Source organism: Citrus clementina, unplaced genomic scaffold, assembly GCF_000493195.1.
Source record: "Citrus clementina cultivar Clemenules unplaced genomic scaffold, Citrus_clementina_v1.0 scaffold_5, whole genome shotgun sequence".
NCBI classification, from domain to species: domain Eukaryota; kingdom Viridiplantae; phylum Streptophyta; class Magnoliopsida; order Sapindales; family Rutaceae; genus Citrus; species Citrus x clementina.
The window spans coordinates 36391485-36531384 of NW_006262201.1; the positions used below are offsets into that span (position 1 = coordinate 36391485).

A 139900-nucleotide genomic window follows, 5' to 3' on the forward strand; every position below is an offset into this window, starting at 1 on the left:
ATTAAAAAAAAAATGGACAACAGAAATAATTTATTGCTAGAGTAAGATATTACAGGATGTGAGCCGTTTGACCAAGAGAATAGCAGTTAAAGGGGAGGTTGGTGCAGCAAACGCCCAAGATCTACCAATTATTTTGTAGCTGATTATAAGACATTCTTCACACGCTTAAGAATACTTCATCGCATTCGTAATTATTTGTCCTCGTTCTCTTTGTTTTCTTGCGATTTTTCTTTGGCGGGGCTCCACGGGTATCATTTTTTTTTTTTTTTTACCAAAGAAAAAAAAAATTTAAATGAACAAGTAGAGGAGAAAGTTATCCTGTAGCACAAGCCACAAGCGTTTTCAAAATTTGACCGTACCAAACACTGTAGTTTAAGATACTAAAGCCTAGTTTGGGATTGAGGCCGGAATCTTATGCACTACTTATTTGATTTTTTTTTTAAAATAAAAATAGTATTTAATAATTTTTTTTAAATTACTTATTTCATACTTCTCTTAATTTCAATAGTAGTTTTTAAATATAAGTAAGACGTTATTTTTTATAAGTTAATTATTAAATAAGTCACCGCACAGTTTTAAAATTTTTATTATAACCTTGTTATTTTAAGGAAAAGATAATTTTGTCTTATTTTTACCCTAACTATAAACCATTAGTTATCATATTATATTCCACAACTGCTATATATATTTTTTAATATCAAAAGTTTTGATTCAGTAAGTTTATATTTTTTATATTTCACATTTATTACTTATTATAAGAATCAATAAGATTTACATATGATTACATAAAATTTTCATTGCAACCATGGCATTGCACAATAAACAAGGAAGCATACACAATATGATCTTCATTTTAAGAACATTGAAAACTACCTTAATTCAATCTTTAATGAAGAAATAGAAAGAAATGACAACTTTCAAGAAGAGTATCACAATACTGATGGCTTTGAATCACAAGAAATAGAAATTTTGAAGAATATTATTGCAACAAGCTTAATGTGAATGTAATAGATAGTACTTTTTATTTTATTTGGATGTATGTATTAGTATGAATTTTTATCAATTTTTTTGTAACAAATTATAAAATTCTTTAGATTTCATTTAATTGATTTTTTTTCACTTTATGTAATTTTACATGTTTTAGAAAGAAAAAGGCATGTTTAATTAGTTTTATTAATTTTACTCAAGAAATAAAAGACAATTCAAACTTATATTTATTTTGGCCATTCCATAATAAAACAACACGTTTATAGTAAATTTCATCAAATACATATACTGTATTTTTTAAACTCACAATGATACAATTTACCAAACATCAATTTGTTTTTTTAATCAGTCGCTTATCTCAACACAATTTACCAAATATTAGTTTGCGATTTTAATCTATAACTTATTTCATTCGTATAATAAAATAACTTATTTCATTCGTATAATAAAATAACTTATTTCATCTGTCACATCAATTTTAAGTTTTACCAAAATAGGATTACTTCGTACAACAAAAGTAATTTATTTCATCTGTCACATCAATTTTAAGTTTGATCAAAATAGGATTACTTCGTACAGCAAAAGTAATTTATTTCATCTGTCACATCAATTTCAAGTTTGATCAAAATAAGATTACTTCGTACAACAAAAGTAATTTATTTCATCTCTCACATCAATTCCAAGTTTGATAGGATTACTAAATTTTTCCATTGAATTGATCCGTTTTACTGTAAACATTGTTATCGTTATTAAAATTTGTCTCCTTTCGCATGCTAGATTTGGGCGCCGGGCAATATAGGTAACTAACTAATTTCCTTAAAATGTGCTATTGCTGGTGTTGAGCTATTTTAACTTCACACCATAATTGGTTCAAATTGTAACACCAAATGTTGTTGTCATGTTAATTAATCTCGGGGCATTTTTGTGATTTGCCTTAAACTCTCTGACTGTCAATTTTTGTGATAAGCTAACGCTTTGAAACCTAAATAATTATTATTTAATTCGTCGACTTAACTTACTGTCGGCATCAATTGCCACCAGCCAAAAGAATGAGAGAGACCATTTTTTTCCCTTTAATAATCCTTTGCTTAATTGCTCCCAATCATATATATATTTGCTCCACTGATTTCCTATCTACTTGCTCACTTTTTTATTTTTAGATAGTAAACGGTTCATTTCGAAGAGAGAAAATAATATAAATGCTTCCTTCAACCAAGGTTCCTTGTCGAGTGGACCATGAATGATTTTGAAAAAAATGGCCAAGTGATGTCACATAAACTTTAGATTATTTCATTTGAATATGTTTCTATTGTGATCAGCTAAACAAACTGATTTGCTTGCTTCAATAGGTTTCTAACCAATACATCTAAAAACCTAACTCTGTGACAATTTATTTTACTTTACTTTAGTTTACTTGCCTTAAGCCCCTAACCGCCACGTATAATCGTATCTGTCCCTTTACCGGCATACACACACCTTAGAAAAAATTAATACCCATTCTGCTATTTTTTCTTACTGTTTCAATTCAAACCCTTTGATATATTTATTGATTTCTTCTAATTAATTGCCTTGTTGTTCAAGGTTTGTATGGTTATCCAAGAAACTGGAAAATATGTATATGGCTTGTAATTCAAGCTTGTCTTGTAGATAGGGCAATGGAAGTGGAGACAGTTAGAAGCTGTGTATTTATTTGGCAGTTAATTACTTGTTTCATTAAGTCTCTAATTGATAACCTAATCGAGACTCTGAAATTTAGTTTTTTGTTTTAAAAAAAAAAATCATTTGCAACAAATTAAAGAATAAGCCCTAGCTAATTGACTTTTACTTGGTTCGTCTGGGTCTTTTCCTTTCAATTATATGCATGATTCAGAGAAAAAAGCATATATTTTATAGGCATGTAGCTGTGAATATATTCTATTATTAACACACGTGATTAAATATATGTAAAATGTGGAAATTTGTTGTCCTATTGGTCCTATATTTAGGTTTGAATTTGCTTCTTCTGCAGCTACCAAAATGCATTTATTTGTACTAATGTCTGCCCAGACCCAATTAAATAATGGAAGTGGGAGTCCCCTAAAAGACAATAAACTAATAATTTTCTTCAGTTTATGGAAAGAAAGAACCAATAATTCTAACGCAAATATGTATATGAAGCAATTCGGAGAGCAAATCTTAATGCATGAAAATAATATTTGCATGTTAAGTACTTAAGTTCCTACACAAAAATTCTAGTCTGCCTTTAGTTTGCTTCTTCATTAATTCTTTCTCCCTTAATGATTGAAAAGAAGTAACTCTATGGTCTCATATAGTTAATCAGCTAATTACAAACAACTGAAGGACAAAATTTCTCAGACACTGATTACATATCATAAGAGATTAATCAATCTACATAAAAAATTATTGATGATTTTTTTGTTAACTAATATCAACTTCTAGTAAAAACAAAAAAAAACAAAACCCAACAATTATAAATTTTCAATATTTGTGAAAATGTCACTCCTGCCGCATATCATGTGAATAATAAATCGACGAATATTTATGAAAATATTGATTAAGTACTGTAATTAAAAAATGTTCTGGATCAGTTGAATTGCCACTAGCTTGACTCTTTAATATATATACATCTTAACGGCTGGCTATCACGTTGGCTCTTCTCTTGGTATTGACATCACAACCACAACTCAGGCTAGCGAAGGATCAATGAAAAATGAAAAGGATAGTTAATTAACAAATCAGAAAACAAATATATTAATTACACAATTCAACTCCAATAAAAACATATTCTTCTGTCAGTCAAATTTGAATTTGAATTACTTCCGCAAGAAAGCAACAGGATTTGAGATCACCAAACTCGTTACCAACTTAGATATATATCAAGTACATGCTGCATGTCGTGATAAATTACACAGACACACACATATATGATACATAAAGTAATTTTTTTAATAAGGAATTCTTAATTTTATTGAATTAAGATACAAAATAAAATACAAGAAAAACACACATTTTAATTTACTATATTTTATCTTATAGTATTATCATTTTTTTTTTAATCTTTTAACCTATCCCTTACTTAGAGAACTTTATTAGAAGGGAACTCGTGATGCATAAAGAACAAAAACAAATCAATGCAAATATATTACAAATATTCAAATATAATCCAATTGGGCGATCAATGACTAAGACATATAACAAAATAGTTGCCGTATCCCTCATGGTTCTCATTTATATATTTTGTGTCATTTTAATCCTGGCAACACAATGGTATTGGATACACTACATTGACACGTACATATACATAAATGCAAGTCGGATAGAGATTTTAAGGTGATTAGATGTTGAATATTATTTTCCTCGATGAATTCATCATATTTTGAGATATATATTTTTTTAAAAATAAATAAGATAGTGAACTGTTTTTTTATCTGAAATTTGAATAGTCCTAAATATAAATATATGAATGATATATTATTTTTCTTTTTTTAATGTATGAATATAATTAGCATCTTATTTATTTTTCTAAATAAAAAACCTTTCAATCATAATTATTTGATAATTTGATATTTATATCCTTATAAGTCAAAACAAAAAAATGATTAGATTTTATATTTTAGGAAGTAAACATTTTTACTAGAGCTATTTTTTGGGATACTATATTTAATTCTCATTCAAGCTTTTTTTTTTTTATTCAGATAAAAGTAACAAAAGTTTACTTTTTATTCAGGTGTAAATATTTAGAAAATAAGACATAAATTTAAAAAACAAACAAGTTAATTTTTAAAAAATATATATGAAATTAATAAAACTTCAAACTTCCACATTTAACAAAAAGGCCCTGAATTACAAAAGCTGAAAGCAAAATGGTTCTTTTATTCCCTATTCACCTAATTTCAATCAGTGGAGCTATTATTAGCACCTTAAAAACTCCTTAAGATGCCAATTAAAAATTTGCTCAACAAACCACTTTGAAAGCCAGGGGTTCAACCCAATTCAATAAGCCTGACGTTGTGCCGCCAATAAAAGCCCATCCAATCCACAATATCAGAATTAACCCTCTTTAATAAGGGAGAGATACTACTTGCACCCCTCACAAATCCTCATGAAGCCCCTTTTATTTAGGTACAGTTTTATTCCTACTGCATAAAAGGACAAAATAAAATTAAAAGAAATCTTTCATTAAACCTATTGGCAATCACACACTGCAAGTCCAACCTCATTCATATAACTTTAAGATAAAAAATCAAATGAATACGTGACTATTAATTTTTTTTTTTTTTTAGGATAAAACGGCAACTCATTTTTTCATTTTTCAAAAACTTGGTAAAGTTTCTTCTTGGCAATTGGCAACATGAATTCTCAACCCATCATGCTTAAATTTAATATTTACAATTCTTTTCTTTTTACTGTACTTGTATTACATTCACTTAAATTTGATTTTTAATAGGTTGTCAGAAACTTTTCAAAGAATTAAAAAATGCAAATTAGTGTAATTCGCAGTGATCTATAGAGTTTTTTTCTTTATTTTCTTTATTTATTTTTTAAGAGCAAGTAAACAAAAAATATGTATGGGGTGACAAATTGAGATTAAGAATGAGAGATCGATCATTAGTTCTAAGCAAATTATTCGTGTGAATAAAAGATTTAGCAAGTGAGAAAAGGAAGAGATAAAAGGAGAGAATATGAGAAGAGGGGCACGGGCCATGGGGTGTAGACGAAGACAAACTACTGACGAAGGGTACTTTTGGAATCAAAACATGTATATTAAGATCTAATGTTATTTTATCAAGGATGAAGTTATTTAAACTCATCATAACATTCTATAATTTGTATAGACCCAATTTTTCAAAAGAAAAAAATTAATTATTAGAATGTTCGTGGGTTAACTTATATTGATTTCTCTGGAAAAAGAGTAACAAAGAGCAAAGTTTTGATTTCATCTCATTTTCTTTTATCTTTTTGCCTCTGCTCTTCCGAATACACTTCCATAGCTATACATATATATATATATATATATATATATATATATATATATATATATATATTTATGGCATGTTTGGTTTTAAGAACTATAAGGAGAGGAGAGGAGAGGAAGTGAGGAGAAAAGGAAAGAAATAAGGGGAAAAAGATGAATTCTATGTTCAACAAAATAATGAAAATGAGATTGATCATTTTTTACACTAATTTTCTCTCTCATTCTTTCTTTTCCATTCCTCTCCTTTCCCACCATTTCTTTTCGATTAGTGTGTGATATTGTTGAGTAACAAACTTTTACCTCTCGAATTTAATCCCCCTTCAACTCAAATTTGTTTCTCAACTAGAGACATATTTATTTTTATAAACAATTAGACTACTAATCGAAACTCCTACAGTGCTTTGTGAGGGCTCGAACTACTATCCTCGCAATTACGAGGAGAGGTCTCTAGCCACTTGAGTGATTGTCCACTACTCTATCCTAGCGTAAGAGATAAAAGAGCCATTGTCGTAAAGTAATTAAGGCTTTACGTTGAATTATGACATTATGAAAACCCTGTCACCATAAAGAGCCAAAAGTTCAATCACGTATACATGGATAATAAAGAATATTTCAAAAAATATGATATGACCAAAAAATTTCTTTTTTTTTCACCAAGAATAATTGTCTCTGCGGAGACATCCGATAACAAAGACTAGAAATTGGATAAATACAATATTCGATTAGCCTCATAAACACTTTGACACAACAAAAATCATAGGGTGCTGTCACCTGATTGACGCATACAGGAAAAGGTCTTATCATAAAACGGGAAGGGAATGTATATGAGAAAATATATATATATATATATATATAATAATTCCCAAATAGACAATTTTTTTTTTAATGGTGTTCTAAATAGACACTTGACAATACATAACATGTGTAAATAATCCTTAGTCGGATGGATCATCAGATCAATTTCTGTAGTTGTTGTGACAGATATCCAAAATTAGCCTTCTATCATAATTGAGCACATTTAATGGAAATATCAGAAACAGTTGAGGTTCACAACAATAGCCAAGCTTCCTAACTACTTCACGATTTCCCACATCACCCGAAATAATAAAAAACTTGATCATGGCCTCACACCGCCGTGACAATCTACAACAACTTGCCATTTTTACACTTATTCTTGGACTAATATCATGTTCTAATTGATCAAATTATTACCAATACTCGTTAATTAGAGAGCTGAGTGCATTGAATAATTTGATGGCACAAGGAAACGATGCTGCTTTAAAGTCATCATTGGTTTGGTTGGCGGTGATTATGGTGATAGTTGGGATATGCACAGAGTCTTGGAAGAAGATTATGGCCACTTATGTGGTGGGTATTATTGGGATTGCTGGTTTGATTTTGCCTGACTGGGATTTTTTTGACCGTGATTTCTCTAGGTGGACTTGTCCAGTTACTGCTGAAGAAAGGGCTTCTATTCTTGCTCAAAGACAAACATCTCTCCTGAAAAGGTCAGTTCTGTTACACTTATACACTTGTTCCTTTTTTCCATCCATTTGGGTTCTGTTCTCACTTCTTTTACTTTTCAACTGTTGAAGTTTTACAATTCTGGTTCTCGAATATTCTTCCTGTGAAGTTGCTGCACTTATTTGAAGCCAAAGTGGTAAATTGTAGATCCTCTGATTGAACAATCACATAGCTTAGTTGATCACTAGATGGTTGCCCGAGTCTTGTAATCTACTTTGACAGTTACTTCAAGCTATATGGTCACCGTTGAGACTGTAAAATTGGGTGAATGTGCATAATCATTCTCTTTAATTTGTTAGCGAATTGGGTGGAAAAATAGGGAATGTATATGAATTTTTTTGGCTTTCACCGCTGAAATACAGTAACTTCCATAAATGAATTGTTGTTCTGTTGTTTTAAAAATTTTCCCCCCTACAGGTATAGGATTTATCCTGTCAGGCTTGTTGCTTACGCCACAATTTATGGTTTTGCGCTATTCAAGTGGTGGAAGTTCGTGTCAAATTAGAAGTCCTGTGCTGCCACTTGGTAGATCCTATCGTTTGATGTGTGCAATTTTGCACTTGGGGGTTGTTTGATTTCATGGCTTTGGGTGGCTGTTGGTGCAATTTTGCACTTGGGGGTTGTTTGATTTCATGGCTTTGGGTGGCTGTTGAAGACATGGACTAAGTTCTTTTCCGGTTAATGCGATCCGGAATATTATTAATTCAGAGATTGTCACTGAAAACAACCCTAATATGTCTTTAATGTCTTCATACTCATGTCCTTCAAATGATTGGATAAACCATTTTGTCCTTCAAATGATTGTGTAAACCATTGGTGTTATGCTTTTCAAATGGAATTGGTTATTAGAAAGTTATAAGTAGCGCAAATATGCGAAAGATTGGCTGCAGCCTTCTGCATAAAATAGTAGTAATACATTAAAAGTTGTATTTATTATTGTCTGGTACGCGAGTGAAGAACTTCAAGTGGTTTGCTCACTGTTTCATCTTTCTTCTTCCATTTTGTTACGCATTCCATGGCTGGTGAAACAATAGAGTCGAAGTCAAATGTTTCGATCATACTATCATAATGGCAATGCTAAAACTGCTGACATTCCTCTTAAACAATTTCTTGTGAGTTGGATTCACAAAAAACACAGTAGCCTTTGATTCTAGAGGTATACAAAGATTGGACGTTAACTACATTTAAAGTTGTAGCCATTAGAGAATGCTATCCTGCTGGTTCTGATTATCTGATATTGCTATGTTCAATGGATCCAAGGATCACACAAACACATGAAATCTCCATAAACTTCATTATTGAGATATGTATATATATGGACAAGTGAACGGCCAACTATTCGAAGCAACAAAATGGGTAAATTTGATTGCCGTTGCTTGAGAGATTCTGGATATGCAAAATCAAAAAGATAGATACGGTTGTACCATGCTTGAATTAAGATCAAGGTACAGGGAACAAAAAATTCAACGATTAAAATCATCTCTTCAAAACCAGAATGCATCAAATTAAAACCGCTCATTGCATTTCATAATTGAGAAAGCATCACATGGTCATTATCACAATCAAACAAACAGTTTCTTCTATTCAGTAAAACCCAAAACCCTAACCCTAATTCTCAACTGCAATAAACAGAAAACCCAACAAAATCAGACCTCATCTTCATGGAGCAGCATATTAGGAATCCCCTTATTAACCGGAAACTTTCTCCCTGTCTCAGGACAAACCAGAGCACCCTCTTCCAGATGCAGCTCCAGGAGCGCATGGTGGAACTTCCTCAAAAAATCGTCCGAGTCAAGCATCGACGATTCGGGCGACTCCTCGGGGAGCTCAGCGTAGCCCATGGACCGCGACGCCTGGACAAGCGCCTGCCACTCGATCTTCGGGAATATATTTTTTAGAAAATCGGGGTTGAAATCCACCTGCTTTTCGATGACTTTCTCCACCTCGATCAGGAGAGGGAAGCCGTTGGCGACTCCCTTGATGTTAGATGATAACATGTTGTGTGTTAGTAGCCTCATCTTCCTTTTTCTCTAACCCCTCGCTGTCCCTGTGAGCGCCTGCCACTACTTCATATCCCTAAACAAAGTGGCGGCAGCACGGCCTGCTCTCGGTCTTGTTATTTTCCGTAGTGAACGAAATGACCAAAATAGCCTTACTGGATTTCTAACTTCCAGAGCGGGGCCATATGGGTAGTTTCGGACCAAAATTGATTTATAACTTTTAATTTGATTTCCCGGCTAATTACTTAATACTTGCTTGCATCGGATATCTGGTTACACACTCACTATCTTAATCGTACTTGATTTCAGTTTTAAGCAAAATGATAAAAAGTGCAACTAAAATTGGAGGATCAAAATTGGACATCGATTGAACCATTTAAAATCAAAATCTTTGAACGTTTGATAGCAATTGCGTTACGGAACTCCCAGAGGACAGATGTGTAAAAATTATGTAAAGCATTCTAACTTCCAACACTAATACTCATGAGATTGAGAACAAAACCAGCTACAAAAAGGTACCAATTTGGTGAAGTCCATGAAGCAAAAATGTTGTGTTGGTTGGTCGGCAATCACCCTAATTGCAATTACGTGTACCCCGCACCGCCGCAAACAACAGCCGTCTTAACTTTCTCCAATCAATTTGGGAGAATATTTGCTAAACTAATACCCCTATGACTCTTACTGAAATGGCTACTTCAACTGCTTTTGCAGCGTGGAGTTTCACAAGGGGGAGGAGGCACACCAAATACCCAATCAAGCACGTTTAAGTATTTGGACCTAAAAACCTCCCGCTCTTGTGCATAGCAGTGCATGATGATAGCAGTTGATAAGCTGAATATTACCACATCAGCTCTCTTCAGATTCTTTGACTGAGGCAAATACCCAATATCAGCCAAGCATGTACAGAAGCTCTCGATAGCTCTTGCTAGGCAGTATAGAGAGATCTCCATCCGCCTACTTTTCTTCTCAATAGCCAAGCTTAAACCAGTTGGAAACTGCACAGTTGTGGGCTACAGTCAGAACGGAAGATATATTTTGCAACATAAATGAAAAATGATGAAGAAAGAATTTTACCGTTCCCATGGCCACCATTGGGATGTTACATTTCTCGAAAATCCTAAAAAGAAAGCATGTCCACATCCTGATGAACAAAAAATTGAAAGGTCATTTTAATATGTTATTCTGTGTGTAGCACCTCACTCTGGAACACAGAAAAAGGCCAGCCAAATACAAATGGTATCGAATAATTTCATGAGATTGCAATAGAACAAGGCCAACAACATAAAACATAACACAATTGAAAGAACGAATTGCCTACCAGGCAGATGAGCAATATACAGACAAAAACAAGCTTGATCTTGTTGTACCAAGTAGACCCTTTCCCAATATAGTGTAAGGCCTACATAAAGCCATGTGAAATTATGTCAGATAATAGTCATGATGCAGATTGAACACCCAAGAACAGTCACAATAGGGGTTCAAAGCATGAAAAATTATCAATGTATAATACTAGCCATTATTTATCAGAAGAAATAGAGAATAATGGGACTGAGGAATGGAGTTTAAGAATATGATATGCTATAGTTTAGAAAGCGAGCTGCTAATACATGGACCTGTAAGATGGGGAGAAATATGTATTAAGAATTGTGTTCATAAAGCTATATATTAGGCAGACCACTCAATCAACACTCAAAAACAAATGCACAAAAGGAAAATTTAACCAATCAGCATGCCATATTCTATGGCAACTAAATACAGACATTCTGCCCTGCATGCATGGTAAAATACAGAAACACGGAACCCTGTATTCATGGAACGGCTTGTGTAAGACAACAAGACGAGAAGCTGTCAGATAGAATGACTTAATGGTAAACTAAAGATATATAGAATTAGAAAATAATTCTGAACATAACAGCTATCTATCACAAATTTTGCTAGCAGTTTCGACCGGTAGACAAAACACCAGATTACGTCTACATCAAGAGAATAGAAGATTAATATGCTTCGGGGCAGAAAAAGCCATATATTTTACCTTTCCAAAAGGCCTTTTCGATGAACTATAAGTGCTGGAATAAGATAAACTGGAAGGTATACTGGTAAAGCTCTTTTGTAGGCTTGAATAAAAAATGATACCACATGTGTGAGGCAACCTTGATTGCCATGTACGATCTGCACGAAAATTGAGATTTCAGTAAGGTTTTAAAAAGTATCAGAATGTCGGCATCAGCAAATAAGCTGAATTCCTTTTTATATACACTGTTCAATGTAATATACTTCATAAAACTACTTTACGACAAATAAGTACACAAGTGCTCTGTAAGGAGAAATAATAGACAGAATAAAAGGTGCAAGCATTCTACTGAATTTACACTTAAACGCACTGATTATACAAGCAAAAAGATTCCGTTACAAGAGTCCAAAATTTGAATTTCTTAGTACATATTATAAATAGATGAAAACATGACATTTCTGCAATCAAATCCACATGAAAGGCATGTGTACCCACAAATTATTATTCAGCAGTAGTATGAAATTTCCCCCCATTTACTAACTTTAAAAAAAAAAAAGTATGCAATTGCAAAATATTATGCTCTTTCAATAATAGGACGCATGGGGAGTCGGGAGAGGCTATGAATACACATCATTATCACATAGTAGAAGAAAATTAAAAGAGGAAAATAACGATACCGAACAGGGGACTCTCATTTCTGGATCTAGTTTAATGTCAACACCCATGGTCTTGTAAAATTTCTCTATTGCCTCCAAATTTGAGAAAGGCAAACAAGATGCTATCTCTTTCACCCCTTGAAGGATGACGGCATCCTTTCCACCATGCTTATTGAGAAAAGACTTGTAAGAGGGAGGTAAGCTCTCTTGCTTCAATATATAAGCAGACCTGAAAAAGAATGTTTGAATCTAATAAATAGACGAAAGAATGTGACATTCAGAGTTCCAGCTTTTAAGAATTTAGATTCAAGGAAAATCTCCGGAGTAAAGTCCTCTGGAGGCCATCATGTATATAATCTTGCAAGCTACACTCAAACACCTGACTAATTTGATGATGGCAAAGGCATATAACCATGTACAATAAAAAGTCAAAACTGCAGCAATCTTGACCCAATGACTCATTTTAGCTCAAAGAAGTAGCAAACTTACAAAATTTGCGAAGAAGAGAGACACATTAGGAAAAGGTCTCCATGCTTCCAAGTAAGAGGTTTACAAATTCTCCCAAATCGTTTACTATTTATCCCACACCGCGATGCCAAGACTGCAGCCCGCATCAGTATGTAAATTGCCAAACTCGTATGCTGCGTGTTTGGTCCCGTGAGCAGCATGGAAGGCCCTGCTATCAACCCCGCTAATAAAGCCCTCCATCTCGCTGTCCTGAAATTTTAAAATTGGAAGAAAATGACTTAATAGTGAAACTTATTATGTTGAATTATATTCAACTAATAATAAGCTGGTATGGGAAGAAAAAAAAAATGAAGGAAAGAAGTAGAGCATTGCCTACGGTGACCTCCCAAAGCACCAATAATTTCATCCACAGAAACAAAAGTACCAGCAAATGTTCCAAGGAACAGCCCGTATCTAATTGTCTCCTTGATAGCCATAGTAATCGCTTCTTTATTTGAGAAATCTTCAATTTTTCTATACAAATAAAAGAAACCAAATCAAAATCAAATTGTCAAAAGACAATACAGAAAATTAAAAAATAAGCTTATAAGCGATAATTACCTCGAGGACGCCGACGATTGACGGCGTCGAAGCCGAGTGAGAATTGAGAAGAGAGCTAAGCCACCTTTGAGACCCGCTCCAATCGAGAAACCTTTAGCCGAAGCAGTGATTACTCTTCGAAGCTTCTCAGAGTCCTTAAAAGGAGCAAGGTCTAGCCAGAGCGACGAGCAGGAATAACACGAAGATGAAGAAGAAGGATCGGATCTTTTGCAATGCATGCAACCTCGATTTCCGGAGCCATCGATATAGTCATCGTAAGAACCGCCATTCTCGACGGAGAAGCAGGAGCAGAAGCCGACGGATGAAGCGGCTGCGTCTCCAGCGGCCGGAAGCATGGCGGCTGTGGCTGTGGCGGTGAAGAGTCAGGGTTTTGATGCCAAGTGTAGGGGCAAAAAAACCCAGAAAAAAAAATGGTGAATCGCTGTAGAGAAACTTTGGTGGGAATCTTGTCTTGCTTTTTTAAAAGTGAACATGGGACGGACACAGCAAACTGCAAAGTCAAAGTGGTAACGAGAGAAGCGTTACTTCATCGATAGTCCAGTAATGAATTTACACGCGTTCGATGGTTTTAGCTCTTAACCGTGTTCTTATCTTTTGCCGTCTCACAACAAAGAATTTGCGTTGCACGTTTCTAGAGATGCTTCAGTTGAATGCGTGGATCCACATCGCCCGTCCCTTAAAATTCATCTTCATAATCACATCTTACTATATTAAATACAATTTCTTTCCTAAAAATCCTTCAATGAAATTCTTTATATCTTTCCGCACGAACACGAGACATAAAATAACACGCTACATGTACATGGCTTCGTCCCACCCACCCACCATATCACTACGTAATTAGACAAATAAATCCCACGCAGCCGCAACAATAAATAATATTAAATCATCAACTATAATCCTCTTTTCTTATTGTCCACCAGTACCATGGTCTTTCTCTTTTGCTGGCGCATATTAATGGTACCGTCGTTCTGTAGAAAGCTTAATGAACTGGAATGAACATATAACTGCATTAACGAGTCCATTAATATTACTTTTTGTAGGTTTTGACAAGGACGTTGGGTTAAACTCACTTGGTCCAAGAAAAATGAATTTGAAAACTATCCTATGAGCACGTGTATCGTTTGCCGCGGCACTTGCCGTAGTTTAGTGATTAAGAAAAGGTCACACACCACAAATAGTAGTGGATCCCATCAATAAATACTGTTGCTGTATGTGGGTGTATGTTACCTTGGATCCCTAAGAAAATGAATGCGTGGTATATTGTACGACGTTTGTATTCCATACACCTAGGGGCGGAGCTAGGGAAAAAATTTTACAGGGGTCAAATTTAAAATGTTAATTTTTATATTATTATATATGCAAAACTCTAATTCTACAGGGGTTAGTATAGATATTTTATACTAATTTTTCACATTTTCTTTAAAAACCCTAAAATTTTTTAAAATTCTACAGGACCATGGCACCCTTTAGCCTTATACTAGCTCCGCCCCTGCACATAGGGATGGCAATGGGGAGGGGAGGGGAGGGGACCAATCTCCCCATACCCATCCCCGATATTTTGCATATGTCCCCGTCCCCTCCCCATCCCCGTCAGAATTGCTTGAGAGAATCTCCATCCCCTCCCCGAATAATAACAGGGGATCCCCGAGGGTCCCCGGTCCCCGAATAACTAATAGTCTAATACATTTTTTTATTTTCGATTTTAAATTAATCATATTAAAATAAACTCATACCGCTATTGTAAGCTCGTAACCAACTTTGACAGCACATTAAGGCCTCCAATGTGCTTGGATGAAGTTTGTTATGATATGGGCTCACAACTCTACCACTAGTGTTAAAAGCTGATTCAGAAGCAACTGTTGTAATTGGAATTGCCAAAATATCTCTAGCAATTCGAGCTAATGTAGGATACCTATTAGCATTTGTCTTCCATCAACTCAAAATATTAAAATCTTCCATCCGAGGTATAACTTTCTCATCCAAATATGAATCTAATTCATCTGCAACAAATGCACAATCTCCATTGTTTACATAACCATCAAAACTTGTCATCCATTTGGTTGCTTTCTTATAAGAATCCCCTGTAGATCTAGTAGAAGAACTACTACCAGTATAATCAAAGCAATAAACAGTTGGTGAAAACTTCAATTAATACTCTTCAACTAATTCCCGGTAAGGGGTGACCATTTTCCCAACATACAACTATTTTGATATTTATTATTTTTAACAATATTTATAATTTTGTTATTTATTTATTAGTAATTTTAAAAATAAAAATAAAATTAAAAATTAAAATGGGGAAATGGGTAGGGGACGGGGATTCCACCTCATCCCCGTCCCCTCCCCGAATAAAAAGTTGGGTAAAAAATTTTCCCCGTCCCCTCCCCGAAAAAAAAATTGGGTATAAAATTTTCCCCATACCCTCCCCGAATGGGGAAAATCCCCGAGGGTACCCGTCCCCGTGGGGATTTTTGCCATCCCTACCTGCACACACCGAGGATGTCATATGTTATTTAGGATCTTGTTAAGTTAAATAATCTCCGGCTTATTTCACAAAGTGGAGATTATTTTTTTCACCTCCGTATGTATCTTAAAATAAATAAATATGGAATGAACTGTGATGGGAGAAAGTTTAAAAAGTCGTTCAATATTTATTTATGAAAAGTAAGAAAGAGTAGAGTATGCAACTTTATTCACTTACAATAATGAGCTCCCCCACAGCCAGAGAACATTTACGACTATCTTGGATTAAATCTGAATGTTCTTAAAAATTTTGTAAATGAAGGCGGGAATTTGATTGATAAAGTGGATGACATTTCTTAATCAGTAAACTGCCACTAATAACAAGGCAGAGGAAACGTGTTGTGCAAAGAAAAGGGTGAAATCCGAAATCCTAATTCGAATTTCCCCCTCCTGTCTCATCATCATTCATCAGTCAGTCAAAAGTAAAACGGCGAAGCAAGAGGAGATGGAACGAGGGATCTTTGTTGTTACAGGTTATGGGCAGGGACACCTCCAGCCATGCATGGAGCTCTGCAAGAACTTTTCTTCTCACAATTACCATACCACCCTCGTCATTCCTTCCATTCTCGTCTCTGCCATTCCTCCCTCTTTCACGCAATATCCACGCACCCGAACCACCCAGATTACTTCTTCCGGCGGACCCATGCCCCCATCCGACCCGCTGAGCCAGCAAGCTGCAAAAGACCTTGAGGCCAACCTTGCAAGCCGCTCTGAAAACCCTGACTTTCCTTCGCCTTTATGCGCCATCGTTGATTTTCAGGTGGGCTGGACCAAAGCCATTTTTTGGAAATTCAATATTCCTGTTGTTAGTCTTTTTACTTTCGGCGCATGTGCTGCCGCCATGGAGTGGGCTGCGTGGAAGCTCGATGCTACGGATATCAAACCCGGTGAAACTCGTTTGATTCCTGGGTTACCGGAAGAAATGGCTTTAACTTATTACGATGTTAGACGGAAATCTTCGGTACCGTCGCGTGGCGGATGAGGGGGACCGCCCAAACCCGGTGATAAGCCACCGTGGGTCCCAGAAATCGAAGGCTCAATCGCGTTGATGTTCAACACGTGCGACGATCTGGACGGTTTGTTTATCAAGTACATGGCTGATCAGATAGGCATTCCAGCTTGGGGCGTGGGCCTACTTCTACCCGAACAGCACTGGAAATCTACCAGTTCGTTGGTCCGGCATTGTGAGATTACAGAGCAAAAGCGCCAATCGAGTTGTTCAGAGGAGGAGGTGATCCAATGGCTAGATTCTAAGCCACGTGGATCTGTCCTGTACGTGGCCTTCGGCAGTGAAGTGGGACCCACTAGGGAAGAATATCGTGAACTGGCCGGCGCATTAGAAGAATCGACCGGGCCGTTCATTTGGGTCGTGCAACCCGGATCCGAAGAATACATTCCTCATGATTTGGATAACAGAGTTAGTAACAGGGGTCTGATAATACACGCATGGGCACCACAAGCATTGATACTGAACCATATATCAACAGGTGGATTTTTATCACATTGTGGATGGAATTCTACGATGGAGGCGATTGTACATGGGGTCCCATTTTTGGCCTGGCCTATCAGAGGCGATCAATACTTCAATGCCAAATTGGTGGTGAATTATATCAAGGTAGGGCTTAGAGTGACTGACGACTTATCAGAGACGGTGAAGAAGGGTGATATAGCAGAGGGAATTGAAAGGCTAATGAGTGATGAAGAGATGAAAACACGAGCTGCAATTTTACAAGTGAAGTTTGAGCAAGGTTTTCCAGCGAGCTCTGTGGCTGCTTTGAATGCTTTCAGCGATTTTATTAGCCGAAAAGTAACTTAGGTTATGTGTCATCATTTGCGAATGGTTACATGATTGGAGCAACTTCTCTTGGTTCTAATTTTCATCACTCAATAAACCTAATATATAGCTGGATAATTATGAATTTACAACTAATAGTCCAACTAATTGAACAGTTCTTCAGTAAAACATCCGAAATAACTAGATTCTAGCCATGCAGTGCCTGGTTTAAAAAAAAAAATTGAATTAAGGCATAAACGAAGGAAATTTGTAAAAATAGTTTGGAAGTGTGATGCTCACCTATTAGATGACATCTTGTATCTGATGACACATTGATCTTCTATGCTTAAGGAAATGGCATTAAGTCAAAAACCTAGTAAACTAAAACAAAAATGTGATAGAAGACCGAAAACTGTTGTACATACATGCAAGGGAAGACGTAATTCCTGAAAACAATCTTTGCCATAACCATTAGCAATTAGCACCCCATGATATTATTGTCAATTTGCTATGAATAAAGAATATAAATTCAACAGCATCCCAGGAAAAAGAAAAAGAAAATACTAATAATAAGCTCTAACAATTATAGAGAGCTATTGTTAATAGCCTATAATCTTCCAACTTGCCTTAATGAATACAACTCCACTAAAATGCATGCGAGGAATTTTCACTTTTCTTCACATGATTACATCAAAACCAAAATCATTTTAGGTGACACAAATACTAGGCCCCAGCAAATCATGTTTAAATTTGATATGCAAACCAAAACCCAGTATATAATTCAGAAATTGGCCAGGGACTGAGGAATCGGACATGCGAATTAGAATGTAGAGCAAAATCAAGAAAAAGGAGGTCAAATTGTTGGAAGAACCTCATTTCCTCATTTTCCAGTACAAAAAATTATGGTAATTGGTAAACTTTAATGGCAAATCGACTAATTCTTACTAACGTGGTTTTATACGAACCTCTACCAGTTATTCCTTCGGAGGTCCTCTGCCTCAGCTTATTCGACTTTGAAAACTATCTTCATAAACTCGTAGACAAAGTAACTAATTGCAGCTGAAGGAAGCACCTGCAGATGCAAAACATGAAGATATATGGCAATGAGGCAGAACCTTTATCCAAAAAGTTTAAATGTTCCACACCTGTTTTCAGAAGTCATTACTAAATAATACAGCAAAGCAAATTTCACGAAATGGTAGCTATCTACGGCAATGATATAGAGAGGCATATTCCGGGGAACGACCAGACATGGAGACTGCATAGTATCCCAACAGTAACATGAAAGACGATGGGCTACATTAATGGAACTCAATTAAATTTCAATAGAGTGAGAGACCATCTCCTTTAGATGAGAGCATCTAGAGGAGCAGAGCCAGCTATATCATCTCCTTTCAATAAGGATTTTTTAGGTTATTTTCTTATTTAGGGGGATTACTATTTAAGGAATAAGTAATTTCCCCTTTAAGACTTAACTTATTCAAAGAGGAATACAACTCTTACAAGGAAAGGAATACTTCTCCTACAAGAAATAATCACTATATAGAGGAAGGTTAAATTCACTTGTTTATATAACATAACACTCAATTTTCTCTGCAAGTAGAAAGTTGATAGTGAGAGAAAAACGGTAGGTATATTGAGAAATTGGGTGTTATTGGGGTTTTTCACATAGAGAATTTTTCTCTTGTCATCCTTAGCAGCCATGGATTTTCTCCGATATAGGAGTTTTCCAAATAAATTCTTGTGTTGCGTAATTGGTTTTATTCTTTATGTATATTTTCTATCTGTTATTTGCTTGATATTTTTACTTGCAAGATCTTAGATGGAATTAAAATTCCCTAACAATATCAATCACAATTCTTTCCCAACCATATAGCTAGCAGATAAAATGCAATGTGGATCCCATAGAAAATGATCGCGCTATTATATAAGAGAGGAAAAATCTGCATGAGATAAACTATTATGCCAGAAAAATGAAGAGCTTGACAACTTTTCAGCTTGAGAACTATCCAGTTGGGCATCTCAAAGTAACAGCAAACCTTATCGTAAAGTGGGATTCAAGGCTTCACAATGACTTTTGCTATTTTACAGTATGATTTTCTAATTTTACAAGGCGTATAGAGTTACATATGTATAGCTCACGACCAGGTATTTACAATCAGTAGTTAGTCCAGAGACTAATCAATGCCACCAAGTTGTTAATTATTGAATTGGAAAAAATCATTGTTTTAGCTTTGTAATTTTTGTAATAGTAATCAAACACTGCATTTCTATGACTCAGGAGCACATAATTAGAGTAAAGTGTCCATCAAACAATTCAATAGTTAGTTGGCGGGGTGTGTGTGTGTGTCTCTCTCTCTCTCTATATATATAACTTCATATCTATACCTGCAGTAAGCTTGGAATAAGTCCTGCATAAAGAGCTGGAACTCCCCCTTGTTCAACTATCTTGACAAAGGTCCCCACTGCACTCAATTTGGTTGCCTGAACTTGCAACTGAAGCCGCCTCCTCACAACTTCAAAGGGGTATGTCGCAGCTTCTGCACAAGCACCAGCAATAGCCCCATATAGTAATGTCCTGATGGGTCCCAACTCTAGTTGGTCAAAAGCAGTAAGTTCCTCCCCGTGCTGATTCATTTTCTGAATTCTTTTTCTACCTTCGGGCGAATGCAGATAAGCAGATTTCAGTATATCATATACACCATAGAATACCGCACCCGAAGGTGCCATGCTCATGATAGATGGCACTAAGCCCTTGTAAAGAGAAAAGAATCCTTCATTTTGGATCATGTAGCGGAAAGCACCAATTACACCACCTAAGGCTTCGCCACCAGGTGCAACTATCTTGGTTCGTATCTGAAAGATATACCAACATAACAAGCAATATTATATATATCTGCCAGAAGCTTGAATCCCATTAAAGACACATATTTTGAAGAATGAAGCTTGTAATAGCTCTTTATCATCAGCACCAGTCAATTCCAAAATATAAAGCGGAACTTAACATTGCATTAATCTTATGCTTCTAACAAGATTGACAAGTTAACAAAACATACAAAAAAGAAAAATAGAAATTCCCACATACAGTGTCCAGAGGTAAGCAGAGTACAGAAGCAGTAATGCCAGCCGCAGCACCAGCAATGAACCTCTCAAAATTAGTAGTTTCCTCATTACCAGAAAATCTAAGCAATTGTTTTCTGTAGGTATCATAAGCATAAAAATTGACAGCCTTAAATGGAGCTGTACGAAGAATGTTGATTAGGTTCCCCCTCCAAAACCCTTTCAATCCTTGAGTAGCTGCTATTGTCTTAACCAACTCAAATAGTTTTTTCTGCTCCCCACGGACCATATATTCCAGCTTTAGTCTCTCAAGCGGCGCAACAAAAGTTCTAACTCCACAACAATCATTCACGCACACAGAGATAAGTAGCCATCAGTACAAGACCCGAAAATAAAAAGCTCATTAGAACCTCGAAGAAGCTTTTAATTCTTTAATCAACTATCATAGAAAATACAGTACTTCATTATAAAAATGAAATTGTGGTAGTACCTTGAAACCATAGCTGCAATAGCTCCAGCCCACAAATGCTTTGTCGTGTTCATCGCGCCTCGTCCACGAACCCTAGACTTTCTCTTCTTTTCAAATGCTTCAACAGCAACATTGCCTGGTTCAAACTTCGGCATGTCATCGGAGCTCTTATCTCCGTTTTGCACCAAGCAAAAATTCGATTCGCGAAGGAGTCCGTCATTTCTCAAACTAACAGATAAAAATAAACCACTATTTGTAGCCGCAACACTCCTTTTCCGCCCCCAAATCCCAAAAACCTCGGGGGGCTTAGAAGGAGGAGGAGGAGGAGAAACCGACCTGGCAATGCTAGGTGAAGAATTGGTAGGTGAGATAAAATATAGAAACGAGGAAGAGACGGTGGGTTCGAGAAATAAGCCACCGGTAACTAACTCATTCGAATTGGTGTCGTGAGTCAGAGAATTAGTGAACCAGATGTCAAATCCTGGCATTGTAAGCGATCGAATGAAAGTGAATTATGCGTGGTCTGGCAGTTTAGTAAGGGATTTTCAAGCGACGACGGAACTGTCAGAGCAATAAAATGGCGATGTTGGCTTTGCTTCCATCGCCGTACATCAAGAGTGCAGAGACCTCGTTTTGGTTTTCCATTTTTCTCGATTTTATTTAATTTTTCAACCGCCTCGTCAGTCACTTTCTTTATTAGTACCCCTCCAGGGTTTTAAGAGGTATTTGGGACGGATTAATCCATAAAACACTGCCACATTGGATTTGAATTTCATCGTTATATATAAAGAGGGAATTGTAGTTTTTAAGTAATTATCCAAACATATGTTTTTATGAAGTCAAACTCTAAATTATATTTTATATACCTTACATCCACTCGTATAAATAATAAGTGAGTCATTCATTGTTAATATGAGTGGATATAAGGTACATAAAATATAATTTAAGAGATTCTTTTATAAAATATAGATTACTATGTTTTTTACATCTCTTGCCACTAGGATTAGTTAAGTTAGTTTGGTCATTGTAATAAAAACAGTGAGTTAAAGAATTAATTTCCCCACACACATAAAATTCTCAATTGAGAAAATAAAACAACAACATACAATTTGTGTATTTGTGGTTGGATAAAGTGTTGAGATAGTCGTGTTATATATGTTGTGTGTGTGTGTGGCCAAATAAATATGTTGCAAAAGTAAAAATTAATGCATGGTTGCTTATATTTTTAGTAAAGGGTGATTTTCGTTTTGTTCCTTGAGGTATTTGCACGTCGTTGCCAAATATAATTAGGAAACAAAATCATTAACTTTAAAGAGATTATTATCATTACCAATTATAATGAGATAACAAAAAAACTAATAATAGTATAAAATATTTATTTCAGTTATCACTTATTATATGTAAGTAATAAAAAAATATTTTTTATATACAAGTTTATAAATGTTTAAATAAATTTTATTTAATATTATATGCAATTTAGTTATTTAAATTTTTATAGTATTTTAATAGTAAAATTTACTAAATACATATGACTATTTTTATGGTGTGTTTACTTAGGAATGATAAAATCCTCCACAAGTTTGGAATCGCGCCAAATGGGGTGAATTTTAAATAATTTTTTGGAAATAGGAAAAAAATAATCTCCAAATTCTCAACGGGGTGAGATTTGATTATATATTCGCTACCCCACCCTCACCCTAATCCTCATTATATATGAATATTTTTTAAATTTTTTCAATAATTTTTGTTTTATCAATTATAATGTTGGTTAATAAATTTTTATTTTATTTTTACCTAATATAAATAAGTTATAACTAAAAGGAAACTTTACGTATAATACTTATTCAACCCTAAATTAGTGTTATATTTTCTTTTATCTCTTAAAGTGTTGCTCTCTTCAAACATTTTTTTATATCATTTTAAAATATTTTTTTCAATCTTTTGGAGTTTTTAAAAATAATTTTTAATAGTATTATACTTATTTAATATTAATAATTAATAATAAGAAATTGTTATTATAAGAAAATATTAATTTTATTCTATATTATTTATAATAGTGTTTCATTTGTGTTGCTTTTATCAATAATTTTTAATTTACATAATTAAAATTGATAAAAAAATTGTGATTTACATAATTAAGAATATTAATAATTTATATAATTAAAATTAATAAAATAAATAATTGATTTTATAAATATTTTTTTTTCACTTTGTAATTAAAAACTACAATTCTTTACATAAGGGTAGAACTGTAATTTGAAATAATTCATTTCCAATCCAAGATAAAGTAAATACATAAATCAAACTTTAATTCTTATTTCATACTCTCATCCTAGTGCAAATAAACAACTTAGTTCCGATCCCACTACACACTCCTAATCACAAGATTTCAATTCTTTAAGATTTTTCATTCCAATCTGAAAAATAAACACTACATTAAAATTCACAGCACTTTTTAAAATAAATTTTATCAAATGTTTAACTGATTTTCTTCACAGTTGATTATTTTTACAGTACAACTAACAACAATTATTTTAAAAACTATTACATTACCAAATTAGCCCTAAAAACCCATGTGCAGTTACTTTTGGAGCTTAAAAGTAATTTAAAAAGTTAAAAATTAATTTTGACGTTTTGAGATACTACTTGAAAAATATAATATCACTATGGTTATCAATATTATAAGTAAATTCTTAAAACCTTAATTTTTTTATTTTTTTGAGGGTAGGATGCAGGAAGGGACATTCACTCACTAAAGGTAATTCATGTGGTGTGATATTTATCACACGAGGAATGGAAAATTATAATAAATTATTTTAAAAAATAGTTAATAATTTTTTGGATTAATGACATTACTTTACTCGTGATTTATAATTTAGTATTTAAGTAACAAATTTTGAAGCATGTTTTCTCAATAATTGTAAAGTTCATGCATGGCCGTTGCCCTGTTTAACACTTACGTGGACAACTACTCGCTGCCGCTTAATACGGACAGAATCCGTCGCCCGCGTGGTCACATCGACATCGCATTAGTGCATTAGAGCTAAACGCACACAACATTACCATTTAATTACCTCACATAACTAGTTATTAATCCACCGTCTGGGATCGCACCTATAAATACCCTTTTGCTTGGCGCCTTACTCATTTGCAACTCCGCGTTCAAAAATACTCCAAATTTGACAAAGAGAAAGTGAGTGTGTTTCAGAGACCAAATTCTTAGGGGTTTTCAATCTTCGATTTCGAAAATGCAGAAGCTCGGGTTTCCAAGCGTGAAGAGCTTGGATCAGTTCAAATCTCTGTCAGGATCCGCGAAGTCTTTCTCATTTTCTTCGCGTCCTTCTACCGATTCGCTTACATCGGGAAGTTTCGCAAACTTGAAGCTGACTGCAGGTTTTTGATCGTTTAATTATGAGTGTTTGTTGCGTTCTTTGAAGATTTTCATCGATTTTGATGAATTTTTGGTGCTAATTTGATTGATTGCAGAGAAATTGGTCAAGGAGCAAGCTTCCGTGAAAACCGATCTTGAAATGGCGGTAATATGAATGCCTCCGTATCTGTTTATCTTTATGTACGAAAATCCATGTCTATTAGGATATAGAAGGAAATGTGTAATTGTGTCAGCTAATAAAGGCATCTAATTTGTTCTTGTTTGAGTGAAGTTTGTGTATTTACTTGATTTTTATGCTTATTAGGATACAGAAGGAAATGTGTAATTTTGTCAGCTAATAAAGGCATCTAAGTTGTTCTTGCTTGAGTGAAGTTTGTGTATTTACATGATCTTTACGCTTTTTTCTTTTCTAATGTACTTACAAGAGTATTAGGATTTGTTATTTACTTGGATGATTATTGGAACAAAATTGCATCAATTCTTTAAGGCATTTACACAGTTACGTGTTTTAGAAGGTTTGTTACATGATTATTAGGTTTGATTTCCACATTTCAATGAGATTTTTGCTATGCCAACATGAGATTGTGTGTGTAACATGAAAGTTATTGGATCAATGAATAAAGGCAATAATTTCATTATTTAAGGTAAAATGTTGGTACTTCCAAAATTACTGTTTGATTGAATGGCCAACTTGATAGACACAATTTAACAAATGTAGAATTCTAAGCTCAAGAAATCAATGGAGCATGTCCGTATATTAGAGGAAAAATTGCAGAATGCTGTTAATGAGAATGCTAAGCTGAAAGTAAAGCAGAAAGAAGATGAGAAGCTCTGGAAAGGACTGGAGTCTAAATTCTCTTCAACCAAGACTCTGTCCGATCAACTCACTGAGACTTTACAACACTTAGCTAGTCAGGTTCAGGATGGTATGTAATTATGTATATTCAAGGCTGTAACATTCCCTCACAATGTCGGGCCATGACTCTGTGCATTTTCTTTAACAGCTGAAAAGAATAAGGAGTTTTTTGAAGACAAAATATCCTCCAGCATGAATGCTGTCGATTTTCAGAAGCAACAGATGGATCATTTATCTCTGAAATTAGGTTCTGCAGAGGAAATTATTAGAAAACGTTAGTTGTTATTGTCCCTGTTTGAGTTAAACTTTCAAGTATCTATACTTAAATCTGTTTTATTTATATGTATCTGGTTCGATCCAAAGCTAGTGTCATGGATTATTTGATGTTTTCCGTAATTTGATTTCCGATTATTTGATGCGCTTGAATACTGACTGTAGGTGAGAAGGAACTGGAGGATCTCAAAATTGAGAGAGAGGAAAGGGATAAGCTTTATAGAGATGAGTGTTGTAGAACCTCCAATCTCATGGACAAAAATGGTAAACATCTCATGGATGCCTCTTTTTTTCAAATTAAAACCATTTTTCTTACATTTTCAGTTTTTTGCTTTGCAGATGCGATGATAAAGAAACTTGAAGTAACTGTAGCTGATAATAGACTGGAGACAGAGAGTCTAAACTCTAAAGTTGAAGAGATGCACATTGACTTACAATCCAAGGAAGATGAAATTAAACTTTTGATGATCACTAAGGAGAACTTGGAGAAGGAGAAGAGTGATCTTCAAATGAGCCGGGACAGTTTTGAGAAAAAATTAGTCACATCAATCCGGGAGATAAAAAATCTTGAAGGCTTTGTTCATGTGTTTGCAGCACAGCTGGTTGATTTGGATAAACAAAGTTTGACTTTTATGGAAAAGTTTTATCAGCTAAACTCACATTATGAATCATGCTTTCAGTCAGTTCAGATGGAGAGAGACCTTTCTTCTCAGCAAGCTCAAAATCAATATGATCAACTGAATGATAAGTTCTTCAGCATTGCATCTGAAAAAGATGCATTACAGTTAGTAAACCAGGAGTTAAACAGCAAGATCATCGAACTTCAAAAAACCCAGGAGTCTGTTAAGGCACAGTGTTTAGAGGAATGCCGTTTAGCTGGAGAGAAAATTAGTAGATTGGAGTCTGAAGCAGAAGCTCTTATCTCAAAGAAGATTGAAACTGAATTGTTGGTTTCTAAATTGGAGAAGGAAATTGATAGTTTGTTAGAAAATTTGAGATCATTCGAGAATAAACTGGTCTGCAATTTTCTATATTCTTATCTCTGAAATATTTGATCATACCATGTTGCCATTGTAAACCTATTCGACTACATTTTGCAGCAAGATCAGCTGCTGAAGATTTCATCGTTGGAAATGGAGAACAAAGAAAATATGGAGAAATTTCATGCAGAAATGCAGAAAAAAGAAGAAGAATTAAATAATCTGAAACAAGAGCATGAGAAGAAGGAGATGCTTGTAGATTCGATCGAGAAACAATTCTGCCAACTTCAGAACATCTTGGGGGAGAAAGAACAGCTTTTACTGCAACATAATGACAAAGAGAAGAAGCTGGAAGATCAGATTACTGAGGTCTTGAAAGCAGTTAGAATATATGAATTTTTGTAAGTATGTGGACCTGTGGTGTAATTTAGAGTCCTGTATATTACTGCAGAATCAGGCCCAGCTGACTGCTGCTGAAAGCAGACTTTCAGAAGCTAAGAAGCAATATGATCTTATGCTAGAAAGTAAACAGTTGGAATTATCAAGGCATTTGAAGGAAATATCTCAGAGAAATGATCAGGTGTTTCTTACATCATTTAGACATTTACCTTCAGTAATTTGAAGGAAGTATAAGGTGCATAAATTGACGTGAATTGGAATTTTATCAGGAAATTAATGACATACGGAGGAAGTATGAGGTGGAGAAGCTGGAAATTGTTAATATGGAAAAAGAAAAGGTCCATTTGTGATTATGATACTGCACACACTTGGCTCTGTTTCATGCTTACATGTTTAATTTTGATTTTCAGGCAGATAAAACCATTGGAGAAATGGAAAGAAAATGTGACCAAAAACTTGCAGAATGCAAAGAAGAGGCAAAGCAGCAACTTAAGCGCATTCAGGAGGAACATGCTGCTATTGTATGTGCAAGAAACTAATATAAACTGAAAATCAAATTTTCTGCAATCCTATTTTAAAACACAATCATCTTTTAGTAATTCCTGTTCTGCTACTTCGTGGGAATGAATGTGCCATATATCTTCTGCTTTATTTTTATTTCTCATTCTTGTTTTTCTCTATGAATATAGTAATAATTGTCTCTGCACATCAATGGTTCAATGAGCTCGTATCTTTTCCACAAGCCAACATACCGAATAAGTTTTTCCATAATCTACTTGTGAACATGAATCCAATTATAAATTGAAGTTATGAATTCATGGAAAGTTCGCCCCTATTTTTGTTTCGAAGTTGCATCATTTTCAAGGATACTGATTTCTGGGGCACATTGTTTGAGTGCTCCTCACTGCCTTTGCCATATGCATCTATCTTCATTGGCAATCTACAGATGAAATTGTCATTACCTCAAAATTTTTATAACTGTACTAAGTTTTGTTTGCTTATCTGTAGGTCATTAGTATTCAACAGGAGTATGATAAGAAGGAAATGAATCTAAAAGCTGAACACATAGGGGACCTGAAGCGTGCCGAACTACAAGCTGAAAATGAATTGAGAGAGGTGCACATGGCTTTAGCTTTGCGTCTGAGTTGTTCACATTCATTGGAAATATGTGATTGAGTTTCCTACTGTTTATAAAATTTTCTAGAAAACAACAAAACTAAAGAGTGAACATGAAGTTCAGATGAAAGCTTTGCAGTGTCAGCATGAAGATGAGTGTAGGAAACTTCACGAGGAGTTGCATCTCCAGAAATCCAAAGTAAGCACTTCCATATTCAACAGTATCAAATTTTACCATCCACCATGCCTTCAACTAACTTTGGTTTGAAATGCCGCAGGAAGACAGGCAGAGAGCTTTATTGCAATTGCAGTGGAAAGTGATGGGCAACAAGCCTCAGGAGGACCAAGAAGTTAATTCAAAGCAGGTTGTCTTCTTTATTCGGCCCCTTGCTATTTCTCCTACTCCTACTCTTTTATGGACATAATAAAATTATTTTTCACAGAGCTTGAACCATTTGCTTTTTTGTTAAAATTTTTTGTTGTTACATGTTCCTTATATATTCATACATATCAATGTTTTATTGTTATTATTATTAGTTATAATTTTTAATGCTTACATGTTTTTTTTATACATATATATGCTTGTTTTGTTACTACTACTACTGCTACTACAAATAATGGAATATGCAGCGGTAAGCTAATTGGCAGATTATGTAGAAAGTTTGCTTGGAGCATCTTCAAACTGTGGAACATTTTGGTTTATCTTTATATGCTTGCATTGATTATTATGATGCACTTTCTAAAATATAATGTATTTGGTGATTTTTTATTTATTGAAGGCTTATTCCATTTCATCAAGCAAGATGAGAGATCTCGGTGTTGGTAAAAGAAGTAAACGTGCTTTTGCAAGAGCAGAAAATGAAGAGAAGGTGACAAGAGCTAAGATCAATTTGCTTACATCTAAATCTTTCAGTCCTTGTGGAATTACAGCAATTGCCGTTTCTCTTTCTATACTGTTTGTAGGATCCACCTTTCTTGAACGAAGCACAAACGCCTGTGTCACAATTGTTGAAGAAAGTAGAAAATGTAAACACAGGAAGCATGATCAGCATTCCTAAGCATCATAAGAAGGTCAGTTGCTTCTGTATTGTGGCTAGTGATACACATATTGTATATTATACATGTTGTGTTGCAATAGTGTACTTGATCTGTATTCAACCTTCAACATCCATATGAAGTCTTATCTCCTTAGCCAATCTTGGCTTACCTTCTGGCCGCACAGGTTACCCACCATGAATATGAAGTCGAAACTAGTAATGGAAGAACAATCACAAAACGAAGAAAAACAAAAAGTACAGTCATGTTTGAGGTATTGTCGTATCTTCTTAAAGCTCTTATGTACCCTAAATTGGTCATATTTGCAATGATTGCATGTGAAATAGGAGGGTGTCTACTGTCTAGCGAAGCAGATCTTTACATATATGTTTTCAAATTTTCTTGTCTGTGTTGTATCAGGACCCTGGGAAACGTAAGAAGATGAACACAACCCAAGCCAAAACCCCACGAAGTGTTGCCAAGGTAACTGAAAGCAAACTATTGTTTTTAGGGTTATTTTTGCATTTTGTCGGATCTCCGTGTATTATAAATGATGCTTAATCCTCTTTCTTTTTTTGAAAAAGGGGCAATGTTTTCTTTTGAAAAGAATATACACAAACATTGAACTTAGATTGATAAATTAATTTATGAGGTAACTGGATATTGAAGATAGCTCACATCACCCTCCAAAGCTTTTTCTTGATTCAGTAAGTTCATGACATATGTGTCATTTCTCATGCAGGGAGCCACGGGAGGGGCTAATCCACATCCTTCAAACATAGGTGACTTGTTTTCTGAGGGATCTCTAAATCCATATGCAGATGATCCTTATGCATTTGATTAGAGGTATGGTTCAATTGATCACTTGAATCATCAACTTTTAGCTAAATTCTGTCTTCTTTTTCGTACTTTATTTTTATCATTAGCTACATTGAGAGTTATCAACTTCCTGAAACTGCATACTTTCTGTTTGAGGAGTTTTATTGTTTTTGGACCCTCTTGGCTACATGATGGAGTGAGCTGGGAGCATGAACTAGGGCCTGATCTTAGGAAGGTCTCTGAGAAGAAAAAATAGCGACCTATCTTGTACTAAAATTCTTGTTAGAAAAGGGTGGATATTTTGTCACTCTTTGCATCATATACATAGCTCATTAGATCTGGCATGGCCTGTTCATTTTGTTTTCAGACACACTAGATGAGGCTTTTGCACTTTTTCTTGAGAAATGAGTATGGTTAACAGTAGTTGACACTATTTTGTTAGAAGCCTATGATGCTTCGTGCAGATTATATTTCCTTTGAAGTATGTAAGACCTTGCAATTGAGCATATTGCTCAAATTGTTTTTGTCTGAGGAGACAGCTCAAATGACGGGCTTCATGGTTTTGATAATCACAGGCCAATAAATTAATATCTGGAAAAAATGTTAAGAGATTACATACAATACAGATATATCAGACGAATCATGTTTGCCTCTGTTATTGGAAAACATTGGTTTATGGTTATTTTCAAAGTTTTTTCTGGACATTTTGCCTCTGTTATTAGAAAATGCAGTTTCATCTAGAGCTTGATTGCTATTTTAATAATGCTGAACCTGATACCAAAATTTTGGGGTTTAAGGCAAGCAAGGAACTGAAGCCAGAAAGCTGCTTTCTCATTTTCTTCTTTCAATCTGCTTGCTGATAATAGCCATGGAGTTGCCAAGCATGTTATATTTTTATCCTTGCTTCGTGTGATTCTGCTTTGCTTGCAAACGCCTGTACCACTGCTGATATGCTGGTCTGACAGATTAATTTGCGATGAACTTTAATTCTTTTGTATATAAAGGCTCCTGGATTGTAAGAATGGGGAAGAAGATACTTTGAAAAACCTGAAAAGGATCATGACTTTTCAAGTACTGCTCCAATGCATGTAAATCAGTGAATGCTGTGATTAGACATCAAACTATTAGGACATGCAGGCCAGTGCAGTGTAAGGTCTATTAGAAACTCTTTACGTTTGATCAATTTCCACAACCATTTAAATTGAATCGCCTGATTTTTTTTTTAAACCCCTCCAATTTTGGGAATGCAGTTTATTATGGAGAAGCAATGCAGTGTTGGCTGTATTGCCTGATGGAACCCAAATGAAATGGTCCAAAGCGACTAAGTGGCCTACTTTCCCATCCTTTCTTTATTTTTTACCAAGTATTTTCAAGTTGCGCAAAGATTGAACTTGTTTAGATTTCATTCTTCAACCTGGCTTAATCTTTTCTCTGCTACTGTGACACAACCAACAATGAATTTTAACGATCAGGACTCGTTACTATTTTTCATCCGAACATGCCAGATGAATTGGATAAAAGAAAATTATCAACCGGCCAATCATCGTTTTCTCTGATTCTGAAAAACAAAAATTCCGAAAATTTTTAATTTATTGAGCGCTCCACACTTAAAGTTTATAAATTGTTTTTCACTTTTTGCAACTTTTGTCGATAAAGAAATATTTCGCAACTTTAACAAGATGATTCGTTATCTCGTCACTATCGGATAACAACAAAAATTAGCAAATGAGGTTTTGTCACAGTAAAGGCAACACAAACAAAACACACTTTTGAATTTACCCGAACAATTAGAGCTCAAAAAAAAAAATAAAAAATGTAGTTCTATTCCGATCTTATTACATGAAGTAGCAATAGAGAGAGAACAGAGAGAGAAGGCTGGTTCGATTGCTACAGCTAGACTAATAGCATTAACTGTCTGTTAGTTTCATTTTGTTTAGAGTTTTCAACTTTCCGCTACGTGTAAATATTTGGTAATATTTATTATTTATTTTATTTTCTTTAATTTTGGGGGATATAAATATAAACAACTTATTTAATTCTTTTTACACTCTTAATTTGACTGACACATTTGACACCAGCGTGCTCCGAAATAGATACTGTCATTTGTCAATGAATATTCTCCTTTCATCACTTACAATAACTCAACTTGTTTCTTCATTACATACATGTTACAGGCCTGCAGCCAAAACAAAGGAATAGAAAGCACAAATGGCTGTGATTTCTGGCACGCTACTGTTACAGAGAATTATTCAAAAGAGCGAGAAAGCGATAATATAGTTCATCTTAGTCACTAATTGCAGCTTTCAAATTGCCTATATGCAATTTCACACATTCTTAATAAAGTGGTGTGCCGTGTGCGAGATAAACTAATGCTTTTTAACCGTATCACATGACGTGTCTGGGACTGAAGCTAAATTCTCATTATCCATCACTATTATGTTCATGTTCATCGCCCTGATGAGATAATAATTTTGGTGATGTTAATTTTTTAGAAGTTACTATCAAATGGCTTCTTCAGTTTTGGTGATCTTTTCACAAACAAACAGGTTGTCTTCATCCTTCGAGGCGCGTCTCGAAACTCACGAGCCATTGGCAGTCACAACTGCGAGCTATTTTTCTTGAGTACCTAATACCTATGTAGTTGAGAGACGAAATGAAACAGAGAAGCCATTTCTCACACTAATCATCCAGACAAAAACTCAACCGCTTCAATAACAGAGAGCAGAAACTGATGATCGATCTCCATTAATGAAATTTGAACAGAGTGATTGTAACGATGTATATAGCTTTTTACAAAACGACATTCTAGTATCCTACACAATACAACCTCCAAAGTAATATAGAACGCGAGGCAATGTTATTTGGATCGGCATAATTTTCCAAGAGCAACAAATATCATCATCAATTTTCATTAACGTTGAACGCGATGATCAAAAGGTAAGCAGAAACAAACAACAGCATAGCTACCTGAAGAACCAGCTCCATTAAGCCGGAAAGCTTGAGTTTCTTAGTCGTCAAACGCTCCCTCGCCAGTTCAACCTGCAGATCTCCGATAATTCTCTTCATCGTCTCCTTCTCCTGCAGAATTGAAGATGAGAACTTGCAAGACTACAGCAAAATGCTCGATTCAATTGAACAAGAGAGAATGATGGTATATACCTCGTCGTCATCGTTGGTTGTAGCTTTCAAGTCACGGTTTCGCAGGGAAGAGAGCAGATTCAGAGCTTTGGCACAGCGAATTGCTATCTGCAGTTTCACGCCTTCTTCTTTGGTCTCCATCTCTTTCCCTCTCTGTTTCAGATTTTTGAATTCGTAAGAATCGAAAATACGCGAGGGAAAGATGTGAAATGTTTTTACTTGTCGTGGGCGCTGATCAGGTAAGGGATGTGAGACCGGAACATGTGTACGCGCATGTCATCACTCGTATTCTTCAATTTTTTTCATTCGGACCTAACTATGTTACAGATTCTGCTAGTAACACAGCCAATGGGTAGGTCATACGTGTCCTGAAAGAGAGGGGAAAAGCATGATGGTGCAAGGTCACGTGCCGGTATTAAAAGCAAAATTAACTTAGCTGATTCCTTTTCATTAAAGTGGTGATAACAAAAGTTTAATAATAGCCATTAATTCTATTTGCCTATTTGGTCTCAAGGAACAGTTAGTTGCTTTGGCTTAATGTAGGCAAACTATTGAGGTTCTAATCTCATGCCACAAAGTTTGAAGGGAGGAATTTTAGATACATCATAGGTAATAAATAAATTAATATATAAATAACATGTGTAATTAAATTTATATATAACCACCATTTATATGGTGATTTTTTAAAATAAAAACACACATATTATAGAATTATTTAGTTATTATAAATCGACATGTTACTTCTGTTGTATTACAAAATTTCTTCTTTAAAGGAGATTATTCTATTTTGGATTAAGTTGAGAGGCTTCGTGTATATAATATTTCAACATCATTTTAAATTAAAAAAAAAATTCAGAAGATGTAAAGGTGGGATCGATATTAATTATTATTATTTTTCATGCATAGTAAGAGCATTGAAAGATTACTGTTTGTGTGAGAGTTTGAGAATAAAAAACTCATAATTTTGGCGCTTGATAGTTTATATAAATATATAAGATGAGACTAAACTAAGATTTTTCATGAAAAATTATAAAGTCATTCTGTGTTAATTCTAAATTAATACTATCTAGAGAAACAATAATATGAGTTAATGAATTCATTTGGCTGACAACTTTTACATTCAATAGTTTCTGCAGTTGATGTAAAATTTTCTTTGGACTATATATATATACACACATATATAGTTAATTAAATATTGAGATTTTACTTGGGAATGCACAGCAATTCCTAATCATTGGATTTTGTTTACTATAGCCGAGTTTTTTTTTTCTCTGGTCTTGCTTTCTGGTGACGAGTAGTACTTGGACTATATTTTCTTCTCCACTTCACTTTGATGCCACAACTTGGATTAATCAACATATATCTCATTCTTCATCTTGTTAATTTTTAATTTGGCACATTTGATATGATGACAGCCAGACTTTCTCCGTTTTCTTATCTCCATATTTTGTATTTGTTGATATCTATAGCAGTAATTGGTTAATCAATTGATTCTTGAACGATTGCTGGTACTTGGTAGATGCTAACTTCAAAAGCGTCTTCAAAGGCCTGCAAGCAAGCTACCGGCTGATAAGCAGCCGCGGAAGTAGAAGGAGATGGCTCAGCTCAGCGTTCGCAGGCACCCTACACTACAGCTCCTCAGAAGCTATGGAGTTGCTGACACTGAAATTCGGAGATATACCACACAAAAAGAAGCATGTCTCTATTTTTCACTACACACAGGAATAGAGGATTATTAGTCATCCTACGCTATAAAACTCTCTAGCCCAGAGACTCTAGCTACGGGTGTCTATTACTTTATGCAAGCATGTTATATAATAGACAATTAACCTATGAATAGCTATTGAAGTTCTAAGCCTCATGAAATTGCAATGTAACACACAGGATTGATTTTGGTTGATATAGTAACTATTAGATAAATTAGCAGTTATAAATAATCAAAGTGCTTATATATGTCGTAATACTATTATTACGTTTTAGTCGAAAATATAGACATGTGAATAACACAGGCTCAACCAAAAACGAGCCCACTCATGGACTGCCGCTGCAGAGTCATTAACAAAAGTAAGTTAATTATGAAATATATTATCTGGCTTGGTGCAATGCGATACTCTATTCTCACAAGGCTGAATTACACGTCTAATTTCTAAATGCTACAGTAATCTGACGATTGAATTCGTTTCCAAATAGGAACAGGCTAAGATTAAGCTGATAGTTCAGTGATCCACAGACCACAGTAATTACATCTAATACGCGAAAATGTGGAAGCACTTTCTTGTTCACATTATATATATATAAAAGTTAGTACATATACGTCAACCGCAGCCCCTCCCTCTCCTGGGCTCTCTCTGTCAGCAGTCGTTTCTCAATGGACGTGGAAGAACAATGAACCAACACACATAAATCCTCTTGAGCTTCATCTAGCTAATACGAAAGGGAATAAAACTTTTAACACAAACAATTGATACTGGAGATTTCATCCGAAATTTAAACTATAATATAACCCTTCTGAATTTTGACCCTTAGCTAGCACAAGAGGCTAAACGTTTGCTTGAACAATTTTGGAGGGCTTTGGTCTGGTGGGTGCAAAAATTTGCAATTAGGACAAGTAGGAGATGACTTGCAAAGCATCACCAACATATGGCACCGCATGCATGCTGTTGCCACCATTTCTTGCTGATCATCATGATCCCCTTCAAACGCTAACCACGATGGACAACGGGATAGATGATCACCAGATTTCTTCTTAAGATGATCACCCAGATGGTGACGTGGAGGGCTGGCTGAATTTGGCTTTGAGATGATATTGTTACTTCCTTGGTTTTTCCTCTGTGAATCGCATGGTAGGTTCAGTTCAAGGTCTAAACTCATATGATCACCAGCACGGTTTGGTGGCTCCGGGCTTCCCCTTGGATCCCCGCTTGTTTTCTTATGGGTTCTTGTATTGTAAAAGTGTATCTCCCCTGACTGCATACAAAGAAAAGCTAGGAATCAATCATTAGGATTGTTGTGTGTGCGCGCGCGCGCGTCATGATTGTATTAATGCTATAATATAATTACCTTATGTATTTATAAATAGGGGTTCCATAAATAATTTATACCTGAATATCGAGACACCGTTCCCACTCCAAAGGCAACGGAGTCTCAAGCTGTAGCTCGATATCGAAGATTGATGATTTTGTAGTTACTCCTTTTGATGATCTCTTGTCAAAAGTTCCTTCACCTGGTATGATCTCTTCCAACTTCCGCTTCTTTGATAGATTATCAAACTCTTTGTTGGCTTTTCCATTGTTTGGAGAGAGGGGTGCTTGAAGAGAAACCATAGGGTCGACGATGAGTAAAGAGTGAGCAAATGGAGAAAAGATTGGGTGGTTATATAGGCTGATGATTTTGGCCTTTACGGGATGGCACACATAACTGTACAAGAGAGAATCGAATTACATACGCAGCTTTGAAGGTAGGAGCTAAATGGGGCCTACAAATGCATGACGGGCATTCCAAGTTGGCTCTACTATTAATTACAGACGCAGCTTCTAAGCTGCTCTTAAAACTTAGGTGTGAAATTAATCCTAACCAACGCAAACTCTTTGGTCAAATAATAATAAAATGAATACACACATGTTCTCGATGGCCTCCATAATACTTTATTTCGTGCTTACGTTGCATTACATAATCATGCCGTGTTGAATTTTGGAGCTAGCCATGACAAATCTTAGCTACCAGCCAAGCCAAGCCAAAAGCTGAAACTTATGGTACTTATTAGAGGCGGTGAGAGAGGAGAGGAAGAGGTGAACAAGAGTCATTAATGTTGAGAGTCTGTATACAGTTGAAGGAAGGCCTTGAGACTATGGATATCTTAAATGGATAATAACTCCAACATCCTCAATTGGGTCACTCAAAAAAACTTTTAAGGCTCTCAACGTCCCCCGAGCAATTAAAACAATAACCACATCCCATGAGCTATACGATCGAATTAATCACTCCTAGAACTAAAGCTTTTAAAGCTCTCAACACCCTCAGCTATAAAATCAACTAATATCTTATGGTCTCAAATTTAATACTATCTCTCTCACCTCGCCACATTTTTATTAATTTTTATCATTTCATGTAGAGATTCCAACACATTTTTTTAGCAGTTGCATGCTCTTCATTTCCCAAAGTACCCACTTCCTCTCCAATACCAAGTTTTATTATATTCTATGGCCAGCAATCAAACAGCATCTCCCATCCCTTGATCTGAATGATACTGCAAATTTCTATAACACAATTAATGACTTGATAGATGAACTAAAAAGGAAATTCATACACGAAACAGTATTTTTTTTTTTTTTTTTTTGGCGTACGTTATTTTCTTTGTTTGAAAAAAGATATGGCTTGCGCATGAAGGGGTTTAGCATAAAAGGCTGTCGTTTTACCGAATTTCACCAACCAAATATAAATTGTTGAGGGACCCCAAATAGACTAAGCAGCTACATGACATAAATACCACGACATTTCATTGCAAGCTAACAATCAAAAGTGTATTTCCCAAACGGAGGGTATTTTTGTAAAGTAACCTCAGAAACTGAAATCGGAATTTTTAGAAATTAATTAAATTAAGATGAGCAAACCTACTAACCAAAAAAAAAAAAAAAAAGGAAAAAAAACAAAAAAAAGTGACCAAAGGCCATTAAAGGCATTGAAAGAGAAGAGGGGGAATTGTATTGAAGTAAGTCTACCTGCCTTCATTAACTCATCTTGAATTCACTTAAATGCAGAATTCAAGGATGACCATTGAAACACTTCGCTTTCTTCAATATTTTTATTTTTTTTTCTCATCGTCGCTCTCACCACCGGTTTCCCCTTCTGTTAAATGCCCTCAAACCACCTTTCCTTCCCTTCATTTATGCTTTTGTTCCGTTCATGCATGCACCCTCTTTAATTTCTCTCTTCCGTTTTATTTCCCTCCTAAATTTGGTTTCCATCAGCTTCCCATTTTTGCCAATAACTGTCAGAATCTATCTCTTCCACTAATAAATCAATTGTAACTCCTTCATAATAGTAATTAAATACACTGTACTCTCCAGAGTTTAGCAGCAAAATTAAAGCTAACAAATTAATTATTGGACGGGTAAATGATGCCTCTACTCCTTAAAATTTGAGCTGATTATTAAGTTAGTCCATGTATTTTTAAAAAATTATATAAAACGTCATTGTTATATATTTGTTTCCATTAAAATCCATTTATTGAATTTCTACTTTTTCAACTGTTGTATGTTAGATTTGTTTCAATTTTAATTGACATCAACAAAATACTATTTCATTTTTTAATGTCATACTCAAAAAGTTTTAAACTAATGACAGAGACTATTCCCAGGCAATATTTGAAAATACAATACCGACTAGGTGACTAGTCCATTCCCTAAGAGATGGGAAATTACTCTTATTGGACTCCACTATTGAAAATTAATTAAACCAACAGCTTAATTATGGACTTAAAAAAGGAATTCATTAAGAATGAACTCCAACAGCTTAATTATAAATACACATCATTTTTTTTTTATAACCCACTTATATTCTAATGTAATTGTGCTTTAAACGGGATCTGGCTACAAAAAGAAAGAAATGAGATCACGCGTTGGATCGAGTTAGAAAAGTAGGTATGGATACGGTTGAGTATTATTATGATTGTGATGCATGGCACTGTACTTTGCTAACAACATGCTTGATATAAAATGCGCCAGTTTATCAGGCGAGATTATTAGCAAAGCCTATGACTGGAGAAGCTGCAGCCAGCTGCCAGCCTCTTGAGGTTGAAAGTTCCTTCGATAATTTCGGAGAATTTGAGTTATTTTGTGACGATATATATAATTGGCAATTCTTGGTGTGAACTCCATTTGATTTTGAGTACGTTTTCTTAAGTCACTACACGTTCGTTTTCTAAGTCAAATTGATGCCACCGACTTTCCGTGTCGTGCATGTTTTAAGTTTGAAACGCTTGTAGTATTTGCCTTCCTGATTCAATGGTTTCTTACTTTCATTCAAAGTCTAAGGAAAAAACGAATTAAACCACGATGATATTTATTAGAGCAAATGGAGTAATGGTTACTTTATTTAATCTATAATATGTATATGTACCTTTATTTTATTGGTTTGTGTCCCCCGTTTTTTTCCTATCATATTTCGAGCAAATTTTTTATAATATAGAGCAAAATGAATTATTCCTTTGGTATTTTTTAAAACTCACTAATTGTTTTTTTTTTACATTATTAAATCATCTAGTACACTTTTTATAGAAGTTAATGTGTTTGAAACTCAACTAAAAGTTAACTTAAGAGTTGAGATTTATGTTCAAACTTATATTATTAATCCAAGTAACTATTTCAGTCGATGTGAGATACTATCCTCAATACTTTTGAAAGGGCAATTCAATTTTTTTTTTTTTCCGATAGACAAAAAGTAAATAGAATAATATTACAGTCTAGGGTGTGTTACATGAGTTTAAGAATATGAAATGGGGAAATGGTAGATTTTTACCCAAAAAAAGAAAAAGAAAATTAGCAAAACAAAAAATCGATTACTACTACCAGCAAATTTGTTCTGAAATTTTCGTTCAAAAAGGGAAAGAAAAATGGAGGGGGAGACGATAACATGCGTACAAAACAAAAGTACACAATCCATTGATCAACGTACGTAGGACCGGATGGAGGATTGACTACCGGATTAACTGCCATGAAGCATTTATTTTAGAAGAGGCAGATGAGTTCTACGGTGGGTGAGACCATATTTTGGCGAACAAAATCTAAAGGGGTTGCGGGGGGGGGGGGGTCCCGCATTTCTTATTAATTATTTACGTACAGGTACAGACCAAAGAGTACCTGAGGAGGCAACGAGTGCCGATACAGTTCACAGTCACGGTTGGTTGGTGATGCATTTTAATTTTTCTTTCGCAATGAGATCGACGTCCCTCTTATCGCATCTGCACATGCATTGTTGCTTTCCATTTGATCATATTATCATTTGAATATCATTATCTTTAATCAAATTTCGGTTTCTAGTAGCAAATGGTCAGCCAAACATTATCTCCGCTCGTACAACAGGAGGGAATATCTCATCCCATACCAGATTGGAAAATACATGTAACAATAATCTTATATTTATTTTCCCATTAATAGTATAATAATTAGTTGCATTTAGTGAGAGTGTGCCGTTTATAATGCTCTAATAAATGGCCGTAGTGATTGGTCAAATGTAAATGTCAATGAGAACTAGGAGCGCACAAGCTATGTTAACAGAGGGGTTGGGGTATATATCCATTTAATTGTCGAATTTGAATCATTTATTTCATAAAATTTTGAAGCATCTATTTACTTATAAACTAGGATCCCTTGTGTAATAATGAATGTAGGTGCGTAAAAATGTGAGTTAATTTTTCATTTCATTAAATTCACTTAATTAAATAGTAAGAATTTATGGCTAAAAAATAGTATTTATGTTTCCATCTACCTTTCACTGGATTGAGTTAATGCAATTACATTTTTAAGACAACATTTTAAGTCGAGAAGCACCCTTCCCAGTAAATTTTATTCATCTTGCTCTTATCTTACATATGTCAGCTAAACGGTGTGCAGGGATTAGGGAAGGTCATTAATGGGCCACCAGAGCTATATGTCATTACCTGGGCTTATCAGGAACGGAATGTGGGCCAAGGCTTGGAAATGATATTTTTGCAAGGGCCGGTGTTGTTTTAATTATAATTAAAATAAAATAAAAATTGTTGGTCCGATGATCTATGATCGACTCGTTTCGTTTCTTGCTGCATGCATGTGTAAAAACATACAATCTTTTGAAATTGCGTGCCAAATACTGAAATTACTATAAGTCTACAATAAATTTTAGGTCAAAGTCAGAGCCGTCGCTTATTTCTCTGTGTTATTCTGAGCCAATACTTCAATTAATCAATATACATCCAATTGAGTTAAGACAGTCAACAGTCTTTCACATTTGAGTCATGTATAGAGAAATACATGTATGTGCATACACTGAGAAATAAATTCCCCAAAAAAAAATAAATTAACAACTTAAACGTACGAACTTGATGATTTTTCTAAGCGACAAACAGGCGCATAACATTATAAGGTTTCATTTTCCATATTAATTACAGCATTTGTTAAGATAGAGTTGGTTTGATGGAGCATTAAATTGGAAGGTGTTCTTAATTCATTTATAGACGCAAAAACAAATCCACATCAAGTGTTTAATGCAGCAAACTTATTGGTGTGTACAGATTTTGAGAAAGGAGAAGAATGAGAGAGATAGTTGTATGGTACTTCAGTCATTGTGGGGATCAAAAAAGCCCTAACGATACGTTAATAACAACAACAACTGAAAACATTGGGGAACATTATATCTGAATGATAAGCTTCGATTCTTACTGGAGGAAAAAAATGCGAGTGGCCCATGTTAGGTGCGTATGGTTGGGCTTAAATTCTGCCGCAGCTTCACCTTCCAAAATAATTAGGTTCGGTAACCATCTTTTTTGAATTTTCCATTTTTAATCGCAAAGACAAAGCGGGGAGAGCGACAGAGAGTGCCTCATGCACGGAGCTTTTTTTTTTTTTCAGTTTAACAATACAAGTTGGATTAGCCAACTGGGGTCATTAAATGCATGGCATCGATCAACATCTTACAGAGTTGTACGTAATTTGATTGATTCTTCTTTTTGTAGATTGTCGATTGCTAGAAACACAACTCACGAGTTTCTCTCGTTGACGAGACATGGAGGGGCTTGGTCTTTGGAATTGTCGAAAATTATGTCGTTTTACATCAATTTCACAACAATGTATAAAACTTAAGCGGCGTTGATGATGACATCACATGACTTCGAACCACTTCTGACAGTGTCCAAACCTGTACTGGAGGTGGAGAGTGCAATAAAATCTGTTGGGTTAATCCCCTCCAAGTTTTGTGCAAGTAAGTATAGTCTGTTTAGAGCGGATTATGACGTATTGACATTTGATCAATTTTATAGCGTACATAATCCGATCAAGTACTCAACACAGAAACTCAAAATTTTGTTTCCAAAAAGAAGAAAAAAATAGGAGGACGCTTAAGTTAAATATTGTTGTTTGGCCGCTTCACTTCAAAGTGGTAAATTAGTGAAAAGCTTACATTTGTTTGACATCTCAAACCTTTACATTCATTTGATTACACTTAATGTGGGTGAATATACCCCGTCATCCGTGGTTTACTAATACGTCTACTTATACACTATATATAATCATCGAACGTAATAAATGAATACTCATGGTTGTTGATGCCGAGAATTTGGAGTTATGCTCTCTGACACTGGCTACTACTCCTTTAATGCTACTCAATTTTGTAATTAGAAGGACCCTCAAGAGAGAAAGACGTGCGTCTCCGCTTACAAGCTACAGTGAGTGTGCACAAATAACCTGACTAGAACCAATTCGTTCAAAAAAAATTTGGGTTCGGATCGGATGCGAATGAATAATCTAACTTGATTGAGTTGAATTTCGGTCAACCCGATTAACTTGGACCCCGATAAAATCAAGTCAAACCTGATTTAATTCAAATCATAATGCACACACGAAACCCCGATTGAATTGATTCAAATCTGATCTGAACCCGAATTTCCCGAATTTACCCATACAAGAATCCACAGGACCATAATCAACTCAACTAAAATGAAATTACTCCCGGCCCCTGAAAAATGATCATTGTACTAAAATATAGTGTACTAAACGAATTTGAATTACATTATATAAATAGAAATTAATACTTATATATTTGTGAGGACACTTCTAAAACTGTCCAAAAAATTTTTATAATGAGAACATCCTCACTCACTAAAATATATAAAAAAAGATACAAATTTCAATATATTGAAGATTGTATTTTTTATTAGTTAGTATATTAAAAAAATTTATCTGTTAATAATATCTTCACTTAATTAAAATGAGAATATCATCATTAAAGCATTATTTTATATATAAAGAGAGTCAAGTTCTAATAAGGGATCTTGCACTTTAGTCTAAGTGTGAGATTCCCATTGAAATCATTGGATTTGAATTCAATAGTTATTAAAATTTGTATATAGTGGGCCCTACTATGTGTATATTTTAAAATGAAAAAAAAATGAGCTAGTAGATCTTTAATTAAGATTCTGAACTTTAGTTAAAATATAAGATCTTTTGGTAGAACATAACTCTATACACAATGTTTTCCTCTAATAAGGATATTCTCATTTTAACAAATTGAGAATGTTGTTAAAATATTAAAAAAAAAAAGATTTGAAAACACTAACGCAATGATTCTTCTTCTTTTGAGTCTTGAGCAAGAAAAAGAAAATGGATAAAAGGACATTGCACAATGCCGCAACATAAGTTGGCATAGCCTTGTCGAAATATTAGCGAAGGCCAGCTACACTTGAATTTCGTAGCCCATGAATTTCAATATGAACCAAGCCCAATTTAAGCAATATCCAGTCCAGCTATCAAATGTCAAGTTTCGCAAACGAGGCAGTTGCCAGACGACGTCGTACAAGCAGTCAAATTGCGCTTCGCCATGGTCCTGGTATGGTGTAGAAATCAGTGGAGCCATTAATCACCCCATTTTTATTTTAATTGTAAATTTACTTGCCAGATGAATTACTAAAACAAACCATAGGTTTATTTGTCAGAAAATTTACCCCGTGTCGTGGATCTATCTGGAAGTAACTAAAGTATTTAAGTAAAGAATGCAAATAAATAAAGCGTAAAAGGGCTTAAAGAAATAAACAAGTACAAAGTGGTAGACAAATCGGCAAGCTTTTACGTGATCTCTATTTTCATAATCCGAATTTAATACATATCTCATTTACAAGAGTTCAAAGCTATCCGCAGCAAAATAGAATATTTTTTAATATTTCAGGGATGTGTATTCTACTCATATTTTGTGATTCTTATATTTCATAATTTTCTCTAAAATTTAAAAGGTGTCCACTCAACTCACATTTTGCGAAGAATAAACTTTGATAATTAAGGGAGATTTGAACTCTTACTCTTATTATTGTAAGTGTAAGGACTCACACTTGGCTAAAAGCCCTTTGGCGGACCACAATTGAAATGTTAAAAAAAGATAAAAGATCATTTCTATACTTGAAATTTGAAAAGAAAGTGGGTGAGTTTTTTTTTGGGAGGTGTTTAGAGTATCTCCAAAAGGCTCTATAAATTTTACTCTTTAAATATTCATTTGCTTACCTATGTGACAAATAAATGAGTGAAAAAAGATATTGTTCTCCAAAAAACTCTTCAAATAGAAATGAGTTAATATTATTTTAATTAAATAACTATTTTTTTAAAGGAAAAGTCAATAAGAAATTAAAGTACATTTCTCTTTTTCTTTAATAAAAAGTAATAAAATATAAATTAAAGAGGGAGAAAATAACTCTTCAAATTTGAAGAGAGATGATAATTTTTTATTTGAAAAATCTTAATTGAAGTGTCTTTTGAAGTCTTAAATGTTGATGTAACTTTTTAAATAAATAATAAAATTTTATTTAAAATATCTTTTAGAGTCTTAAATATTAATGTAACTGTTTAAATAAATAATAAAATTTTATTTGAAGAATATTTTAGTGATGTTATACGGTGAACCACCAAAGAAATAAGCTTTTTTCGAAGGAAAAAAATGCGGCACGTGGAGGCAGAATGTTCAGTCAATTTCCTTGAACGACGAGCAGTCGATTGAGGAAAAATCAAATGTCCACATTGAGACAATTTGAGGCTTTTCAAACATTTTATTCACATAATCAATTGCAAGATACTGACTATATATTTGCAAGGAGTTCTGAATTATAATAATCAGTTCAGCATTGCAAAATTAAATAAAATAACCTATCGGCGATGAGTTTTTCAATTTTTAATTCCCTGGTCCTGTTTCTTGTGTTGCATTTTTCGCTTATCAAAATTGCTTGTGATTCTGCAGAAGAAGTTCATGCTCTTCTCAAATGGAAAACCAGCCTTCAAAATCCAAGCCAACCTCCCTTGCTACCTTCCTGGATTCTTTATCCAATTAACGCCACCAATAGTTCTAGCCCATGTGCTTGGTCAGGAATTTCATGCAACCATGCCGGAAGCGTTGTTAGCATTAACCTGACCGGGTCAAATTTAAAAGGTACGCTTCAAGAATTTCCATTCTTGTTATTTCCCCAGCTCGCATATCTTGATCTTAGCGTGAATCAACTCTTTGGCACTATCCCAACTCAGATCAGTCACCTTTCCAAACTGAAGCACCTAGATTTTTCAACTAATCAGTTTTCCGGGATAATTCCACCACAAATTGGCATTCTAACAAATCTTGTTGTTCTTCGCCTTTCTGTCAATCAGTTAAATGGCTTAATTCCTGAAGAATTAGGTGAATTAACTTCTCTTAACGAGCTTGCCTTGTCCTATAACCGGCTAAACGGTTCAATTCCTGCTTCTCTGGGTAATTTGAGCAACTTGGTTCAATTGTCTCTTTCTAATAATTCACTTTCCGGTCAAATTCCTCCAAATTGGGGATACCTTATTAGCCCGGTTGAACTTCGCTTAGATAACAACTATCTAACCGGTCTAATCCCTCCCAGTTTCCAAAACCTGAGAAAGTTAACTGTGCATGTTCAATAATCAGCATTCTGGTTCCATTCCGCAAGATCTAGGAAATCTGGAATCTCCCGTTAGCTTAAGCTTACATACGAATAACTTCTCCGGGTGATTCCAAGATCATTAGGAGGTCTCAAAAATCTCACATTTGTTTATTTAAATAATAATCGAATTGTTGGTTCTATTCCCCAGCGAAATTGGAAATTTGAGGTCTCTTTCTTATTTAGGATTGAACAAAAATCAACTCAGTGGTTCAATTCCTCCTATTGTTGATAATTTGAGTAATTTAAAATTTTTGTACCTTCATGATAATCGGCTTTCAGGTTATATTCCTCCAAAACTAGGCAGCTTTAAATCTCTTCTCTATCTATACTTGAGCCACAATCAACTCAATGGTTCTCTTCCTTCTTCCTTTGGTAATTTAAGTAGCTTAAAACATTTGCACGTACACAACATTAACAAGCTTTCTGGTTCCATTCCTAAAGAAATAGGAAATCTAAAATCTCTTTCCCATTTATGGTTGAGTAAAACTCAACTCAGTGGCTTCATTCCTCCTTCCCTGGGCAATTTGAGTAACATAAGGGGGTTGTACATTCGTGAAAACATGCTTTATGGTTCTATTCCTGAGGAGTTAGGAAGATTGAAATCACTTTCTCAGTTAAGTCTGAGTGTGAATAAGCTCAATGGTTCCATTCCTCACTGCTTGGGTAATCTGAGCAACTTAAAATTTTTTGCCCTCCGCGAAAAGGAGCTCTCCGGTTCAATTCCCCAAGAAATTGAAAATATGAAAAAATTGAATAAATTTTTATTGTTTGAAAACCAGTTCACAGCTTATCTGCCTCAAAATGTTTGCCAAAGTGGATCACTAACACACTTTTCTGTTCGCAACAACAATTTCGTTGGTCCAATCCCTCGAAGCTTGCAAAATTGCACAAGTTTGTACAGCCTCCGCCTTGAACGTAACCAACTCACTGGAAATATATCTGAAGTATTTGGCATCTATCCAGATCTGGAGCTCTTAGATCTCAGCAATAATAATTTTTTTGGCGAAATCTCATCCAATTGGATAAAGTGCCCGCAGTTGGCCACATTGAATATGGGAGGGAATGAAATCTCAGGAACCATACCTTCGGAGATTGGGAATATGACCCAACTACATAAACTTGATTTTTCTTCAAATCGTTTGGTTGGGCAAATACCAAAGCAGCTTGGAAAGTTGACTTCACTCACCAGTTTGACTCTGAATGGCAATCAACTTTCCGGTGACATACCTTTGGAACTTGGCTTACTCGCCGAACTTGGGTACCTTGACTTATCTGCAAATAGACTAAGCAAGTTAATTCCAAAAAATCTAGGGGAATTGAGAAAGTTGCATCATTTGAATTTGAGCAACAATCAATTTAGTCAAGAAATTTCAATTCAGATTGGGAAGTTAGTTCAATTATCGAAGCTCGATTTGAGTCATAACTCGCTTGGAGGAAATATACCATCTGAAATCTGTAATTTGGAAAGCTTGGAGTACATGAATCTCTTGCAGAATAAACTCTCCGGTCCCATTCCAAGCTGTTTTAGAAGAATGCATGGCTTGTCAAGCATTGATGTATCCTATAACGAGTTGCAGGGGTCGATTCCCCACAGCAAAGCATTTCAAAATGCTACCATTGAAGCATTTCAGGGGAATAAAGAATTGTGTGGTGATGTTACTGGACTGCCACCTTGCGAAGCTCTCACCTCAAACAAAGGTGACTCAGGAAAGCACATGACTTTCTTGTTTGTAATTGTGCCCCTTCTTTCGGGAGCATTTTTGCTTTCACTTGTGTTGATTGGAATGTGTTTTAATTTTCGAAGAAGGAAGCGTACAGATTCTCAAGAAGGGCAAAACGATGTGAACAATCAAGAGTTGCTTTCAGCTTCAACTTTTGAAGGAAAAATGGTGTGTATGAAGAAATCATAAAAGCGACAAAGGATTTTGATGACAGGTATTGCATGGGACAGGTGGATGTGGGACTGTCTACAAAGCAGAGTTAACATCAGGAGATACTAGAGCAGTTAAGAAACTCCACTCCCTACCTACTGGAGAGATAGGGATAAATCAAAAAGGTTTTGTCAGCGAAATAACAGAGATAAGACATCGAAATATTGTGAAATTCTATGGTTTTTGTTCACATACACAGCACTTATTTTTAGTCTATGAGTATCTTGAAAGGGGCAGCTTGGCCACAATCTTGAGCAATGAAGCAACAGCAGCAGAATTAGACTGGAGTAAGAGAGTGAATGTTATTAAAGGTGTGGCTAATGCCTTGTCTTACATGCACCATGATTGCTTCCCACCAATTCTCCATCGAGACATATCAAGCAAGAAAGTGCTGCTGGATCTGGAATACAAAGCTCATGTTTCGGACTTTGGAACTGCCAAGTTTCTCAAACCAGACTCATCTAACTGGAGTGAACTTGCCGGCACATGTGGATACATTGCACCAGGTATGTAAATATAAATTTATTCATAATAAACTTCATTCTGTTCATGGATAATGGATTAATGATGATATTTAACCACGTTTACGTTTCCCTCTCCAGAGCTTGCTTACACAATGAGGGCAAATGAAAAATGCGACGTGTTTAACTTTGGAGTGTTAGTACTGGAAGTGATTGAAGGGAAGCATCCAGGACACTTTCTTTCCTTGCTTCTATCTCTACCAGCTCCAGCTGCCAACATGAATATAGTGGTTAATGATTTGATAGACTCACGCCTTCCACCACCTTTGGGTGAAGTTGAGGAAAAACTGAAATCCATGATAGCGGTAGCATTTTTGTGCTTAGATGCAAATCCAGATTGTAGACCAACAATGCAGAAAGTGTGTAATCTCTTGTGCAGATAATAATAATATTGTAATTTCCTGGATCAAGTCGTCCCACCTTGTTTGTGACCTTCCAATGGGATATCTGATTATGTCTGGAATCCGTAGTAAGCTTACTTCATCTTTCTATATGTAGCATCTCAAACATTCTAATAAATATACTTTGTGCTTTTTGTTCCATTTATTATTAATAAAATTCTTTCTAATTTGTTCATTTAAGAGATTAATGTTTGCTTGTGTAGTGACGAAAATAATCTCATTGTGTTCATGGTTAATATGAGAATAAAGTCCAGAATTGCGATAGAAATATTAAAATTATAGCTAAAGTTGCCCTTTAGCAATCTGGCGCCAGTACCAACGCTTTTCCCACACTGCATGCATAGAATCCAGCAGAATTCCTTTTGTTTCAGGCAAGAAAAGAGCCACAAAAGGATCATTGTCGCAATCCAACCAGCATAGAACAAGAATGAGCCGTATAGAAAGTGGCATAGCATGGTCAAGAACGTTTGTGATAGTACAAAATTTGTTGAAAAATTCACACCCACGCTTATGCTTTGGCCATAACCTTTTTAATGTCCTTTATGCATCATCATTCTCTGAAAAAATTCGCGTAACTTTCTCAATCAACTAGTACGCTATTATTAAAAGATAGCTTTAAATCCAAAGTTTCTTTAATCAATTTCCAAGCTCTTTAAAGCAAATGTTTTGTTTTAGTGAAAATTTATAATTCTAAAGTTAAAACTCCTTATTAAAGTTTTGTGTTGTAATCAAACTCAAGTGTTTGTGTCTAACAATACAAAATATACTCTCTTACGTGCATGGTGGTGTACAAATTAATGACTTGCACTTACAATATCATTTAAGATAAAGAGGCAGTAATGATAAATGTAAAAGAAAATGGGGATAAAATTTATAAAAGATAAATAAATACTTTTATTTTATTTATTTCGTTGCAACTTTTATAATTTTGTATAAATTTTTTTAAGATAAAAGACTAGGATAATATATATATATTTTTTTTGATGAAAAAATTCTTGCTTAAAAGAGCCAATTTAGACTCAGGGTAAATTTGAAAATGTTCCTCCAAAGTCTTATCCGATACTATTGGGCTCATGGTTTATAATGTATGATTATGAATCCAGATTATACATGAACAAAAGATTTGTAAGATTTAATTAGTCTTGAGCTTAAAAAAATATTAATTTTGTGGTTAACAACTTAACATTAAACAAAGAAAATCCCGGTGCAGGAAGTCAATTGGCGGGAAAAGGTGAAAACGATTTAATTTAAGAAAAAGCGCAATTAATTCAAAAGAGGGAGGGCATATTCGTCCCTTAACATAAACCCTAGCCCTCTAGTCCCCAGTCTCTTCGTCGGACTCGGGACTCTCTCTCAGACGAACAAGCGCGTGTTTTCAGTGAGTACAGTGAAGAAAAAGATGTCGCACTTCGGCAAATCAGGACCCCCGGATATCAGAGACACTTACTCTCTCCTCGTCCTCAACATCACTTTCCGTAATTATCCTTCCCTTCCCTTTTGTTTTTACATTTATCCCTGTTAATTCGATTCTGATTTAACCTAATTTCGTTTCTATTGTATTCTATTCTTAACCTAGGCACCACCGCAGACGATCTCTTCCCTCTATTCGAAAAGTACGGGAAGGTCGTCGATGTCTTCATCCCTCGCGACCGAAGGTCTCGTCTCTGTTATTTATTTATTTATTTTTGTGTACTGTTTGTATGTCTATTTATTTATTTTACAAAGATTTTTTTTTCTCTTTTTTGGCGGTATAGGACTGGTGATTCGCGAGGTTTTGCTTTTGTTCGATACAAGTATGCAGATGAGGCGCAAAAGGCTGTGGACAGGCTTGATGGTTTATTTTTAAATTTTAATTTCGTATATGAAATACTAAAATCTAGTTTATTCTTAAGAAAGAATTTGTATTTGTGTATTGGTTTTTTAATTTTTTTTAAATTTTTTTCATTTTAGGGAGAGTTGTGGATGGAAGAGAAATTACAGTTCAGTTCGCCAAGTACGGTCCCAATGCAGAGAAAATGTGAGTCATACTTTTCTTTTCTCTAGTTGTTTATTATTATTATTATTTTTTTGAGGAAATTATTTATACTATTATCTTATGCTGTTTATTGCCATGTACTTACAATGTGGCAGGGCTTTTGTTTATCTGAATTTTGCTGTTTACTCTTTTCAGTCAACAAGGAAGGATAGTGGAATCATCTTCAAAGTCAAAAGGCAGGTCTAGAAGTCGCAGTCCTCGTCCAAGGTGAGGATTTTTTCTCTTCATTTTTGAAAATGAATGAGTGGGACTCTGGATTCTTATTCTTATTCTTATATTGGAGGATGTTTTGTCGTTGAGTTAATGAGTTGGATGGAACTAAAGTTTACATTTTTGCTTCTAACATCATCATATTGCGATTAGAATGTACTACTTGTAGTTTGTTCATCATTGTTGGTATAATCGTCACTATACTTGCTAAAAGTTATGTTTTTTTGTTTATTTTTCTGCTAAGTATGAATATGCATATGAATTTGAAAAAGCGGGCTCACTCATTTGTTGGATGAGAAAGTGATTGGATACTCTTCCTACCGCATGTATTATATACCCCCAAGGATGTTTATCTCGAACAACTGTTGGAGAGAGAAAATTTCTATAAGTTGTAATTAGATGAGATCAAACGAGATGGGATACAAGAGGTGCCATGTTCCTTCAAATTCTTGGGTGTTCTTCCTCTCTATTACCTCACGCATGATGGAATTCATTGATGGATTTGTTCGTTTGAAACAATTTCTCCCCTTGATTTTAGTGATTGATTTACTCTGAAAAGTATTTACCTGGTAATCACTAATCACTGCTCTAGGAAATCATATCTCTAAATTTCAAACAACCAATGTGGCAGATTTTAATCTGCCCTAGTTAGATCATCGTACTCATAAACATCTGTCTTCCAGCATTTGTGTTTGGGCGACAACTTAGGGAGTGTTTGCTTCAAGGGATTAGTGGAGCAACTTCAAGGTTATATGGTTAATGACAATTAAGTTCTTTTCTTTTTGTTTATTGCTTAAAGGAAAAAAGGTGTTAAAGGCATATCCATGCATTTGTTTACTTATTTAGTAATGGGTCATGTGTCTGTGGATTTTTTATTTTCTTTTATAAATGACAGAAAATGATGTTGCTTATCTTGATCCATATGATTTAATTGCTGCTAGTTGGTGCAGCATGAGTTTGTGATATATACTGCTTCACTCTTTTGTGGCACTTCTGAAAGTTCCACAAACACTTCTCTTATGATATGAAGTATTTCCCAACATTTTCTCAACACTGAATATGATTATTTGATTTATCACCAGCATAACCATTTAATCATAATTATTTTTATTGAGTGTAGAAATGCAGCTCAGAGCTGTGATTGCTTGCTGCAGTGACTGAAAGAATGTATTTTCAGGTATAGGGATGAACACAGGGACAGGGATTACAGGAGGAGAAGTCGCAGTAGAAGCAGGGATAGATATGATCGTGACAGGTACCGCAGCAAGGAAAGAGATCATCGTCGCCGAAGCCGGAGCCGCAGTGCCAGTCCTGATCGTCACAAAAACCATGGGAGAGGCAAATACGATGAAGAGCGCCACAGTAGGAGCCGATCTTACGAAAGGTATTAAAAATTTCTTCTGTTTATTACTTTTCTCATCATTGATTGCATGTTTGAACATGGTATCTTATTGAAAATTGCTTCATCTTGAAGTGCCTCCCCCCCTCGGCATAGTCCCAATTCTAAAAGGAGCCCATCTCCACGTAAGACTCATAAGGGTGAAATCAACCCTGATGAACGTTCTCCTGCTCTCAAACGTGTTTCACCAGATGGTCGGCGATCTGTTTCTCGAAGTCTATCTCCACGTAGATCGCCTGCCAATGTGAGTCTAATAACACATTCTTGGTATGTTTGGAAAAAATTTTACAAACTGTGATATTCTTACTTTGCTTTGCAGGAATGATGAAGCAGCCATGTGGCAGATTTCTTCGATTTAATGAGTTGTACCTGCTTCTATCCAGAAGAGGAAATATTTGAAAATTTGCTTGTTATCGACGAAAAACTCAGTGCTAAATCTGATAACTGTGCACAATTTTGATGTTTGCACATTTCTTTATCAAACTTGGTGCCTCCTTTAAGAGGTTTGATGGCAGCTTCCATGCTTCGTTTTAATTTTTTTGTCCTCTTTGTTTTTGCTTTTAATCTTTTTATTCTGATTCCTCATGGTGATCTCTTCTTCTATCTTTCCATAAATATGCATTTGATTGTTGTCATAAATGTCAGTTAATGCGATCTTTCTTCATGATGGATCATGTAGGGACTTTTATGGTTGTGTTCGGTATTGCTGATTGCAAGATGATGCTGTTGCTGTTATGTCTTTAAGCTTAATTATTCGTCACTGGGTCAATGTAGTATTAAAAAACACTGTATTTAGTTGTCTAATTGTTTAACAAACCCCCGGGTTTTGTCCCATGACCTCCTACATCAGAGGCATCGGTATTCGGTGCATGTGTTTTTTAATACCATTTTCAACTTGCGAATTGGCTTATTTAGTTATGTTAATCTTTTGATGGCATGTATTTTCCTATCACTTTGTGGACAAATGATGGAAGATATTGACTATCAAAATAGTCGAGATTCTTTCAAGCTTTATTATCATTTGGTCCATTATTTCGGCTACAAGCCCCAAGAAGATTTTTGTGGTACCTCCGTAGGCCGTAGCTAGTGCAATTTTCAAACAGCCTGCTTTATTTTCTCCATCCTTATTTTTTGTCGCAACTTCTCAGGAATGACTGACGAATTGGGACATGGATAGAGTGAGTTAAAAGGGCTCAATTACATGATAGAGATGGACTTGCTGAATGAACTATTAAGAGAGTAAATTTTGGAATTTAGAGTGCGTTTGTGATTGAGGTTGAACAGCTGTATTTTAAAAATTACAGTACTAAAGTGTTTGTTAAACACTAATTACTGTAGTTTTAAAGATATATTAATATGATTTTTTATTTGTATGATGAAAATTTTATTATATCTTTAATAATTTTATTAAAATTTTTATTTATTATATATTATTAATTTTTATTTTATAATTATAATTTTTTTTTAATATTAGCTATAGCTCAATCCCAAACGACTAGGATGGCTATTGAGCAATGAAAATGAATTAAATTGCAGTCAAAATTGTAAGGTTGAACTGAGGGGGTCGGCATCTTTTTAAGTTCCAATCATATTGGATCATAGAGGTCATTTTCTTTGGCAAATGACGGTCAGAGTTTGAACATCTGACTTTCTCAATAAAAGAACAAAGCTTGCGTTGATGATTGAACCATGGAGGAAGACTTTCGTCAAGCATTAATTTAGAGGAATGATTGACGGATCCTACCTCTCTCGAGACTCTATATATGAGTCTGAATTATACTCTGCTTTATGCATAACAACTAATACAGAATGGGATTTTCAACATTAAAGAGAGAATCCTCACTTGTTACCCTGATCCTTCTATTCATCTTGTCAGATTTTTCACTTAATGTTGCTTCCAATTCTATTGAAGCAGCCCGAGGTCTTCTCAAATGGAAAGCCACCCTTCAAAATCACAACAATTCTCTACTTCCTTCATGGACTCTGGACCCTGTTAATGCCACCAACATAACTACACCATGTACTTGGTCTGGAATTTCTTGCAATCATGCCGGGCGCATCATTAGTATTAACCTGACCAGCACAAGTTTAAAAGGTACACTTGATCAATTCCCATTTTCATTATTCTCCCATCTTTCATATCTTGATCTTAATGCAAATCAACTTTACGGAAATATCCCATCTCCAATCGGTAACCTCACGAAACTTAAGTTCCTTAACCTGTCATCTAATCATTTTTCTGGTAAAATACCATCAGAAATTGGCCTCCTAACAAATCTAGAGGTCCTTCATATGTTTGTTAATCATCTAAATGGCTCAATTCCAGAAATAGGCCACTTAAGTTCACTTAAAAATCTTGCCTTGGACGGCAACCATTTGGATGGTCCAATTCCTGTTTCTATTGGCAATTTGAGCAGCTTGGTTGGATTGTATCTTTATAATAATTCACTTCCAGGTTCCATTCCTTCAAGCATAGGAAATCTCTCCAATCTGGTTGACCTTTTTTTAAAGAAAAACCATTTAAGAGGTCCAATCCCATCTAGTTTTGGATACCTGCGAAAGTTAACTAAGTTGGAGTTGTCCAACAATCAACTTTCTGGTTCCATTCCCCAAGAGATAGGTAATTTGAAGTTACTTACCGATCTCTCATTGAGCCAGAACCAACTCAGAGGCACCGTTCCTTCTTCTTTAAGCAATCTGAGTAGCTTAGAGATTTTGCATCTCTATGATAACCAACTTTCGGGTCACATTCCACAGGAAATTGGAAACTTTATGAACTTAATTAGTCTTTCGGTGGGGGGAAACCAGTTCACTGGTTTTCTGCCCCAGAACATTTGTCAGAGTGGTTCACTTCAGTATTTCTCCGTGCATGATAATTACTTCATAGGCTCGCTACCCAAAACCTTAAGAAATTGCACAAGCCTAGAAAGAGTCCGTCTTGAGAAAAACCAACTCATTGGAAACATATCTGATGATTTTGGCATCTATCCAAACCTGAAGCTCTTCGATCTCAGTTACAACAAATTTTATGGGGAATTGTCGTCCAACTGGTGGAATTGCCCACAATTGGGAATACTAAAGATTGCGGGCAATAATATTACTGGAGGCATACCGCCTGAGATTGGAAACGCAACCCAACTACATGAACTTGATTTTTCTTCAAATCATTTGGTTGGTAAGGTTCCACTGGAACTTGCTAATTTGACTTCTCTAAACGATCTGATTCTGAACGGGAATCAACTTTCTGGCGGTATACCTCCAGAACTTGGCTTACTCACTGATCTTGGGTACCTTGACTTGTCTGCAAATAGATTTAGCAAATCAATTCCAGGAAATATGGGGTACTTGTTGAAATTGCATTATTTGAATATGAGCAGCAATGAGTTTAGCCAAGAAATTCCAATTCAATTGGGAAAACTAGTTCAATTGTCAGAGCTAGATTTGAGTCATAACTTGCTCAGTGGAGAGATACCACCTGAAATCTGCAACTTGGAGAGCTTGGAGAAGCTGAATCTCTCCCATAACAACCTCTCTGGGTCAATTCCAACGAACTTTGAGAATATGCATGGCTTGTTGTCCATTGACATATCCTATAATGAGTTGGACGGCCCAATTCCCAGCATCGAAGCATTTCGACATGCTCCGGTAGAAGCACTACAAGGGAACAAAGGGCTGTGCGGTGAGGTTAGCGGATTGCAGCCTTGCAAAGCTTTGAAGTCATACAAACACGTCCATCGAAAGTGGAGGACAGTTCTGTTTACAGTGCTCCCTCTTTTAGCGGCACTTGCACTTATAATTGGGCTGATTGGAATGTTTGTTTGTTCCCAAAGAAGGAAGAAAGACTCGCAGGAACAAGAAGAAAACAACAGGAACAATCAAGCATTGCTTTCAATATTAACTTATGAAGGTAAATTGGTGTATGAAGAAATAATAAGATCAATAAATAATTTCGATGAGAGTTTTTGCATTGGGAGAGGTGGATATGGGAGTGTTTACAAAGCAGAGCTACCATCTGGGGACACTGTAGCAGTTAAAAAACTCCACTCCTTCACTGGTGAGACCACGCATCAAAAAGAGTTTCTAAGTGAAATAAAGGCATTAACAGGGGTTAGGCACCGAAATATAGTGAAATTTTACGGCTTTTGTTCACATGCCCGACATTCTTTTTTAGTGTACGAGTACCTGGAGAGGGGCAGCTTGGCCAGAATCCTAAGCAGCGAAACAGCAACAGAAATGGATTGGAGTAAGAGAGTAAATGTTATAAAAGGAGTGGCCCATGCCTTGTCTTACATGCACCATGAGTGCCGCCCACCAATTGTCCATCGAGACGTATCAAGCAAGAATGTGTTGCTGGATTTCGAATACGAGGCCCACGTTTCAGATTTTGGAACCGCGAAGCTTCTAAAGCCGGACTCATCCAATTGGAGCGAACTTGCCGGCACATACGGATACGTTGCACCAGGTATATTATTAATGAAATTGCAAAACTGCGTAATATTATATAAATTAAACTGCAACGAGCGAGGATGTGCATAATGATCATATATTTGATTTGCAGAGCTTGCTTACACAATGAAGGTAACAGAAAAATGTGATGTGTATAGCTTTGGAGTGTTAGCATTGGAAGTGATCAAAGGGCAGCATCCAAAAGATTTGCTTTCCTCACTTTCAGATTCATCTTTACCAGGTGCCAACATGAACGAAGCAATTGACGATATGTTTGACGCTCGGCTTCCGCCACCTTGGCTTGAAGTTGGAGTAGAGGACAAACTCAAATCCATCATTGAAGTGGCCCTTTCATGTGTGGATGCCAATCCTGAACGTAGGCCAAACATGCAGATTGTTTGTAAACTATTATCAGGCCAATAAATTTTCTCCTTCCGTCAGTCATGTACAAGGCCATCATGGCGCCATGTACATGTACCATTTGCTCCCATCAGTCATAAACCTAACATTTTGTTGTTTTAAAAAAAAATAATAATAAAAGTTTTCAATTATTCGACTTTTGTTTTAATATATTAAACTATCAGCTATTCAAAGATCTCATTGAATTCTGATTAATTTAGATTCGAGTGGAGTGGCAAAACTTTCTTAATGCTTTTGTAGAATGTAGAAATACACAGTTTCTCATTGTTCCGAGATTAGCGCGCAATCAGTACTACTAATTCATTACTTAACGGCAATTGTGGTTGCATGATCCTCAATTATTGATTATTGTGGGTCGCACAAAAATTATCACCCCGTTGAATCTCAAAAAAGAAAAAAAAAAAATGAAACGCCGAATTTAGGAATAGTGACGTGGCAAAAGTTGGCATATCCCGACAATATAAGGCAGGCGATTCACGTTCACCTCAAGAGGCACAGCTGTCTGTCCTTCTTGTGTAGAGAGTCTCGTTCTCGATTCTGCGCAGCACACAGAATCAGATTTGAGTTAAGTTCTGAAAGAAGAACAAGGAGATCACGAAACAATGTCAACACTTACAGTTCCAGCGCAAGTTCCATCTGTTACCGAAGACTGTGAGCAGCTCAGAAAAGCCTTTGAAGGTCTCCCCTCCTCTTTTCTACTTTCTCCATTTATATATATATATATTTTATTCATGTTCATGTGATCATATCCACTGTTAACCATCGGATCGGTCTTCTGGCACTGTTCTTTGGATGATCTCATCGCCAAATAATATATTTATTATTTACTTGTTTTTGACATCATATCATATCTCACTTTTCGATCGATCTCAATAGTCAGTAGCACGATCGGTCACAGTAGCTTGATTCTTGATGTGATCAACGGTTTATTGGTGTTATATTTGCAGGATGGGGAACAAACGAGCAACTGATCATATCGATACTGGCTCACAGAAATGCTGCTCAACGCAAGTTGATTCGACAAACATATGCTGATACTTACGGCGAAGACCTCCTCAAGTCGCTCGATAAGGAACTCACTAATGACTTTGAGGTCAGTTTTTCATTTTATTTTTTTCCCCTCAAATGCTTAGATGTATCATCAGTGTGAAATGTTATTTTTATAGGCAAATTTCGATATTGTGTATGTATCGTATGCAGAGGGTGGTGATGCTCTGGACTCTTGATCCTGCTGAACGTGATGCCTTTTTGGCTAATGAAGCCACTAAGAGGTGGACTTCTAGCAACCAGGTTCTTATGGAAATTGCATGCACCAGGTCTTCGAAGCAATTGCTCGAAGCAAGGCAGGCTTATCATGCTCGTTTTAAGAAGTCCCTTGAAGAGGATGTTGGTTATCACACCAATGGGGACTTCCGCAAGGTAAATGCTTCTAATCTTTGTGACTCAGCTGTGTAAAGGAATGATTACAATTTGGTTATAATTAATGCTCCCCCCCCCCCCCCCCCCCCCCAACAAAAAAAAAAAAGCGCTTCAGTTATCTCATATATATTCAAAATAATATCTGATTTATATATGCATCTAAATGGTGGTTGGTTTGTGATTAGCAACTTGATGCTTGAGTGTGTGATGATCTAATTCTAATGCCCCTGAAGCAGATGATGTTGCAATGTAACAACTTATATGGGTAGAAACTTTTGGTTTTGATAGAAATAATTTTTTTCTTTTGCTTCATTGTTTTGAGTCTCATGTGCTAATAATGCTTGATTCAATTGATTGGAAAACAAATTTTGTGACCAGAGTGATGCCAGTACTGCTTGAAACTAGTTCTGAGTCACAATGAAAGATACTTTGGTTGGTGGGTGAAAACTGGATGTGGAAAGGCAGTATGTGAAAGAGATCAGTTACTTACAATGATTTAGTAGCTTACTATATGAAAGTCTAACTTGGGATTCTGGAATTGCCCGCTTTTTTTTTATTTGTCAGAGGATTCTTGTAGTCTTCCGTAGTTTTCTCATTTTATCTCATTTGTCTTTCTGCATTACATGTTCAATGAAGTCATCATTTTTTAAGCATTGTGATTGACTGACTTCATTGTATATTCATGTACACTAGCTTTTGCTACCCCTTGTGACTGCCTACCGATATGAGGGTGATGAGGTGAACATTACACTTGCAAAATCAGAAGCTAAGATTCTCCATGAGAAGATTTCGAATAAGACTTACAATGATGAGGATCTCATCAGGATCTTGGCTACAAGGAGCAAAGCACAGATCAATGCGACTCTGAATCAATACAAGAATGTATATGGGAATGATATTGATCAGGTACCCATTTGGTCTTTGAACGCTATGTTTGGCCAGATATTTTCTGAAACCTTATTTTTCCTCTTTTTTAAAACTTTTGGCTTCGGATCTTCTTCTAAAACTTAATCTATGTATCTTTTCTGTGGTAATTGAGGCCAACTGATTGACCTCACAAATTCTTTTTCGCATTTTCAATTAAAATTTTGATTTTAACAGTTTGTTTTTACTTTTTATGATAGAATAAAAGAATAATTGGAAACCATTGCAAGAATGAAATAAGATTATTTGGTAAAACATTTGTGGTCTTGACGAGGGCTTTCACCACATGATAAGCCCATATCTCTTTTAGGTTTATTTGTGACTAATCGCATTAGTATCCAATTTGCAGGACTTAGAGGCTGACCCTAAAGATGAGTACCTCGACCTACTGAGGGCCACAGTTCAGTGCTTAGTCCGCCCTGAACATTATTTTGAGAAGATACTTCGTCTGGCAATTAACAAACAGGGAACAGATGAAGGGGCTCTTACTAGAGTCGTCACCACAAGGGCCGAGGTCGACTTGAAGGTCATAAAAGATGAGTACCAGAGGAGGAACAGTGTTCCTCTGGATCGCGCCGTTGTCAAGGACACCTCTGGGGACTACGAAAAAATGCTTCTGGCACTTTTAGGACATGGGGATGCTTGAGTTGTTCCCTATTTCTTGAAGGATTGAGAGGCAATATATGTGTTTTATTTATCTAGGTTTGCTGTTGCTTGGAGTTTGCAGTGTTCTCTATCCATGTGTGATGATCGTTTTATTTTCAGTCTTTTGGTTATGCCGGTTGAAAAACTTAATCTATGATCTTATAAATAAGATGGTGACAGCATTTGCTATGAAACTGCTACTTTATAAAGAGTGTTTTTGTTAATTATTTTTTCATGTTGAATGGTTGGTAAAGCAGGATGTGGTTGCTCCATTAGTTATGCCATTTTAATTGTAATGCTAGAAATATGAGACATTCACGTGTTCGAAATTATTACTTCGTGAATTCCCCGAGCCAAAAATTTCAAATGTACAATTCAATTATTCTGAAAGGTGCAATGGTTTCTACGAGTCTCAGTTGAAGAGACTTCCAATGTCTTCTGCCATTTTCCACTTTGCAGTTTGCGATTCATTAAATTGTAGCAAATTTCTCAGCAGAGTTTGAAACGTTTAAGTTGAAACTATGATCCGATTATCCATCAAGAAAGCTATCTATGACAGACTAATTTAAACCTGCAAAGAGTAAAAGATTATTCTGATGTCGTATTAACTGGATTCACATTGATCGTTGCTATCATAGTCCAATTATCCATCAAGAAAGTTCAGACTGCCACCTCATTTCTACATTTTCATAAACAGACATGTTTATAACTAGGCTCATACTCCTTCTCACCACAGAAGCCGCATCTGAAGTAACTCTATTTCAGAAACGAGAGGAAAGATATCCTGCATCACATTTACAGGGGGCCCAAAGCAAAAACTGCGGTTCCAACCTAATAAAATATCATACATTCGAAGTTTCAAGACAACAACATAGACAACAGTGTATTACATACACGAGTCATAATAAACAACTGGAAGAAAGACACATTCAGTTTACAATCTTTTTAACTCATGGAGATCCATCCACAAAAGCCCCGAATTGCAAAATTTCTCAGTAATGGGACATCCGCAGCATCTTCTGATGGCTGCTATCTTGCATCTGACGGCCCAAGATAGATTAAGACTTCTTATTAGTGGTGAACAGAGTAGCAACTTTAGGAGAACAACAACATTTCTTGCCACAGACAAATATACATCACTTCTTCGAGATGTTACGCGAGAAGATCCTCTTGCAATAAGGGCTGGTGCGTAAATTAGTATGTCGTCTAGCGGCTTCAATGAGCGAAGCGTGAAGAGGACCCTGCTTCAGACAAATGAAAACAAAACAAAGAGGGACTGCTCAGGAATTTTAAACAATACTATCAAGGCAGAAAAGTAAACCAGAGGACCTCTCTCTCCAAACCTTGGTCACTGACAAAGCACACTGAATTACATAATTGGCGAATGGATCTTGCAACAACTGTTCGAAGTGAGGCACAGAAAGCAATTCATGGACAATTTGAGATCGACTTTCTCCAAAATGCTTGAGGCATTTTTCAACCACGTGGCTGCTGAATTTCTGTGTTGAGAGATGCACATAATGTCCTTTGAACTGCGACAGCAAGTTGGCGCTGACAGAAGGGATCTTTAGCTCTATTATATATTGTACAACATAATTTCTGTGACATAAAAACAAAAGAGGTCCTGAGTCAGAGACAAAAGATAAAATTATGGTACAGATACCTGTTAGAACCTATCACTTCTAAGACTAAATTATGAATCAGACAAGATGATTTAACTTAGGACATGTAAATGAATCAATCGAGATGATGTAGGATGTCCTACAAGCCCAAGAGGAAGACAATAAAGGAGAAATTAAGATGCCACAAATGCTGGGGCCAGAAAGGAGAAGAGAAATGAATAAGGAAAGTTAACAAAATATACCAAACCATAAAATGCACCATTCAGTCAAACTTATTCTGAATTTTCAAATATACTTAAGAATCAGATGCCCATTTTTTCACCAACATAGCAAGGATCATGAGCATGCTTCATTAATTTAGGGTGATGAGATGAAGATAAAAATGGGACCAAGAGTGTGAGCAAAAGGCAAAAATATAATTTGTCTGTCAATTGGAATGGCATAATATCATCATGAGACCTCAAACAGTCGCTATGTTTAGGGAAGCAATAATAAGCATACAAATGTTAACATGATAGTACTGCCTAAGTTCTCATCATGAAAAGTTTCACTCTTACAAAAAAAAAAAAATTAAGAAGGAAAGGCCATGCTCTGAAGAAATTCTTGGTGTAAACACGAAATAAGAGTGAGCTACTCATCCATCAGACACCCTTCTAACAGTGAGTCCATGAAAAGAAAGAAAGTATTCTAGATGATAATAAAGTCTGTCAAAGTTGAGGTAGCAAATATAACAAAAACGGATGGGACTTTGTTACAGGCTACGTTTAATAACCACGGCAATATGCTGACATTCATCAATAAGAGTTTTATGATTCAAAAAACTGAGAATTAACTGAAACGGAACTCTCTTTTGAACTCATATGTACTCTACATGAAACGATGGGGTGCCCTTCCTACAAAATATAGAAGGGTAGAGACCGCCAAAAGTTGTCATAAAAAAAGAAGGATCTATTTTTTAAAATTTAACTGTCCCTGATTTTTCCATTAGGAACCAAAACATACTTATTTAAATGACAACTATTTGGTGGAATAAAAATATTTATATTTTTTATTAAGAATAGCCTCTTCAATTAAGCTAAGCTTTAATTAAAACACTGAGGTGAGTCAAAGAAAACATCGAGGACCAGAACAATGTGATTCATCAAAGAAGTAGTTATACCAGGGTAAGAAAACATTACTTTGTATTACAAATCCTATCAAGAGTTTGAGAGTAAAGAAGAATTAGTGAACATGAGTGATTACCCAAAAGGATCTTGAGCAAGGTGACGCCCATTCTTGGAAATTTCAGTGATCAACTTATCCCGATGTCTCCCAATGGAATGAGCAATGCATCGTTGCAATACACAACAGCCATGCTGATGAGTAGCTATGTCAACGCAAAACTTTGCAGCAGCATAAAAAATAAACTACAACACACAATGACAGGTTATTAAAAAGGTTAAAACAGGTTTCAAATATTTGTTGGCAAATTATTGAAGGGCCTGCAGATATATTTTAATTAAAAATATTTGTCCAGACAAAATCTACACTGGTTTAATAAATTGCTTAAAGCAGAAATTATTCCCAAGATTTTTGGGAGAATGTGTTGGTGATACATGCTACTTTCATATATATTCTGGGAACATAAATTCTTTGGTTAAGTTTAAGTTCATCAATTACTGAGCTGGATCTAAGACAAATATCATCAGCATCAGATTAGATTTGAAATGGAATCTAGTCGTCACAAATTTGCCTAGCTGCCATTCTAAATGCAATTAGAAACTCCACATGATGAGGCAATCTCCAAGAAATAATGAGTTGGTCAAGCATTAGTTTCTCTTCCATGGCCTACAACTGCATGTATGGTCTCATACACACAAGTTTATATCTGCTTCATTCCACTTGGTACAAGCTATATCTCCATGCACGTGTGCATATATCTATTCACCTAGAGACAAGCACCAATTGATGACCAGAACTTGCTGGTGCTATTTCAAAGTCACCCTCATACCAAAAGCCATCTATCGTACAAAGTGGCAGGAGAGATCTGCTAATCAAACGAAAGATAATCATTACCTCTAAGGTTCCAGTTTAAGATGATGCTAATTCACTAACAATTTGCACTCTAAGCAAAGTTGCAGATTAGAATAATTCTTGATTCCCAGGTTATTAACTTGGACAACATTTGAACAAGCCTCTTTATGATTTTCCATTCTGCGCTGACCCAGTGATAATCATAAATGTGTTGGTTCAATAATTAGAAAACTTCAAAGTACCAAGATAGGTTGTCAAACCGAGATATATTCCTAACATTAATATAATGGCAACAGGCTCAAAATGTCAACAGAACACAAAAAAACATGATATATTGGAATTGGATGGAGGGAGCAAAGAAGTAAACTTGAAAGAACATGACAAGCTAAAAGACAGAAACTAATAAAGGAGGTTGATAGTCATAAATTTCAACACAGAGGCATGAAATAATATGATCATCTCTAAAATTGAATTGGCATTAATTTAGAAAGAAATATTTGTAATTTTGGTCCATTGATTAGAAACCATGACTGGAAAACTTCCTGAAGTACCAGGCTAAGGTCAAACCATTCAAGGAACGGAAACTGCACTTAATACTCTGGAAACCACTGATAGAGAATGACATTATATGACTTGAAAGTGAGGTAAACATTTCCGTAAAGATCAGTTGATTCCTAGCTAGTGATCAAATAAGTTCCTTGTGCCTGGCCAATGTAAAGCAGGATTTCTGTTGCTGACCAAGTATACATATGAGATTAACTTGTCGTCAGTTGATTGGCTTTTTATTGACAGTCATAGGTTGTTACAATAATTATATAAAGGATGGTTTGATTACCCTTAAAAATGACCATTTCGCTTATGCCTCCAATGCAGGCATGAAGCAGAATGGTGAAAAGATCAATATAGGCCACCAAGATACTAGTTCTATGCTCTGAGTGACACTGATATGATCTGATGCAAATGCATAAGATTCATATCACAAATTGATGTAGGAAGATGTCAATGAGAATGACCACCCAAATTCTAAGAGTCTTTTTTTTTAGAAATAGCATACCAAAATATCAAATGCTATAGATAAGGAGATTAAATAACATTTGATCTTAAGAAATTAACATAACTCTAATTTTACTAAAGAAATGTAGAGAAAAAACTATACCTCATTATCTTCATTGCTAAGGCATTGCAAGCAGCGTTGTAAAACATGATTGCCATTCAGATCCTTAATAAGATCAAGAAAGCCAGGTTTGAGTGCTGCTTTGACCAGCGAAACCTGCTGCCTAGTTTTTAGAGTCTCAATCAACTTCTGCACCACCCGTGTGCTGGTAATCATAACACCAAATCACCAATTTATTTGGAAAGAACCAAAAAATTGCAAGAACAGTCATTTGAAAATTATCAATGAGCAGTGCAGCTATTAATTCATGTACAAACGATTTACCCATATGTGTTTAAGCAAACTCTGACAAGCTGTCCTGGTTCTTCAGTTACCATTAGCAGAATCCGCGTCATTTGTTCTTCAGTGCACACATTAAGCAACTTCTGCACAAGGTAATTGCCAAACTGCTCCATCATAAGCTCAACAATATGATCAATGACCTCGTCAAATATAATTTGTAAATCTAGAAAGGTTCCCTCATCAAACACCCTTTGTAAGAACCGACAACCATTTTGATCCTTGGCCATCGAGTATATATAACCGCGGACATCAGCCAAAGAACTGGAACTTGATAGCAAATGCAATGGACAACGAATATCCATTAAGCTCTGACCATTATCACAAATTACTCCATCATAAGCACAACCATCATGTTTACAAATTTTCACCGGTTGGTTTCTTGTTACAATCTCATTGAGATTGTTCTGCTTGTAACCCTTCAATGAATCACGTCCTTTGCTGGCAGCTTGATTAATACTTCTTCCTTGTATGATGAAACTATCTTCACAACCAAAACCCTCTATAGCACCAGCACCGTTGACAGGCATGAAAGATTCTGAAACCCTGTTGTTTGTCATTGCATTAGTCCTCCCTTTCAACATTGAATGGTTATACAACAGAGTGTCCAAATCTAAATCAGGCTCAGTTTGCACCAGCTGACTGGAAAACAAATGATTCATGACACCAATATCTCGGTTAGAATCCAATCCAAGTTGCTGTGCACCAACGAAAGCATCATTAACATAAGACCTACTAATTCTAGATGGATTTTGTAACCAAGTACCCGCATTACTCCAGCTCCTCCCCTGTTCCATTCTCTGCTGAAGGTACTGATGCCTTAAACTACTATAACTTGGACCGAAACGAAAATCATTAGAATGATTGAGACAAAGACCAAAATTAGACTCCTTCAAGTCACCCTCACCGTACTGCCCACCAAAAGCAGTCAATAAAGACTTCCTTTCATCATCAAAACTCTTCGAAACGGCAGTATGAGAGGAACTTAATCCTTGATAATCGGAAACAACGTTGTTAAGACCATCAAATACACTATATTTCTCGACATTATAAGGTACACCAACGCTCCCTCCCAAAGAAGCATCACTAGTAAAACCAAAGCGAACCCCAAGAGGGTCCACGATATCAAGCCTCTTCAATTTAGCACTATGATCCAAGTGCTCCTCTCCAACTCCTCCAATATTCATTCTGTAAAGATTCTCACACAAACCCGTTTCATAGTCCAAAGCGTCATTAACATTCCCCCTGTGAAAACAAGAATCAGTTGATTTGGCATCCCACAACATATCATTAAAACAATCAGTGGCAGCACCACCACGTGTCTTATACTTGTTAGCATTCTCAACACTGTCATTATAGAGAACATTGTTTGGTTTGGAAAAAGGAGAAGCATCATCCTCAGAGAAGCAACAAAACCCAGTGTTAGAAAAACAAGAACTTGAAGGAGAAGAGTGCTCTGTTGTAGATTGCAGAGACACTCTACTAAAAGGTGACCCGCCCACAAGATTATGATGTTGATGTTGATGTTGATGTTGATGTTGATGATGAGCAAAACTCAGAGATTGATTTTGAGTTATCTCATTCAACATCCTCCCAAGCTCATCCTCCTCTCTTCTCATCCTTTCTTTTATCACTCTCTTTTCCTCCTTTTCGGCTTGCTTATCCATCGTCTCAACAACAACAACAGCAGCAGCAGCAGCAGCAATACTATTACCACGTTACTAAATATGAAACGCAAAAACACACACGAAACAACGTCAGAAAGCAACCAAAACACTACATACGAAGAGGATATTTTATATTTTGGCTTTCGTTTTTTTTTTTTTTTTACTTTTCCCCCCTCTCTCTTTTCTGTTTTGAGTACGCAAATGAGAGAGTGAGAGAAATGTTTTTTTTTTTTGTTTTTTTTTTCTGGTTTGATACAGACGGTTATACAAAAGTGTATGCGCCGTACGGGCGGCTGTCGCTCGCCATGAAAATGAAGTCGAGTGTGCACACACCACCTTGCGCTGAATAAAAAGCAGAGAGCGAGAATGAGAGGGGATCTGACTAGGAAATTTCTTTTATATATTATATTCTTTTTTTTTAAATAAATAAATAAATATATATATATAAACTGAGATTTAAATATAATTATTTTGTTAATTAACTAGTTTAATTTTGATCTTGTTAGTTATAAGTATCTTTTAAGCTAAACTGAATCCTAACCTCTCTGCTCGATTTTCTCTTGATATTTTTGACCGGCACCAATCGAGATCGGGATCTTTAACATTCTGAAACCCACGCCAATGGAAATCAAATGAGAATTCGTTTTGAGTGTTGATCGAGTTTGATTATCATTGATCGATCAGACGGTTAGGATTGTATTGTTTACACTGGAGCCGGACTCAGCTGATAAATAAATAAATAAATAAATCTCGCAATGCAAGCCGTTTCTCTGTTGCATAATCCTATTTCAATCCACATCTACCGTCACTTCCAATTACGTAACCTAAATAAATCTCGGGCACTGATGACTCATGATTCATGAGTCATGAGTCAAACAAATGGGCAATGAATGATACAGAAATGGTCGAGTACCACATTGCCACTTGGGCGTTTGGTTTTCTTGTCACCCAAGACATGTGGAAGAGAATTTCATTCAACTTTGCCCTCGCGAACCTTTTTATGACAATTTGAAGAGCCAATAGGATTTGTACCAAAGCAAATAGAGGACCGAACCAATTGAAATAAGTCGTGCGAAAGGCTACACAATTTTTCCAATTATAGCTAAGCAAATTAATGTTCCAACTTTGTCCTTTTGTCCACCGATGAAAGGAACTGGAATGATGATGGCTTTCCAACTCAATTTTTTTTTGATATAAAGTAAACGGGGAACCAGTCGTCGATCATATTGGTATAATGGTGAGGGAGGGAGGGAGGGTGTGAATATTTTGCATATTAATTAATAATTTGACAGGGAAAGTTAACTTAGCTCTTGAAAATTCGAAATTAATTCCTAGGCCGAAAAGCAAAAAGCCCCCAAATAATAATAATAATAAACTAAAATGGTCGCAATTCAGTAGTAATTCACCATATAACTTCTCAGAGAAGGTAATCAATCATGAGACCGGGATTCTGTTGCGAGTCCCTTTCTTCCCCTTTTTAGTGTTTGACTAGTGACATGCAGCGGGTATACTTTATTTAAAGAATTAAGAAGAAAAAAAAAAAAAAAAAGACCGCGTTTTATATTTATGATCCAATGGAGAGCAAACAAGCCTTCCTTTAAAAGTTCCCAGCCGATGCAGATTCGGCGAATTTGCTTGCTATTCACGTCAAGTGAAGGGGCTAATTAATTATCACTCGTTTTTATTATATTCATTGTAATTTTTTTTTATATAAATATTTTTGAAGGAAACTTTAAGAAAGCAAGAAAAAAAATAAAAAAAATAAAAAAAAGACAATTACCGCTGGCCGTTACATGATAATGGCGGATAGGCGATAGCCGTAGAGTGTAGACGACAAGCAGTGGTGAAAAATTTACATTCAAGTCCTTTGTCACTCGGCAATACTGCAGTAGCACGCACAAAACAAAACCATAGCCTATATATATGAAGGAAATATGTACAATAGCTGTCTAGGTGGCTGCTGCAAGCACGCCACGCAAGTTTGTTACATCGTTAAAAATTTACAGCCATGGTCGAGCCCCGAGCTAAAATAACTTCTCTCTATTCAGCAATTACGATTCAAGTTTAAAGCCATTAAAAGGATTAAGGAAATAATAAGCTTACTTTTTTCTTCTTTTTCGCATATTCGGGCCTAATGCAAAGTCTTTTACTTCTTGGCCAATTTGAGATTGTTTTTGAGAGTTTAAAGGTGACTTTAAAGTTAAAAAACTAATTTTAGTATTTAGTAAATTTTTTAAAAAATCACTTTTGGTAAAATCAGTTATTCTACAGTAAATTTTGAAAAGTAGGAAATGAATTTCTTTTTGAAATCTGATTTTAAGAATTAATTTTACTCTGATGATTACAGTTCCATGTATATTTCCACATATTATATAAAAATCCAAAATTATCCTTATTCAATTACGAAATTAAATGAAGAAGTTTAAAGAGATTAATATTGTTACCAATAATATTGAGATGATAAAAAAAATTAATTATTATTATTTTAATTATCAATTATTATATATAAACAATAAAAAAATTTTTATATGTTTATAAATGTGTAGGTAAACTTTTATTTAATATTGTATCTATTTCAATCATTTGTATTTTTATAGCAATTTAACAATAAGATTTATAAAATGCATACCACTGCTTTTTAAAACTTAAAAAACTTTTGAAAATAAATTTTACTAAACACTTAATTGATTTTTTTCATAACTAATTATTTCTACAGTACACCTGACATCAATTGTTTTAAAAGTTACAGCATTACTAAATTAGCCATTTATCTCGAGCAAAGACATAAGTTACATGGTCTTAAACCATGGGTGGAATCATGCCAAAAATAATAAGAGCACCATAATTTAAATTTCCTTTACCTTTATGTGCATTGAAACATATATTTTCAACAATTAATATCATAATATGCAATACTTGATTTTTAAAGTTTAAAAAAATAATATTTTAATCCGGAGAGTTCCCTTAACTTAAATTCGTTACTTAGAACTGTGTCTAAATTGTTTGTTTATTGGAATCTACTTAATTTAATGATAAGGACTTGAAAATTAATGTTTATATCTTCGTTCATCTATTGTTAGAATCCACACATATTTAATAAGGTTAGGTTTTTTTTTATTTAAAATTTTGATACAAATCTTAAGCTATTGATTTCAATAATTCAATGATAAATATTAAAACGTAAAGTACCATTTAGTGATGGTTATTCATCCACCATTTGATTGCTTGAAATCAATACCTCAAAATTTATATCAAAATTTGAAGTTAAAATAACCCACTCTATTTAACATTATCAACTCATTTATCACCACCAAATTTTATGAGTTCAATGGTTTAAAAATTGTATTTCCGAAGTTTAAAAAAAAATTAAATTGATTTATCCCTTCCCGAGGGATAGTTAGGATTACTTTTAACTTGGCCTCTATATATATATATATATATTCTATTAGCTTGAATTGAAACACAAATTTTCTGTGATTGTTATCATATACAAATTGAATAGGGGATAAATAAAGAGAAAAATAGTATTTGATGTTACTAACTCATATATTACATAACAATTAAAAAGAAAATGAAACAATAAAGCTACGTCCGTCACTAAGAGAACTACATCTAAAATAATATTCAGATAGTTGATTATGCAATGAGTTACTTTAAAAATTGTGAATCTACTTGGTAGTGTTGCCATCGCATGTGAGATTTATAATAAATGTTGGGACATTTAATATTACTTTAATGATAATAATATATTAAAATTTATGAAAATTCACAATTCACTAGATGGATGACACATTATTTAAGATAAAAAATTTGTGATAAAATTTAAGACATCTAACTATAAATCTCAAATAAAATATCATTTGCTTAAATAACATATCACATGTTCTAAAAAAATGACACAAAAAATATAAGAAAAATGTGTCTAAACATAATTATAATTTTAGGCTTCAATCTTCAGTTCTTCACACAGTAAGCAGACAGATGAAATCAGAGAGAGGTCACGTAAAAGGAGAGGGTTGTTTGGCCGAGACAGAGTAGGCGCCTATTGTAGAGAAGTTGATTTTGAAAATTGAAAGAGATGGTTCAAGTATAAATGTCATTTTAATAACAAAAACAAATTAATAAGAAGAATTATATATACTAGACTATTAGAGTATCTTTTAGTGTGTGTATAGTCATTTTTAGTAAAAATATTATTAAAATACAAAAAAACATATTTTAATATATTAAAAATTGTATTTTTTTTTTAATTTTTTGGTGAATTAAAATTTGTTTTTTTAATGCCCTTATATATGGAGAGTAGTTATGTAAACTAGTAACCATTGGATTGAATGACATAGATGGCTAAAAATTTATGCTAAAAGTTTTAAATTCAATGTTGAAGTTAACAAACTAATTTGAATTCTAATTGTACGTGTAACTCATTTATATAGTTATGAATGTTGATAACTTGTTAGATTAATATTCTATTATCGGATAAATATGACATCTATTAAAACTTAAATTTAGACTCAAACGCTAACATAAAATGTAATTTATAAATTACAAGTTAATATCCAAATTAAAAAGCACGACTTCTGATTTTTATAAATTAAAATGTGAAGTGGTAAAGCGTGACATGACAATTGCATTTGTAACTGCCGCACCAATTCGCTGTAGTTATTTTGTAGAAGAACCTTGAAGACTTTAAAGATCCCATTCTGCATGGGCCGACAAGACCGGGCCATTCATTGGTTTGGAAAGGTTCGGAAACATGCTGAAAATAAAACGTATCGAGCGACTTTGACTTGCACATTTAACGTGGATACACGTTAATGCTGAACAGATTTGGAACTTGAAAAAAGTCTAGAATCATAATGTGTCACTAATAAATAAAATTGGACATGGTAAGCAGGCGACAGATTTCACTAGAACAAGCACTGAAAAGCACAAGAATATGGACAAACAAACCGAATTAGGAAGAAAGTCCATAGCTCAGGCAACATGTTAAAAACCCTAAATAGAACAAGATTCCCAAAACCCACAATGGACGGTCAAATAATATAATCACACACCCGTACTACGATGAATAACACAACACCAGACACGGTAGATAAAATAACCCTGTTAGACCTAACAAGTTAAACCAAGGCAATGCTGCTCTCGCCACCTGGAGGCTTGCGTACTCCGCCCAGATAGTCTCGAGACTCTACCTTACCATCAGCAAAAATGTTACTGCCACTCATCTCCCGTAGTTTTGCTACACTAAGTGGCTTCTCGGCAGATGATGGAGGAACATCACCCTTGAATATGTCATTTCCTGATAGCTCAGAAAATTTCTTATCGTAAATTTTCTTTGCCGTCTTCATCACAGGTTCCTCAGTTGAAGTTATGCTGCTCTGGTCTCCAGCAGGCTACAAAGTTAAATCCAGGGTCAAATGCAGTTAGATACTTGAATTCCATTAAAATAAAAGAACAGAGCCAAAAAATAGACATAGATAATAATAAAGAAGCAGAGAATCAAAGAACTGGAAAAACGGCATGAAAAGCACATATTACAGTTGGAACTGAAAAGGGCAAAACCACAAGTCCATGTGCAATTTGTGCCACAGATACTTCAACAACAAAGGTTAAGGCAAAGAATATAATCAATTAAAACATCCTAGCAGACAAAATTACTACTGGGCACTCAATGCAATCTTCTTAACCCTCCAAAAGAAAACACAATGTTATGAATGGCTTAATGGAGCCTAAATATGGCATAACTTCAATTTTTTTTTTAGGAATAAATCTAGAAGTTTTTCTATTCTTTTCGTCTTTTATAAGAAAATATAAACCAAGAAGTTGTTCAATCAATGTACTTGGCTCATGCATGATCTCCTATGCAACCTCTCAATTTAATCCTAAAATTTCCACGGCAAGGGAAGGAGGGGCAGGGCAAGGGGAGCTGAGAGGGAGAACAAAGAAATATGTATATGCATCCAAACATCACTCACGGTAAGGACTCCGACAGATGTTTGTACATCTTGTGGAGCAGAGTCTCCCAAGTTGAAGTTTTCCTTCAATGCCAAGGCACGCACCGCTGGCCGTGGTAAAATTTCTGGAGGGGGTGCAAAGATATCATGTCCACTAAGCTCCTTGCTCTTAGCATCAGAAATCTGCTTCTTCAACTTTGCCTCTGACTCACTTTCCAGTGTCCCACTAAGCTCACGCTGCTTAGCCACCTCAGGTAGAGTAGTAGGTTTTTTGGGTGAAATGCTATCTTCCTCACCAAACGAGATATGACTGATTCCAGCAATTGCTTGCTAACAATTCCAAGCATCACCATAGAAAATAGTCAGTTTAAGCCGACAGAAATTCTTCAAATGCAAGAATTAAGATACCTGATACATCCGTAGTCCCGTTTTGTTATTTGGAGTAGGATTTGCACTACCAGATTCTGATTCATCATTTTCCGCACCAGCTGCAAAAATGCCACTACCAGTCATCTCCTTCATTTTATACCCTGAACAAGGTTTCCTGCAAAGTAGAACATCAATGGTTTTAGTCTTAGGTAGTTTAATACTCTCATAAAAACAGAACCAAATATAGAGAGATAAAAAGTTTATTTCACTTAAATAATAAAATACAGAACTTTATATTAACGGAGCCATCTAATTCAGTTATTTGCACCAAAGTTGCTGGATCGAGCTGAAACTGATATTAAGGACACACTGACACCCCCCCCCCCTCCCCCCCTCCCCCCCCAAAAAAAAAGCATTTATGGAAAACAGAAACAAGTTTATGAGCATTCCATCTCATTTTTGCTAAACAACCCACTATCACTTCTCCGTGCCTTGATGTTTTAAGCTTTTAAATGGCCAGCCATACAATTGCAAACACTAAATTGGAACTATCTGACAAATTGGTAAAAAATTGATATGTAGTTGTATTGGTTTCTTGTTTCCTGATTGATAAATGCCATTTTGGACTACAAAGATATGCCAAGGCAGCAAAATATAGCTTAGAAAACATACATTTCTAGTCCACAAGTGAATCTTCCCAAGTGAACATTCTGTCTAATACTGATTTTCATCAAACCTACTAATATTAACGAGGATACCACAGCCAGATCTCCTTTGATAGATCTAAAATCAACAGGATTAATCAAGCTAAATCTAATTAGTAATGCTTTTTCATCATAAATTGAAACATCTAAAAGATTATAAGTTTCATGCAAATTTAATAAGGAGTACATATATAATCATAAGTTCACAAGCAATATTCAAAGTCAAATCCAAGTAAAAATCGAAAGACCGTTGCAGAAAAAGACAAGTAAAACATTAATGGAAACCAAAATCCATGACGACTACAGACAAAGGACAGAACAAACAAAACAAATGCGTGTATATTTCAGCAAAACAAAACAACACAAAACAAAACAAATTTTAGGACCATCTACACGCATTTATTATCCATTAAAAAAATTAAAAGTAAATAAATAAAACTAAATTTGGAATGAATAGCAGATCTCACCTTCTGTTTAAGCTCTCAACTTCCTCATCCGTCACCTGACCCCCAAAAACCACTTTACTGATCCCATCCGACGGCTACAGTTGCACCACGCCAACCAAAGTCGTAAAAAATAAGCAGACGAAGTTGTAAAAAAGCAACAAAATCAAAAAAGAAAATGAGCTTTACTTGTCCGCGTACGGAGGAGCGCGTGGAGGAGGCCTGAGCAGGGGAATCAGACGGTGGAGTTTCGGACCAAACGAGCAGATCTGCTGTTGATGTGTGCGGTTTCCTCACCGGAGTGCTTCTCTCCATTTCAATAATCAAATTACTTATCCAAAAAATAGTACAAAGAGACGCTCTTCTTCAACAAGTTTTCTGTACAGCGCACTGTGTCTGTGGACTGTGGCTCTGTTTTAGGCCGAAGAGAAGGAGAGAAAAAAATGAAGGATGGATTGAAATGACGAAAGTGTCCTCGTGATCTGGAACTTTCTTGCTTTAAAGTTTAGCTTTTGGGAGTGATGATGAGTGAGAAGAGAGCTTATTTAGCTTCAGCCTTGGATCATAGAATTAAGGAGTAGCTGCTACTACAACTCTCTTTTTTTTTTTTTTTTTCTTTTGTTGTTCTGTTTTTAAAGCAAAGAAAGAGAAAATTTTGAAATATTATTATAACCGTCGAGACTCTCACTCCACTGACACTTCGAAACTTAATTTCAAGTTTCTGTCTCCACTACAGAATTTGAATCTTGTACCGCCCTCAATTGATTTCTGATCTCATTGTTTCTATGCCACGCAATCCACCGGCAAGTGCCCGTTGCCTTGGACGATTAACCGGCTAATCCCTATGAAATTACCCAAATAACCCTGATATATGATTTTGCATTGTTTAGCTCATTTATCCTCCGCGTCGATGACTTTAGATTTGTCATTTTATTTCCCGTTAGGCTAATCTCTAATTCAACTAGCTATTTAGACGCCAACTTGATGCGTTTTGTTTCTTGTGAACTTGATTTTAGTAATTTTACGCGTAACATTGTGCAAATTGCATAAGATAACTCTCGTGATTTAAGGTGACCAAAGCTAAAATAAGTATTATTTCTTCTTCTTTTTTTTCTGAGACCCAAGATGCTCTCCTCATTGCTACTCTAAGAAACTGCATCATCTTCTTTTTCATACCCATGTGAGTAAAGCAATCAAATTGTTGGCTCTGATGCCATTTTCCTCTAGAAACAACATCATTTTTTTTTGGTGGGGGCATTATACCAAGTTTCACGTGTGGTGAATATGGCAATCCTTGCACAAGTGATGAGTGAATATCATTTCATCATCACTCATAAAACTTCACCATCTCCTCCCGTAATTCCTCCTCTTTTTGACTTTTTGAAAAATATTTATTAATTCATACAGATAAATGGTTGGTAAATTTAAAAAAAAATAATTATTATTATTAAATGAGGTATGAATTCAAACAATTAGATTTGGCTTATCCATAAAGAAAATCAAAACATTATATTTAAATAAATGCTCTTTAAAGGATAATTATGAATCAGGTAAATGTTGCGTTGTTGGCTAAAAGGGTATGGACAGTCATTTTGAGAGTATTGACGTCACATAATGTTATGTATACATATAATTTGTTCGTTTGAGTAGTTTATACGGAACTTGGCGTAGTGATAAAGTGATTCGCTGGACAAGACAATCTCTTAACTTGCATCTCGGCTTCCATTGCGGGAGTTTGGACATTTTAAATTCTTAGTTTTGGTAATTTACAAGGTAGTCCTTGTATATAGAGAGAACTACTTTTAGTACCCGGTCCCATTGCAGGACTTGCTCATCAATCATCAATCATCATTCATCATTCATCATCTCAACCTTCATCTTCATCTCCACCCATCAGTCATTACGCAAAGTGGAAACTTTTTTAGCGACGAGGATTGAGAAACGCCCCAATTGCCCAAAAGCCCGTTGAACCTCGACCGCCAAACACGTTTGGCCGAGTAAAATTAAGACGGGTAGACTGCTTTACAACAGCGGTGTGTATTACACAATGTCGTTATTTTTGGACAACAAATTATAAACTATAATAACAATTAAATTAATTTTACTTATTTAAAAAATATATTTTAATTAAGTTTATAAATAAACAAGAACAATGTCGACACTATATATGCAACAAATGTAGTTCCATATTATTCAATCAAATTAATACTTTTTATCGATAATAAATTTTGAAAAGTTGATATATGCCTTGGGCAAGAGGTACTATAAAGTTGAATAAGAGATACTATAGAGTGCACGTGAGATAATATAATATGTTTTAAATTAATTACAGTTTGTTTATTATTTTTCAACATAAATATCATGATGATGATGTGACCTACAATTATTTTTTAACCCAACACTCCATTTCATCGTAAATACATTTTATTCGCTCCAATTTAAACAATTGATTTATTCTTTACTTAATAAGAGGCGAACCAACTAATGTGTACCTTAATACAGTAAAGTATTGTGAATCTAATAATAAAAGATACTCATACAAAAAATAGCAACATTCTTATTGGTTGAGGAACATTTCAAAACTAAATGGTATAAAAGCTTTGGCATCATAACATTCATCATAAGTTATGACTTTTTTTTTAATGTCATGTATTTAAATATTTAATAACTAATACACCTTAGAATCATGAGTCGTTCACTTATAAATACTAAGCAATTTCATGTCCAACAATTTTTTTTTAATTTCTAAATTTTTTTTTGAATTATAAGAAACTAATGTTCAGATTACAACTCAGTGTGTATGAGATTATAACTGATATTTTCTTATATAGTACTGCCCAAATTTTATCCTCTCTAATATTCGAGAAAATACAAATCACTAATATAGTTCTGGCCACTGGACCAAAGGCCAAGTGGTTTTTTTTTTTAAAATTTCTAAATGATAGTCTAATTGATTTCACATTTTACAATAGAAATAATAGGTCAAGAGTATAAATGTACCGTATGTATTTAATATTAGGCGCATGAAATCCATTTACAAAAATCGGTAGCAAATTTACAATGACATAAAAACATTACCACAGGGAGAGGAGGGGACATAGAATAGAAGATGAATTTTAATAAATTAGTATTTGAAAAAAAAACAAATGAAAAGTGGACCCATTAGCATTACAAAGCGTGGAAAATAATAATGTGTCCGACATTGCAAATGCAACCTAACTTGCCGCATGCCCAACAAACGAACGAAACTGTAGATTCCTTAAAGCAGCTATAACGTCGGCTTTCCTAGATTTTTATAATGTTTTTTTTTTTTAATTTTTTTAATAACATCGTCCTCTCTTAATTGAATAATATTTCATTTTTATGAATCCTCATTGTCATCGAACCTGTAACTACTGCTACTATGATAGGTTATGTCATTGATTAATTAAACATTGTCGCCCCCAGTTGTATCAGAGTGCAAGGACCACCTTTTTTTATTTTTTATTCCAACATAAATTAGTGCTAATTAAATGTATAATCTTGTATCAATCAGGAACTTGTAAGAAGAGTGTTGCGTTGGAGGATTTGTCTAAGAATATTATGGTTGCCGGTAATCTCACGTCTTGTAGGGAATATCAACTGTATTTTATAGGTGTACAATTTTGGGTGGAATTGATATAATACATATGATGATACGATAATTAAGTTCAACTGATAAAAAAAGATAATGTATAATAAAATCACACACAAACTTAATTTAATTCAATAATTGGAATAATAAACTATGATAATTATTTTGGTAGTTAGAGAAAATTAGTGCTAATTATTTGTACAATCTTCTATTAATTAGAAATTTGCAAGAAGAGTGTTGTAGTTGGAGGATTTGTTTAAAAAATAATATGATTGTTGGTAATCTCACATTTAGCAAGGAATATCGACCATATTTTAAAATGGTACCAATTAAGAGTCTAAGTTTAAGTGAAATTGACATAGTACATACTATGATTATAATTTAATTGATAAAAAACAATACATAATAATGTCGCACACAACTTAAGTTGATTCAATAATGGTCATTATAAAATATTGTGGTAGTTAAAGAAAATTAATCCCAATCAAGAAAAACAAAAAAGTTCAATAAAAACATCAATGTTGCACAAAGATGGTCATAATGCTCACAAAATAATGCCCTTGTGAAATTAGTGCGCCCCATCCTTTTAAATACAAGCAGGGAGTAACATCTACAATTATAAGAAAACTAGAAAAGTGAGAAAATTATTCAATCTTGACTGAACATCAATGTCATACACCAAAGAATAATTTTAATGGACCAATAGAACATTGTAAGCGGAACCAAACAAAGATATGTCGGCAGGGTAAGAAAATTGACACTTATAATAAACAAATTTATTTGGAACCAACCAACCCAGTAATCATTCTCCAATTGTCAATTTGTCATCCGGGGCTTGCTTTTATGGTGAGCTCTTGAGTCTTGAACAATTGATGAACAGATTCACATTTAGCCTGCTCCACAGTCCATAGAAGTAGAACCCACCAAAAACTATAAAGAAATATTAAAAAAATAAAAGGTATTTCATTTTTATATACAAGCATATAAATAAAGCTTTGGCCACTTTGACAATCAAAGCTGGTTAAAAAAAAATGGACTGAAAAACAAAAAAGAAAGCAACACGCCCACCGTGGGGCTCGAACCCACGACCACAAGGTTAAGAGCCTTGCGCTCTACCGACTGAGCTAGACGGGCTTGGACGCTAATCGTCGTTGTGTTTCTATATTATCTCATTATAAAGGCCAACCCAACAGATCATAAAAGCCTAGTCTTGAAAATATGTAGCCCTGCGACAGACGAGAAGATAAAAGGAGAAGGTACACATCAATTCAATCCGAGTTGTTGGCCTACTTTGATTGTTGAAAATGTATAATAAATATAAAATTTAAATTTTTCATATGTTTGAATAGGTTCAACGAGAAGTAAAACATGAAAAATAAGACGTATTTTATACATTTAGATCCTTTAGAGATATATTATTAATTAAGTTTTCGATAGAATGAGATTTTAATATGAACTTTTGTACTATATGTATGAATCAAATGTCACAACGTATAAGTGTATGGATTTACGTCTCTATAATTTGGATATTAATCTTTTTGATATCTTTAGTGGTACGATGACAAAGGAATTTTCTTATATGATTAGTTTACTAGTTCATTTTCATCAAGCAAGAGTGCTACAGCGCAGATTATTTTGTTAACTTGGGTCCACTTTTTGTGGTCTCGGCTATCATGTTCTAAGCATCTTCACAGTCTAGGACACGAGAAATTACGTCTTCGGTTTTCCGTCGTCGTTAATATGGTAGTACTTCATTTGGGTATCTGTCTATCTGATAATTTTACATTTTCAATTTTCATTTGTGCATGTATGTTAATCTGATAGAAAATATTTTACTTGCATATATAGCAAATGACGAATCTAACTCAGTTCCAAGTCTTGATGTTTCTCTACTCCACAAGCATAACGGATCAGGTTATGTCCTCACCGAGTTTTGGGCTTGTCTATGAAGGCCCATATCAATTTCGACACGTAACACAGCCTGGGTCTGGGTCGCTGGTTTGAAGGAGAGATTTGCACACGATAATTAGAAGACTGGTTGAGAAGTGACCCATGGAAGCTTTTTAAAATTTCAATTCTAAACTTCGAACAACCTCAAAAAATTTTATTACTCATCCTCTTGTCATTGTATTTTTAATTACATATTTATACAAAATCAATAATATGAAAAATGAGTTCTCTAACTCAGGTGATTTAATGATAGAAACATCAAATATATATATATTTTAAAAAAAAAAGATTCTTAACATACCTTCGCGTAATCGCGTTACCTATCAAAAAAAAAAAAAAAATTACATAAGGGAACCACACGAGAAAAGATAAACTAGCCTTTTACATGTAATTATTCCAAAATTCAGGGACTCAGATGTTATATATACCTCATTCTAGAAGCCAGTCCCAGCTCCTTTTGCCGAGACCAGACGCTTCGTACATGTAAAGGAGTGAACAGAACACGAAGCATCTACTTCGTCCACTTGCAATTGAATAAATCTTTATGTAATTTTCTTTACCTCCCCAACAGGAAACGTTTTCGAAATCTACAGGCAACTGTTAACACACGTCCTGTGTGTTGTATGAGTGCGCGTGACTGTTCGTAAAAGAAAGCTAACGCGAGATTTTTTTCTTAAATATAAAAGCTCAAGATACAAAGAGAGTTACTTTTATCATGGCGACTATCGTTAGCAGCAGCAGCTTCTTCTCGGTGTCTCTACCGGGTCGACTCGGTAACTCGCGACGGTGTTCTGTCAAACCCAATCCTTCGCCGATCTTTATACGCAAGTTTGTTGCCAAAATTCGGGCTTCTTCAACAGCCTTTGTCGAAACCAAACCATCGGTATGCGTGCATTTCAGTTATTTATTATGACATGAAATTATAGTACATGACCCTTTTTGTAATGTAAATTTTCAATTGGGTGTGTTTAGGAGCCGAGTTTTGTTGAAAATGAAGCAAGTACAAGCAAGAACGTGTTAGCTTGTCCCATCTGTTATAAACCTCTAACGTGGATTGGTGATTCATCCTTGTCTATGTGAGTCATATCAAAACGTTCTCTCTTTTTTTTTTTCCTTAAATTTCTGTTGTTTGTTTGTTTCCTTTTGAGTTGGTTGAGTATTATTATCACAGAGAATCTGCAGCTGGGTCTAGTTTGCAATGTAACACTTGTAAAAAGACTTACAGTGGCGTGGGAACTCATTTTGATATGACTGCGGCTAGTGGGTCAAAAGATTATGGTGAATTGATGAGTCCTGCCACTGAATTTTTCAGGTATTGTGTATTTTTGTTATCATTCACTTTATGTAACTGCTGTGTCTCTGCTTAATTTTTGAAAGCATTGCGTTTGGAAACCCCCCATTTTTAGTCGGCGATTTGTAATTTCATTCCACTGCAGTGGTGGATTGATAAGCACAACACCTTATTATATACTCTTAAGGCGAGCTTAATTGGGTTTTAGTGAAGTTTCAATGGGGAATTATACTCTGTAATGATCTATAAACTTCCGTTGATTTTTGTCTTCTAATTCTATACATTTTGACGTGCACATTTGGCAATATCAAGCATTTTAAGATTGTCCAATACCATGGCATACATCTTACATGAACCTTATCCCATCTATTGATCATATGTTGAATCAGGATGCCATTCATGTCATTTATCTATGAGAGGGGCTGGCGTCAAAACTTTGTATGGGGTGGTTTTCCAGGCCCAGAGAAGGAGGTGATATGACCTTTTCTCAGTTTCATATTTTTTTCTTTTAATATTTTCTTTTTCAAGGATCTGAACATTTTTGTCCTTCCTATCAGTTGCAATTTCAGCCCATAGGGGCGATGATAAATTGTTCTTATAGAACTTATGTAGAATAAATTGTCGATTTTCAGGGCTAATGTTTGCCATTGCCATTTCACATTCTTCGTTTTCGTAGAGGTGTACTAACCAATTAATGGGTTTAACTGCAGTTTGAATTGATGAAGGGTTATCTAAAGCCTGTTTTAGGTGGAAACATCATTGATGCTAGCTGTGGTAGTGGGCTGTTTTCACGAATTTTTGCTAAGAGTGGATTGTTTTCTCTTGTTGTTGCTCTGGACTATTCAGAGAACATGCTGAAGCAGTGTTATGAATTTGTTCAGCAGGAATCAAACTTTCCAAAAGAGTATGAGTAACTTTGATTTGTCCTTCATCCTATAATTTGAGAATTTAAATATACACCTTATTGTGTATTGTTCTTCTCTATTAGGAATTTTTTGTTGGTCAGAGCTGATATCTCTAGACTTCCATTTGCTTCAAGTTCGATTGATGCAGTGCATGCCGGTGCTGCTATACACTGTTGGTCTTCGCCATCAACAGGCGTAGGTGTTTTCTTTCAAGTAACTTTGATTATCCATGTTGTTGAAGATTTAGCTGTGAGCTTTTAAGATTTGGTGGCTAAATTTTGTAGGTAGCTGAAATAAGTCGAGTTCTACGACCTGGAGGAGTGTTTGTTGGCACCACCTACATAGTCGATGGGCCTTTTAATCTTATTCCATTTTCAAGGCTTCTACGCCAGGTATGTTTTCTTGACTTGAAAATTGTTGGCTTCAGCATACCTGTATTAGGATTTGATGATCTGAAAAGGATATTCAGACAGTTTCAATTAGTTGTAAATCTTAAGTTATTCTATGGGCACATCCAACATTACATTGTTAAAATCCCAAGTCTGTGTAACCTTCTAAACTATGTAAATTAAGGTTGTCAAGTTTTCTGTACAAGACATGAATGTAACGAATTCTTGTGAATATTATTCTTTGTCATATTTGCCAGTTGCTGATGGTGGACATCTTGTTTCTTGTACAGAACATGATGCAAATATCAGGCAGCTATACTTTCCTATCTGAAAGGGAAATAGAAGATCTCTGCAGAGCCTGCGGCCTGGTTGATTTTAAATGTACAAGGAACAGAGGTTTTGTTATGTTTACTGCTACAAAACCCAGCTAAAATTGACTGCCTATCAGCAGTTGCTCTCCACTCTGCTCCGTGCTCTCAAATTATTGAGTCTACAAAAAAGCAGTTATTGGACCAACTGTCTCAGAAGATAAATTATTGTCTTTTGTGTTAAGAGAATGCTTGGTGATATAGGAATGTAGTGTAAGGTTAGAGAATGCTTGGTGATATAGTGTGAAGGTCTGTAAAGATGATACCACACACCAATCATTGGGTGCATGGAATAAAGGGAAGGCGAGTTCTTGTAACCTTTCCTACTTTTTTTTGTTAATATTCTTGAAGAGATTATTAATTCAAAGAATTGACCTCCAATTCTTTTCCACTTCAATTTTAAAATGTTTTAGATTATTTTCAGTTTCCCATCAGCTTTGACCCTTTTGTCAATTAGGGATGCTCTGTTATTTTAAATTGTTTACCTAGAAGTTGTCAGTTTGAAACTTCAAACCTGAATTGAAAGTTTTGAAGAGTTAGTCAAGTCGATTGATCATGGAAAAATCGATTTAAGGGGATCCAAAAGATGAACAATAAAAATAGATAAGAGAAGGATTTTATATTTTTTTATGGGTTTGTAACAAAGGGTCAGGAGGGTCCTTTGTGTTTGATTGTATCGTTCTGAATACGTATATCAAAGTCTTCTAGTCAGATTTTACCGCAATGATATTCTCACAGGCAATGAATTTTCTCCATCATCAAGTTCTGCTAATCAATGTGACAAATTATGAGTCTACAAGAAGTTAATTTAAAGTTGTCTAAAGGACCTTAGATTAAAAGCTTTAATACACAATAAGCCATCAATATGTGGAGCCATATACAAAATTTACCAAAATCACTATCATGTTAATGGCAAACAGCATTTCAGACGGGTAATTCAACCACCACCATCAGTTATAAACTGTATCCAATTGCACGATTTACATTTCAGTGAAATAAACAATTGGTATCACCAAGTCCTCAAAATTCTAAAGTCCTCAAATTTCCTTTCATGTGTCAAATTTGTGTATCAAATTCATCCGTCCCCCACCACAACCCCCCAAAGTTTCCCACCCCAATTCAAGACTTAAACCCCTCTTTACTGTACAGTATAACGAATTGGCGGTGAAGTTTGTAACAGGGAAAAAAAAAAAAAAAAAGGTACCTATAAAGACATTGATTTCACAAAGCAGTGGGTTCTTGTTTTCTTCTTTCTAATTGTAATTTCCTGCTAAAAATCTGAACAAACCTCCTATACTCAGTATACACCTAAATGAAAATTTTCACTTTCATCACAATCTATGGAATCCCCCCATCATTAGTGCCAAGAGCTGGATGTAGAGATGACTTGGTTGGCAGAGTCAGATTCGGCTCCTTTGGTTTGAAGTTCAGCTAAAGTAGAATGGGCTACCTGCAGAAATCCAATTCATCCCATCATAGCCATCAAGTTAAAAGCATCTCACTATTCACCTAAATTGGAGAATGTCAACTGTCGGTGAAGCAATATCTTCTCATCATTATCATCAAGATCGAGACCATCTTCATAGTCATAATCCATTTCAATAACAGTTCTATTCTTAACAGAGAGTACTTCGGATTCAGAGAACTGAACATGGGAGTATTCTACAGCAGCAGGCAAATTACTGGACTCTAATTGTTGCATCTCTGATTCAATAAGTGCTTCCATCCTAGCTCGCTCCCTGTCTCTTGGATAGGTGCTATATAAGAATGAATATATGAAACAACAGAGAGCCATAGGAATTCCTATTGCTGTGTAAAGTGCCTTGGCCAATGACGCAGCATTCGCCCTATCTGTGGCAATCTCTTCAGTTGCACTGGATCCTTTAGGAATAGGTTTAAAGCCATAAACATGCTGAGCCAGTATCCCGACTACAGGAGGTGCAAATGATGATAGTATGGACTCAAAAGATCGGTCCATAGCATAGACACTAGTTCGGGACTTCTCAGGTACTATCTCTGCAAAAATTGGACTGCATAAACACATTGCAAATGATTAGTCAACAACACGTCTCCAAAATTTTGCAAAAATTTGATTTTAATGCAATTAATATTTAGCGAATTTGATTGTAACAAAAGGAAGAACAATTTTATGAGAGTCTATACTTGTTTGTGGCTGGAGCATTCCAGGATATGAACAATCCCGTGACCACCAAGACCAAACCATGCATCACTGGTGTGGATGGATCATCCGGTAAAACCAGGAGAAGTAAAGCTGCTAGAGGGATGGCTGATAATGAGCTAATTTGTGCTAGAATTATCCTTCCAGAATTTGGGAATCGTGCAGAAAGGAAATCTCCCATCCTGCCTCCAAACAGTCCTCCAAAGGAACTGGCAATTACAAACAATGCCATCAGGAATGCAGTTTTCTCGTGGGAGAATCCAGTAAGCTCTAACCACATTGCGGCAAATGACAGAGCTGACCAGGGGAATGAACCTGTGACACCCTGAGCCACAATAATCTGGAAAGATGGAATTTTAATTACAGACTTGGCTTCCTGAATCAGAACCTTTACGTCTGACCTGAATGATTTACTTGAAACCTGATCACTGTTTGCTGTACCACCATCTGGAAAGTGTGGATCATTTGCAAAGAGGCGGACTAAAGTTCCTACCACGACGCTGATTAGGCCAACAATATGGAAGGAAATCCGCCAACCAGGAATTCCCATGAATGTCATTGGAGCCATCACAACTGAAAAGAGTCCACCAACAAGTGAACCAATGTTGCTGGTTAGCTGTAGCCATCCAAAAGCCACACCACGGTTGCTATCATCAGTTGAATCAGCAACAAGAGATTGGATTGCAGGTGCAACCAATGCAAGGCCAATGCCATTCAGAGCTCTAGAGATGGCCACCTGCTCAAAAGAAGTTGAATAACTTATGATGAATATGATTAACTAGGGTGTCGTAGGTAATATGGCTTTTCGTATACACTATTTATAGTTCATTAATGTGCTTAGCGGCAATCAAACCCTAACGTATGGAAAGAATGTATTCAGAGATTTTGTATAATCCTTACAGCATATTATATTAATGTTTAGTGACCGGAAGTTGTTAGGTCCACAACAACAGATAGTACTAGTATACACTATCGCATTGGTCTAATCATACTGATTCACAAAGGTTTCTTTGCTGATACTGATCTTCTAAATTATTAACCAGCTCGTCCCAAGCTATTCATATTTCTTTCTGCCTGCGTACTTTTATATGCAACATCACCTCTAGGCCTGATTCTGAAATCCATGCACCTGAGACTTTTCCCTTAGTTCTCTTGGTATGCTATTCTTATAATGGCCTTTCAGTTCTCAATGAACCATTGGGAATAACAGAAAGGAAGTTCATTTTTGATAAACCAAAACCTTAAAATTATATTCTTTTCTTCTTCTCCACTTTATACTCTAATCTAGGATCTATCCTCCCATTTGTCTTGTTATCATTGACAGTGCTTAATTTATGCAGATTCTCTTCCGAAACTCTTCCAGAGCACAATATTCCTCCAAGAATATAACACATTGGGGCTTGAAATGACTTATTTATTTTTTCTCTTTTAGAAAAGCTACCTTATATTCTTATCCTGTTTTTGGTTTAATAGACCAAGGTGACCAGATTCTTATCTTAGATCAAACATTTCACATTCAGAAACTCTAAACAAACTAAAACATAATACCAAGAAAGACATTTTCCTCATCATTTGTTCTACCAAATAGCAAATAATATTACAATAAAGATACGCACGAAACTTAACAAATACCTTTTATCAATTCTTACTCCACCTAGTAATCAAATCGACAATCAAGCAAACCATTCAACCGTCACCACATAGAACAATTGAATCAAACCTTATGCTATTAGTACATTCCAACTTCCAATTCAATGGCTTATAAAATTAAAAGTAAAAGTAAAAGCACAAGGAAAACCAGGCCTCAATCGATTCAATTCTAGAAAATTTTCTAAGTCGACTAGGACTGCCTATTCCATTTCACATAGCCAAAACCATAATTACAGGTCCCGTAATTCCTTACTTCTAATTAATTTTCCCATGCATCAAGCAAGTCAGAAACAGTTCTATCCAAAATAATAGGGAAAAAAATTCGATTTAAACTTCATATTTCGATTTATTTGACTGAACCTGAGCGAAAGTGGAGGAGAAGGCAACAAGGAAAGTTGCAGCAGCCCAGAGAAAGGCGCCTAAGGCGATGACATGGGCTCGGTTATGACGGATCGCCAAGTAAGCCGCAATTGGGTAGCAAGAAGCCTGCACAATGGACCTGAACAAAGTCAAAGAACCTAATCCAGTTGGGTCCGTGTGAAGGGCAGCTCCCACTTCTTTGTAAACTCCAGGCAACAACGATTCATCAGCTCTCTCCATGATCCCAGCTAAGTTCACAAGAAACAGCGTTACCGTTTCCTGTTTCATTCTCCTGTTTGCCTTTGGTCTATTTTTCGTTTTCGTTTTCGTTTTCGTTTTGTGAAGGTAGAAGAAGAAGAAGAGGCTTATTGCTGCCTACAAAGTGGTCTTGTTCGTTTTGCTTCAAATTTTAAGAGTAATAATAGTATTTAGATCCCTAAGTTATTCTAAATTCCCAAATTAGGATGTAACTTTCCATTTGTATGAAATAAGTCCCTATCTTTTCTTATTTCTATGGTGGGGTTTAGACTTCAGACCGTTCAGTTCGCGGTTGCAGGTACTTATTTGATATAAATTAAGTGGTTAGATGAGAAAACGTTCAAATTTGGGGGATATGGATTACTGTTAGCCGTTTTGCACTTTTACTTTCAAGCAATGAATTATGGATAACGACTGCATGTGCATGGTCAGTCGGTCAATGACAGGTGGCGGCATTTATGGGGACAATATTGGCAAATAAAGGGGGGTTTGAGAGTGTGGTACGTGTAACGACGCAAAAATGTGGCGGGTTCAGACAATTCCTATGATTGCGGTATATCTCTCTCTCTCTCTCGCACATTAATGTTCCAGCATATACTGCTTTAAAGTTTTAACATTCTCCGGTTTTGTGTGAATTGGGACAGAAATTGCCAAAACGAGTTACTAGAAGAATGCCTTTGTTAATGTTCTGTTGATCGTTGGAAGTTCCAAAACACCTTTTCCCTGCATGCAAAACGCTTTGTGTAAGATTCATATAGTAACAATTTCGACATTGGAAATTCTTTACCACTTCAATTTTTCTCTTTTCTTTTTTTTCCTCTTTTAACATTGTGTACAGAATAAAGAACACACTCGGGATGCTGCTGTAGTTTCTTGGAACTGGGCGTATGATTAACCAGAAAAAAGGAAGTAGAATTGGCCCAAGCTCAATTGCTTAGCCTTTGTATAAATGTGTATTATATGTCCATGTCCATACGAACTGGGTACGTCCTTTAGATATGGGTCAATCAGTGACAAATTTTGACAACTGGGCCTTCTAAATTGCCTCGTATAATGATGTGAAAGAAGATTCTGTTTTTGGCCTCCGCCTACTTCTACTTTTCCTCCCTCCCTAGATACTACGGTGTAGGTTTCTAAACATGCTCGAGTTTGCGTGACTCTTAGGTTTGTCCTTTCAATAATATATATAAAAAAAAAGGGACACCTTAGCTTTTGTCTTGTAGTCCATTGGCTGGTTCGAGCCCCAACGAGGACTTTTTACTTTCATTTAAAAAATATATGATCTTTAAGATAGTATTGGTGTGGGAATAAATTTTCGAGTTGGTCCATCTCTATATTTTTTTAATAAACTTCTGCATTTAGATTCTCTCGACCCCAACAAAAATCATATTTTATCAGCAATTGTATCGAGTGAAAATATATATATATATATATATATATATATATATATATATATATATATATATATATATATATATGTATATATATATAAGTGTTATAATTTAAAATTTTAAAGTGTGAAAAAGTACAATAAAATTTTAAAACTACATAATTTTAAAGACTTAAAACTATACATTTTTAAATCGTACGATTTTAAAATTATATATATATAGGAGTCTCTAAGTTATAATTATTGTAACATACATCTCTCATGTGAACCATACAAATTATGAGTCTTTTTCATGTGAACCACATAAAATTATAGGATCCACAATTTATATAATTCACATGAGATATGTATGTTACAATAATTATAATTTAGCTTTTGACTCTATATATTTTTGACTCTATATATATATATATATATATACACACGGGGGATTGTATTGTCTTCTTTCTTGGAGATGCGTGGGAATTCTGCAAAATCACGGATTATGAAGTGGTGAGTTTTTAATTGTGAAAGCGACGGAGAGGTCGCAATCTAGTACATGATCGCTGAGGGGACGGGGGTGGATGCATATGATTATATGTTCGTACAGTTTACACGAGTGAGAGGGCAGCGTCACCGCCTCCGCTCCATATGGGCTCCGCCACACCACCCACTTTTTAAGTTTTAATCATGATCTTTCCCTCATCTCCCACATGGATTTCCTCATCCGACCCTACGCGTGGATCCTTGCTCCTCGATTCCCGCCTTTGCCGCTCTTGATGTCCTTCTCACACGTGCATTCTTCTCCTTTGGGCATATGATCTGGCACTGACGTAGTTTTTACGTCACGCCGTGAGTGAAGGCTCCGACACGAGAGTGCCCTTCGCCATTTTTCCCAGTTTTACCGTTAATAATTACCGGGCAACTAATTCATGTTAATTTTTTTTTAACGCCTCTATTACAATCAAATTTTAATTCGTATTGTACGAGAATACTACTCATATTTACTCCTACAATACTTTTGTCGGGATTCAAATTTGTTACCCTCACAACAGACCACTCCGCCGAAAGACCGAGTCATGTTAAGTTTGTTTGATTGTTTTATGTTTTATTATAATTATTATGATAAGGTAAATGATACTCATCCATCTTAAAGGTGAGGGGAGAGCGATAAAAAAACGATACCCCTACAGTTGTTTTCGTTGCCCATATTTTATGGGAAAACAAAAAATAATAAGTGGGCGACAAAAATAGCATCAGGGGATGTCGCTTATGTTGCCCTCCTCGTATTATTATAGGCGAGTAATTGAGTATCAATGTTTTTATGATAATTATTATAATTTTAGTAGGATCTCAAAAATTAATAGTCCTGGTACATTAAAAAATTTATTAATTTAATGAATATCAATATAATGATAATTAATAATTTTAAATTTTTTGATAAATTAATAATTTGTTAATTTATAAAAAAATCACATGCATATTATGAATTTTTATAAAGTATAGAGTCAATATAATTAAAGAATGTATTGATTTCGTCAAACCATCTTATACAATTTTGATTTAATACTGCTTGAGTGAATTAGTCACTTAACAATCTTTTGACTGGATCATAATTACATAGTAACTTATCATATAAAATTTTTTTGAGGCAATATATTAAGCGATTATCTTTCTTATTTATCTTAACATGGTATATGGAATACAAATTGACATTTTATCTTAAAGGTATAAAGATGTGTAAAGCATTATATAAATATAATAAAGAAAATCATAAAACATGTCGTATGCATTTATTTCAAATTAGTTAACTATTAATTTATGTATTGATGTGTAATATCCAAGCATGTCTTTTAACAAAGGGTAGGTTATATATATGTAGTTTTAATTTAAGGAACATGTGCATATTGTTTATGTCTTTGAAACCGTTCTTAACTTCTCTTTTATAATTGTTTTTAACTTCTCTATCTAAGGAACTTAAGCCACCAGTTGCAAATTTTTATTTTCATCAGTCCTTTTATGCATAAGTTTTTCTCAAACAACTTTAAGAATTGTTTCCTGCACTCTCAGTTTCAGTAAGTAAATTCTTCTTTTTAATTGTTGATATTATGAGCATGGGAAATGGATATATGTTTGATCTTGGAAGTGTTTTGAAAATAAAATATTTCTTTATAAAAAATAAAATCTGAATTTTGATTGCTTTAGAATAATTCTTTTACTTTATTATAAACTCTACATGGCCATTGGATGAAGTTATAGCTACTAAAATTGTTGGAGTTAGAGTTTAATAGTTTGAGTGTTGTTGGAGACGTGATGAGCCATGTATTGCTTGCTAATTAGAATGCCAAATTGTTGTATGAAAGATAAAATTCTGAATTGTGGGTATAGTTAAACACACGTATGAAAAAGTCTCTCCGTGAAATTTTATAGTTTTTTTGCGGCATTTTGGGTTTTTGAATTATTGAAAGAAACCGCATTATTTGTTGAAGAAACGTCTTGACAGAACTGACCTTTCTGTATTCAAAAATTCATAACTATAAAAATATGAGGAATAAAATTCTGAATTTTGGATGTGGTTAAATACAGGTGCGGACAAGTTTTGCTGTAAATTTCCATAAATTTTTGGTGACCTTTTGGATTGCTAAATTGTTGAGAAAATCCGCTTTATTTACTGAAGGATGATTCTGACAGAACTGACCTTTGATCATTTGAAAATTTATAACTCAAAAAATATAAGGAATAAGATTATGAAATTTTGGATTATCACACTAGACATCTGTAGCTTTGGTATGTATAAAGTTTGTGAATTTTGAAGTTCGTTTTGGTTTTCAAACATTTTATGAAATTTGGCTCAGATATTGGCAGATTGAGAATTGGAGATTGAGTTCACTACATTCCAAGAATTAGATCTTTTGATCTATTAAGTAACAAATTCTGAAGCTTAAGGATTAATTAGTTCACATCTGGAGACAATGTTCTGGAAAACACTAGAATTGTTTAAGGTCTTTAAGCATGTGGATTATATTTTGGTTGTGGACTATTGTGCAGAATTTTGGTAATTCATTTGTGATAAAGATTTCAGTTAAAGTTATGATTTATTCTTTATGGATTTAATAATAAATCAACATATGTTTCAATTTTAGGATGTGTTGGTGATGTTTCGGATTAGTAAGTGAAAGGTTAAGGATTAATTTGGATTCAAGTAAGTAGACCAATCCATAGTGAACTCTTTTTTTTTTTTTTCCAAAAGTTTTTCAAATTATGATTTCTTTAACTAAGTTATGTATATTTTTTTGTGTAACTAAATATATTTAAATAATCTTTGCTCAAGTTTAGACAAGTTTGAATTAAAAGCTTGTAATTTAAGAGTGTGAGTTGTACAAAGGCCACCTCTCGAAGGCCAATGTGCCATGAAATGCCACATACGGGTCACTATATGAGATTCAAGTTTGTATTTTGTGAATATAGTTTAAATGTTTTGGCTCAATGTCGATAGTTATATTCTGATACGATATATTCTGTTCTAGCGAGGTCAACGGGAGAAACGAGTGACTTTCACTAATGAAATTATATTTTATTGTTCAAATTATATGATTTGATTTATGTGGGGTCACTGTGGGTGCATGCGATATTATTTGACACGAGCCTCCTATATGAAAAGTCATGATACAATATATGTTCGGATTTGTTTTGACATGTTATATTTTTTTTAATGTGTTTTGATATGATAAATGTTTTATGAATTTGAATTTAGTTTGAACTATTCGGTTTGAATTTATTTTAAGCAAAATATGCTCAGCAAGCTTCTATATGAAGATTCATCTGTTTATTCTAAACTTAAGGTTAAACTGAATGTATGAAAATATTGAGTAAAGATACCGTTCTATTTGTTAGGCATGTTTTTACTTACTGAGTGTGACAGCTCACCCTTTTGTCAATTTTATTTTTCAGAGGAAAGCAGGTAAAATCTGGACCCTAGATCGAAGTCTGATGTGAAAGCTCTAGTTTTGTTTCTTGTGTATTGTTTGAAAACTTTTGTGTCTGGTGATTTGTATAATTGAAGTGTATCGGTAGAGATGAACTTTTGTGTTGGTTTATTACTTAAAATTTTTGTATTAAATAAAATAAATTCCTGTGTTAGTTTATTTGTTGAATGTCCAGGAAATTCCTTAAGGTTAGTTTTACTTTTGCTACGAAATTGATTTTCTCGTTATGAGACTTCTAGGCTTAATTAAATTTTCAGGAAGACAATAATATTAGGTAATCGAAAATTAGATGACGAGCTGCTCGATATTACTAGGGGATGTTTCATGATGGTTCCAATAAAAAAATAAAATTTATTTAAAAATTTATTATCTAATAAATTTTTCGAATTATTTGTTTACCACGTTGCCCCAAGTTAGGACCAAAAAAAATTATTATTTAATCGAAATTACTAATTTATCAAGTATTAATTTAATGAGGTTTTATTGTACGCAAAACTACTGTGCCTTTATGTCAGTATAAGGGTTGGCAATCACATCTTGATCAAGATCAAGATTAGCCAATCCCGATCCCATCTTGATCATGAAATGGAGAAAAATTGTGTTGAATGGTAAATCAAGATAAATAATCATTCCCAGTCTCATAAATTTCATATTCCCAATATAGATCCAAAATGACGTGAGTTTGCTATCATGCACTGCAGATTCTATTATAAACGACATATCATATTGTATATGATCAGCAAATAAGATCTCTTTGCTCTATCAAACTGATTTGTTGTATACATATGACGGAAATGTCAGATGTCTACGCTTCGTCAAACCAACTTATATACGCTTCTAGAATCTGAGATTTTGAATTTCACTTTACACACAGTTGGGATATTCGAGATCTATATTAGGATTTTGAAATGTCCCGAACCTCATCCCATATAGCAAATCGAGTTAAAATTGAGTCCCAAATTTCAATCCTAATAATAAAGAAGGGTTAAAAAAAATTATGCTAAATCCCGTAACGTTCGAGACGGGATCCCAAATCTCAATCTGCCAACCCCCGTCACTACATGATTGCTCGATATTATTTCATTCAATGTTAAATCAATGGCTAAGTATCAAATAATAAGATGTCATGATAACTCGCCAAATAAATTAATAATAATCAGTCTGCAGCAATTAACATTGCATCAAAAACGAAATTATATCATATGAAAGATCTGGGTAAAAATATATTCTGGCCGCCGCAGCCTTTTTTATGTGGGTTACAGGAGGAAGGCATTTTTGCAAACTTTAGTAATTTGTTTTTAAAAATAATAATAGTATTGAAGAAAAAAGGAATACGAACCCTCTATCAAAAAAGAAAAAGGAAAAGGAATATGAACCCCACAACACTCATTTTACAGTCATTTGGATTGGATTCTACAGCAATTTCCAATGTAGAATATTTCGTGCCACATTCATCATTATTTGGTTATTTTGTCAATTATTATCGACACAATGGCTAAAAAGCATGTTTAATCTTTAGCTCTTCAGATGGAGAGGCATCATGGCATCACAAATCTCAATGGGCTGTTAAACCGAAAAGAAGATTTATAGTGGGGAACACGTGGGGTTCATGAAAACACTATTAAGAGCTGCTGAGACAGACACAAAATAAGTTTCCATGTTTACAAGAATCCCATGACTTTTCGTTATGTCTCTTGCTAGCTATCTTTTGCCAAAGAATTAGGGTTCCATAAAAATGCATGCATCACTGACCATGCTAGTCTCTCGTCAAAATCTTTTAGTTTATTCTTTTTTTTCACAAAACAAATCAAAGGCATAGTGATCATTAATGGAATTTGGATTTAGTTATAAATTGAGTTTTGTACTGAATCATAATATTGTTGATCGATAGTTATTTAATAAAAAATTATATATAATTCAATCTTAATCATATTTTATTATAAATGCAATCGTGGTAGAAAATTTTTAAAAAGTTCCAGCCCAACTTAATTTAACATTGGACACAAAACCGCCATTAATGGCCACAAGTTTTGCCGAGACTTCGGTGTGAAAAGGAAATTAAAGATGTAGGCTAGCGGCTAGCTTATATCCTATGCTGCATAAAAGGAATCAACTAGGGAATGAGCAGTAGTCCAGGAAGTTTATAACTAGGATTACATTATGAAAGCAAGACCAGTTAAAAGTTGGCAGCCCACTATTTCAAACCATAAAAATGAAAGGAATTAGACTATAAGGAACTTGGTAGTTCAACTTGACCAACTTTTAACTAAATTTGCAATATTTGTGGGTTTTGGGCGATCTTTCCAACGGATGACTTTTCTCTAGTGGGCTACCTAACTGCACTGACGAAAAAGACCGAGGATGCATGATGCCAAGTTATTCATGTTCAGAACTGGATTCTAATAAAGATTATGTTGTGGTCTCCTTCATGTAACAGTTCAGAATGGTTCGCATATATGGCAAGGTCCAGTGCTAGTTGCGTTTGTGAGTTCACATGTTCTTTTATAGGCACTTTGCATTCTTATGGATACTTGCGGCAGTTAAACTGTAGACCCAAAAGCTTAATTTAGTTGTAGCCCGCCATAAAAATGGCTTAGGATTGAAACACACGGGTCAAAATGGGCATGGATTTTATTATTGTTATTAATAATTATTACTATTATTAATTGAACCTCGACGAGAAAAATGGACAGGAATCGAAACCGAAGTAATTGATACAAATTACAAAATAAGTATGTGACGATTTGGATAGCGGATCTTTGATATTATATTAGTTTAAACACTAGACTCCAACTTTTAAATTATAGATAAATGAGTTAGAGAATCCTCCATTAATCTGAGCACTTTTAAACTTTTAAAGATTTTATATCTTGTGTGTTTTTTGACAATAAATAGTAACATTAATTTAATTTTATATTTTTATCTAATAATCACCAATCATATGTTTATATTTTGTTCAAAAGAAAAAGAAAAGAAAAAAGTTCTCATAGGACAATCACATTATGTTGTTCGTGCGCCCATCCAATCTCCCTTTGACACATACATAATAATTTTGAAATTGACCAATCATGATAAAGAAAAAATAATTATTTAGAATAAATAACATGTACATTTAATTGGTGGCCTCATTGAAATTGTATCATATAAATTTTCCTCTAGAAGAAGCTCATATCATTGTAAGAGAATGATGATCTTAGGTAAATACTCAAGAATAAAATTTTATTTAAAGAAATCTTAATAGCTCCCATCAAGTTGCATAACTAGGACACCCAAATTGTGTTCATTAATCCATTTCTACCAATAAAATTCTGTTAATTCTAATGAAAAGCATGTTTTTGTGCTGCTAAATGTAGCAGGCGACTTGTCCGTTGTTGGCATGGATAGGCATAGAAAACGCTAGTGTGTGACGACAGTGATTAACATTAATCTCTGTCAAATCAATAACATTTTAACGTGGTGTGCAATTAAGCCAAGGTATTGTCAACGGAATTGAAATCTTCTCGCCAAGACCCCAAGCTTGTGGTCTAATATTGCAGCATTAAGTCTATAAGTTATAATTTCTGGCTCCGATCATCATCAGTCTTCCTAATAGACCCAATTACGTCAGGACTTAGCCTAATTTCATCATTGCTTACGCATACTAAGTCACACAATTGAATCATAATGAAAGTACATTTATAAACTAATAGTTAAATCCAAGTTGCCATAACAATCACCAACAGCATGAATTGAAAAGAAATGATCGATTATAAAGTTGCTAAACAAGTAACATGCATTGTTTGTTATATAAAATAATGTTCCAATTACATCCTTTCTACTCGCAATTTGTTAACCTAAGTGATTTGTATACTTTACTACAAGGAGATTACTAATTTCTCGCTTACTATAATTAATATATACCATTTACCTCCTTACTGTTTTTATTATAGCCAATAACCCCTCTCACAGTATTAGTTTACAATATTACCCATATTTTCAAATATACTTTTGTTTATATTTATTATAAATTAAATAAATCACATGAATGGAAACTGAATAGAAAAATAAGTACTAAAAAAGAGAATTATATGTTTTGACGTGAACAAAACATTAATAATAAAAAATTTTCTTGTACTTTTTTATTTTGTAAACATTTTCTTCTAATAAATATTTTATAATATTTTAAAATTAAATGTAAAAAGTACAAAAAATATTTTATTATTTATTTTATAATAATTTTTTTATCATTCAAGTTTTCTTATAATAAATTTTTAATCGTTTTATAATAATTTTCTTATTTATTTATTATAAGAAAATGTTTATAAAATAAAAAAGTATAAAAAAATATTTTATTATTTTTTTTCACATCAAAACATATATTTCTTATTTTTAATACTTAATTTTTTATTTTAATTTTTATTTATGTGATTTGTTTAATCTATTATTTTTAATACGTAATTTTTTTTTTATTCCTGAAAGAAAAAATAAATGGTATACATTAATTACAAGAAGGAGTAAATTGGCAATCTCCCCTTAAATTTGTGTGCTAGGCTGCTAGCTCTTATGAGAAAGAAAATTAACGTCTGATTCTATAAAAAGGCTTCTAACTTTTGGGGTTGGCTCTAAAATCTAAATTGAATGAAGAAAGAGAGAATGACATTATCAAATATGCACTAGTCTTTTGCCTCTTTCAGTACTTGAAACATTGAGGCCAGCGCCTTGAAGAGTGACGACTGACGAGCTGAGGCATATGAAGACAAGTGAGTGAGAGGTCGATGGATACTGGATAGATAGAGGGGGAGGAAAAGATCATCATTGCTAGAAACCAGATTACTCTCTGGCGTAGGCCACCATGATTCAAAAAGAGAAAGAATCACATGTCACCACATCCTCTGAATTTGTCCTCTTCTCCCAAATTGCCATGGCTAATCATCCCTCTAATTATATATTTTATTCTTTTCTTTTCTTTTCTTATTTTATCAAATTATTATTCATGAAACCCACTCTCAGAGACAATGAGATATCTTTCTCTTATATTCATTTTAAAAATGATCTCTTCCTTCTCGTTCGTAACCTTTAATTTGTAAAATACTCATGGGTAATTGTAGTTATAAAAATAACAATAATATTGAGGGATAGGAATACTAATATTTCAATATCAAATTAAACTTCAATACTATCTGTCACTTATTTATTAGATGATGGATTTCATATATAATTTGTAAAATTATTTAACAACCATTCTATAAATGAATAATGAACGCTACATCCGTTAGTACTTAAATTGAGACTTAGATGTTAAGATACATTCTAAATGTTGGGATACAAATGTAGGTGACACACATATCAATTTTTTTTTTTTTTTAATGAAAGACCAAACTCACTCGTTCTGCCATAAATATCTCCGTATTCTGTTGAGTAGGATTCGCACACAAAATTATTAAAAGCTCATAAAATAACGATATGAGATGATAATACTTCTTAATTTCATAACATTATCATTCATTTCCAATAGTCTAAATGCCAAACTATCTACCTATTCATGATCGATTGCCCATCGACACAAAAATAATTAATAAAAAAGAAAATAGAAAAACATAATCTATCATCTACTTCGAGGAAGCCGTTATATTGCAATTATATTAGGCACCCATGCAAATAGATCATTTTCTGTATCATCTCATTTAAGAAGTGGAATGCGTGGATCACCTGCTAATCGTATTTTTAACGACAACAATTATAAAAATGTCTGTTTTGTGGTGTGGCATTGATGTTTAACATATGGATATACTGTTCTTTGATTGTCTGTTTGCGGTGGCTGTATTCTCTGTACCTTTTTTTTTTTTTTTTCATTGAAGCTGTACTCTTTATACTTATTATATAATATATCGAACAATAAAATATAGCTGGCCTTGAAGTAAAAATTATGTGAAACGGATAATGATCAGCTAGGGATTGTTTTTAAAACGATGGAAAGACAAGTCTCTAGCTGAGGGAGCATGAGAGAGAGTTCGGCACATATTTAAACATGATTGGCTAGCTATCTTGAATTATGAAGATACGAAGTCTACAAAAGGGTATCAAATAAGGGAACTAACTAAGCAAAATGGTTCTTGTTGACCGGCATCTCATTAATTAAAAATAAGCGAAATATATATATATATCAACAATGAAGAAAACAAATAATTAATTTCAACTTCTAGAGTTTATGATTGCGGCAGGTAAGGATTCCCCTAATCTTGCCACCAATCGCTCCCTTAATCATTTCTCAACCTCAAAAGTTATATCATAGAGTTAAGCGACACAACACGAGGATAAATGCCCCATCATCTCATTCATCAATACAATTAAAGTAAACAGATTAACTTGTTAACAACCAAAAATGATTATTGGAGGTTTAATTTGTTATTTGATAATAAAAGTGTGATTATAAAAGAGTAGCAACTACAAAACTGAATTGAAATTGGATGAAAATTGAAACATATCACTTTTGGACACGGCACCTAAAACCCCTTGTCCTATTGCAACGAAAAACAAAACTTGGACCACCCATAATATTATTCTTTGGTTTGATAAGTGCTAAAAAACAAGAGCATATGGGCAAATATGACTCGTGGAATACGCGCAGCACCATTTATGAACACGGCACCGACTTTTCATATTTTCTCGATCCCAGTAGGAGGCAAGGTACGAGGAAGAAATTGTTGATCCAACATTCAAAGATCATGAAACTCCCAACTATAAATATAAAAGAAACTACTAAAAGGTTTGAAACTAATTTCTTTTGTGTAATTGTACTTAATCTAATAATTAAGAAGAAAAGATTACATCTACATCTTTAACTGATCAAATATATATTGGTGAAGAAATTAATTAGATGACAGATATTTTGACTAGACTTCATATTTATTTCTAACTAACAAAATATAAGAAGAATTAAAGATAATGTGATGAGAGTACTGCAGCAAAGTAGATCCTAATTATTAATTAATCTGAAGGACAAATCCATGAATCAACTGTACCTTCAGTACCCCTTGAAGAAACATTCTCCAAATTCTTGTTGTGGTGAAAATCTGATGAGGAAGCCGAGTAGTTCAACTTACAACTTGTAGCCCTTTGTGATGAATTAGCAAAATTCCCATCGAATGACCTAAACTGATCCTGATTATTTGGTAGCCCAACATGGCTGGCATGATGGCTCATAGCCAAATGATGATCATGATCTTCAAAAGAAGGCGCACCAAAATGACTTGCTTGAGACTTATTGTTTGCACCAAAAGTAAGTGAAGGGTTATTAAGAGGACTAGAGTGTTGTAGAATAGACTGGAATGAGACAACTGGGTGGTGATTTAAGTTTTGTGATTGCATAATATTGTTCAACGTATTTTGAGGCTCTTTAGTATTATTATTATTATTACTATTGAGGCCTAATTCAGAAAGGACGTGGTAGTTACTAGTAGTGTTATGGCTTGTACTAGCAGCAGCAGCAATAGCATCAATCATGGAAGATGAAGAAGAAGGAGATGAAAAGAGGTTTGGTTGAAACTTTTGAGTAGCAGGACGGAGATGGTAATTAAGAGGCCCCCCCATTGGTTCAAGATGATTATGAATATTACCTGATGACTTAATGGCCGAGCCGGGGCCAAAAAGATCGAGCCGGCGAGAGTAGGAAGAGCCAACTGAAAAAGGCTGTGAGGGGATGCCGGTGAATTCTTGCACCATTGCTCGGAAATTAGATGTGTCTGTGGTAAGAACAGTTGTTGGCGCTCTTCTTGAAGTTCTTGTTCTCTTCTTCGGGTTCTTGACGACAACATTTGTTTGATATTGATCGTTGACCAGTAACCGAGACTGCTGCTGCATGTGTGACGATGATGGTGCGGTTGAAAATGATCCATGATTAATGAGTCCTTGATGAGCAACAGTACTACTGTCGGTGCAGCTGGGTTCTGATGATCTGATTAGGCTGCAGCTTCTAGTAGTTCTAGAACCAACCAAGTCAAGATTCAGAAAGGAGCTTGGATTTGAGTTGTGTTGAGGTTGAGATTGAGATTGAGATTGAGAGTGAGCTTGGAGATAACTTGACGAGGGGATCATATCGAAGAAAGTGGGTGGTTGTTGGTTTTGGAAACCAGCAAAGTTATTGATACTATTGCTTGAAAAGTTGAAGAAAGCAGGTGGTGGTGGTGGCGCTGCTGCTGATTCAGACCTTGAATCATACTCTTCGTCACCGCTTGATGATTGCATACTCCCACTATTGCCAGAATCCATAGCTTTGGGATTCTATGTGTTCCTGAATTAGGGTTTTGGAGGAGGAAAAAGAGAGAAAAGAAGGGAGAGGAAAGGTTGTTTAAGCTTTTTTAATGTTGCTTTAAAAGAGATGTTTCTACCGAGAAGATCTTGGGGCCTAGAGAAGATGGAGGGTGGTGGGGTAGCTGCCGGTGGCTGGCAACGGGTCAAACTCAAACTGAATATGAGAGAGAAATATAAAAGGTGGCATAGGTTTAGCTAGCTTTTACCTATTATGTTGTGTTGTGTGAGTGATTACGAATGTGAAAGGGGAGAAAGTGATGTGATCTTCTACAAGTTTTGGTTTGGAGATAAAAATGAAAAAATGCAAAAGTTCGAGAGAAAAAAAATGAAAAAAGCAATGTAAAGATTAAATGAAAAGGTTTACTGTTTAAGGGAACAAGTTGGGCTAGGGTGTCAAGTGATGCAAACAACTTTTCGTCCGCCATTATAATATTGTTGAAACTATCTTTTATATGCTCTCATCAATAATTACCATAACATTTTCACACGGAAATAAAATGGGAAATTGTAACAAAATATCAATTTTATTTTTTAAAAAATATTTGCGTACTATTGAGAAATATTGGAATTACATGACCCACATATATACACATATATATTCATACATTAATTACTTCAAATTAGTTATCAAATTTATTTATTTAAAAAAAAAGAGCTATGTGTATCAAGAAATACTAGAACTAAATTATCAACTATGTATACACACACATTTAGGTTCAAACATTAATTACTTCCAATTAATTATTTGTACAGTCCTTATTAGGAAGGGACTCTCACCCTATATATAAAGGAGTTGTCAAATATTGCAATTTATTTAGTTTATAACAAATATATACTCGTTGGGAGAAGTTTAATTCTCATTAGTTACATATTTGTTTCTTCTTCATGGTAAGATATTAATTATTATTGGATCAAATTCTTTTTATGTCACAACCCATAAGTGGTATCTAATGACCTCAGAGACACAGAGGTTGATAACTAAAGTTACACTTTATTTTTGGATACCATTCTAAAGTAATATAAAGTTACATAAAATGTAACTTTACAATGTTCTTAACTTTTAGTTTAACAAGCAAATATATGGGCGTGATTGTTGAAGAATAAAAGATTAAATAGTAACACTATCATATAATCATATCTATTTATTTTAAGAAAGTTGGATATGGAACGAGGAGGAACTTTATATATTGAAAATAAAAGAAGCAAATAATTACATAAGTTAGGAGGATTTATTGCCTTACCCCTTGGAGAATGTATAACAAAGAAGGGATTTAAAGCTTTAACAGCAAAAAAAAAAAAATGTAAAGGAACTAGGAAAAAAGGACTCGATAAAAATCTGTTAGTTGTGAGAATTTATTTATTTTTGTAAGAAGGTAGAGTAATAAAATAACCAGGGTAATTTTTATAAAACTCCCCTGAGATTTGGGCTTGTTGCAAGTAGATGGCGAAAATTTATTTATTTATAAAAAATCTCCTACCGTCAGTTAACTTTAATATTGACCGTTAGTTGACTGTGCAAAGACAATATTACCCTTAACAACAGTTTGTAGACGGAAATAACTAAAAAAAAATTAAAATTGTTGGCGCGAAAAGCACAAACCCTATTTTTTGACAATTTTATCCTTGTCAATTCCAAAGATTTACAATATCATAGGTAAAGATTATAACTATTTCATTTTCAAGTTTTTAATTTTATCCTTTTTATAGGAACTTTAAGAAAATATTAATAATTTAAAGAGAATTTTTTAATTTTATCTTTCTTTTAGGAACTTTAAGAAAATATCAATAATTTAAAGAGGGTAAAATAGCCAACAATTTTAATTTTTTTTAGTTATTTCCGTCTACAAATCGTTATTAAGGGTAATATTATCTTTGCACAATCAACTAACGATCAATATTAAAATTAACTGATGGTAGGAGATTTTTTACAAATAAATAAATTCTCGTCATTTACTTACAACAAACCCAAACCTTAAGAGAGATTTTTAAAAATTACCCAAAAGAAGCACCACCACAGATGTTCTACTATAAAATCTCGCGTTAACAGAGGACTTTTTAAGCACGCACCAGAGATGGCCATCCATCCATGTGAAGTCACGACAATAAATGCGATAATCATATGCATACATCGAATTAATTAGAGATACACCGCACATATTCATTAAATTAATTAGTTAAAAAAAAATCCTACGAATAAAATTTCTTTTATTTTCGTTTTTTCCATTCCTAATGATTGCTCTGAAACAACTGTGCACAGAGGAGATTTTATGATTTCACTGCAGACCTGGCATAATATTCCTGTGGCGTCCGTTCTCAAATTCAATGTTGAATGTACTAATAATTTTCTACGATTTTCTAAGTAAGAATTATGATGCATCAACAACTCACCGAAATCCTCAGCTTTTGACCAGGTCAAACTCGGAATCAAAATCCAAGCCATAATTGAGCAATCTCAGAGCGTGTGACAGAATCCTTCACCACTTTGGTCGCCAGAAATTAAGCACATCGATTGAACAAGATGGTTGATTTTATTAATTTTTCTTCCATTATTCTTTTAAATATATTTTATGTGTTCATTAATATTAAAAATTTACTTACTTAATATATATCATCATTTTATAATCTTTGATGCCCTAGTATCATTTTTTTTTTCTGTTCTTTTGTTTCCTTCGATTCCTTTAATAATAATAATAATAATAATAAAGAACTTATAATAAGTACAAATTTTGGATGGGTAGGAGATCAGTTCAACCATATAACAAAATTGGCTACAACCATCAAAACTATAAATGGCTTTTCTTTATATATATGTAAAAGCGGCAATAAAGCCAGTAGATTTGGGGCTGCCCTACTCATGTAGACCAAATCCCAAAAACTCTAATCTAAAAAAGATCCGAATTGAATTCTCTCACGTCTTTTATGCCTACACGGAATATTAAAAATTTTTGTTCTAATTGTATTGTACCAAAACGATGGCTTCATCCTTTCACATCTATCATTAATTGTTTTGTGTACAACACAATACAAAGGCATGTGATAAGGCTCGAGATAATTAGCTGATGGCTAGCTTAGCTGTTCGTGGTCGTGGACACTCGCATCACATTTTCTTTATTTCTCTCCTCTTTGTTACCATAATTATTTGTTTCGATTTTTCAAAGAAACTATTCCATTCCATGTGATGTGTATTTGCTCCAAATTTATACCATCTCCCCAAAGATTGAATTGAATTGAATAATGGGCTTAATTTTCCCTTTTCCTTTTTGATGTGGACACCTTGCCTCGTGAAGCATGCATATTGAGATGGCCTTCTACACGTATTGCATCAACGGTTTTAAATCCAAGTGTTTTTTTATTTATTATATAATGCATGATTATGATCTTAAATTTTGTTCTTATTGTGTGCATACAGATTGCAGCAGATAGTAAGCTCAAAAGATTTATAGAATTATTTTATTTAATCTTCAAGGCTTTTTAAGATGCTAAGCACGCTTTGTCCCTTCAGACAAAAGCCAAAATAATAAATAGATTCGAAGCCGCAAATAATTAAATATTATGTCTTTTGTTTTCTGCGGATGCTAAAGTTCCTCTTCACCACGACTTTCGGGAATCAATGTGCAAAATGTGTAGCGATTTTTAAAGTAGTTTTATCTTTTTATTAAAGTGAAGTGTAAACCAAGGAAGCATATACATCTCAATTTTATCCCCAAACTCTAAACCCATTGGGCCTACTTGAGGGGTTTTTTATTTTATCTGGGTGTTGTTACTAACACGAACACCCATTTCAAAGTGTACGTAATTGCCTACCAATGAGAACAACTATTCAACCCCCATCGTTTCTCCATTGAGACCCCAATTCCGAAGATAATTCTTCTTAAATTTTAGTAGAGTTTTAGAATTGCCCTGCATCCTTACATTTTTCTTTCTACAAAGCAAGTGCCGAGTAAAATACCCCATAGAACTCGGGAGAGAAGAAAATGAATATACTGGGCACTTTAATTAGAAATTGGTACAGAAGATTTTGAAGCCGTGCAGGAGGTAGAAGCTACTGGTATCGACTGTCGAGTAAGAATGCCTAGAAATAGTAAAAAAATTGATGCCCAATTCAATAAATTAGTTTAGGAAAAAAAAAAAAATAGCAATTGACATACAAATAACAATAATAATGAAGGTTTAAAGTGATAAATTGAGGGGTCTGAGTAGGTTCACTCTGATACCAGCTCCAGCCCCACCTCCATTCTACACGAGAGAAAATAAAAATTGAAATATTTTAATTGACATTCTTAAAGTTCGAAATAATGACAGAAGTTATTCAAAAAATTTATCTTGAATAATGCATAATGCATTAGTATTAGTACAAGTTAAAAGTTTGAAATATTTTAATTGATATTTTCATAATGCATTAGTATTATTAATTAATTAGTTTATCATGTTATCGTCTTAGGTCTTAGTAGGTACAGTTGAATATGGATCTAATATGTATCATCAGCAGACCACGTACGGCAACAACTGGACCATGTGGCATATATATGAGAAGATGAATAATCATTAATTATTATCAATTATTGAACGATCAAGAATCTTTCTGTATGTTACGGTTAAGATGATGGATTGTTCGTGATATTTTATTTTATAATATTAACATCTCTACGTGAAATGTAACTGCATTGAGGCCAGTGATATAACGCCCAGAATGTCTTGCTGAGGGTGATCCCAATGCGAAGCAAAACCAACGAGTCCCTTCAATAATTCATCAACGCTAGCTTATAACCAAAGTTTCCGAGGGCCTCGGATCACGCGACCACATGTTCGATCATGTTACTCCTTTACGTAAATTGCTTAATACAAAACCCTTTTCAATCTCTCTACGTATATCAGTATCACTTTTTTTATGTATCTTCTCATCGAGCCTTTAGTTTCAAGACTTTGCCAACTTTCACACACATTGCGAGTATCATTTTATACTCTTTAAAGGCTTGAATCCCAAGCCTTGCCTCAATATCGCCACTGTCTCTCTCAACCTTTTGAAGATTCCAATCCTATACGTAGTGATGAAGCTCCTTTGAAAAGAATTTTACCAATTTTGACGAAGAAGAAAAAAAATTTATCTTTTTAAAATTTTAATTAATTATTTGCATATATGCATATCTTTATTTTGTATCTTTACACTTACATGTCTCGTCGACTACTAATAGCTAGTGATCGAACAATAATTGGCTACCATTCATTTAATTAAGGCTCACATATTACTAAGACTAAGCTTTGTATCAAAGAATTTGGTGTATACTTTGAGAAGCGTATTGCGTGGCCATGCACGCACCATTGAGTGGAAAGCGGTAACGCACCCCACCAGTTTAAAGCTCTAGTTGGTTGGCACCAAATATACAGCGGGGGGATTTGTTTATTCGAGTGATTAAAGCTTCTTCAAACTTGAGTATTTAAGAAGATTTGTTATTAATTGCTACTTGTGATTAAAAACGAGTTGCAGATAAGAATTGATATTGCCAATGTTGATCACATGTGCCTTTCCTTTAGATTGCAAATTGGGGAAGGCATATCCATGATTGGTCCACGCTGAAATCATTACATATGGATAAGCTTCCAATTTTGATCTATTTATTTATGTATATTTAATTTTGGGTATTTTAGTTTACTAATCTCAAATGAACATGTAACTAAAATCAAATACAATTCTCCTAAACTCAGTATACATCACTTTTATTGGGTTAGATGATATGTGAACTGAATTATACAAATCAACAGAGGTCCAAAACCATTAACTCTAATCTCTTTTGGGAATTGGATTTATCAGCAATTGTGCTACTTCAATTTGTCCAAATGTGAAACCTGTCGAAGACAAATACATGATGTATATAGTTAAAAGATTGTATTTTATACACCATAGATTCTCCTTTTTCATGTAAGCAGTAAACTTTGACTAAGCTTTTAAGATTTATTATTCTTTGAGCGTTTGCGATTATTACAGCTGTGCCCAAAACAAAAAAACAAAAAAAAAATGAAAACCACGTGGATGGCATAGTTTTGAACAAGTGTCACCATCCCCAGCCATTCGACTGATAAGTATCATTAACATTCATTCACTAAACACTGGATTAACGATTAATTAAAACCCGGAAAACGAACAAGCAGCTATAATTGATCTTGATTATGATGATGGTTATGCTGCCGCTCGAAGCTGGGGGTGGGGGCATCTGGGAAGGAAGTGTTTGGAGTTTGCTATGAACAGAAAGGAGTAGAAGCCGGCACCGACTAATCAATAGTGGGTACAAAATGTAGGCTCGGTCATGGACAAATATTCTTCTAAATTTTTTGAAAATCCCATTTTTGCATGAAGGTGATGCGGCGATGGACCTGTTATTACTGCCACATAAAACGACACCGAGTAGCAACTGCTACCAACCCACCAATCAAAAAGATGGAAGGGCGATCAGACTAAACCTGAAAAATTTGGTCCAAAAAAGCGGATAGAGCTGGCGTTTAATGCCAAACAGTGATTTAACTTGAGTCTCTTTGTTTTTGACAAGTCTTTGTTCTTCGAATCTCAAAAGGGGCATCACCGGCGCCAACAGTTGTTGTCCACAGTGAGCACCAATCGTACCCATCAAATTCTGGTTCATATAATTTTCCAGTTAGGCTGCCGTCGGTATTCAATTTTTACAATTATTAAAACAAAATTGTAATAAGCACTCCCAATTTATCTATTTATTATATTGTCCGTTTTCCTAACTTAAGGAGTGATAAAAGTACGTATCCAAAAAAAAAAAAAAGGTCTAGAAGGGCCAGCTATTAGACAAATTACCTACAAATGGAGCACATAGGCTCAGGTTTAAACCATCGATTTAGACTTCATAGGCTTTCAAAAATAAAATAAATAAAATGCGGTTATAAAGAAAAGACACAGAGACGAATATTAAATGCAGAAAAGAGAGCCGGTAATAGGGGCAAAGTAATAAGGGAAAAAATAAAACGGGCATAGAAATTGACAAGTACAGGCTTTATTTGTGATTTAGTGACAGCTCAAACTCAAATCATTATCGTTTTGAAAAGTGATATATTACATATTTATTAGCTTAAGTTAGAGGCTTTTCACGTGCGTGTGTATGTCGTAATTGATGATTAATTTACAGTAAAATAAACCTATCATGAACTTTTTATTTCTGAATGAAAATTTCATGCAACTACCGTACAAACTTTGGATAAATCGAAATAGAAATCATTTTTTTCCCTCTCAAATTTGTAAGTTATAATAATTATTACTGTGCAGCGCTACTCCTTTTGTGAACTCTGTATCATCCGGTCATTACTCCTTGATGCATTAAGGATTTGGTGGGAAGAAATTATTTTGAAAAAGTAAATGCTCAGAATGCTTCAACTCCCGTAATATATTTATCATTTTCTTTCTTTAATTCAAGGGCTTGACCTGCCTCTCTTTTTATCAATAAAGGTGGTTTCGTGAAGGCCACTCCAGTCTCTCGGAGCCTTTGAGTTCAATATATATATTTTCCTGGGGACTCTATGCCTGTTGCATTGAATCCTTCTCTCAGAAGCCTTCTCTTGGTCATTTGTTTTCTTTGTTGACAATTTTCACATTCCTTCAATTCTTTGATTGTATTTATTATTTCAGTACAAGTATCATGCTTTTATTAACTTGATTCAATTGTTTTACAACAATTCATTCGTATAAGAACAATCACCCGAGACTCAAGTCAAGGCCTAACAGAGAGTCATGGCAGAAGTGGCCAATTGTTCAATGGAGCGTGGACTGGGCTGTGGTTTTATAGGAAGAATTTTCAGTCGCCGGAGCTTTTGGTCAGCCCAAAAATCACTACCTTCACCACCCACAGAAGGTAGCAACAATGATTTGAAGTTGCCAATCTCTGATAATCATAAGAAGCCTCCTGCAGAAAATTCCAAAAAACGGCGTAGCAGCTCTGCAGAGAATGTGCTTATAGGCACGGCCAATGTGGCTAAACCTTCGCCAAAACCAAACCAGACACTCCCAAGGAGGACTAGCTCTGAGCCTCCCAAGCTTTCAACTTCTCAGCAGAAACGTCATAATAGAAGGTCTTCTGATGCTGCAAGAAGCTCAACATCCTCCTCCACCAGTTCAGGCCTAACAAACGCGTCAAAAATTCAGGATGATAAGAGAAAGCTAAGTAAATATCCCACCTGCAACTCCTTAGAGCTTAGCACTGTAGTGATCACCAGTGATTACCAACAAACAAATGACGGAAAAGGTCTTGTTCGAGCCACTTCAAGTAATATAATGCCTTCTGGCCAATTGGGAAACTTGAAGCAGCTTGGAACCGGGAACATTTTGGGGAATCATTGTCCAAATGCAACAGGCAAAACCTTTGACTATCTTTACAAGAACCTTCAGGATGTGCCTAAACAGAGATATGGAGAAAGTAGACTTGGTCGAAATGGTGGTATGGGAAACATTGTGAAGCAGCCTAGTGGTGAGTTTCCTCAATGTATAAGTTCGCTCAATAAATTGGACCCTGAGGAGTTGAAGTCCATGGGAAACGAGGCATACAATAAGGCTAGATTTGAAGATGCCTTGGCTTTATATGATAGAGCAATTACTATTAATTCCAGCAAAGCCACTTACAGAAGTAATAAAAGTGCTGCTCTGATAGGTTTAGGCCGTCTAATAGAGGCCCTCGTTGAATGCAAAGAGGCTATCCGGATTGATCCTTCTTATCACAGGGCTCATCACCGTTTGGCAATGCTATATTTCAGGTTTTTAAACACTTTACTATTGCAAAAATGGTCTAATTGATTGCAAATCATACTTATAAATTACTCATAATGCGAAATTACACAGACTAGGAGAAGCAGAGAAGGCAGTATCTCACTACAAGAAGTCAAGCTCCCTTGCCAACCAGAAAGACATTGCCAAGGCTGAGGCTCTTCATAAACATCTCACCAAATGTAACGAAGCTCGGGAGTTACAGAGGTGGAATGATTTGTTGAAAGAAACCCAGAATGTAATATCATTTGGAGCTGATTCAGCTCCTCAGGTTAGTCTTGCTCGTCTAGACTCCGCTTTTTATTAAAAAAATTCATAAATTTACATGTGTTAACCTATCTCAGATTACTTCCCTATGTAGAGATTATGTAATTTGTTTGCATATAGGTGTATGCTCTGCAAGCTGAGGCTTTACTAAGGCTCCAAAGACATCAAGAGGCTCATGACAGTTACAATAAGAGTCCGAAGTTCTGCCTTGAATATTTTACTAAGTTGTTTGGCCTTGCTGGTGGTGCTTATCTCTTGATAGTGAGAGCGCAAGTTTACATCGCTGCTGGCAGGTTAGTGAACTGTTTTTATTCCACAAAGTAGGCCAGCTCTAATATCTTGATATGGGATTTTTTTTCTATGCAATATTTTCTATTTTTGACTTTTACTAAGATCAACATGTTATTTTCAGCATATAATTGAGCCTATTTGAAAAGTCATTATCTGAAACATTGGAAAGCAAGGCAATTTTGTCCCAGCGTTTGTGTTCCCAAATGATGCATATTATTTCTCAATTTACTGGAGATAAAATGTTAAGCTTCAGGGTCATTGCTTTAGAATTATAAAATTGATTGCTGGCGAATAGGTTTGAAGATGCCGTGAAAACAGCCCAGGATGCAGCTCAAATTGACCCGAATAACAAGGAGGTGATTAAAGGGGTAAAGATGGCTAAAGCAATGGCATCGGCTAGATTACGTGGTAACTTGCTGTTTAAGGCATCAAAATACAAGGAGGCATGTTATGCGTATAGCGAAGGACTCGAGCACGAAGCATACAACTCAGTCTTACTATGCAATCGAGCAGCTTGTAGATCCAAGCTAGGCCAATACGAAAAAGCTGTTGAAGATTGCACTGCTGCTCTCATCGTGATGCCTTCTTATAGTAAGGCCAGGTTACGCAGGGCAGACTGCAATGCCAAGGTGAATTGTCGGTGCTATTATTATATGAAGTTTCTTTAATCAAATACCATTGCTTATGGAGTTTCCTGTTTGATGTCATTAGCTGGAAAGATTAGAAGCTGCGATTCAAGATTACGAGATGTTGATCAGAGAAATTCCAGGAAATGAGGAAGTGGGGAGGGCATTGTTTGAGGCTCAAGTGCAGCTCAAAAAGCAACGTGGAGAAGATGTTAAGGACATGAAATTCGGTTCAAACTTGGTTTTCGTCTCTAGCAATGAACGTTTCAGACACTTTGTAACCTCACCTGGTGAGTACATTATACATGACAATTTTGCTCTTTCTTTTGGACAAATTTGATGAGAAATCGAGCTTTCTCAAAACAGGGATGGCTGTGGTGCTATTCTGTAGCAAGGCAGAGCACAAGCAAGTATTGCAGCTAATGGAGCAAGTCTGCAAGAGATTCCCCTCAGTCAACTTCCTCAAGGTTTGGTCTAACTGCAAATATAAATAAAAATTTCTTATGGCCAGTTCTCATTTCTCAGTCATAAAATATGTTTTAGGTTCAGATATCTCCTAAATGTGGGTTGATGATTATAGGTGGAGGTCGAAGACCACCCATATATAGCAAAATCAGAGGGAGTGAGCTCAATTCCAGCCTTCAAGATATACAAGAATGGATCAAGAGTCAAAGAAATTCCAGGACACCAATGTGAATTGTTAGAGAAATCAGTCAAATTGTACAGCAGTTGAAAGATATAAAATTGCACAAAATAGTAACAGAACATTTGTGCTAGGTAATGCATTGGGGCAGAGCACCTCAATCCGGGAGAAAAAGATAATGTGGGTTGATAGCCTCTGTAGATTACATTGTGGCATTGCATATTTAGCAGAAATATGTGAAGGAATCAATGCTGCACGATGAAGTAAACTAAATTAGTAAAGAGAGTTATTAAGGATGAGTCGATCTGCGGTGCTTGATTATGACTTCTCTTTCAAGGTTCTTTGATTGCCTCTGACTTGATTCTTAACCGATGTTTGTGCCTATGTTTAGCGAACAGTACAGTTTGCTAATGATTGTTTATGTCTTAGGCTAAAAAGAAAAATGGCAGATGATTGTCCTTCCAGGTATAAATAACATCAAATTGCGAGGACTTCATTTTTTTATTTTTTATTTTTTTAACAAGAAGATTGTGAGGACTTGATTGTTTTGAATTGATCATCATAAAAACAATTGGACCGACTCTATTGCAGCCCCAGAATCTTATCCGTCATTGGATCAGTTTCATGGACACGTCTCAACTCTCAAGAGCCCATATCAATTTGATGATTGTCGGCACATTAAAAACAATATGTTAACTTAATCATTTATTATTATTTTTTTCTTTAGCCTTCAGCCCACTATGCAGATGAATTTGATGGATTTTACTGTTCAGATGGTGGAACAATTGCATTTACAAAGACAAAATCCCAGTCTCCTAATCCTGTGGCTATCATATTTCAATTTCAACGAACAATGAAAGATTTGGAACATAAATTACGCCACGTATGCAGCGAACAAAGTAATCAAGTGGTGGTTAGCTGTCCCAGCATGAGAGAGGACACGATTATGAGTCATTATTAGGACGCCAAACAACATTCATTCTTCTGATTTACTTTCTTTTCGTTAAAGGTTTAACCGAGCGAGAAAGTTAATAAAATGACGGGGAAAAGAAGCCAAGTCACAACTCAAGAACCCAAAATTTGACTAATCAGGCACATCACGCTCATCATCTCTGTTTTGAAAGATTTAGATCCCAAAATACTAATAAGTTTGGCGGCCAGAGAAAAAGACAGCACATTGCAGCATCAGTGCCATGTGAATAACCATGTACTCGATTTTATTTGAATTTTTATTTCTTACACATTCTTTTTCAACAGAGAATATGGAGCACAACAAAGTAAAATTAGCTTGCTTGAGGCAAATGAACAGTAGATATATCAATTGAAATGGGATTGAGATCAAAATCCATGTAAAGGTACAAATGCATTCTATGTGTGCACGTAATACAGATAAAGATCTTAAGAAATCAAATCATCCATTGTATCAATTATAAGGTTTACTAAGATGGGATTAGGGGAAAACAGAACACAAATGTACATGAGCAAAAATCTTTTACATTCAAAATAAAAGAAAATTAAGCTGTACAAACGTGATAACGTCGATTGAAAGTGAAAATGGGTGATGATCAGGACTGATTTACCCAGTTCCCGCACAATATAACTTATGGAATATGTTTAACAAAACAACCCACATAAAAAGTATTGAAAATGAAATAATTAAAAATATATATTTCTATGTAGTAGTAATCACCAGGATCGATGGATCTTGATCATGATGGTCATCTCTTCCAACTTCGACTCCTTGATAATAAATCTTTCATGCCATCAACAATCCATGTCTCTTTTGCTACATCAGATGAAATTTTGTAGAAATCAGTGTCATATGCCATCACCACCAAATTCTCTTTGTTATTTCTCTTTTCTTCTTCCATTAATGACTTCAAATTCTTTGTTTTCTTCACTTGAGTCACTTCTTCTTCTTCTTCTTCTTCACGATCATCATCTTCTTTATCTTCTTTTCCTTTTTCCTCCGCTTTGTCTTGGAACCGGCTCTTTGCAGGAGCTGACCTACAGCGCATCAGCAGCAGAGCATTTGGTGGAGGAGCCGCGGGTGCAGCAGCGGACGAATCCTCAACATTAGAAGACCTTTCTTTCTCTTCTTTATAATAACAATTGTTTTGATTCTCTTGTAACACCATAAACCATTTTGAAAAGACAGTTCTTGATGAAGCCTGATCAGTATTGCCATCACTTCCCTCCACACCCAGATGATTACTCTCATGATACTGATCTTCATCCTCATCATCTTCATCGTCAGTAGTAATATCAGCTCGAGGAAAAGCACCGAAGCAGCGAAAATCAAACCTTATGTTTTTTAAACACGTCAAGAATTGCATGACTTCTTTCTTGAGCCCGATGGACTCAGCCCAAGAAGGTCTCTTATTCTTGTGTTTATTCCTGTTGTTGTGAATTCTTTCAATCTCTTCCATCACTGATTGCCAGCTCTTGCATGAATTAGCTTTTGGTCTCACTTTGATTTGCCCAGCACACGTCACTTTTGGGGACGTTGGTTCTGCAATCTCCGGCCCGGTCGGCTTTGTTTTAGCCCACATGAGAGGGCTGGCATGGCCAGCTCCTTTGATGTTTAGTTTCTTTAAGTGGTGCTGGTGGTGGTGGTGCGGGTGCTGGTGCTGGCTCTGGCTGTGATGTTGATGATTGATTCGTTTGTTAGCCTCCGCTGGCCTAGCTGGGCTGCAAAGTGGCTTTGGCATTAATGTTAAATGAGCTCTAGATGGAAAGCATACCAATAGATCTGCTGGTGGAGCTCCTTTGGCTTCTCTTCCTTTCATTGTGTTTAAGCAATTTGCTTCTTCTCTCCTTTCTTTATTACGCTTGTTATGGTTCTTGGGTTTGTGTTGGTCTTGGAATTTGGTTGGTATTTTTAAAGAGAGGAGGGGAGGGAGGCATTTACAGCTTTGTTTGTTCTACTTTCTTCTTTTTTGGGTGGTGGTTCTCTTTACTATCTGTATCTTCATTTTTCTAGCACTCCTTTTTGCTGCCTCCTTTGAAATGGGGTCACAGACTCACAAGTCACAAGTTAGCTGCTTTCTTTATTATTGTTAGCCTTCACCTTTTTTTTTTTTTTTTTTTAATTTTTATTTTCTCTTTTTTCTCCATCTAATCTAATGCATAGCTTTGCCAAACATGTTTAAAAAATTAAAGAAAGTTGAATGGGAAAGTTAAAGCCCACGAGCTTTGTTTCATGATCCAATCACGCTCTCAACTTGTGAGCCCATCCTCATGCCAGTTGGGCGAAAACATCACTCAATGCTCTTCCTCTAATTTGCTTGTGCCCACAAATCTCATCTCTCAAAGTATCGGGCAGAAGCAACCACACACATCTCGAATTGGGTCACCAAAAGAACTATTTTAAAATGAGATTAGCTAATCAAGTACTAGTAGAGACACCTAACTCTCTTAAACCAATAATATTATGAATGACACCTATGTTGGACTAGGTTGATAGACTGAATGGAAGTGCATGTAATTAGTGCTATTTTTTTAACCATGAAATGAAATGCAAATTTGCAAATTTTACCCAAAAGATATAAATAAGGTGGGAAAAAAATTCGGTTGAAGTAAAGTGAGGATGCTATAATGATGGGGGTAGTCAAGCACTCGAGAGCACGAGGGCACGGCCCCTCGGTCGCCACCATCCACTAAAACAACACCTTTGCGTTTCCGATTAGACTTTCTTTGCATTATTGTTTGGGACCTATGACGTGAATGAAGTCTAGTTTGCTATCTTAGTCTCTTTAACACTTCTAATTTATATAATTATTATCTTGATATAAAAAACTAGATGCGCTTGTGGGGTAACGAAAACCCCCATTTCCCTTTTAAGTAGTAGCTTGTCATAAATGGATCATCTCTACTTTATACTGCCATTGAAGTCAACTTGGATAGGTTATTACTTTCTTCTTCTTTTTTTCATCTAAAATCAAACTTAATTGTGGGTGGTTCTCAGCCATTCCGTCCTCATCAATGGTAAACAGAGAGGTAGATCTTTCTTCGTTTTGAAATAGTTTCTTTTTATTTCAAGATAGATTTTATCCATGAAAACCTATCTTAATATATTTTTAATTACAATATAAATAAGGGTCCAATTAAATTAGAACATCTCTAATATAAAACAATCCTAGATGCACGTTATTATAATTAATTTAGATTCAGTCACATACATCCAACAGTTCTAAAATACTACGCTACTAAGATGCTCCATCTGTCTATAAATAATTTTTTTTTTAAAAAAATAAAATGAAGTAAAATAAAACATAACTCTGTTTGTCAGTCATCACTGTACATATCCTTACGAGCACCAACAGCATTCCTCATTTCCTTGGGATTACAAGTCACAGATGGTGGTCAAAGGAAACAAAACCGGTGCAGAGAATGCAGAAAGGGTTTTGCACAGTCGCCAAGGTAAGCCTTATTCTGTTTTCACGGTAGCTTTTAAAGACAATGCAAGAAAAGCATGCGGGCCGAGCAGCTGAGCCCAAAGTTAGGTAAATACAACTAATGAATAAAAAAGACGTGTACGTGTAGGGCACTTAGGAATTGGCAGGCAATGGCGAAGTTTTTTTTTTTTTGAATACTGTTTATAAACAGGACTGTAGGTATTATAATTAATATTTAAGCACAGATTCTATAATTGGGACCTTCATCGTGGCATGTACTCCTCTGAAGCGCTGCCCAAATTCTTCAAACCCTCTCAAATATTCGAGGGCTGTCCACTCTACTCACATTTCGTGAGGAATAGACTGGCTCCACTCAATTATGTGATAATTGAGGAAGGATTGTAAATAAGCCCCATAAATACTTTTATGGAGGCTCGAACCCTTGCACTCATTATTCTAAGTGCAAGGGCTCTCCCACTGGACCAAAGGCCCATTGGCAGGCAATGGCGAAGTTGAGTTTTAAAAGAAGTGCATCAAATAATTATAGAGGTGATGGGTGAGTGAGTTGATGATGTGAAAGCCTAAGGATTCCTTTCCATCATTATTATCTTCTCCATTTCTTTCATATTGTTTATTCCCTAAGGAACCACCCGCACAATTTGTCAAAAGAAATTGTTCTTAATCAATGAACAAGCGGTTGAATGATGGTTGCTTATTTAAATCTAAATGTCCCGTTATCATGATTAATATTTGAGTGTAGTGCAGAGTGTGAGTTCACACTTCACAGACAGATTTCCCTTGTTCGTCTTACAAGTAAGCGTCAGGATATGGATTCCATATTAGCAAACTGCAAATATTATGAACATATTGTTGGATATCCATATCTATGGGCTTAAGGTTTCGGTTCAAATTATTGCTTTAACAAAATATCATAGCCAAACCGTCCTATAAATTCTTAAACATATATATATATATATATATATATATATTACTTGATGGCAACGAGAAAAGAAAGATTACTTGCTATTGATTAGGACGGCCCCTATACCATGCCCATTGCTGTTACGTGATTACCAGATTGAGATGCTAATTCTGCCAATCATTAATCATCTTTTAATTAGTTTTATATTAATTACCTTCCTATTATTTTGATTCATATTAGCATATATGCTTTATATCCTATAGCTGTATGCATCTCGGAGCAATTAAATATTATCTTAGTTAGAAATGGCGAAATTACCCACCACCCGCAAATCCGTCAACCTCGCCTGCTACAATTCATTTGTCGGTTGTAGGGGGTTAGGCACTTCAAATTTGAACATATTGTGGGTTGTGAGTGAGTTTGATATTTAGAAAAAATCCACCGGATATTAGCGTGAACATTTATCAACCGTATTCTTTATTTTAATTATGCATATTTTTAATTTTAATCATAAAATTATATTAAAATTTTAATCATAAATATGTGTAAGTTAAAATTCTTAATTTTTCAACATAACCTATCTCATTGCAATTTTCGAGTTTAATGTTACTGATATTTTAATTTAATTTGACTGATTTAGTTTATTTTCCTTTAATGACTTGAACCTAATGATTACTTACTAAAATTGAATATTTAATTAATTAATTAATTGTTAACCGTAGTTGTATATTGATTAAAAGATGGAGCAAGACATTGATAATAGTGATGATAGTTTGCCTAAAATAAAAATGTTTTGTGTTAGATTAATACATTTTTGTCTATTGGCTTTAAGGTTAAAATTTTAATTTCTTATTTACATTGATAAAATCTAGAATTGAGCACTGTATATTGATTTTTTAAGCTCTTGTTATAAAATTATAATTTGAATTATATAATTTAATTTTTTATATATTATTAAAAGTATATTTTTAATATTTGTGATTTAAAATGAGAAAACCCGCAAAAAATCTGTTGTGGGTTGCGAGTGGATTTAGTAATTGTGAAAGTCGTAGTAACTTATTTTTTTAAAAAAAAGTAAAAACCAACTGGAGATTACACGTGGGTTTAATAATTTAAATTTTTTACACGTGCAGATTTGATAATGACAAACCCACAACAAATGGTGCCCATTACCATTCTTAGCTCCAGGACCCCCTTCAAAAAATTTTATACACGAGACAGTAGTTCCACGTACTGCGTGTTTGATAAATTATAATTTCCAGCTTCTATAAACAATTTTTTTCCCTTTTTAAGTCTCAATTCCATATAATTGAAGTTCTACTAAAGATGAAACTATACATGATTTTTGAAACTGGTTCTTGCATTTTAAATGGACAAGCAGAGTAAATTTTTGGTTACTGCTGGAGATCTTAATTGAAGTTTGGGTACTACTTGATTTCTTATTTTTAACTAATTTGTTTGAAATAAAAAAGGATAAGCATTTCTCTCCATTGTTTATGGATCAAGTCATTATGTGTGTGTGTGTGTGTGTGTGTGTGTGTACAGTATACGTTCCTTCATGGCGTTGAGGGTATCTGGATGGTGTATGCTGGTTCCAATTGGCACATTGTTAAGCACCTATTTTTGCAGTAAGCATGGGAGCATGAGCATCAAGGATTTCGTGCAAAGAGTTTATTAAACGAGATTTGATCGGAAATCTAAGATGTTTCGTCCCGTTATTAACAAAATTAGTTCAATGAGTACTGGGAATTGGGGAGCATAGGTTGAAGCTTTTTAGGAGCCTGGGATTAATATACTTTCATTGTTTTGGAGCACGCTTCAGTCGATACATTTGCCGTATATGCGAGGAAAATTCAAGAGGTAAAAAGGATGCTGCTGCTGCTGCTGCTTAGTAATAGAGAGAATGCGTCCATTTCTTTTATAATTATTAATTAACAATCCATCGTTGCTGAGCTATCTTACTCTTAACACTGCGGCAGAAAGAAAAATCATAAGAAAAACTCATCAGACTAACCAACACCTGTGTAAATGGGCTTATTATCTTTGGGCATTGTAGGCCGTGATGCGCACAGAACCCATACCATATTGGATCCAGATTGAAACCCTAATTTGGAGGTGCATACCTCTCAAACCATACTGGCATGGCATCCCCCCTGTTTCATCAAACTCTAATCACAAAATAAAAAATATGATAAATTCATCATTATGTCTGTCTGGTTTCAATCAGTATTAGAGTGCTAGCATCTGGCTACAACGGGCAAAGGCAAGTATTGCATTCTTTTCTTTTCTTAATTTTTCTTCTACTTATGTAATTGATACGCCGAACAGTAGCTAAAACCTCTGAGAAAAATGTATCGCTTTATTTGCAAAACCCTTATTGATTCGCTGCACTTCAACTTCAACTTCAACAACTCTGCACACATCCACAAGTCACCATTTCTGTCCTCAATCTCTCTCCTCTTCTTTTCTTCTTCTTCTTCTTCAATTCCGAAAAAGGAAAAAACCAAAATTGATTTGGCCGATTACTTGATCAATCGACAGCACTTTTCTCCGGAATCTGCTTCAGAAGCCTCTTCTCTCAATTTTTCCCTGAAAGATACTGAAAATTCAGATTCAGTGCTGTCATTTCTCAGAGAAAGTGGTTTCTCCAGTACCCATATTGAGAAAATGGTTGCAAAAAAACCCAATATTCTTTTGATCAATCTCCATAATACCCTCAAGCCAAAAATCAAGATTTTTCATGAATTTGGGTTTTCGTCCTCGGATATTGTTGATATAATATCTTCTGATCCCTGGCTTTTACATAGAAGCGCTGAAAATCAGTTTCAGCGATCATTTTTGGTGCTGAATAGTGTGTTAGGGTCGAATGCAGGTGTTTGTAAGGCGATAAAAGCAACTGGGTGGTTTTTAAGACGTGATTTGGAGAAGACTTTAATACCCACCATTGACATTTTAAAGAATTGCGGAGTTAGTTCGTCGCAGATTGTTAAATATGTGTATACTTACCCCACATTTTTTCTGTATAAACCTGAGAAGGTTAGGTGTTTTGTGCAAAGAGTTGATGAAATTGGATTTGATAGGAACTCTAAGATGTATCTCCCTGCAATTCGGACAATGAGTTCAATGACTAAAGAAAAATGGGAGCTTAAGTTGAAGCTTTTTAGGAGCTTGGGGTTTAGTGAAGATAATATACTTTCGATGTTCAGGAGCATGCCCCCTGCATTCACCGTATCTGAGAGGAAAATTCGATCGGTAGTAGAGACACTGCTTCGCAGACGGGATGTGGATATTTCTTCTATAGTTAATAATGCTTCATTGTTTCTTTGCAGCATTGAGAGTAATCTAAAACCGCGGATGAGAGTTTATGACATGCTGAAAAGTAAGAATCTGCTCCGAAGAAAAACTGGTTTGGCTACAGTTTGTAAGTTGTCTAAAGGAAAGTTTTTAGAGAAATATGTCCTGCCTTATCAGGATGAACTTGGGGACTTATCCTTTCTAGCTATGCCTCAAAGTCAATGAAATATGTGTTTTCACGTGAAATTTCTCTGGTATGAAGGAAGTAGTAATCATTTCAAGGTTTTTTCTCTTTTTGTTGAACTTTGGTCATTTTTTAGCTTTAATGAACAGAAGCTGGAAATGATTTATGATATTTAGGTAGTAATTTTTCTGTTGTCTGTGTGTTTTCTTCTTTGCTGCTTGATGAGGAAACTTTCACTTCTCTGTTCTTGTTGATTGAACTATAATTCTATGCTTCAGAGTAGAATGTATTGAGGATTTTCATATAATCTGGGGCATTTGGATTCCTATATCTGGTCTTCTGCGCGAGCTTGTCTCCTATTCTTTTTCATGGATTTAACTGCAAAGAATATATTTTAGATGGCTGCTTTATATACAGATTTTAATAGATATTTTTGTTTCAAAATCGTCAAAGCATTTCATATTTGCTTAAAAGTTGTCATCTGCTTGCCGAAATGTGGACTGCTGAATGCTCGTTACTACTTCAGCTTCATGTAATCATATCCTATAACTTACTATTTGTATAATTACATTGCATTGCTGGTTCAACAAAATCCTGAAAGGCTAGGAGAAGTTGGATGGAAACAATATGTTGGCTGCTTGTTAGGAATTTCTTTGAAAAAAAAAATGTAAAGGACTCTATCGAGGTATTGGCACCGATCGTAACTTCTCTGTTAAAACAAACATGACTTGTTAAAGATATTTTATGCAAAAATATATCATTGCTCTTGTAGGAAAACATGTATTCTTGTAAGTCTCTCCATTTAGAATAGTTTGTCTAAATTTTGTTGTGATGTGCGGAACATCATGGACCTGTAAGTTGTGAATGATCATTTTTCCTGGATTGGTTTCTCACACTTAGCCTGCCGATTCCAGTTTGTTTTTGTCTGCCACTCACAGAGGACATAGTTTGCAGATTACTGTGTTTATGTCAATGTTTGGCATTTTAACATGTGTACATCGATACGCTCGTAATGCAAATCCTGTGTATTAGACCCATTTATTTTCATCTGATAATGATTTGCCTCAATGCTTTACAGTTTGTATGTCAAATATGTTGGTGCACAAGACTGGCAAGAGACAATACAATCTCAAACATAGCTTGATCATTTAATTGCTGTGTATGTATTTAATTTGTGGATTCTCTTGTTGCTGTTCATTTCAATTTTGCCAGAGAAATGAGTTTTTTGGACACCATTGCCGATTTTAGTGCTTGAGCAATTTCTCTGACTGAAATCAAACTTGAGTCGCGGGTTATGTGTGATTCACCACATTGATGTTAAGTATTGTCCTTGCCATTTTGTTGCTTGTTACGAAGGGATTTTTTTTTAAGGATTATGGCTCTGGTATCTAGCAAATTCTTAGAGAAAAGTAACATCGTGGGACCAATTTTGTGGTTGTAACGTTAGAAATGTGATGCGCACGATGGGGAGCTTGACACATGTTATAGTTTGCGACTCTGTGTAGTTGATCAGCTCCCTGGAATGTTAATGAAGCTCAAACACACGAACAAACACCATAGTTTTCAAGTGGAATTCTGAAGATAGCACTTGATAGTCTTTTTGCCCAAGAAAGATCACCATTAGTATATGCATACAATTTAACAACCAACACTGGTGATGTTGCTTTTACAAATTACAAACACAAGCAAACTCGGATGGCCAATGCGATCCCAAAAAACCAAATCTTTATGTCAACTTAACATCAAAAGGAGTTCATCTCCAGCATGTAGCTTCGGCTCTTCAGCATTTCCAGCACAGCCTCCCTAGAACTCCCATCACCAAACGCTCCTAATGCCAGCTCAGCATCCTCCACGTCATCTTTCCCGCCGGCATTGGCCCTGACCACCACCAACGTGGCGCCCTCCACCCAAATTCCACCAGCAAGCATGAGCCGCGGCACGTGCCTCATACGCATCCTGACGCTGGGCACCATTGTCCGAGTCCGAGTCCGACTCCGGATCCCCCCCCATCCTTCCTCCTCGCTAACCTGCGCCGCCTCTAACCTGCACTCCCTCATCCCCTCCTTGTCCATCACCACCGTACCCTCCCCGTCTCTATCAACCAAAAGCAAACTCTCCATCTCGTGATGATCTCCGACGATTTCTTTGAGCATAAAATGCCTCGCTGACGCCGCAATCAACGAGCTTATCGTCCACATCACTCGCATCTTCAATCCGCCGGCAATGTCCACGTCCTCTTCTGTAGCTGTTGACCCCGACTTGAACCCAATTATCACGCAACTCGTTAAACTCTTCCCGAACTCGGCTCTCCACTTCACGGTCACGCCTTTGTCCAAATTCAAGTCACCGCCGGGTAACTCTATCTGGAGATTCTTGATCCGCAAGAACTGGGATAGAATTTCGGCAGGTGAGTTCTGGGTCTGCTGAGGCCGGGTCTGGGGTTTGGAGGTGGTGTTGGTTAGAAGGTCTTGGAGGGACTTTAAGAAGACTTTAAGGAAAGTGACGAAGAGCGAGTCGGAGTCTGAATCGGGCGAGATGACTCGGTCGACCCTTAACGAGAGCGACTCGGTTTGTGAGACGAGTGAGTTGAACCGTTTGGAAACGGAGCGGCACCGGATCAGGGTCTTCACGTCGGAAACTGAACTGAATATGAGCAATATCAGAGCGTCTGGAAGCTGATCGAAATGGTCCATTTTCGTATTTTGCTAACTTTGAGGCTTTCGTCGTTTCGCTTCTTCTGTGCTTTTTAATAAAATTTCAAAGCCAAGATTAATGAAGAGAAAACGAAGAGAAGAGGGTCTTGGCTGTCTCTCTGTGCGTGTGTCTCTGTGTCCGCGCTCTTTAGCCTTTAAGTGGTTGTACGTTTGACCGTTGACGTGGGTTTCTCAATGCCGGCAATTGGCAAAAGGATTTAATAGTTGGGTTTCTACGGAGGTGGTGAAGTTATTTAATGAGGTCGCTAAAGAAAAAAGGAATAGTTTTTTGGGATCGTTTGTTAGAACAACAGCTAGGTGTTGTCGCTGTAGTCACCGTCCGCTTTATCAAGCACCAACTGCCAGTGTCTGTTACATACTTTATCCACTTCTTTGTTGTTATATTATTAGTGTCGTTTATGGGAAAAATCTTTGCAGGAATTTGTGAAGTTGTTGCGTGCTTAATCATTTTATACAAGTGGCACATAACGTGGTTGGAGTTTGTTTCAACTTAACAATAATTTATGTGTTATTATTGATACTTTGGTAGATAATAGCGTAAGCCTTGACATTTCTGTGAGCAGGAATTAGTATGAGTTTCTTTAATCCATTAAGAAAAAAATATTGGATTATATATATGTTACAATGTTAACTGAGATTCTCAAAATCTCACGCATTGTTTAAAAAATTATTTAGACTATTTAAAGTTTAAAAATTAATAGACATTGATTCATTTCTTAAGATTGTGCCATCCAAGCAAAATAAAATGTTAAAATTGACTTTGGAGACTTTTATATTTATACATATATTTCTTAATGCCTAAAATAACCTCCTCAATTAGTAGGGCTCTTTCTCCACCCATTTTAAAGTCAAACCCCACTTTTCCAATGTGCACCTGATGTTCTAAGCAACATGAAAAAGTACGCTTGCCTTCTCCAAAACAATAAAGAAGATGAATAACTACTTTTGAGCATTTTGAATTCAAAAAGAAAATAAAATAAGCACAAGGTTTGGTTGTGAACGTAGCTTTTCATTTCAAAATCTTACTCCTACTGACTTCCATTTTATGTTTGTAAATTTTGTGAGTTTAAAGAGTTTGCAATGCAATATAGAGAGAGATTGAGAGAAAAAGTCGGGTTCAATTAGATAAGCATTTTGCTTTTAATATAAAAGATAAAATTGTAAATACAAAACGTATGAGACTTTTACAAGAGAAATGGGTAATTTATTTTTTTTTTGGTGAGAGGGGGCTCGTCAAAACGAGCTAAACAGAAACAAAACGGGGTTGAGTAACCCCAAACAAGTCTTGCGAAATGATAGAATATATACCCAGAGGAGGGTCAGAGAACACTTGCAATCCAAGAGGAGCTGAATGAGCCATATTAGCCATGAAGTCCGCAGCTGAGTTTGTTTCACGATAGATATGGGTGATAGCAATCTGCCAATTATAGCGAAATTCAATGGAAAGCTCCGAAAACCACGGACGTGAAGGAAACCCTATCTCCAGAGGGATTTTTCCCCCGCCGTTTAGGGAGGCTAGAACGACTAAAAAAGCGAGGTTTCGTGATGAGGAACATGCTGGTGATCCCACTGCTCAGGTATCGTACAAAGAAACCCTAGTGAATGCGACGCAAGCGATGGAGCAAGGAGTTGGAGGTGGACTAGATGACTGGGATTTTGAGGAAGGGGACGTTACTGAAAGTAACGAGGGATCCATGCCATCCATCACTTTTTCGGCTAGGGTTCATGCTAAGTTAAGTGAGCCTTGGAAGAACTCGGTTGTTGTAAAGTTGCTTGGCCGCACAATTGGCTATAGAGCCCTTTGTGCAAGATTGAATGGCATGTGGAAATCAGCCATGAGGTTTTCAGTGATAGACTTTGAGAATAACTATTATCTGGTTCGGTTTCGCTCGGTAGGGGATGCTATGGATGCATTAACCAAGGGGCCGTGGCTTGTCATGGGTCACTATTTAATGGTGCAGCCATGGACGCCATCCTTTGACTTCACAAACACGGCTCTTGAACAGGTCACGGTGTGGATCAGATTACCTGACCTTGCTGTTCATCTTTACGATCGAAAAGTTCTTCAAAAGCTGGGTCAGTTAGTGGGGAACGTGATTACAATCGATTCGAATACAGCCTCCTCATCTCGTGGAAGATTTGCCCGCCTTGCAGTGAGTATCTCTTTAACTAGGCCACTGGTGTCTCAGTTTGAGTTGGATGGGAAGATACAGAAGGTCGAATATGAGGGCTTGCCAGTAATTTGTTATAAGTGTGGACTTTACGGGCACAGTAGTAGTAATTGCAAAGATGCTAAGAACTCGACAAGCTCTGAAGAAGCTGGTCAATCCCATCAGGCAATGCCGGGAAACGAGGCTCCTGGCCAACAGGCTGAAGGTTGTAATGGCGACAGCACTGTGGAACCATTTGGTCCCTGGATGATGGCTCCTAGGAGAGGAAGAAAGCCTAATAATGGAAGGGTGAATACTGGAGACTTAAATCGGAATAGGGAGTTTACTGGAGCTGGTACCTCAAGGTTTCACATTCTATCCCAAGTCCCGGATGAAGGAGGACACCAAGTGCAGGAGGCTTGCACAGACTTCCCCTCCACCTCACGGCAGCCTTTCATATCCACCTCAAACCCTACATTTACAGCCAAAACAGATAACACAGTACAGATTTTAGCTCGTCGAAAGCTGCAAAATAAGACCGTGGTAATAAGGAATCAGAGCAGAAAGCTAAATGCTCCAGTGGTCCCTACTAGTAACCCTTTCCAGCCTAGTGATTTAAGTATCAAAGATGAGGATATAACTCTCTTACCCCATGCCAACCAAAAATCCAATTCACATAGTTTCCCCAAGAAAGTATCTAGCAACCAACGTGTGGTTTCTTTCGAATCCACCTTGGATCCTACTAAACACACAGTGGTTTTTTGTTCTCCCCCAACACTTCTTAATGGAGATGTAAGGGAAGTGGCCACAGATCATATAGAGAGGCAGGGATCGGATCCGCAACCCTTAGCAGACCCTCCTGATAACCATAACACTTCTCGGGTGAAAGAAGGTGGACATGTTTGTAACCATCCAGATGTTCCTATGAGTGGTATGGATGGAGATGGGATGACTGATGATGAATTTTCGATGGTTCAGGAAACGCCGTTGGCATTGATGGATGATGTCTCTGGACAGCAACAATAGCCTCATGTTCTCTCTTCTTATATTTTTTATGACAGTCAGTATTATGTTCTGGAATGTCCAAGGGGCAGCCTCGGGGGAATTCAGGCGCTCGTTTAGGACTATTATTACAAATTACAACCCATCGATGGTGGTGTTAATGGAACCTCGTACTAGTGGGGTGAAAGCCGATGAATTTATAAAGAAAAGTGGATTTGATTACTCGCACCAGGTGGAAGCTGTGGGTTTTTCTGGAGGAATTTGGCTTCTTTGGCGAAGTTCTATAGAGGTGGAGGTCTCAATTAATCACAGGCAGTTCATCCATTTTAAAATTTGCAGGAACAATGTTTTTGTGTCTTAGGTAACGGCTGTTTATGCCAGTCCAAACCCAATGTTGCGGAGACAGCTGTGGTGCCATATGGAGAAATGGGTAACTTATTTAAATCTATCTCACGTGTTAAAAATATGAATGAATAATACATCTTGCATCTTGTTATTTTAAACCTCCTTAAGCCTATTTAGAAAAGCACTCAAAATTCAGCATTGTGAAAGAACCAATTGGGATTCGATTCGTTTCATTTTGTGTAAAATGTTCTTTTGAGAGATTTTCTTGTTTTTCTTTTTCTTCTCACATTTTTACTATTTCTTCTTATTATTATTATGAAAACATTTTTTTAAAAGAAATATATATACTTTTGTCATGAATGAAGCAAAGAGAGACTCTATAGAGATAGACCATTGAAGGGACATAAGGGTAGAAAGTTGACCAAGTAAACGATTCTAAAAGTAGTACATCAAGTTTTAAGCTCTCATGTAATTTCACTAAAAAATCCACTAATACCTTTGATCCCTCTCTCAGCCTCCCATTATTATCAAATATTCCATGCAAAGCCATCTTCGTTCGTTTTCCAATTACACCAACACCACCTTCCATTTTATCGCCTCGCCACCGCTCCCCATCTTCCTATGGCGGAGCGGGTCCTATCCAGCACAATTGATCAACCAAACCCCAAATCACATGATCAACATCCCCATCACAATAGTATAATCACAAATGATGGTCAGACGACCTTCAGGTCGGGCACGTACGTAGTTCAAATCCCTAAAGATCAAATCTATCGCTTCCCTCCTCCAGAAAATGCATTGCACGCTCAGCAGCGCGATCCTGATATTAATCAAAAGAAAAGGGCATGCATGTCGTGCGGTTTGTGTTTTGCTCTCTTGGCTGCTATTCTTGTCATTCTTCTTGGCATCGCTTTAGTATATTTCTTTTTTATTAGATAAAACCCAATGAAAAGAGCCTTTGCTTTCATCTTGAACGTGTTACTATTATCGGCTGAGCATGGAAGGCGGTGTTATAATTGCTTCCCTCTCGTAGAGAGGAAACAAGATCTGGCAAAAGGTACCAATACGTGCCCCTTAATTGCCACCGTTGTAAAACAGATAGCCGAGTCTAGTGACTCTCTAAACCAAGGTATCAACAGAGGATTAGCAATGGAAATTGTACATGTTAAATTAGTTTCATTCTTGATCCATTTTGGTTAGCCCTTTTTGTTACTTGTTATTATTTTTGATCATTTGAAGCTTGATGATGGCTTTGTGTACATTTAGATTCCGATAATAGTAACAAGCTCGGCGTAACTATAGCATTGAGACATTCATTTCTTTTTTTTTCAATTTGGCTCCTTATTCCTCCTTTTTTTTAACTGATTAATATTATTACTTACCCTTTGGGCTTTTCTCCTTCCTATGTCAGTTTTGTTTACCATATTGCTATATGAATACGAGTAATGTTATATGTATAGTTTATTACGTCAATTACTATAGTCTATAGTTATTCATTATGTCATATTAACAGTAAGTTATTAATGGGTACCGTTAGCTCATTTCCTTTTTGTTTCTTCACTTGTGATTGGATGAAGCGACGTAGCATCAGTAGTTGGGCCTTTGGATACGTATCACGCACAATTTGTACAGGTACTTATTTGAAGAGCTGCAAATTCTCTATATAATTTTCCAATTTCGTTAGATTTTATCACCTGAAGAAGAGTAAAACATCAGTGGTTTAATGATATGCTCTTTATTTTCTGACCGCTGTGTTGATGGTGAGTGTGTTATGGATTGATAAAATGCATACGATATGTGGGAAAAAAAAATGGAAAAAGAAAAGGATGATAGATTATATTTTAAGAGATGAGAGATACAAAAATGAAAGCTGAGCAGTATTTTTATTGCAGAGTTTAGAGATCAAAGGGGAAGGAATTAATCAGTCGTTATAAAGAAAAAAAAATATTCATATTTCATGAAAAAAAAAAAAATAACACGTCAGAGTGATAGTTAGGGTAAGGTGGGAATCAAATGGGAGTATATTTTATCGAATACATGCAAAGAATGGGGAAAATAGCGCCATTCTTTCTCACGTTTGTTATATTGATCCAATATACATTAGCTCATTCGCTTAAGTAGAATTCGAACACAAAACTTTAAGAAATATTCTCTAATGCACGTTGAGTTATTGAAATGCGAAAACATAAAAAATTGATAGATAAAAAATTAAGTTTTTTAATAATGAAAATTTTATTGGAAAAATGTAAGTGAACAAAAGTAGGGTTTTGAATTCTTTTTATATTAACTCTAAATATCATGAATTTATCAAAATAAGTAAATTCAAGATATTATTTTATAATAAAATTCTCCTAATCTAAATAAGAAAAATAAAAAAAATATACAAATCCGATATCTCAAAATAAAAAATAAAGATTCTGAGAACTATACGAAAAAAAATAATAATAATAACTAAAAACTACTATACTTTCAGAAAGATTCCCTACTCATCCTACCAAACCATTCTTCTATCAGTTATCACTTACCCAACATTTTAAGCTCTAAGTAATTATTATTTAAACTTCTTTAACACGCCTAACCACCAAAACCCAGTGCCACAGTTTTCGCGATAGTCGAACTATTCACACCCCTCCAAACTTCTTTGAAAAGTCAAAACCCCTTTTACACCCATTCACGATGTTGCCAATAGGACCCCTATTTCGCGATGACTCCCATTTTAGTTGACGGGCTGATGGGCTTCTCTGTACAAAGGTTCATGAAGCCCAGTTGTATTGAATTGGTTTATATATATATATATATAAACGGTTATTTTTGGGTTAAAGAAAAATAACCAAGAATGAGATTTTTTGGGATTTTGGATAAAAAATGTGTTATACCAGGCTTGTTGGTAATCCCAGTAGGAATAAGTCTGACAATGAGGTAAACGTGTTTGAAAATTTAAAGGGAAAATTTTAAAATTATGGAGTAGGTCACCCCATTGGTTTGGGCTCAAAACGTTTAAAATAGTAGCCGTGGAATAGGCTGGTTCTGAATGAGATTCACTGAGAAAGAAATGTTTGAACTTAACTGAATCAGTGATTTCTAAAATGCTTTGATAGTAGGACTGGGGTTTTGTTAAATCCCATGGTTTAAAAAATCAGCCCTTAGGGAAGAACTTTGAAATTGCTTGGAAAGGATCAGCATGGTAAAATCCATCTTCTAAAGAAATAATATTTTAAAAATGGGTTTTATCAAACCAATCGGAGGTTTTCTTTGAAGGTGATGGTTAGGAAAGCACAATTTGAGAAGAAGAGCTTTCACCAGAGACAATCATATTTTGAGAAGAGGGTTTTGAGATTTCTTTGGAGATATGGTTTTCTTTTTCTTCTTTTGAGAAAATCTGGCTTTGGGAAAGGTTTTGTAAGGCGAGCATAAGCTCATGGAACTTTGTAATGGAACTCATCCATTGTTTTACTTGGTCATCAGAAGAAGTGGTTTTGTAATGGACATATATATATATATATATATTAGAGGGGAATATTCCCAAAAGTGAGTGTGTGTATATGTATGTATGTATATGCATACACGAAAACACAGAGAGAGAGAGAGACACACACACGAGGTAAACACTGAATTTAAAATATAGTTAGTAGATACAAAATTTACATCTTCACTCATGATGTATACCCAAGATAAATTTTTATCGGCGAACTTGGGCTTTTGAAACTTTACAAGGTAAAAAGACAGATCACTGAAGTCGAGGGGCCAAATCATTGAGGGTTACAAGACTTAAAAGCATAAAATATACTCTCAGCATTTATGAAGCTGGGGCAGGCCGGTATGTATAAATATAGTTATACACCCAGTTATATTGAAAGTCCATGTGGCCATTATGAAACTCTAGTAATGGCTTTACAGCACCTAAATTTTACATTTTGTATCAACTAACAGTTATTTCACTAAATATCAGTGTACATATAAAAATATGTATCTCATTGGATTAGAAGAGGTAACATCTTCAGAGACAATTTCGGAAAAAAAAAAAATTGGGATTTTGGTAACACAGGCTTCCACCCTCATTAATTTGAAAACTAGAACTATCTATCATATGCAAAGCTGATTTGGGATTAATTAATAATTACCATTTACATTTAAGAATTGCCTCTCTTTTCAAGAATCCGAAGTTCAAAACCTACTACCTTTTTTAAATTGTAGGCCGTATCTTCCTGCCAGCCAGCCCAGATCTATATAAACATTCATGTTACATGTCACATATATTTATATATTCCATACACATTAATATTTATATTCTATATTATGGTGGTTTTGTTTTGGTAATTGGTTGATTCTTCTCCTGCGTGTCGGTACGTATCATCTTTTAATCTTTAATATGATGTTAGTACGATCCAAGTTCCAATCGACAATCTTTTATATACAGAACATGAAACATCTTATAAATTTGCCCCCTGAAACAAGGTCATTTGGATCACATGGGAATCAAATAATTATCTGCACAACATCATTGCACCATTATCAGCTTTCAGTACCAAAAATTATCATTTTATTTCATGAGAAACTCGACCCTCTATGAGGGGGACCATTGGCTTAGCTTGACACGTTTAAGGTTTTGAGCATCTCCACGGCAAAGAAATGCGGCACGGCACAGGAGCATCTCACTAGAAAGCAAAAACTAAAGTTTCAAGCACTGTTCCACATCATGGGTTGAAGCTGTAAACTCTGATACGAACATTATTTTAATTAATTAATTAAAGCTTGGGAGCCCACTTTATGGAAGATCTGAGTTAAAGGGTTCACTAATTCTGTGTAAGTGGGATCATTTAGCGAGAACTAGTTGGTTGTTATGGGGGGAAGTAGCGGGTCTTTTTTCCATCAATAATTGGAGGTTCAATTCAAAGTAGTTTTCTATATATTTTATTTCAGGTTAGGGGCAGCAATGATGGGTTGAATATAGTGGCAAAATTTCTTTACACGTATTAAAAGAGCCAGATCAATACTGTGAGTGTGTGTATGTTTCATGGCTAGGAAGCACTGTTGGGGGGTGTCCCACGTAATATACATAAATATAGATAGAAAAATCCCATGTGTCCTCTTCTTCATTCAAATCTTGCTTATAATAAAGTGGATTCCAACTCCTCATTCAACTTCACTAGCTAAGCTGGAGAGCTAAGTAGTGGGTTTCCTTTTCACCACCTAACTCTCTGAAAATAACCATTAAAATAGAAAACTTTGATTCATTAAATTACAACTTTCAGATTCCTTTAAGCTTTCGAGGTGGGCTCTCTAAGATCTAAGCACCCAATGGTTTATGTTTGTATTTCTGTTTGTGAGCAATGGCCTTGATTTTTCAGTGATCTTTTGAACTAGGTAATTGGAGCGCCTTGTCTCTTTAAAGGATCATGAAGATCTCGTACCGCCAATAAACTTTAATTTCATGATATCTTTACTTTAAAGCACTTATCTCTGTACTTTGAACTCTCCTAAATTAATATCTTTAGCAAATAAATAACTGTGATTGTGCTCCACAAACATGATAATGTCGTACTCGTGCTTCACAATCATGATTATGTACCCTCTAATTTGTTTCCCAGTTAATTAAATTATTTTCTGAGACTAGGATAAAATGTGTGCATGTGCAAGAAGGATTGGGTTAGCCGGTTAGGGGAGTTGGTTTTCTAAAGAAAGAAATATCAGGCTGAAATCACATTGAAATCTGGTAAGAAATGTTATTTTCAACAATTAGGCGACTTATGTCAGGTCCTTATAAGCAAATAGGGATGAGTTGTTTACCATATACGTAATTCAATTTACTTTCAATATCATGCTCCCATGATGTGAAGGACCCCCACACGTTGACGAAGTTGCAATAACTGTTGGTAATTATCAGTACACTGTACTATTTGACATCTTGCACTCTTCCGGTTTTCACTTTCACCGATTTGTTTAATTGCTACGATTGAAGAATGAAAAAAGCTGCTGCTGCTGGCACATAAATTTGAGCATTGTTCAATTTCGTTGTCATCATGTCGTTAGAAGAGTATAAGCATCAAACATCAATAACTCGCACATTTTGTGCGGCCACGGGCTCTCATTGCTTAACCGGAGGAGTTCCGATCTGTCTTCTGATCTAAAACCCCTCTAATGATTTTATTTCACATGTGTATTTAGGATCATATATGATTATGATTTAACTAATTACTAGTAATTATACCAATAAATTATAATATATAAAAAGCTTATATTTTAGTAACTAGATCAGGAGAGAATATGTTCATGGGTTTATAAACCTAAAGCAATATTAAAATATACAAATATCTTTAATGTCCCATAAGAGCCACGCTGTCTTTCTTAAGTATCTTTACAACTGTTATAAATGCTCTCTCTCTCTCTCTCTCTCCATTGTCTTTGAGTTTTTAACAAATAAATAATAATGCACACTCTAGTATGGACATAAGGGATGGTGACACACTGAGTTCAATAATTTTACACTACAATTCCATTGCTTGATTTTGGTGCGGGTAAAAATTACCATATAACTTGAGAAACCCAGCCAGCTATTCTATTCAATAGCTTTAAAAAACCATAAGCGCACAAGAAAACAAGGTCTCGAAGATTTGGTAAACTAATTAAGAAATTATTGGAGTTCTTGGGCTACGTCTCTCACATTTCCATTGTTTGGAAAAGCTAATTAATATTGTAGATTAAGTTCATATGTAAGGACTCATACATACTTTGTACCAAATACAAGTCTTAATGATATAATTTTAAGGATTAATAGATTCTTAAAGGAGAAGTGTAAAAGAGACAAATGGGTTGCCAGAATAGTTCATTAATAAACCAACGAAAAATTAAAAATCTAATTTACTTATGGGAGAATCGAACATGAGATCTTGACTTTAATACTACAATAGAATAACTATTAGATCAAAAAATTTAACTGAATATATAAATATGTAATTATACAAATGAGTATTAAACACAAGTCTTAACGATATTGATAAATTAAGGATTATATCACCGTGTGACTAACATGAAACCTTTGGGTACCCATTAAAAATACATTTTACAAAACTTTGATTCCATCAATCAATACACCGATTATGAAACCTTAAGTGGTTTCTTTCGATTGAAGCTTTTCAAGTTGCAAAGCACCATTCATAATATCAAAAATAAATCGGTATCACCCTGGACCGGTTGCATTATAGTACGATAATTCACAGATAACCGTGGGATAAGCACTTTCAGGATTATGAAACGTTTCCCAATATCTCTTTACTCTCCCTCTTTTTCTTCTTCTTCTTCTTCTTCTTCTTTTCTCCCTTAATTTTTTTTTTTTACCCTTTATTTTCGGTACCAACAATGAAGAGCAGCATCACAAAAAAACTTTTCAAATAAGATTTTATTATTTATTTAAAGAGCCACATTAACATTTAAGGCTCCAAAAGACACTCCAATTAAGATTCTTCAAATACGAAATGATCATCTCTCTTCAAATTTGAAGAGTTACTTTCTCCCTCTTCAATTTATATTTTATTACTTTTTGTTGAAAAAAAAGAGAAATGTGCTTTAATTACTATTGACTTTTCCTTTAAAAAAAATAGTTATTTAATTAAAATAATATTAACTCATTTTTATTTGAAGAGTTTTTTGGAGAACAATATCTTTTTTCACTCATCTATTTGCCACATAAGTAAGCAAATGAATATTTGAAGAGTAAAATTTATAGAGCTTTTTAGAGATGCTCATGCAGGTAGAGAACAGAAACCGAACAGTCTTTTTTTTTTTTGTTTTTCTGCCCAAGCTTGTGGAAATTTCCTTTTTTACAATCATATATTAAAATCTCTTAACAAGAAAATTACATTACTTGATCCACCCTTCAAATTTTGGGTTGGGATCGTCAATTTCTGAACTCTCTTTACAAAATATATATTATACTTGTCGTAAAGACAGCCGCTTCCACTGGACCAAACGCCGCAAAAAGTCTTTGACCTGTAAAATCATTGGTAGAATATTAAAGTTGAATGTTCAAAAAAATAAATAAACAAAAAAAGAAGAGCATAAATAAATATTTAACTAAACAACATAAATAGCATGCTATATATTAAAATTACCTCGGACGGTTCTTGAAGAGAGTAAGAGGCATGTGTTTCCTTTGGAGTTTTAGAAACTAAGATACCAAAACCCTGCCCTCTATTACGCAAAACCTATTCATTGTCACACAAAAATTAGTAAGTAATTTTAATCAGACTCAAGAAATATTATATTAATTTATCATAGACGTAAAAAGTTGATTAATTGAAGAAATTAGATACCTTGAACGCATCTTCATCAGTTCGATCATCTCCAATATACACCGGTACAACGTCTTTAGAATTGGCATATCCTAAAGAACCAAAAGTAATAGAAAAAAAAAATAATTATTACTCCATTAATAATAATGATATATCAAGATCCTCAAAGGATTAAAAAAAAAAAGAAGAAGGACTACTCACCTAAAGCTTCTAACAAGAATTCAAGGGCTTTGCCTTTGTCCCATTTAATAGTGGGACGAATTTCTAACACCATTCTGCCTTGAGTTAGTGTCAGTTTTGGATACTTATCAAGTACTACTCTTACTTGCTCGGCTAATGTACCCCAGCTCTGCAAATCAAAATAAAATAAGAAACCGAAACGAGACAATATCAGCCGTTGAAATTTATAAATGAATTGAAAAAGGAAAAGTTGCACAAGTGGGTTGAGTCTGAATTGTAGTACGTTTTCATCAACGCAACGGAAGTGTACGGAGAGACAGAACTTGTTGTTTTCAACTTTAGCCCCCGGAATTGATTTGGTTTTCTCTAACAATGTCTGGTACACCTCATTAATCATCGGTAGAAATTCACTCGCGGGCTGGCACAGAACCCCGTGATTACCCTGAACGAAAAAGAATTTTCAAAACTAAGAAACAAAGGAGGAGAAAAAGTAATTGTACCAGCATTTTCCTTAATTAAATAAAATTTCTCGCTCACTTTCTTGTATCGACGCTTTTTGGAAGGCCCCTCGATGTCCATGCCGTGGCTTCCAGCGTAGTAAAGCCCCGCTAGCTTTACAAAGCTAAAAACCTGCAAATTAAAAATCAGAAGAGACGAAACAACATTGTTATTAACACAATATTAAATATTAGAAACCATAGTAGATATAAAAAGAAAGAAAGAAACAAAGAAAGAAAAAATGTACCTTGTCTCTGCACCTTCCGGTCACTATAGCTGTGGGAAAATATCTAGCGACGTCCCTTACAGCTTCTCTCATCTAGTACCATTCGAGAAAAGATTAAAAAGAAACGTAAGTATTGAACATAACAGTAATTAGTTCGAAGCAAGTAACGGAGAGAGAAAGTTTGTGCAGAGGTGAAGAAACAGAAGAAAACAAACCTCGTTGGTCATGAAAGCTCGATCTGGGTCTTCCACTATAGGTGCCAAGGTGCCATCATAATCGAGGAACATAACAATCTTTTTCCCTTTTGAAGCATTCACTATCTCTTCAAACTTGCTTAAAGCTGAGGGATGACGAGCCTGTTGGATTTTTCAAGAACAAATGTGTATAAATATATCAGCAATATTATCAGAAATCACTTTTTGTGTACGTACTTGTGTATATACATATATGGACCTCTGTGAGTGTGTAGGTAGGGAGGTACTTACAATCCAAGAAGTTTGCTCTTCAGTTTGGGGTGAAAAAGCAACAGAGGATTTCAGACGAGTAGGAGAAGAAGCTCGCAATGAATTAACCCATGCATTTATTTTGTTCCCTCCTTGATCACTAGTGTCAGTAGGCTTCCTAAGGATATTCTTCCGAGAAATGGTGATGAATCCACCGCCGGGAGCAGGCAGGGCCTTCGAATCGGCCCCCGAAAACAGAGTGGAGTTGGTTAAGGTGACTGTGATCTTCAACCCGATATTACTGAATTTCCGGTCAGAAGCCACCACCACATTTTGGTTAGTCATATTCTCTGCAGCAAAAACATCAAGAATCAGATAATTAACAACATTGAACAAGAAACGTTGCTGTTTAGTAACCATATAAAAAAAAAATGATGGTAAATGATAACAATTAGTACCTGAAAGTTTGAGAAGGTTGAGGAACAGAGTGGAAAACAGAGGAGAGAGATAACAGAGGGAGAGAGGGTAATGGAATGTTGTGGCTCAAACAGAAATTAAAGTGAAGTGAAAGAGAAAGGGAGAGGTTATAAGGAGAGCCAAAAAGGTGAAAATGCACGAACGAAACGCGCACTAAACACAGAAACTAAATATTACATGGAATAGAAAACAAGTGACAACTTGGTCTTGGGAGGAAAATGGAGTAGTCAATTTATATTAGTTTGCTTCACGGCACAAGCGGACGAAACAACCACCCGTTTTCTGGGCTACCTGCACTTTTCGACCACATCCCATATTTTTCAATGGAGGGACCACGCTTTCTGATCCCATTGGCCATTCAACTCTTTCGATTTTTTTTTCAATTTTTTTTTTATTTTTATATCTAATTAACTTCCCTTCCCTTTGAATATTATGCGTCGTATCATGTATGAATGGAACATCAGCTTTGTTAATTATTAATTTATTTCTTCAACCTTATGCCCTCATTATTGTTGCGTTTTTTTTTTCTTTCTTTTCTTTTCTTTTTTTCCCCCTCGACTTTTAACGAGGTGAGTTAGGTCGTATTTGGGGTGTTTTTATGTTATTAAGAAAATTATGTCCATTTTCATGATGTTTGTGTGAAATGGACGAAAATACTTCTAAAAGGAAGGAAACACTTAAATTATTACTTAGTGAAAAGGATCATCTTTTTTGTTTTACTTATTTTAAATTTTTAGAAATCTCATGTCACTTGTACATTACTGTTGGTGGTCATATTTTGTTACTTTATTATCCTTTATTTTATGACAATCAATCACTAACATATATTTACTTTTAGGTAAATATATGTTGTCGTGAAATGGTAAAAAAAGATAAGGATGTTAATTAAAATTTTACAATACCCATTTGAAAAAATATATATACATTTTTAGTCATTGTTCACATAATTTTTATCAATGATGCTAATCTTATCATTTGAATCAGAACTTCTCAATTGGCATGTCAGCTTATCTCGATGTCATTAATACTATAGCTAATATAGTAATTATAGAAAGATTGCCACATTAATTAAAACTCAAATGCTATTATCCTAACATTAGTTTAGACATTCTCAAGTTTATGATTTCTCCGTTTCCCAAAAACAAAATCATAGTTCTGATATCTGCGGCTACTAATTAAGGAGAGACTCGTAGGCTTGTAAGGACACTTCATGATATTCCTTCTAGAATTCAAAGTTTCAAACTCTTTTTTTAAGCTATGGTTAAAATCATGTGGGGCTTCATGAATTAAATTCTTATTTTCATAATTTTTCCCCGGCATTTAAAATTTATTGACTAATGGGTAGATGGTTCTTACCTAACCTGTGGGGCTCATAAATATTTTCACTATTTATTTAGAGCAATTTTTTCTTATTTTTGTAGCCAATTTTTAAGTCGTGTAGATCATTATTGTGCTACTATTTGGACACAAACCTTCTAGATTTTAAGCTTCTATAACAAGTAGTCTTTAGAACATTTCACTTTCAGCTAGCTTAACTAAAAAAATTATAGATTCTTTAATTATACTTGGGAGAGATTTTCACTATATGGACAAACCAGAGGGGAAAATCCCCCTCAGGCCTTTTCCTTAAAGCAGTAATAAGAAAATGGAGAAGGACCACTTTGATTCACGCTGCTATTTATATTTGATTGTTCTTAGGTTGACTAAACGGCAGAGGTATTTTTGCTAGTGATAACTTTATTTTCCAAGTGGTAATTTGAAAAAAAAAAAAACCATACGTTTTGCATGAAGGGTTAGATTATTCCACAAGGAAGGACTAAAAAGAAAGTTAATTGTCTGGGGAAGGGTAATTAGCCAGTGACTTCTCGAATATAGTGTGCGGAAAAGAAAAAGAAAAAGATTTAGTTGAGAATTAATTTATTATTATAAAACACAACTACTGTATATGAATTGTCCTAAGAATTTTTACAGTTATATTATTATTGGAGAAAATTATTAATACATCAGAAATAGCATGTTGCTCATACAATAAAATTATGTCAAGTCTATATTTATGTTAAAATTTGTTAAATAATAATATAAACGATCATCACGAAACAATTTATGATGTAAGTTTATGAGACTTTAAGTAGGTTTGATGTAGCCAACAATGTATTCCTTAAGTTGAGTTGCTGTCGGCACCTCCTCTCGTTTTCAATAATTGTGGGTTTAAAAGTAAAAAAAAAAAAAAAAAAGAAGACGAAGAAGAAGAAGAAAAAGTAGGTTTCACGTAGAAACTTCCAAACAGTCAGAGAAGTACATTTAAGTTAAAATGATTAAAAAAGGGGGGGTGGAAAGCAAAGTTAAAAGAAAAAATTAATTGCACCCATAACAATCAATGACTTTTTCTGAAGCTAAAATAGTAGCTAGCTGATAACTAATATTGGAATATTTATGCATGGTACGATTATCCTCATGACTACGAGTATTACCATATGCATGCATACATAATTAGAAAGTACAAATGAGCAAATGGCATAATTTCAGGCCAAAAATAGCATAACTTTAATTTATTACGCCCCTTGTTTAAAGTGGTGTGAAACAGCAGCTGCAAACCTAACCCGTCATGCAGTAGTTTTAAACTAAAACCAGCAGCGTTTCTTTGTCCTTCAATTAGGTTTCGATTACTTGGCCATTTGTGCATGGCTTAATGGCCTTCCTTTTCATTAATTTGGTCGGCCAATTAAACTCCGTATTATGGTCGAGCATTAACTAATTATAAAGCATTAATTCCATTTCAATTATCAGTGATTGAAAGCTTTTTCTTCTTTGTCTATTTAATTTATTTAAAGAAAGATACTACGCGGAAGTTTCCTAGGAATACAATGAATCATAAACGAGGAGTGAAAAGGGAGATCGAGCTCCGGAGAATTCATGAACAAGAACTTCATTCTTATGAATAACGAATGGAATAATATTATTAGTTGTTAATCTTGTTCTGAAATGGTAGCCAAAAATAGTCAAAACCGGAGGCCTTAGAGATGCTGCCCATGTGATGTAGAGGCTGAGTTTCAAAGTTCGGGCCGTTGACGGCTGTCAAAAGGAAAGAGTTAGGCAAAACTAAACGTCTCTTTATTGATGCATACCAAGAAATTTAATGCAGAATGACTTTTCATTTGGTCCTCAGAATAACTTTCTGGTTAAGCAAATTATTCTTTTGGCACGATGCTAGTTCCATGCATGCATTATTGTCCAAGACAGTTTACATCAATTATATATGAATCGAATATGACGACT

At 35.0% G+C, this 139900-nt stretch overlaps 20 protein-coding genes, 1 non-coding gene and 2 pseudogenes across 27 annotated transcripts; 11 read left to right on the forward strand and 12 right to left on the reverse strand.

Annotated features, from left to right (window-relative positions):
• The first annotated feature begins 7017 nt into the window (after positions 1-7017).
• On the forward strand, positions 7018-8475 carry LOC18040551 (signal peptidase complex-like protein DTM1). 2 transcript variants are annotated; one of them, XM_006433925.2, is made up of 2 exons: positions 7018-7470; positions 7904-8475. In XM_006433925.2, exons 1-2 carry the CDS (start codon positions 7217-7219, stop codon positions 7989-7991), a joined length of 342 nt encoding a protein of 113 aa, XP_006433988.2. In that variant the 5' UTR covers positions 7018-7216; the 3' UTR covers positions 7992-8475. The 2 variants fall into 2 exon arrangements, with proteins under 2 accessions (XP_006433988.2, XP_024040481.1); XM_024184713.1 differs by lacking the exon at positions 7904-8475 and adding an exon at positions 7558-7890.
• Positions 8476-8982: 507 nt separating this feature from the next.
• On the reverse strand, positions 8983-9828 carry LOC18042581 (multifunctional methyltransferase subunit TRM112 homolog A). Its single transcript, XM_006433926.2, has one exon. It carries the CDS (start codon positions 9502-9504, stop codon positions 9133-9135), a length of 372 nt encoding a protein of 123 aa, XP_006433989.1. The 5' UTR covers positions 9505-9828; the 3' UTR covers positions 8983-9132.
• A 97-nt stretch (positions 9829-9925) lies between these two features.
• LOC18042582 lies at positions 9926-14342 on the reverse strand. The gene is made up of 8 exons (XM_006433927.2): positions 13222-14342; positions 12994-13134; positions 12643-12870; positions 12175-12382; positions 11519-11655; positions 10805-10885; positions 10561-10627; positions 9926-10481 (listed from the first exon to the last, which is right to left on the reverse strand). The coding sequence occupies exons 1-8, from the start codon at positions 13554-13556 to the stop codon at positions 10182-10184; spliced, it is 1497 nt and encodes a 498-aa protein (XP_006433990.1). The 5' UTR covers positions 13557-14342; the 3' UTR covers positions 9926-10181.
• A 1482-nt stretch (positions 14343-15824) lies between these two features.
• On the forward strand, positions 15825-17709 carry LOC18042583 (annotated as a pseudogene).
• A 2-nt stretch (positions 17710-17711) lies between these two features.
• Positions 17712-21703, reverse strand: LOC18041449 (probable mitochondrial adenine nucleotide transporter BTL3). Of its 2 annotated transcripts, XM_024184370.1 has the most exons (5): positions 21072-21703; positions 20607-20910; positions 19910-20377; positions 18487-18593; positions 17712-17744 (listed from the first exon to the last, which is right to left on the reverse strand). In XM_024184370.1, the coding sequence occupies exons 1-4, from the start codon at positions 21536-21538 to the stop codon at positions 18525-18527; spliced, it is 1308 nt and encodes a 435-aa protein (XP_024040138.1). In that variant the 5' UTR covers positions 21539-21703; the 3' UTR covers positions 17712-17744; positions 18487-18524. The 2 variants fall into 2 exon arrangements, with proteins under 2 accessions (XP_024040138.1, XP_006433992.1); XM_006433929.2 differs by lacking the exon at positions 17712-17744 and having other exon boundaries at positions 17931-18593.
• A 2380-nt stretch (positions 21704-24083) lies between these two features.
• Positions 24084-31166, forward strand: LOC18041450 (synaptonemal complex protein 1). 2 transcript variants are annotated; one of them, XM_006433930.2, is made up of 19 exons: positions 24084-24443; positions 24537-24586; positions 25160-25367; positions 25446-25571; positions 25736-25834; positions 25910-26586; positions 26671-26919; positions 27002-27130; positions 27219-27287; positions 27360-27470; positions 27958-28065; positions 28154-28264; positions 28344-28430; positions 28845-28934; positions 29029-29136; positions 29288-29374; positions 29521-29583; positions 29843-29946; positions 30717-31166. In XM_006433930.2, the coding sequence occupies exons 1-18, from the start codon at positions 24299-24301 to the stop codon at positions 29942-29944; spliced, it is 2619 nt and encodes an 872-aa protein (XP_006433993.1). In that variant the 5' UTR covers positions 24084-24298; the 3' UTR covers positions 29945-29946; positions 30717-31166. The 2 variants fall into 2 exon arrangements, with proteins under 2 accessions (XP_006433993.1, XP_024040695.1); XM_024184927.1 differs by lacking the exon at positions 25446-25571.
• Positions 31167-35297: 4131 nt separating this feature from the next.
• On the reverse strand, positions 35298-36475 carry LOC18041710. Its single transcript, XM_006433932.2, has 2 exons — positions 36159-36475; positions 35298-36024 (listed from the first exon to the last, which is right to left on the reverse strand). The coding sequence occupies exons 1-2, from the start codon at positions 36378-36380 to the stop codon at positions 35584-35586; spliced, it is 663 nt and encodes a 220-aa protein (XP_006433995.1). The 5' UTR covers positions 36381-36475; the 3' UTR covers positions 35298-35583.
• A 9799-nt stretch (positions 36476-46274) lies between these two features.
• Positions 46275-48716, forward strand: LOC18041711 (annotated as a pseudogene).
• A 1128-nt stretch (positions 48717-49844) lies between these two features.
• On the forward strand, positions 49845-53074 carry LOC18041526 (serine/arginine-rich splicing factor SC35). Of its 3 annotated transcripts, XR_002905385.1 has the most exons (9): positions 49846-50052; positions 50154-50232; positions 50332-50411; positions 50528-50594; positions 50748-50819; positions 52000-52206; positions 52297-52465; positions 52541-52724; positions 52901-53074. XR_002905385.1 is itself a non-coding variant. In XM_024184238.1 (8 exons), exons 1-8 carry the CDS (start codon positions 49977-49979, stop codon positions 52544-52546), a joined length of 735 nt encoding a protein of 244 aa, XP_024040006.1. In that variant the 5' UTR covers positions 49845-49976; the 3' UTR covers positions 52547-52735. The 3 variants fall into 3 exon arrangements, 2 of the variants coding, with proteins under 2 accessions (XP_024040006.1, XP_006433997.1); XM_024184238.1 differs by lacking the exon at positions 52901-53074 and having other exon boundaries at positions 49845-50052; positions 52318-52465; positions 52541-52735; XM_006433934.2 differs by lacking the exon at positions 52901-53074 and having other exon boundaries at positions 52541-52735.
• A 956-nt stretch (positions 53075-54030) lies between these two features.
• On the forward strand, positions 54031-55538 carry LOC112098197 (MDIS1-interacting receptor like kinase 2-like). The gene is made up of 2 exons (XM_024183842.1): positions 54031-55392; positions 55533-55538. Exons 1-2 carry the CDS (start codon positions 54031-54033, stop codon positions 55536-55538), a joined length of 1368 nt encoding a protein of 455 aa, XP_024039610.1.
• On the forward strand, positions 55430-57161 carry LOC18041527 (MDIS1-interacting receptor like kinase 2). Its single transcript, XM_006433936.2, has 2 exons — positions 55430-56683; positions 56780-57161. Exons 1-2 carry the CDS (start codon positions 55558-55560, stop codon positions 57088-57090), a joined length of 1437 nt encoding a protein of 478 aa, XP_006433999.2. The 5' UTR covers positions 55430-55557; the 3' UTR covers positions 57091-57161.
• A 391-nt stretch (positions 57162-57552) lies between these two features.
• LOC18040785 (annexin D1) lies at positions 57553-60302 on the forward strand. Its single transcript, XM_006433937.2, has 5 exons — positions 57553-57765; positions 58035-58180; positions 58288-58506; positions 59200-59412; positions 59780-60302. Exons 1-5 carry the CDS (start codon positions 57690-57692, stop codon positions 60074-60076), a joined length of 951 nt encoding a protein of 316 aa, XP_006434000.1. The 5' UTR covers positions 57553-57689; the 3' UTR covers positions 60077-60302.
• Positions 60303-60884: 582 nt separating this feature from the next.
• LOC18040786 (putative pumilio homolog 7, chloroplastic) lies at positions 60885-67514 on the reverse strand. The gene is made up of 6 exons (XM_006433938.2): positions 67372-67514; positions 65149-67172; positions 64867-65029; positions 62940-63103; positions 61419-61674; positions 60885-61316 (listed from the first exon to the last, which is right to left on the reverse strand). The coding sequence occupies exons 2-6, from the start codon at positions 66828-66830 to the stop codon at positions 61212-61214; spliced, it is 2370 nt and encodes a 789-aa protein (XP_006434001.1). The 5' UTR covers positions 66831-67172; positions 67372-67514; the 3' UTR covers positions 60885-61211.
• Positions 67515-71719: 4205 nt separating this feature from the next.
• Positions 71720-75567, reverse strand: LOC18042577. 2 transcript variants are annotated; one of them, XM_006433940.2, is made up of 5 exons: positions 74490-75567; positions 74325-74398; positions 73193-73328; positions 72806-73114; positions 71720-72223 (listed from the first exon to the last, which is right to left on the reverse strand). In XM_006433940.2, the coding sequence occupies exons 1-5, from the start codon at positions 74613-74615 to the stop codon at positions 71951-71953; spliced, it is 918 nt and encodes a 305-aa protein (XP_006434003.1). In that variant the 5' UTR covers positions 74616-75567; the 3' UTR covers positions 71720-71950. The 2 variants fall into 2 exon arrangements, with proteins under 2 accessions (XP_006434003.1, XP_024040271.1); XM_024184503.1 differs by lacking the exons at positions 74325-74398; positions 74490-75567 and adding an exon at positions 73826-74000.
• Positions 75568-78974: 3407 nt separating this feature from the next.
• On the reverse strand, positions 78975-79047 carry TRNAK-CUU. Its single transcript has one exon. It is a non-coding gene; the product is annotated as a tRNA-Lys (tRNA).
• Positions 79048-80335: 1288 nt separating this feature from the next.
• LOC18042578 (uncharacterized methyltransferase At1g78140, chloroplastic) lies at positions 80336-83414 on the forward strand. Its single transcript, XM_006433944.2, has 8 exons — positions 80336-80746; positions 80836-80939; positions 81035-81175; positions 81544-81625; positions 81865-82058; positions 82143-82254; positions 82344-82451; positions 82739-83414. Exons 1-8 carry the CDS (start codon positions 80579-80581, stop codon positions 82877-82879), a joined length of 1050 nt encoding a protein of 349 aa, XP_006434007.1. The 5' UTR covers positions 80336-80578; the 3' UTR covers positions 82880-83414.
• Positions 83415-83910: 496 nt separating this feature from the next.
• Positions 83911-87433, reverse strand: LOC18041084. The gene is made up of 3 exons (XM_006433945.2): positions 87006-87433; positions 84980-85731; positions 83911-84846 (listed from the first exon to the last, which is right to left on the reverse strand). Exons 1-3 carry the CDS (start codon positions 87291-87293, stop codon positions 84318-84320), a joined length of 1569 nt encoding a protein of 522 aa, XP_006434008.1. The 5' UTR covers positions 87294-87433; the 3' UTR covers positions 83911-84317.
• Positions 87434-98936: 11503 nt separating this feature from the next.
• On the reverse strand, positions 98937-101134 carry LOC18040982. The gene is made up of 2 exons (XM_024183003.1): positions 99620-101134; positions 98937-99335 (listed from the first exon to the last, which is right to left on the reverse strand). Exons 1-2 carry the CDS (start codon positions 100863-100865, stop codon positions 99232-99234), a joined length of 1350 nt encoding a protein of 449 aa, XP_024038771.1. The 5' UTR covers positions 100866-101134; the 3' UTR covers positions 98937-99231.
• A 7043-nt stretch (positions 101135-108177) lies between these two features.
• Positions 108178-111834, forward strand: LOC18040983 (TPR repeat-containing thioredoxin TTL1). The gene is made up of 8 exons (XM_006433947.2): positions 108178-108275; positions 108370-109667; positions 109753-109948; positions 110065-110237; positions 110531-110864; positions 110947-111151; positions 111228-111328; positions 111442-111834. The coding sequence occupies exons 2-8, from the start codon at positions 108652-108654 to the stop codon at positions 111592-111594; spliced, it is 2178 nt and encodes a 725-aa protein (XP_006434010.1). The 5' UTR covers positions 108178-108275; positions 108370-108651; the 3' UTR covers positions 111595-111834.
• A 1212-nt stretch (positions 111835-113046) lies between these two features.
• Positions 113047-114609, reverse strand: LOC18042507. The gene has a single exon (XM_006433948.2). It carries the CDS (start codon positions 114291-114293, stop codon positions 113223-113225), a length of 1071 nt encoding a protein of 356 aa, XP_006434011.1. The 5' UTR covers positions 114294-114609; the 3' UTR covers positions 113047-113222.
• A 4081-nt stretch (positions 114610-118690) lies between these two features.
• LOC18042508 lies at positions 118691-120700 on the forward strand. Its single transcript, XM_006433949.2, has one exon. It carries the CDS (start codon positions 119173-119175, stop codon positions 120340-120342), a length of 1170 nt encoding a protein of 389 aa, XP_006434012.1. The 5' UTR covers positions 118691-119172; the 3' UTR covers positions 120343-120700.
• A 1198-nt stretch (positions 120701-121898) lies between these two features.
• LOC18042509 (F-box protein At1g78100) lies at positions 121899-123421 on the reverse strand. The gene has a single exon (XM_006433950.2). It carries the CDS (start codon positions 122992-122994, stop codon positions 122044-122046), a length of 951 nt encoding a protein of 316 aa, XP_006434013.1. The 5' UTR covers positions 122995-123421; the 3' UTR covers positions 121899-122043.
• Positions 123422-134348: 10927 nt separating this feature from the next.
• LOC18042510 (probable trehalose-phosphate phosphatase D) lies at positions 134349-136818 on the reverse strand. The gene is made up of 10 exons (XM_006433952.2): positions 136606-136818; positions 136190-136497; positions 135920-136060; positions 135726-135797; positions 135518-135610; positions 135264-135422; positions 135002-135149; positions 134822-134892; positions 134621-134713; positions 134349-134498 (listed from the first exon to the last, which is right to left on the reverse strand). The coding sequence occupies exons 2-10, from the start codon at positions 136490-136492 to the stop codon at positions 134439-134441; spliced, it is 1140 nt and encodes a 379-aa protein (XP_006434015.1). The 5' UTR covers positions 136493-136497; positions 136606-136818; the 3' UTR covers positions 134349-134438.
• Between the last annotated feature and the right edge of the window lie 3082 nt (positions 136819-139900).

Coding starts and splice junctions, on each gene's coding strand:
- LOC18040551 (XM_006433925.2), top strand. CDS start 7,217: ATGGCACAAGGAAACGATGCTGCTTTAAAGTCATCATTGGTTTGGTTG. Junction 7,471..7,903: donor CAAACATCTCTCCTGAAAAG/GTCAGTTCTGTT, acceptor TCCCCCCTACAG/GTATAGGATTTATCCTGTCA.
- LOC18042581 (XM_006433926.2), bottom strand. CDS start 9,504: ATGAGGCTACTAACACACAACATGTTATCATCTAACATCAAGGGAGTC.
- LOC18042582 (XM_006433927.2), bottom strand. CDS start 13,556: ATGCTTCCGGCCGCTGGAGACGCAGCCGCTTCATCCGTCGGCTTCTGC. Junction 13,135..13,221: donor CAATCGTCGGCGTCCTCGAG/GTAATTATCGCT, acceptor TTATTTGTATAG/AAAAATTGAAGATTTCTCAA. Junction 11,656..12,174: donor AAATGAGAGTCCCCTGTTCG/GTATCGTTATTT, acceptor ATTTTCGTGCAG/ATCGTACATGGCAATCAAGG.
- LOC18041449 (XM_024184370.1), bottom strand. CDS start 21,538: ATGCCAGGATTTGACATCTGGTTCACTAATTCTCTGACTCACGACACC. Junction 20,911..21,071: donor ATTGCAGCTATGGTTTCAAG/GTACTACCACAA, acceptor TTGTGGAGTTAG/AACTTTTGTTGCGCCGCTTG. Junction 20,378..20,606: donor TCTGCTTACCTCTGGACACT/GTATGTGGGAAT, acceptor TATATCTTTCAG/ATACGAACCAAGATAGTTGC.
- LOC18041450 (XM_006433930.2), top strand. CDS start 24,299: ATGCAGAAGCTCGGGTTTCCAAGCGTGAAGAGCTTGGATCAGTTCAAA. Junction 24,587..25,159: donor AAACCGATCTTGAAATGGCG/GTAATATGAATG, acceptor TAACAAATGTAG/AATTCTAAGCTCAAGAAATC. Junction 27,471..27,957: donor AGGAGGAACATGCTGCTATT/GTATGTGCAAGA, acceptor GCTTATCTGTAG/GTCATTAGTATTCAACAGGA.
- LOC18041710 (XM_006433932.2), bottom strand. CDS start 36,380: ATGGTTTCTCTTCAAGCACCCCTCTCTCCAAACAATGGAAAAGCCAAC. Junction 36,025..36,158: donor AACGGTGTCTCGATATTCAG/GTATAAATTATT, acceptor CTTTGTATGCAG/TCAGGGGAGATACACTTTTA.
- LOC18041526 (XM_006433934.2), top strand. CDS start 49,977: ATGTCGCACTTCGGCAAATCAGGACCCCCGGATATCAGAGACACTTAC. Junction 50,412..50,527: donor GGCTGTGGACAGGCTTGATG/GTTTATTTTTAA, acceptor TTTTCATTTTAG/GGAGAGTTGTGGATGGAAGA. Junction 50,820..51,999: donor AGTCGCAGTCCTCGTCCAAG/GTGAGGATTTTT, acceptor ATGTATTTTCAG/GTATAGGGATGAACACAGGG.
- LOC112098197 (XM_024183842.1), top strand. CDS start 54,031: ATGGGATTTTCAACATTAAAGAGAGAATCCTCACTTGTTACCCTGATC.
- LOC18041527 (XM_006433936.2), top strand. CDS start 55,558: ATGGGGTACTTGTTGAAATTGCATTATTTGAATATGAGCAGCAATGAG. Junction 56,684..56,779: donor ATACGGATACGTTGCACCAG/GTATATTATTAA, acceptor TTTGATTTGCAG/AGCTTGCTTACACAATGAAG.
- LOC18040785 (XM_006433937.2), top strand. CDS start 57,690: ATGTCAACACTTACAGTTCCAGCGCAAGTTCCATCTGTTACCGAAGAC. Junction 57,766..58,034: donor GCTCAGAAAAGCCTTTGAAG/GTCTCCCCTCCT, acceptor TTATATTTGCAG/GATGGGGAACAAACGAGCAA. Junction 58,507..59,199: donor CCAATGGGGACTTCCGCAAG/GTAAATGCTTCT, acceptor CATGTACACTAG/CTTTTGCTACCCCTTGTGAC.
- LOC18040786 (XM_006433938.2), bottom strand. CDS start 66,830: ATGGATAAGCAAGCCGAAAAGGAGGAAAAGAGAGTGATAAAAGAAAGG. Junction 65,030..65,148: donor GTTTGCTTAAACACATATGG/GTAAATCGTTTG, acceptor TATGATTACCAG/CACACGGGTGGTGCAGAAGT. Junction 63,104..64,866: donor TTAGCAATGAAGATAATGAG/GTATAGTTTTTT, acceptor TGTGTGTTGTAG/TTTATTTTTTATGCTGCTGC.
- LOC18042577 (XM_006433940.2), bottom strand. CDS start 74,615: ATGGAGAGAAGCACTCCGGTGAGGAAACCGCACACATCAACAGCAGAT. Junction 73,115..73,192: donor CGGGACTACGGATGTATCAG/GTATCTTAATTC, acceptor TGGAATTGTTAG/CAAGCAATTGCTGGAATCAG. Junction 72,224..72,805: donor CATCTGTCGGAGTCCTTACC/GTGAGTGATGTT, acceptor TTAACTTTGTAG/CCTGCTGGAGACCAGAGCAG.
- LOC18042578 (XM_006433944.2), top strand. CDS start 80,579: ATGGCGACTATCGTTAGCAGCAGCAGCTTCTTCTCGGTGTCTCTACCG. Junction 80,940..81,034: donor GGTGATTCATCCTTGTCTAT/GTGAGTCATATC, acceptor TTATTATCACAG/AGAATCTGCAGCTGGGTCTA. Junction 81,626..81,864: donor TTCCAGGCCCAGAGAAGGAG/GTGATATGACCT, acceptor GTTTAACTGCAG/TTTGAATTGATGAAGGGTTA.
- LOC18041084 (XM_006433945.2), bottom strand. CDS start 87,293: ATGAAACAGGAAACGGTAACGCTGTTTCTTGTGAACTTAGCTGGGATC. Junction 85,732..87,005: donor TCTCCTCCACTTTCGCTCAG/GTTCAGTCAAAT, acceptor TCTTTTGAGCAG/GTGGCCATCTCTAGAGCTCT. Junction 84,847..84,979: donor AATGCTCCAGCCACAAACAA/GTATAGACTCTC, acceptor GTGTTTATGCAG/TCCAATTTTTGCAGAGATAG.
- LOC18040982 (XM_024183003.1), bottom strand. CDS start 100,865: ATGGATTCTGGCAATAGTGGGAGTATGCAATCATCAAGCGGTGACGAA. Junction 99,336..99,619: donor TTCTTCAAGGGGTACTGAAG/GTACAGTTGATT, acceptor TTATATTTATAG/TTGGGAGTTTCATGATCTTT.
- LOC18040983 (XM_006433947.2), top strand. CDS start 108,652: ATGGCAGAAGTGGCCAATTGTTCAATGGAGCGTGGACTGGGCTGTGGT. Junction 110,865..110,946: donor GGGCAGACTGCAATGCCAAG/GTGAATTGTCGG, acceptor TGATGTCATTAG/CTGGAAAGATTAGAAGCTGC. Junction 111,152..111,227: donor ACACTTTGTAACCTCACCTG/GTGAGTACATTA, acceptor TTCTCAAAACAG/GGATGGCTGTGGTGCTATTC.
- LOC18042507 (XM_006433948.2), bottom strand. CDS start 114,293: ATGAAAGGAAGAGAAGCCAAAGGAGCTCCACCAGCAGATCTATTGGTA.
- LOC18042508 (XM_006433949.2), top strand. CDS start 119,173: ATGTATCGCTTTATTTGCAAAACCCTTATTGATTCGCTGCACTTCAAC.
- LOC18042509 (XM_006433950.2), bottom strand. CDS start 122,994: ATGGACCATTTCGATCAGCTTCCAGACGCTCTGATATTGCTCATATTC.
- LOC18042510 (XM_006433952.2), bottom strand. CDS start 136,492: ATGACTAACCAAAATGTGGTGGTGGCTTCTGACCGGAAATTCAGTAAT. Junction 135,798..135,919: donor GAGCTTTCATGACCAACGAG/GTTTGTTTTCTT, acceptor GAATGGTACTAG/ATGAGAGAAGCTGTAAGGGA. Junction 135,611..135,725: donor CCGGAAGGTGCAGAGACAAG/GTACATTTTTTC, acceptor TTTAATTTGCAG/GTTTTTAGCTTTGTAAAGCT.